Source organism: Hyperoodon ampullatus, assembly GCF_949752795.1.
Source record: "Hyperoodon ampullatus genome assembly, contig: scaffold_453, whole genome shotgun sequence".
Classification (NCBI taxonomy): domain Eukaryota; kingdom Metazoa; phylum Chordata; class Mammalia; order Artiodactyla; family Ziphiidae; genus Hyperoodon; species Hyperoodon ampullatus.
In genome coordinates, this window is record NW_027640906.1 from 11,364 (window position 1) to 155,542 (window position 144,179).

At 44.0% G+C, this 144,179-nt stretch overlaps 2 protein-coding genes, 1 long non-coding RNA gene and 1 pseudogene across 5 annotated transcripts; all 4 read left to right on the top strand.

Annotated features, from left to right (window-relative positions):
• The first annotated feature begins 28,464 nt into the window (after window positions 1-28,464).
• On the top strand, window positions 28,465-46,134 carry LOC307070006. Of its 2 annotated transcripts, none has more exons than XR_013811514.1 (4): window positions 28,465-28,909; window positions 44,627-44,758; window positions 45,295-45,372; window positions 45,902-46,134. It is a non-coding gene; the product is annotated as an uncharacterized lncRNA (long non-coding RNA). The 2 variants fall into 2 exon arrangements; XR_013811515.1 differs by having other exon boundaries at window positions 44,627-44,707.
• A 1,991-nt stretch (window positions 46,135-48,125) lies between these two features.
• Window positions 48,126-71,631, top strand: LOC307070011 (BCL-6 corepressor-like). The gene is given in 20 exon segments (XM_079728631.1): window positions 48,126-48,234; window positions 49,556-49,634; window positions 50,586-52,668; window positions 52,671-52,777; window positions 52,781-52,898; window positions 52,901-53,415; window positions 54,064-54,117; window positions 54,816-55,002; window positions 60,381-60,626; window positions 60,956-61,033; window positions 61,036-61,101; window positions 61,104-61,283; window positions 61,794-61,848; window positions 61,850-62,049; window positions 62,277-62,527; window positions 67,421-67,587; window positions 68,738-68,883; window positions 69,319-69,396; window positions 69,555-69,711; window positions 71,139-71,631. Coding segments are annotated over 20 exon segments (5,109 nt in total). The 5' UTR covers window positions 48,126-48,145; the 3' UTR covers window positions 71,392-71,631.
• Window positions 71,483-99,213, top strand: LOC307070007 (centrosomal protein of 78 kDa-like; annotated as a pseudogene). Its single transcript has 15 exons — window positions 71,483-71,506; window positions 71,831-71,903; window positions 72,961-73,070; window positions 75,300-75,474; window positions 77,473-77,586; window positions 79,576-79,639; window positions 81,068-81,098; window positions 82,554-82,689; window positions 83,878-83,927; window positions 85,341-85,469; window positions 94,728-94,805; window positions 96,278-96,444; window positions 97,504-97,675; window positions 97,998-98,045; window positions 98,584-99,213. The product of its transcript is annotated as a centrosomal protein of 78 kDa-like (transcript).
• Window positions 99,214-113,793: 14,580 nt separating this feature from the next.
• Window positions 113,794-115,910, top strand: LOC307070008 (spermatogenesis-associated protein 31A6-like; the record flags this gene model as incomplete). The annotated part of the gene is given in 2 exon segments (XM_079728630.1): window positions 113,794-114,688; window positions 114,691-115,910. Coding segments are annotated over 2 exon segments (2,115 nt in total).
• Window positions 115,911-144,179: the final 28,269 nt, after the last annotated feature.

The window sequence follows — 144,179 nt, forward strand, 5'->3', positions numbered from 1 at the left end:
TTATTTAATGGGCAAATAAGTAGGGTCACAAAAGAGTGTGAATGTATTTGACAGGATGAGGATGGGCAGAGTGGAACAGTCTGGAATAGGACACCAATAAAAAGGGATCTTGGTAAATAAGAAGGCCTATTAGAAATGGAGAGGAATTCTCAAGGAAATTAGTGCCTGACACCACGCCCTTCTCTCTGCATGTTTAGAAGCTAGTTTCTAATTTTATTTTCATAGGAGATGTCCCTGTGATGAATTGTCTTCTACCTCCACACTACTTATCCCATGGAAATATTGTGAAGTTTGTGTGAGAGAAAGTATTAGAATTTGTCTTGGAAGCAGCTATAAACATTTCCTGGAACAATCTAGGGTAGAAGGAAAAGGAAAGGAAGGTGGCAACAAAGGAGAAAGACAGCTAATGCTGCTGGAGTCTCTCGCTGGGATTTGTGGTATCTCTTTTTGAAAGTAAGTACAGAAAGTCAGAACTTGACTGATTGTTTCTTGATCACGGTTTGTTTTCATTTTTGTTTTCTTGCTCTCTCATCAGTTATTCCAGCCAGTGATATGTCATTTTCAGTTTCAGTAAGCATGCCTGTCTTGTTTCCATTTGCATTATTCATGTAAACGTTGATTGAACTGATGACCCCGAGTTATCACAGAAACATTAGATACACCAGTGGATACATTTCTTAATTTTAGAAAAATATTACCGAGTGAAGGTTAAAATAACTCCTCTTAAATTTGTCATTTTAAAAAAACTTCTCCTAACATACAATACCTCATTGCCTAATAATGCCAGATAAATGAAGAATTCCTATGTATTCATGAATGCAGACTAGTCTGTATATTTTTGGGCAGGTATGGCCGAGGGTAACGGCCTGGTTTGCTGGCCATGTCCTGTCTCCTAGAAAGTTGTAGTTTCTGTTGTCTTTAAGTTGGTCCATTGGATATCAGAGGTGAATTTATAAAACTATACTTCCCTTTCCACTTACTTTGTTTTGTTTTGTTTTGTTTTGTTTTACTCGAAGTATAGTTGATTGACAATGTTGTGTTTCAGGTGTACAGCCAAGTGATTCAGATTTATATATTTCTTTTTCAGATCCTTTTCCATTATAGGTTATTACAAGGCATTGAATATAGTTGCCTGTGCTATAGAGTAGGACCTCGTAGTTTATCTACTTTATATATAGTATACACTTACTTTGTGTGATCCAGGCTGGTCAGACCACATGATTATTTTCACTTTTGATATAATTTTTTCAGGTCCAACCTCAAATCTTTGATAAGAAGATATTTTAAAAGAAGTTTAGCATCTGCATACTCTAAATCCAACAGTAGTTATTAGAGATATGGTTTTGCACTAGGTATTCCTCTCTTTTTTCTTCTTGGCCAACCAATTGAAAATTAGCTTTTATTTTCTGGTTGGTTTGCTAGATGTTTATGACTATAATAAAAGTCTTAAATTTTGTCTCATATCTTAAAACACAATCTGAATTAGCAATGGATATTGTGCTATATATAGGGGCTGTGATATAAATATAGTTTCTAACTTCAAAAACATATAACCTAGAAGGGAACACAGACAGATGTGCAGCAATTATGGCAACTGCATTTGTTTACTAAGTGAAATAGTACTGAGATGGATAAAGTGCTAGCAAGCCTTGAACGGCCAAATCAGCTTCAAAAATAGATGTGCAGTTCTTTAAAAATATTTTTAACATTTTTCCAGCTACATGTAGAATATAACAGCATAAAAACGGTATGGGTTTTATTTTAAGTAATTAAGCATTTTGACATCCTCATAATGAAATTAAATCCAGAAGGAGGTTTCTCTCCATGATCTCTTGAAATGGTCCTTGATCATCCACAATATTTCCCATCATCACAAAGGTGATACCAAGGGCAGGGAACTCCAACATTATTAAAGTTTCATAAAGCAAAGTCAATTTTGAGAGTATAATGTCCCCAAACTGATAAAGGTCTTGACAGATAATTTCAAGGGAAGCATAAATTATTTTCTGTTTGTCAGAGGGCAAAAATATTTAGATTGAGTTAATGAATGGTAGAGTTTTTGAGTGGAGAGTGTCCTTAAAATACTATGTAGATCTGTACTGTCAGCAGATGCTAGCTACGTGGCATTATTTATATGTAAACAAATTTAAAAATAAGATTAAAAATTCAGTTCCTCAGTTGCATTTGCCATATTTCAAAGATGTTTATTAGCTCCATGTAGCTATTGAATACTGCTTTGCATAGTACAGATATAGAATATTTTCATTATCACCCAAAATTCTATTGAGCAATACTAAAATTATACCCAGATAGTCACAGAGAAGGCAACCAAGTCTCAAGGAAATAATCTAACTTCCCCAAGGTCACACAGCTATGTTTTTAAAGAAAAACAAAATGACACAAAGGAAATAGTAACAGAGGCATTAAAGAAACCCAGTAAGTTTCTGGAGCAGTCAAAGTAGGGTTTAAAAGTGCATACTTAGGGCTTCCCTGGTGGCGCAGTGGTTGAGAGTCCGCCTGCCGATGCAGGGGACACGGGTTCGTGCCCCAGTTCGGGAAGATCCCACATGCCGCGGAGTGGCTGGGCCCTTGAGCCATGGCCGCTGAGCTTGAGCGTCCGGAGCCTGTGCTCCGCAACGGGAGAGGCCACAACAGTGAGAGGCCCGCGTACCGCAAAAAAAAAAAAAAAAAAAAAAAAAAAAGTGCATACTTAGCTGTTAGCAGGGTTGAAGCTCTTGATGGTTGGTAAGATCTACCTGCCTGAATTTGGACATTAGCATTTTATGCAATGAATTAAAAGCAAAAAATCCTTCCAACGTGTGGCTGCCAGCTCCATATTTTTAGCCACTGCCATGCTTCCAGATTATGTTTATCACTTTCATATACAGGGCACCACTGTGAAATGTGATGGTTTATCTGACCCCAGAGAAATCAAGAAATCTTGTGGGGGCTATGGCTATATTTGAAAAGGTTGATTTTTAAATGCATCATGCAGACTGGCCCTGTTTTAAAAGGGATTCCTGCCATCAATAATCAAAATGTAAACTCTCTTCTCACCTTGCAAAAGTCAAAGATAGTCCCTGCATCTTTATTATTTCCTTGAAATCCAAATATTATTTTTCCATTCTCTAACTTGTTTTCCTCACAGTGTGATCAACTATTGCCAAGGAAAGAAAGGTTAGATTTATCAATCCAAGTTTGCTAAAGGCCCCCTAGGTAATTGAACGCTCAGGAGAAACAATCGTCATGTATTCTTTTTCTGTTGTTTCAATAGCTTTGTTTCAGTATGTTTTGTTCTGTAGCAGAGGTTCTGTGACGTGCTTATCTTCCTCAGAGGTCCAGAAAGCCTGCGAGTCTGTGGGTAAAGAAGGGTAAGGAGAGAGAGGGAAGGAGGCTAGAGAGCGGCTCAGGGCTGAGATAAGGACAGTGTTCTACAGCCTCCTGGGGTGAGGCTGGGGTGCACAGACACGCACGACTAATCTAGACAGAAACTGAGGAATCAAGGGGATGACGACTGTGAAGTCATGTGGTCACCTCTCCCTCTAGAAATAAACATTGCCCTCAGTAAGTCTCCTCCCGCCCCAGAAGAGCATTAGGAAGGTCTGGAGAGGGGGATTATTGGCAGAAATGGAAAAATCAGGTTGAAGGGATTAGCCTGGAGCAGAGAGACCAAGAAACCCAAGCCAGTAGGTGGAAGGCAGACTTTTCATGGAAGTCTCCAAGCCCAAGTCAAGTTCTGGGACCACCAAGTACAAGTCAAAGAGTGCTCATTTAGCCCCTTTGGGCCCCCATGGGAGTGGAGGAAGACTGGAAAGAGAGGGAGAATTGAAGGTACAGTATTTACTATGGGATTTAACTCCTGAAAGGCCTCCCAGCAGCTTCAGATCTGCTCAAGAATCCTTCATGTCCTGCTGGTTTGCAGTGAGTGGCTCACAGCTTCAAGGCCTCCTCTGCCAGATGGAGAACTATTTCAAACATCCTGCCTCTATTTTGGACTGTAGCAATGCAGACAGGAAACCTGACCCCATTTTCAGGTTGTAAAGAGAAATTCTAAGTACCTGAAGGACTGAGGAACATGGTGGCTTTTATTTAAGATGGGGAGCTAGAGAGCACATACCTGGACTTGGGCCTGCAGCAGCACCAAATTGCACCAAGAGTTCCCTTTATTTTCTCTCGCATCTCTGTTTCTCCTTTTCTCTCTGCTGGATTAGCCACGGGGACTCCAAGTTCTTCCTTGTGTGGTCCTGGTACCAAGATTCTCCTGGGAATTATAAAGCTATTCACCTTCTACACCAAGCACTTCTTATTTTTTCCCCAGCAGCGTTAAGTCATCCTTAAGAGGAGTCAGGTGCTAGCTCTTAAATATATTTTAGTCATCCCTTTGTACATCAAGTGCTCTTTCTTGGAGACTGCTCCTGACGTGGCGTTCACCGTGCTCTCAGCTGGCCTCCTGAAGTTCTGCCCTGCCTTCACCACCAGGTACAGTCCAGGAGCTGCCTACCTCAGGGTGATAGGTTATCTTCTAGTTGCTTTATTCCTGTCCCTTTTACATTTAGAGAATCTAATTTGAATACATAAACTTCTCTGTGACCACAGCTTTATTTACAACCTACAGGTTTTGCTAATACCATAATCATTTCCCAAAGGCCCCACCTACTAATACTATCACCTCCGGAAATTAAGATTTCAACGTATAAATTTGGAGGGGAACACAAAGACTACACCATAGCACTTATTATACATACATGGACCATTCATGGTCTGGCTTCTACCACCCTCTCCATCGTCTTCTTTTCTTACACTCCAGTGAGCATTTCTTTTTTTTTTTTTTTTTTTGCGGTACGCAGGCCTCTCCCTGTTGTGGCGTCTCCCGTTGCGGAGCGCAGGCTCCGGACGCGCAGTCTCAGCAGCCATGGCTCACGGGCCCAGCCGCTCCGTGGCATGTGGGATCTTCCCAGACCGGGGCACGAACCCATGTCCCCAGCATCGGCAGGCGGACTCTCAACCACTGCGCCACCAGGGAAGCCCCAGTGACATTTCTTATACTGATTATGAATGGAACTCCTTTCTGGACTGATCCTTAACCATTCGTTTTCTGGCAAACATGAATTTATCTTCTCTTTTCCTCAAAAATTCACCCTTCCTTCATGTTACATATCCATTTCAATTGCCTTCTACAGGAAGCCCTACTGATATCCCCCATATACTACTCTCCGCAGCATGAATTAAAGTCTTACCGTGTCTTCCTATATCACTCTGTAATAATTTTTACGGTAACTATGGATTTTCTTATTTGAGTGTCACAATACATTGACTTCTAGGTGGCACGATAATGATTTTAGTAACAGTAACACTGGTGTCTAGTTTAACCCACGGCCTACTTTCTGTGTTCAATAAATGTTTGTTGAATGAGTGAATGAATGAATGAATGAATGGTCAGTTTGAAATCTTAATCATGTTACTTTTCAAAAATCTGTTAAAAAGATACCCACAGTTTTCCAGAAGATTAGGGACTTAGGATCTTCAACCTGATTTAATAGAGGAAATTTTTACTCATACATCATGCTTAAATACCTCAAAGTAAAACCATTAACCCAGGAATTTAAGCTTACCCATTTGGACTTGCAAGCCAATAATTAATATCTCCTGCCCCGACTGTATTAGATGGTTTCAATGCTCCACTCATATCTCCCCAGCACCCATCATTCCAGTATATGCTGATAGACTCATGCTACCACCTGCAATTATCCACCTTAGGGCAGGCCAGAAATGTACAGGAATTAATGTATCTGGGTGTAGCTTTCAACCAAGGACAGAGGGGACTGGAAGATAAGTACTTCAAGTTTCTCACCAATTCTTGGGATAGCTCTGAGACATGTTCTATAGAGTTTCACAGAACTCCCCTGAAATACTGGCAGCAGTTTCCTGCAGGAGTAATTTATTCAGTAATGCACCTCTGTTGGCTTCCTTCCATGCCTCCATTCTCAATTCCCACTCCACTTCTGAGTTTTCTGGAAGCACCTCCCAGATGAACAGTTTGCATTCAAATTATTGCCTCAGGTTCTGCTTCTAGGGGAATTCAATTTATAGCCTCCTAACAATCCAGTGGTCCTTACAGAGCCATCACTGGTACAGGTACCAAGGCATGGCACATTATGTATCTCTCCTCCTAAATCCTAATGTTTTTAAACAGATAGGAAAGAGCATGACCTTGAAGAGAAAAATCGTTTATATGAGAATGGCCAATGGATAAAGGGAAGGAGAGACAGTGCCATTTGTTTTCCATTAATGATAGTGTGAAATTTATGGGCAGATGGTCTAACAGGTGTGACTATAATTTGAGGAGCCTGCTCCCTTGGTTACAGAAGACTGCTATTGTTATTATTATGGAAGCACAACCTCATGACTTTATTGCTTCACTTGATGTAGCCTTTTCCTTTACCCTTAAATCTTTCTACATCACTGAATTGCAGCCAATAGATTTATTTTCTCCCTATGGCTCCATCACAAAAAAAGACACACATGTGCACACACACACACACACACACACAGAGAGTTTTGTGTATGCCAGTGCTAGAAAAGACAAGCTCATGGTGCATGTATGCAATGGGTATTGTACATTACAGGTCTCTGTGAAATAGTCTTCTGCAGGTTCGTATGATTATTTTATGAATAATTAACTTTAGTAAAGTTAATTTCCTGAAGATCTTGATGAAGGCTGAAGAAAGGAAGTGAATTTCAAAGAAAAAGACTTAGAAACTTGCCCTTTTGGCCCTCTCTTTGTGTCTTTTTTTTTTATTAGTTTCTTCTTTATAACAAAGTGAATCAGTCATACATATACATCTGTTCCCACACCCCTTCCCTCTTGCGTCTCCCTCCCTCCCACCCTCCCTATCCCACCCCTCCAGGTGGTCACAAAGCGCCAAGCTGATCTCCCTGTGCTATGCAGCTGCTTCCCACTAGCTATCTACCTTACGTTTGGTAGTGTATATATGTCCATGCCTCTCTTTCACTTTGTCACAGCTTACCCTTCCCCCTCCCCATATCCTCAAGTCCATTCTCAGTAGGTCTGTGTCTTTATTCCTGTTTTACCCCTAGGTTCTTCATGACATTTTTTTTTCTTAAATTCCATATATATGTGTTAGCATACGGTATTTGTCTTTCTCTTTCTGATTTACTTCACTCTGTATGACAGACTCTAGGTCTATCCACCTCATTACAAATAGCTCAGTTTCGTTTCTTTTTATGGCTGAGTAATATTCCATTGTATATATGTGCCACATCTTCTTTATCCATTCATCCGATGATGGACACTTAGGTTGTTTCCATCTCCGGGCTATTGTGAATAGAGCTGCAATGAACATTTTGGTACATGTCTCTTTTTGAATAATGGTTTTCTCAGAGTATATGCCTAGTAGTGGGATTGCTGGGTCATATGGTAGTTCTATTTTTAGTTGTTTTTTTGTTTTTTTGTTTTTTTGCTGTACGCGGGCCTCTCACTGTTGTGGTCTCTCCCCTTGCGGAGCACAGGCTCCGGACGCGCAGGCTCAGCCGCCATGGCTCACGGGCCTAGCCGCTCCACGGCATGTGGGATCCTCCCGGACCGGGGCACGAACCCGTGTCCCCTGCATCGGCAGGCGGACTCTCAACCACTGCGCCACCAGGGAAGCCCATTTTTAGTTTTTTAAGGAACCTCCATACGGTTCTCCATAGCGGCTGTACTAATTCACATTCCCACCAGCAGTGCAAGAGTGTTCCCTGTTCTCCACACCCTCTCCAGCATTTATTGTTTTTAGATTTCTTTTTTTTTTTTTTTAGTTTCTGCTTTATAACAAAGTGAATCAGTCATACATATACATCCATTCCCACATCCCTTCCCTCATGCATCTCCCTCCCTCCCACCCTCCCCATCCCACCCCTCCAGGCGGTCACAAAGCACCGAGCTGATCTCCCTGTGCTATGCGGCTGCTTCCCACTATCTATCTACCTCACGTTTGGTAGTGTATACATGTCCATGCCTCTCTTTCGCTTTGTCACAGCTTACACTTCCCCCTCTCCTTATCCTCAAGTCCATTCTCAAGTAGGTCTGTGTGTTTATTCCCGTTTTACCCCTAGGTTCTTCATGACATTTTTTTTTAATTCCATATATATGTGTTAGCATACGGTATTTGTCTTTCTCTTTCTGACTTACTTCACTCTGTATGACAGACTCTAGGTCTATCCACCTCATTACAAATAGCTCAGTTTCGTTTCTTTTTATGGCTGAGTAATATTCCATTGTATATATGTGCCACATCTTCTTTATCCATTCATCCGATGATGGATATTTAGATTGTTTCCAGCTCCGGACTATTGTGAATAGAGCTGCAATGAACATTTTGGTACATGTCTCTTTTTGAATTATGGTTTTCTCAGGGTATATGCCTAGTAGTGGGATTGCTGGCTCATATGGTAGTTCTATTTTTAGTTTTTTAAGGAACCTCCATACCGTTCTCCATAGCGGCTGTACCAATTCACATTCCTACCAGCAGTGCAAGAGTGTTCCCTTTTCTCCACACCCTCTCCAGCATTTATTGTTTCTAGATTTCTTGATGATGGCCATTCTGACTGGTGTCAGATGATATCTCATTGTAGTTTTGAGTTGCATTTCTCTAATGATTAATGATGTTGAGCATTCTTTCATGTGTTTGTTGGCAGTCTGTATATCTTCTTTGGAGAAATGCCTATTTATGTCTTCTGCCCATTTTTGGATTGGGTTGTTTGTTTTTTTGCTATTGAGCTGCATGAGCTGCTTATAAATTTTGGAGATTAATCCTCTGTCAGTTGCTTCATTTGCAAATATTTTCTCCCATTCTGAGGGTTGTCTTTTGGTCTTGTTTATGGTTTCCTTTGCTGTGCAAAAGCTTTGCAGTTTCATTAGGTCCCATTTGTTTATCTTTGTTTTGATTTCCATTTCTGTAGGAGGTGGGTCCAAAAGGATCTTGCTGTGATTTATGTCATAGAGTGTTCTGCCTATGTTTTCCTCTAAGATTTTGATAGTTTCTGGCCTTACATTTAGGTCTTTAACCCATTTTGAGCTTATTTTCGTGTATGGTGTTAGGGAATGATCTAATCTCATACTTTTACATGTCCCTGTCCAGTTTTCCCAGCACCACTTATTGAAGAGGCTGTCCTTTCTCCACTGCACATTCCTGCCTCCTTTATCAAAGACAAGTTGACCATATGTGCGTGGGTTTATCTCTGGGCTTTCTATCCTGTTCCATTGATCTATCTTTCTGTTTTTGTGCCAGTACCACACTGTCTTGATTACTGTAGCTTTGTAGTATAGTCTGAAGTCAGGGAGCCTGATTCCTCCAGCTCCGTGTTTTGTTCTCAAGATTGCTTTGTCTATTCGGGGTCTTTTGTTTTTCCAAACAAATTTTGAAATTTTTGGTTCTAGTTCTGTGAAAAATGCCAGTGGTAGTTTGATAGGGATTGCATTGAATCTGTAGATTGCTTTGGGTAGTAGAGTCATTTTCACAATATTGATTCTTCCAATCCAGGAGCATGGTATATCTCTCCATCTGTTTGTATCTTCTTTAATTTCTTTCATCAGTGTCTTATAATTTTCTGCATACAGGTCTTTTGTCTCCTTAGGTAGGTTTATTCCTAGAAATATTATTCTTTTTGTTGCAGTGGTAAATGGGAGTGTTTTCTTGATTTCACTTTCAGATTTTTCATCATTAGTGTACAGGAATGCCAGAGATTTCTGTGCATTAATTTTGTATCCTGCTACTTTACCAAATTCATTGATTAGCTCTAGTAATTTTCTGGTAGCCTCTTTAGGATTCTCTATGTATAGTATCATGTCATCTGCAAACAGTGACAGCTTTACTTCTTCTTTTCCAATTTGGATTCCTTTTATTTCCTTTTCTTCTCTGATTGCTGTGGCTAAAACTTCCAAAACTAGGTTGAATAAGAGTGGTGAGAGTGGGCAGCCTTGTCTTGTTCCTGATCTTAGTGGAAATGGTTTCAGTTTTTCACCATTGAGGACGATGTTGGCTGTGGGTTTGTCATGTATGGCCTTTATTATGTTGAGGAAAGTTCCCTCTATGCCTACTTTCTGCAGGGTTTTTATCATAAATGGGTGTTGAATTTTGTCAAAAGCTTTCTCTGCATCTATTGAGATGATGATATCGTTTTTCTTCTTCAATTTGTTAATATGGTGTATCACATTGATTGATTTGCGTATATTGAAGAATCCTTGCATTCCTGGAATAAATCCCACTTGATCATGGTGTATGATCTTTTTAATGTGCTGTTGGATTCTGTTTGCTAGTATTTTGTTGAGGATTTTTGCATCTATGTTCATCAGTGATATTGGCCTGTAGTTTTCTTTCTTTGTGACATCCTTGCCTGGTTTTGGTATCAAGGTGATGGTGGCCTCGTAGAATGAGTTTGGGAGTGCTCCTCCCTCTGCTATATTTTGGAAGAGTTTGAGAAGCATAGGTGTTAGCTCTTCTCTAAATGTTTGATAGAATTCGCCTGTGAAGCCATCTGGTCCTGGGCTTTTGTTTGTTGGAAGATTTTTAATCACAGTTTCAATTTCAGTGCTTGTGATTGTTCTATTCATATTTTCTATTTCTTCCTGATTCAGTCTTGGCAGGTTGTGCATTTCTAAGAATTTGTCCATTTCTTCCAGGTTGTCCATTTTATTAGCATAGAGTTTCTTGTAGTAATCTCTCATGATCTTTTGTATTTCTGCAGTGTCAGTTGTTACCTCTCCTTTTTCATTTCTAATTCTATTGATTTGAGTCTTCTCCCTTTTTTTCTTGATGAGTCTGGCTAATGGTTTATCAATTTTGTTTATCTTCTCAAACAACCAGCTTTTAGTTTTATTGATCTTTGCTATCGTTTCCTTCATTTCTTTTTCATTTATTTCTGATCTGATCTTTATGATTTCTTTCCTTCTGCTAACTTTGGGGGTTTTTTATTCTTCTTTCTCTAATTGCTTTAGGTGCAAGGTCAGGTTGTTTACTCAAGATGTTTCCTGTTTCTTAAGGTGGGATTGTATTGCTATAAACTTCCCCCTTAGAACTGCTTTTGCTGCGTCCCATAGGTTTTGGGTAATCGTGTGTCCATTGTCATTTGTTTCTAGGTATTTTTTTATTTCCTCTTTGATTTCTGCAGTGATCACTTCGTTATTGAGTAGTGTATTGTTTAGCCTCCATGTGTTTGTATTTTTTACAGATCTTTTTGTGTAATTGATGTCTAGTCTCATAGCATTGTGGTCGGAAAAGATACTTGATACAATTTCAATTTTCTTAAATTTACCAAGGCTTGATTTGTGACCCAAGATATGATCTATCCTGGAGAATGTTCCATGAGCACTTGAGAAAAATGTGTATTTTGTTGTTTTTGGATGGAATGCCCTATAAATATCAATTAAGTCCATCTTGTTTAATGTATCATTTAAAGCTTGTGTTTCCTTATTTATTTTCATTTTGAATGATCTGTCCATTGGTGAAAGTGGGGTGTTAAAGTCCCGTACTATGAGTGTGTTACTGTCAATTTCCCCTTTTATGGCTGTTAGTATTTGCCTTATGTATTGAGGTGCTCCTATGTTGGGTGCATAAATATTTACAATTGTTATATCTTCTTCTTGGATCGATCCCTTTATCATTATGTAGTGTCCTTCTTTGTCTCTTCTAATAGTCTTTATTTTAAAGTCTATTTTGTCTGATATAAGAATTGCTACTCCAGCTTTCTTTTGATTTCCATTTGCATGGAATATCTTTTTCCATCCCCTTACTTTCAATCTGTATGTGTCTCTAGGTCTGAAGTGGGTCTCTTGTAGACAGCATATATATGGGTCTTGTTTTTGTATCCATTCAGCCACTCTGTGTCTTTTGGTGGGAGCATTTAGTCCATTTACATTTAAGGTAATTATTGATATATATGTTCCTATTCCCATTTCCTTAATTGTTTTGGGTTCGTTATTGTAGGTATTTTCCTTCTGTTGTGTTTCTTGCCTAGAGAAGTTCCTTTAGCATTTGTTGTAAAGCTGGTTTGGTGGTGCTGAACTCTCTCAGCTTTTGCTTGTCTGTAAAGGTTTTAATTTCTCCATCAAATCTGAATGAGATCCTTGCTGGGTAGAGTAATCTTGGTTGCAGGTTTCTCTCCTTCATCACTTTAATTATGTCCTGCCACTCCCTTCTGGCTTGTAGAGTTTCTGCTGAGAGATCAGCTGTTGTCCTGATGGGGATTCCCTTGTGTGTTATTTGTTGTTTTTCCCTTGCTGCTTTTAATATGATTTCTTTGTGTTTAATTTTTGACAGTTTGATTAATATGTGTCTTGGCATATTTCTCCTTGGATTTATTCTGTATGGGACTCTCTGTGCCTCCTGGACTTGATTAACTATTTCCTTTCCCATATTAGGGAAGTTTTCAACTATAATCTCTTCAAATATTTTCTCAGTCCCTTTCTTTTTCTCTTCTTCTTCTGGAACCCCTATAATTCGAATGTTGGTGTGTTTAATGTTGTCCCAGAGGTCTCTGAGACTGTCCTCTGTTCTTTTCATTCTCTTTTCTTTACTTTGCTCTGCAGCAGTTATTTCCACTATTTTATCTTCCACCTCACTTATCCGTTCTTCTGCCTCAGTTATTCTGCTATTGATCCCATCTAGAGTATTTTTCATGTCATTTATTGTGTTTTTAATCGATGCTTGATTCATCTTTAGTTCTTCTAGGTCCTTGTTAACTGTTTCTTGCATTTTGTCTATTCTATTTCCAAGATTTTGGATCTTGGAAATAGAATCTTGGGTCAGCTTTACTATCATTATTCTGAATTCTTTTTCAGGTAGACTGCCTATTACCTCTTCATTCGTTAGGTCTGGTAGGTTTTTATCTTGCTCCTTCACCTGCTGTGTGTTTTTCTGTTTTCTCATTTTGCTTATGTTACTGTGTTTGGGGTCTCCTTTTTGCAGGCTGCAGGTTCGTCGTTCCCGTTGTTTTTGGTGGCTGTCCCCAGTGGCTCAGGTTGTTTCAGTAGGTTGTGTAGGCTTCCTGGTGGGGGGGGACTAGTGCCTGTGTTCTGGTGGTTGAGGCTCGATCTTGTCTTTCTGGTGGACAGGTCCACGTCTGGTGGTGTGTTTTGGGGTGCCTGTGGCCTTATTATGTTTTTAGGCAGCCTCTCTGCTAATGGGTGGGGTTGTGTTCCTGTCTTGCTAGTTGCTTGGCATAGGGTGGCCAGCACTGTAGCCTGCTGGTCGTTGACTGAAGCTGGGTGCTGGTGTTGAGATGGAGATCTCTGGGAGATTTTCGCTGCTTGATATTATGTGGAGCTGGGAGGTCTCTTGTGGACCCGTGTCCTGAAGTTGGCTCTCCCACTTCAGAGGCACAGCACTGACTCCTGGCTGCAGCACCAAGAGCTTTTCATAATGTAGAGAACATATCATGGGAAGCACATAGACAGTTGTTAAGCTACTCCACTGTATGATAAAATTCTGGAATTATTACATTATAAACCGGTCCGGGGAGGAAGGCGCCATCCGGGAGCGCGTAAGAGCTGCGCGGCGCAGGCGGCGGGCAGGGCCGAGCAGTGGCGGCGGCGCTGTCCTAGGAGAGGTACTGGAGCCGGGGGACGCCGAGGCGGCGACAGCGGCGGCGGGGGCGCGGGGCCCTCTCTTTGTGTCTTAATGAACAAAGGATAACTGGGCCTCTTTTGAAGTCTTTGCTTGAGTTGAAGACACAAAATGCCACCTGTACTCTTATAATATGTTCAGTTTATCAGTACACAAACTTATAAACCGTGAATTTCCCTAAAGTTATTATACCATTTAGAAGATGTTTGCTTGGACGTTTACTTAAAACCAAACAATTGAGGTCTATATGTCCAAATAATTTCCTTCTCTCTTGCTGTCTCCATTTCAGTTTCCTGAGTTTCTGGGAAGGCCTGGTTTCCCCAAAGGAACGATTTCTGGTAGAAGTCTGAAGGTCTGACCCAAGAAAAAAAATCCAGTATAGCCAATGAATTGAGGACAAGAAGGTTTCCAGTCAGGAACATTTAATCTCGTACATTACAATCACCTTAAGTAAGGTGTGCTGATAGCTGGATATGATTTAACTTCTTGGAAAATGATGCATATATAACCTACCCCACAAGGAAGCTGTTCTCAATTCCCTTAGTGGTTGTGGTGTTTTTCCGAGAGTGCCTTGGGGGAAGATGAATACAATAACAGTATGATGCTTTTCCTTTCATTTTTAGCTCATTGTTGCCACGTACACTTGGTGATCTTGGTGCCTGTGGTTTAATCCCAGGAGGTTAGACATGTGGAACAGCACATTAACCCTTTTTAGTATTTTCTCCCAAGACAAATCATTTTTATAGGTTGTCTCCATGGTCTTCTAGTTGCTTATCAAATTAAGCATCAAGTCTTCTAAGTGAGCAATAGCCCCAGTCAGTGTGAGGAAATCAGCTTGGTTCTTATTGGGGCACAAATTCTTGGTCTTGGGACAAAGTAAGTTCACATAGGGAGTTAGAAGGAGGAGAATGGGGCATGCGAAAGGGGAGTTCTGTGTTCTCATTTACCTATGCATGTTGAAACTCCACTAACAGTTTTATTTTCATTAGCAATTTGTGATAAAAACTTAGGGTAAAGGGAATAATGAAGCTGTCCCATTATATGGCAGGACAAAAGATAGTAGTGACATCAAAATCAGGGACTATCCATCTCATTTGCAGTTATATACTCAGTGTTTAGCATAGCATTTGACCCCTCATCAATATTCAATAAGAAGATGCGTGTTGAATGACTTAGGGATGAATTAATGAATGAAAAAAGTTAATATGGTAGAAAATGTGTTTTATCCTTGTATTTTTGTGTGTTGACTTCTGTATTTCAAGACCCAGCACTGTAACTGACACACAGAATATAAGCAGTAAAATTTGCTGAAAGAATGAATGAGTCCCCACAATTCTAAGAAGAATTTGAAGACCAACACAGACCCCATATCTGCCAAGGTCTATGACAGAAGTATCCAGAGAAGAAAGCCTGATCTCAGCTAGTGGTAGAGCTGACAGAATTTATCTAGTTTTAATAATTTACAGCTCATCCCATTACATCTAGGCATAGTACCTACGTGAGCCATACAATTAAATGTTGACTGAAAAAAAATGCACAACCTAAAAGTTGAGAATTATGTTTTATTTGGAGGACATACTGAGGACTTAAATCAGGAGACAGCCTCTCAGATAGCTCTGAGGGACTGTTCTGAAGAGGTAAGGGAGGGCACAGGATATTTAGGGGTTCTTGCAAAAAAAACCCCAGGTAGTTGGAACATCAAAAGATTACTGTTAATTAAAGAAACTAGACATCTTAAGTTAATAAATTTAGTACTTTCCTATATATGGTGAGTTGCAAGAATCTGGTCTCATGGAAATCATTCCCTTGATATGCACTTTAATTATCTAGGGCCCGTATCCTGTTTTCTCCATCCTGAATCCCCTCAGGGTGCAGCATTGGGGGTGGCTTCAGTGGCTGATGGCTTGATGGCTATAACATCCTTTGTTACTGATACCGCAGGCTACATTCTTTGTCCACGTAAATGACTTGAATATGGATAGTAAATCTGTGGATTTGCAAAACGTAATTCTTGGAGCATTTTTAGAAGGACAAAGTTAAGGGCAATTTCAGAATCACTAGCAGCTAAAGTTGCTATTGATACTTTTCCACCAGTAGGTAGTAATCTGCTGTTGCTAGCTTCAGTATTCCCAAGGGATAAGAAAAGCCATTTAATTGAAGAAAGAAATGTAAACTTTAGCACAATGCAACTTCCACAAAACCAAACACACAAACACACACCCAACTCTCGCAGATATGAAGTAATAATCTAAAATAGAATCCTGGAACTAATTGCAAAAAAAGAGCAAATGTACTCATATTGGATTTTATTCTTTTATTAATGTTTGATATATATATATATGTATTTATTAATAAAATTCAGAGTTGCTATATGGAGAAATAGCTTTGTACAAATATTGTCTTTGTATGTGTTTATCAATAATGTATGAGATTGCCTCCTATGCTCCTTTTCCTTTATTCTCTTGCAGGCAGTAGATGTAGTTATCAGTTGTTTTTAAAATTTCTAGGCAGCTAAAGGACTAGTATCACTTAAATAAAGAAGGCAAATTGTCCCAAAGTAGGAACAGTTTCCCTTCATTATGGAACATAAAGTCCTCATATGAAGGGGGAAGAATTTCATAGCTAAAAGCTTTCAACTACAGAAGATTTATGAGTAACTATGTATGTTGTTTCAAAGTGGACTCTCTATAATTAATGTCTAGGGGTTATCTTTGGTATATAATGGATTTTGATTTTTTAAATATTATTAGATAATATACAGAAGAATATCTTTAATTGTATGTAAGTTATGAGAAATAATAAAAACTCCTGCAAACACACCACCAAAACTAAGAAGTAGAATCAAAACTGCTGAGTCTTCTCTCTGTTCTCTACCCTGATCCCACCTTCCTGCTTTCACCAAAGAAATCACTCTGATCTTGGCTTTATGTTCAACATCCACATAATTTTTATCTGATTTTGCTTATTATTGAGATTTATAAAATTGATATCATACTTTAGTCTTCTGTGCTTGCTTTTTTTACTCAACATTATGTTTCTAAGGATCATCCACTTTAACTAGTGTTCATTCATTTGTACTACTGTATAATATTTTATTGTATAAATACAAGAAAATGTGTTTATTATTCTATTAATGATATTTGGGTTGTTTGGGGCCTATTACGGACAGTACTTCCATGAACATTTATTTTAATGTTTCCTGGTACACATGTGCAAGATTTAACAAAAGTAAAAGAGTAGACATACTAAGAGTAGAATTGTTGAGTTGTAGGGAATTCAAATATTCAACTTTAAAAATTCATGTCAAAATGTTTTCCAAAGTTATGGAATCAATTTTCAGCCCTTTTGCTCTATAGCTTCATCAGTTAGAATGACCATTCTAGTCTTTTGTTCCTTGTATTAGTCTGCTCAGGTTGTCCTAGCAAAATACCTCAGATTCAGTGGCTTAAAAAACAAGAGATTTATCTTCTCACAGTTCTGGAGGCTGGAAGTCCAGGCTCAAGATGTTGGCAGTTTTGGGTCCTCCTGAGGCCTCTTTCCTTGACTTGCAGATGACCACTGCTTTCTTGCTATGTCCTCACATGGCCTTTTCTCTGTGTGTATACATCCCTCTTATCTCTTTCTCTTCTTACAAGGACACCAGTCATATCAGTTAGGGCCCCACCATTATGACCTCATTTAACCATAATTATGTTTTTAAAGTCCCTGTCTCCAAACAGCCACATTGGGAGATGGGGCATCAACATACGAATTTTAGGGAACACATTTCAGTCCATAACAATTTTAATTTGTATTTCCCTAATTACTGATAGGCTGAGAATCCTTTCATTTGTTTAATAGTGGCCTATGTTTCCTATTCTGTGAAGTCCAGAGAATATCTTTTGTCCATTTTTCTACTGTTTATCTTTTTCTTACTTATTTGTATTGTTTTTTAAATACAAGCAAATAATCTTTGGTCAGCTATATATGACACAAATAAGTTATTTCATACCTTCTAACTTTTTTAATCTTGTCTTTTGATAAATAGCGGCTCTCAATTTTAATGAAATCAAATTTATCTTTTAGCTTAGTGTCTTTTTGTTCTACTTAAAATGTCCTTCCCTAGTTTAATGCTACCCAGATATAGTATATTTTCTTCTGAAAGTTCTAGTGTATCTTTGTTTTATATTCAAGCCATTAATGCACTTACAATCGACTTGTCTGTATTATCCAATTTCTTTGTTTTCTTATGAATAATTAAGTTTTCCAGGACCATTTTGGAATGAATGGATTTTTTAGGTGTGTCTGAGCTGTCCTTGACCATTCACATAAATTTCAGAATTGGCAATCCTGTAAAACCTCTATTAAGTATTTTTATTGTAATTGTATTGACTATATAAATTAAGTTGGGGGAAACTTACACCATTATGATGAGTCTTTTCTATCCATAAACAAGATGTACCTCTCTATTTATTTAAGACTTCTTTACTATCTTTCAATAAGGTTTTATTTTCTCCATAAATGTCTTGCACATTTTTATTTAGATTTATTCCTAGGTAGTTTTTTTTTCCATTTTAAATAATTTTTAAGCTCTCTCTTTGTTCCTGGATTATAGAAATCCAATAGATTTTTGCATCTTGAGCTTATATCTAGCCATCTTGCTAATATTGTTTTTTAGTAAGAGAGGATTTTCTTAGCAAAGAGGAATAAATGTAAAATTAAATAAAAAGGTTATGGGTCAGCTCTGGTCAATAGAACTTTCCATGATAATGGAAATGTTCTTAGTGCTGTCAAAAACGACAGCCATTAGTCACATGTGTTTTTAAATTTTTAAAGGTAAGTTCAATAAAATTAAAATTTCAGTTCCTAAGTCAAACTTGCCCACATTTCAAGTATTTAATAGCCACTTGTGACTAATGGACACTATACTGGACATTGTATCTCTAGACTATTAGACTGTGAAGCCATGGCGTCCCGGGATTTTATCTTTGTCAATGGCATAGTGAGATCTTTCATGTGACAGTTATTCTGTTATTAAAAAGAGAAGTTACTTAACCTAGTCATCCCTAACTTTTTTTTTTTTTTTTTGCATTACGTGGGCTTCTCACTGCTGTGGCCTCTCCCGTTGCGGAGCACAGGCTCTGGAAATGCAGGCCCAGCAGCCATGGCTCACGGGCCTAGCCGCTCTGCGGCATGTGGGATCTTCCCAGACCGGGGCACGAACCCGCGTCCCCTGCATCGGCAGGCGGACTCTCAACCACTGCGCCACCAGGGAAGCCCATCCCTAACTTTTTGAAATAATCCAACATAGCTTTCACCATCCATGAATTTCTTGAATCATATTTATGTTTCTAAACTATTTCTTATGTCATGTGTTCACTTTGTAGCAAGTTCATTGTCCTAAAATGGCACATACTAAAGTATCAAGAGGTTCCCTTATTCCTGATAAGCTGTGATTGGATGAAGAAGACCTTGTTACCCTGCCTATCTGATTTTTATTATAATCAGATGTTAATCTGTATCAGTCTCCATATTCAAAATTCACCTTCAAAATTATATGTTATTCCCATGATGGTTGTCTTTATTTCATTTAGCTAGTATCGTGACCTTATAAATGCAGTTTTGGTCATTTTCTACTAAAACCTCATATTTATCTGTGTGGAAATACATCTCCTACTTGTTTGCCCTCTTATAAACTCTTCCTGTAATTTAATCCTCATGAGCTTTAGTTCCCCTAATTTTAATTACTTAATATTTTGTAAAACATTTAAGAGATCACTGGTATGCTCTTTTTTTCAATCATCTATACATTTAAACAGTGTGTTGCAATAAGAAATAGTACTGGTAATCAGAAGACCAGAGTCCTAGTTTTACCCATAAAAATGAACTACATGTGCATTTAAATAAGTTTTATATAAGGTTATATAAGGTTTATTCTGATTCTAAAATTGTTATGATTATTTAGAAAATTATGTTTGAAATATGACATTATTCAAAACCAATAGAGGTTTGAAATCTATTAAAAATCTACAAAGAATTCAACTATTTCACCTTTTTCCCTGATTTGATATTAAACTGTAATCCTTCATCTTTCACTTACAGCATGCTGTAGCTGCTGTTGACACAAAGACAAAATATAATGTCTAAATATTGTGTACTTGTTTTTTAAATGAATACTTTTGTTTAAAATTGTCTTTTACATAGATTCTTGATTCCCTTTTCACAACTTTTCCATTCCCCATGCTACTGCAATCAATCACTCATGATAGAAAATTATTCTCTTTTCTGTTTGCTAAAGCTCTTTTTAAAATACCAAGTTTCAAATGATCATCAATTCAAGAAACTTTGGGAAATGAACCTCATAATTTCCAGAATGAATATGTTGTTTCACTGGCTACCAGGACACCATCCTCTCCTAGATTTCTCCCCTCTCACTCACCATTCCTTGGCAGTCTCCCTTGGTGATGCCTCCCATCCCTCAACGTCTGTTAGAATGCCCTAAGGCTCATTCCTGGCCCCCTTCACTCTCCATCTACCTTAACTACTCATGAGTTTTAATCTAGTCCCATTACTTTAATGGGAAGATGACTTATGACTCCCCAATTCATACTTCTAGCCCTAAGCACTCACCTAACCTCCAGACTCCTAATTCCAATTTCCCACTAAATATCTCCAATCTATGCATAACAGACATCTCAAACTTAGCAAATAAAACTAAATATTTTGCTTTGATCCATCCATTGCACTCCAGTTTTCCCTGGCTCCATAACTCATCCAGTTGCTCAGGCCAAAAATGTTAGATTCATCCTTAAACTCTCACTTTCCCACAATTCCTATGTCCAGTCCATCAGAAATTCTTGCCAGTCTAACTTGAAAATACATCCTGAATCCACCTACCTCTCACCTTACTCTTGCCGTCTTTACTTACTCCAAGCCATCATTGCTTGCCTCATCTAATGCAATAGGCAGCCTCTTCCACAACCTCCTTGCTTCCTCCCCTCTTGCCCCAATCCTTATAGTCTATAACCAATACAATAGCCAGAATAATCACAAAAAAAACGTGAATCATATTACATTATTTCCCAAAACCTGTTCCCATCACTTTAGAATAAAAATTAAACTTTTTACCTGTCCCACATGCTTTATTCAGTATTTCTTCTGCCCTACTCTCCAAGCTCGTTTACTACTACTATTCTCTCACACACACATCCAGATTTTCTTTCTGCAGTGGCTTTCCCAACATCGGGGCCTTTGCACTTGCTATTCCCTAAAACCTGGAAGATTTAAAAAATCTGTAAGATTCCTCCAAGCAAGATCTTAGAAGGTATTTACATTTCATTTTGTAGAGACATTTGGTAGAAGACATTTTTGCAGAAGATAGATACGTTTTACTTTGGCGGCTATTCACACATCTGGCAATTGCCAAGTTGGTTAAATAACAAATGTGAATTGATGAAGCTAAAATAAAAGAACTGTAGTTGGTGAGACCTATGTGTTTTAAACCGTGAACTTTGAGGAATTGTAGACATGCACACTACACCATGGTTTCAGTGTTAATGTGTGAGAATTAGCTAAGGTATTTTCCAAATACTCATTACTCTCTAAAGAGCTTCTGAGCAGGAAATCAGAACAGGGCCTGTGGACCTGAATTTTATCTAGTACCACAGTTGATTCTGTTGCAGATGGTTTTCAGTCAGCCCTTTGAGAGACACCAAGCTGGGGTATTTGCCCAGATATGATTACCAATGGTCATGCAAGTCACCAATGAGATACAATCGAGAATCAACAAATGACTGAAAAGAGTGACACAAGAAGAAGAGGATCCAGTAAGGACCAGTAGAGACGCTATCCCAAGCACTCTTGGCTAGGAGTTTTACAAATCCATTCATATAAATGGATGATAGTTAACAGCCAAATGGCACTGCATACTTTTTTAAGTTGCTGAGTATTAAAGTGTATGGCTAAGCATCATAAGTTTTGTTAAATTATATTTTGGTTGCTATAAAATTAGGTGTACATTGTGTGTCATAGATGTAGGGATACAGATGTGTAAATATATGTCGTTGTTTCAGTTCTTCAGCTGATACTTCATAATGTCTTTGCAACTTCTAAATGAAGGACCTCTTCAAATATTGTTTAGAAAGAAAAGATGCCTGTTCATCCCTGTCCACCTCCCTTTCTTCATCCCCTTCCTTGTCCCTTCCCTTCTTTTTTTTTATATCTTTATTGGAGTATAACTGCTTTATAGTGTTGTGATCCCTTCCCTTCTTGAACAAATTAGTCCATTAAGTGAGGTAAAATAACCCTTTGTCAGCATGGGGGAGGTGGGCATTCAAGGAACCACATGACTTGGCATTGGGTCTCAGAGTCTGAGAAAGGGGAGAGGATGTCTGCATACGGGAGCCTGGAGTTGACTGCTGAAGTCTGATTCGTGTGAAAGGGCATCCACATGAGGAAGTGGCCTTGGCAACCACTCTGTACAGATTGTCATAACCCGTGCCAGGTGGAGAAAATGTGTGGATGGGAAAGTGGCAGCTACAAGAATTTACTTAAATACAGGAAGATTGATCAAATAATTAAGGATATTAAGAATATGGTAATCAGTGTTATTTTAATATCTGTGGAGGGAGTTAAAATATGAAAAGGGCAAAAACTAGAATGAAAGGGTGTTGAAAGGGAATGGAGGATGTTAATGTGAACACATGATTTTCAATATAGAGACATTATAGAAATAAACATAGACTATATGTATGCATATGTTTATGAATGTGTTTGTGAATATGTGTAAATGGTTATGAATATGTGTTTTCATATGTGTGTATGTATATATGTACATAAATCCCCTAGCTCTGCCTATTGAGAGTACCTGGGACCACTGCTTCCCAAGAGCAATGAATACACCTAGTGTCCAGATCTTGGTTTCTAAATACAGCTCTCCAACTGAAGGAACTAAAGGTCTTTGGAGAAATGGCTGATTCTAGAACCACTACAGGGAAAATATAAGATGACCCTAGAACATACTATTGTTTCAAGAAGTAAGGGATCAGCCATAAAAAGAAACGCAATTGAGTTATTTGTAGTGAAGTGGATGGACCTAGAGTCTGTCATACAGAGTGAATTAAGTCAGAAAGAGAAAGACAAATACCGTATGCTAACACATATATATGGAATCTAAAAAAAAAAATGTCATGAAGAACCTAGGGGTAAGACAGGAATAAAGACACAGACCTACTAGAGAATGGACTTGAGGATATGGGGAGGGGGAAGGATAAGCTGTGACAAAGTGAGAGAGCGGCATGGACATATATACGCTACCAAACGTAAAATAGATAGCTAGTGGGAAGCAGCCGCATAGCACAGGGAGATCAGCTCGGTGCTTTGTGACCACCTAGAGGGTTGGGGTAAGGAGGGTGGGAGGGAGGGAGACGCAAGAGGGAGGGGATATGGGGATGTATGTATATGTATAGCTGATTCACTTTGTTCTAAAGCAGAAACTAACACACCATTGTAAAGCAATTATACTCCAATAAAGATGTTAAAAAAAAAGAAGAAGAAGGGAGATATCAAAGAATAATTGGGAAACATCAAAGGATATAGAAGCCAAACTGAAGGGGTTTCCACTGGACAAATCTTGAACAATCTAAGCCTCAAAATAAATAATGGTAGAAACGTATTATAGTCAATTGAATAAAAGAGGAGTCTATGAGTTCATACTGATTTAAATCATTAAATTGAATAAATTATGTTTGATGAGGAACAGGATATTTACATAATTACAAAGTGCCTTACCACAAAAATTATTAATAATGAAGGAGAAAAAAATAACTTTACAATGGAGAAGACTGGGTGATATACACCTTAATCAAATGAGTAAAATAATATTCCAGTAAGGTTACAAGTTAAAAGTTTGCCGAAATTGTTTGATAGGAAGCAGTGAGAAGAACAGAGCTTCACCACTGTGTTATTCCTGCCAACTACACATATCCTGAATAATCATGAGACAAATACAAACAGCTAAATCCTACAAAATAGCTGATCCATATTCTTTAAAATTTTCTAGTTTATGAAATTCAAGGGAAGCCTGAGAAAATTTTCCAGATTAAAAAACTAAAGAGACAGGACAACTAAATGCAACATGCGACACTGGGCTGATCCTTTCATTATGAAGGACATGATTGGGATAATTGACAAAACTTGAAAGGGGTCTGAGGATTAGTAGCTCTGTAGTCATGTGTCAGTGTTAATTTCCTGATTTTCCTGATTATATTTGGATATATGTTTGTAGGAAATACTAGAGGATTTGGGGGAGACATTGCATTGTGTTGGCAACTACTCTCAAATGGTTTGGGAAATAAATTATTTTTATTGTCATTTCAACCTTTCTTTAATTTTTGAGATTGTTAAAAGAAGGCAAACAAAGGAGAAGACCCCTGAGTCAGGTAACCCTCCTTTTCCTGGCGACTCCCATAGTTAAAAGCTCAGTTTACAATGGTGGTCAGTTTTTCAGTCTATTTGTGCTAATTTCTGTTACTAACAACATAGCATCTTATTTTCTATTTGAGGTTTTTGGATTTTTCCTAATTATGCTTTTGCTTTTTATTCTATCAAATGTCTATGAATTTGATAAAGTCCTCGGTATTAACACAAAATCAGTAAGATTCATAAAAATAAAAATAAGTTCTTGGAGGAATTTATAAATTTCTACCTGCATTCAAATTGGAGTAAGTTGGCAAGAAATTTATAAGGGGAAAATACTATAAGGAGCACTCCCATTCAGAAACTCAAAATGGTTGCACGTGTTTATCCTGTAAGAGGTCTGTGATGAAACAGCAGGATGAAGGCTATATGTCCAAACTTAAATGCAATCTTTTAAATCACCTTTCATGTCAGGCCATGTAAGAACTGGGCAATTCAAGAAGTAAATTAGAACAATTCTTATTTTCAATAATTTCTTAGGTCAACACTTAGAATAATGAAAAACTTATCTTTAACTCCAAGAAATCTGGACAGCTATTAAAGCAAATGTGTTGTCCTACTGGCCTACACCTGGTTATAAACAGCAGTACGACTTCAGAAAACCCTGAACACTGAGTGGACTTTCTAAATATAGCTTTTTCTTTCTATAAAGGTGTTTTACAAGAATGCTATCTTTTGTGAAAATGTGGCCTTTATAAAGGGTACACTAAGGTCTGTGACTTTTAGACCTAGAAAAGATTTGAAATATTTTCTTAGCCTGGGAATCCACATTTTAGAGGCATAGAAAGAGAAACCCAATGAAATTAAATATTTTGCCCACCATCAAATGGCAAACAAGCAATAACGACAGCACTCAAGCCTCTGTCTTCTAAATCCATTGAATGCAGCATAAATAGATTGCAATAACTGCTGATTTTCATTGTCCTCAACACTACATTTCTTCTCTGCCTTATCCCTCTTCTTTTGAGGGATGACAACATTATCTGCAAACTTTATCTATAACTATTTTTTTTAAATTTTGCTGTTTTGTAACTCATTTTTGAAAAATTCTGTTTCTATGTTGAAAATGTGTAAGGACATTTACCTTCTTTCTTGAAACACCTTTGCCTGCATTTATCACATTTTATTTTGAACTATTGTGTAGCAATAAGTACAAAAGCGCGTCTAGTAGAAGAGATAATGTCAGAGGCAACAAGGTGTGTGTATGGGGGGGGTCGGGGTTAGAGTTGACATACCTTAAGGGAGATGAGGAGAGAGGGAAGAGAATAGAAATTTTATTTATTTGAAAAAATATGATGGCAAGTTAGAGAATTTTGGCTAAACTTAATACAATATAGCTTTCCTTAACTTAAATTCCGGGTTAACTTCCACTGTTTACATTGCCACAGACTAGGGAATAAACAAAGCAAAGACATTTTTGGTACCACCATTTTGTGTTAATTTCATAAAGATTTCTACAAGACTTTTTAAAAATAAACTGAAAAACGAAAGTCTTGTCTTTAGCTTATTTTCCCTGCATGCTTGCACTTTAATAAGTTGATAAATGACATTTAAACTCAATAGTTATGATTAATTCTGTCCCACAATTTTTAAAAGCACTGGGGATTGTGTGCGCGTGCATGCGCGCACCTTTACAACCAGTAAAATAAAGTTCTTGATCAAAAAATTATTATCACTTAGACTATTGAATAAAATCAGATACGATAGAGGGGCCAGCTATTGATAGGTTTAAAAGTCACCCTAGGTGATTAATTCATGCAGCAGTGTTGCACGTTTCTCTTTAGATGAAGCACTTAGAAGTATAACCGAGCTTGGCTCTAATTTCATATCTGAGACCTGTTTTATTTAGAGTTCTTTGGCAAGTGCTTGCTCTGTGTTTTTATAGTCTTTGGTTGTGCTATAAAAATGTCAAAATTATGAATTAACAGATATGCAAAAGTGAAATCCTAGAAGATAGGATAAACATGAAGTCCTCTAATTATCACTCAAATAAGTTTGGTTGACAGAACTGGGAATCAGAAAAGACATTAATAATGCATAATGCTGAAGTTAAAATCTTCTAGTTACAGTACAAAGGAAATCCTAATTTGTACCACAAGGTAATGAATTCAGTACTTTTCATTTGTTAAATATTTGCTTATTACCCTGCACCGTGCATATAACACTGTTGCCAAATTTGGAGGGCAAACAGGAAAAACAGACACTCTCTACCCTCAAGTTGTTTATACTGCAGTCAGTGAAATTTCTCTACTTTGAGATCTTTTAATTCCTCAGTTCATTGTAACATCTTCTTCAGATGAATTGTTTTTTATTTGTTAAAACCAATGTTTAGCACTTTAAATAGTTTCTTCAATGTTCCTGATGGTGAAATAGAGTCATCATGCTAATTTCCAATACTAATTATAGAGTTGATAGGAGAAATGCTCAAGATTGATAGTAAAGTGATTTCGATAATCTACAAAATGTCTTGAGGTTTCCCAGATAACAACTTGTCTCCCAGACAAAAATGCACTTATTATTGATATTCCAAGCTTATAAAAATTTTTATACTTTAATCATATAGCGATTTTACAACATCTTTTCATTCACATTTTAAGATATTTTGTTCAGTAGATTATCTCATTTTGAAACTATTGATTTATATATACATACTATGTAAATAGTAGTATATATTTCTCAATGACTAGATTAGTGCTTTCTTAACTACTTAAATTTGTTTAATTCATATTGTTGTTCTTCAGCATTTCTTTTACTCACTGGAGCCTATCCCACTGACTTCAAAAAGCCTGAAAACTCTGAAAATCCCATTTAAAGTAACTGTATGGAAAATCGTTAAAATAACATATAATAATGGTAGAGAAGAAGTGTATTTAACATTGTGCTGAGATTATTCCATTAGTAAAGAGATTAATCAATAATTCTAACATTCAGACATATAATAAAAATGAAAAACAATCATAATACTGAGCAATGACATTTTCAATAAAGGGAGATATTAAATATGGTATAGGAAACGAGAATCTGCAAAGCAGATAAGTTGGCAATGATTATACATATATTTAAAATACGTTGAAACAGTCATAGACAGTTTTTCTTTTTGGATGGAAAGAGGCATATTGAAGTGTTTAAGCACTACTTCAACTGGAATAGATATTTAGACACTATACAGAAAACACATGATTGCAGAAGAGCAGATATTAGCAGGTGTGTGAATGTGTATGTCTTGAATTAATGCATTTTCTTTTATTCAAAAAGGAGGAGAATGCCAAATTTACTTTAAAGGTGGCATTGTGATATGTTAAAGTTCCATTCTTAGACTTTTGCTGCTGTTACTGTTCCTTTAGTATTCACCAAAGAGTACCGTCCTGTCATTTATCCAAGTTAGAAATCTAGAAGCAATCCTAGGATTCTCATTATAGGGTCCCCTACCTTCATGCTCCCCCCTCAAGAAGTAACAAATTCTTGGCTCTCCTATATAGGAAAGCTCTCTCCAATGTACGCCTGCTCTGTAACTCTCCGGGTCTCGGCGCGCGGCTGGGAGAGCCGCCCCCGCCGCCCCCCATCCCCTCGGCTCAGGATCAACGGGCCGCCCGCGCCGCCGCCGCCGCCCAAGTCGGTCTCTCACTCGCCCAGGACGCGCGCCCGGGCGGGGTGTGCGCAGCCAACTCGGTCCAAGCGGGGGAGGGGAGGACATGGGGCGAGGAGGACGCCACCCAAGTGGTCTGGGGTTCGGACCCAGATAGGCGAAACGCGCCGGGAATCGATGACGGCTGGGGAAACTCGGGCAAACCTTTCTTGGGGAATCACCCCTCCGACACCCCACCGCCCAGGCGCTGCAACGGAGGGTGAGCGGAGGGTGAGCGGAGGCTGGGGGAGCTCAAACTTGCGAGAGCTGGAGGAGGCGTCGGGCAGGCGGCTGTCGCCCGAGCGCTGCGCCTGCGGGGGGAGGGGAGGCGGCTGCTGGGAGGGAGGGAGGGCGAGCTAGAGGGCGGAGGGAGGGAGGGGGAGGAGGAAGAGGAGGGAACCAGGGAGGGGGGACGCGTTGGGATCGCGGCGCGCGGCGTCAGACGGAGCCTGGGCTCCCAGCGGCGAGGTGAGGCGGAGCTACGCTCCTTGCTGAACGCGAACCGAGCTCGGCGGCAGCGGGGAAGACGCGCCGGAGCCCAGACCGCGACCGAGAGCGGGAGCGGGAGCGAGGCGGCAGCGGCGGCGGAGGGGGAGCCCGCAAGCTGCCGGGCGGGGAGCCCAAGCCGCGCTGTCGCCGCGCAAGGAAGACTTGGCCAACACACTCACACACACACGTTCACACACCCAGCCCGAGCTGGCGCTCGCGGCTAATCGTCAATATGGCGCTGGGGCTCCTGCCCGAGCGCGGGCGGCAGCAGCGGCGACGCGAGAGCTGCTGAGCCCGGCCGAGCCCGGCCCAGCCGCCGGAGCCCGGAGGATCGCGCGGGGCTGTCGCCATCTGCCCGGAAGCTTTGAGCCCGCCCCGCCCTGCCCCGCCCCCACCCGGCCCAGAGCCCACCCCTCGGCGGGGCCGACCCCGAAGGCAGCCGGCTGGCAGCAGACGGCGAGGGAGGCGAGCGGGCGCGGCGCCGCGAGCGGGTTGCGGGCAGCGGGGGACGGCAAACTTTGCTGTTCGCCGCGCTTCCCCGGCCCAGCCCCTTCTCCCATCGCCAACGTCGCCACCCCACTTTCCTCCAACCCCGCACACCTCTCCCCACCCACCCCGCCTCCCGTCGCTCCTCCTCGCCGCCTCGACTCTGCTCCGGGGAAAACTTCAAAGCGCCGGATCGCAGGCTCCCTGCTTACTCCCCGGCTGGGGACTTCAGGTCAGTGCCCGGAACACCTTTCCCCGCGGAGGCCGCGCGGGCTGGAGGGCGTGCGTGCGGCGGGCTGCAGTCGGCCCCCTCCCTCGGGGCCCAGACTAGCGGCGGGTGGCTCCTCTGACTCTCTCGCGTACCCCTCGAAGCTTGTGCCTCGCGCTTCACTTTGGCTGCTTTGCTCGCTTTTGTTTTTATTTCCTAGCTGTAAGTTATTAAAAATGCAGCCAACCTAAGCGGCCCGGCGTGGGCTTCGGGGAGGGAGGGGCGCGGCGGGGGCGGGCTGCCGCCTCCCTGGGGGCTGGGAGGAGAGCAGGGAGTTCGCGGAGTGGAAGTTTGCAGACAGTGTGTGCCTGTGTGCGCGGGAGCGCGGTCGTCGCTGAGTGCCGCGAGTCGGGCGTGGGGGGCGGAGGGGGTGAGCTGGGCTGGAAGTTGGGAAGCTCGGCTCGTCGTTAGCTCGCTAGCAGGAAGGGGAGGGCGGCGGGTTCCCGTCTGCTTTCTTTTTCGACTCGGGAAAGAACTGTAAAAACGCCCAGCCGCCGCTGCCTCGTCTCGCCTCTCCGGGAGCAGCTCGTTCTTGCTCGTGGAACGACGGCGTGTGCGTGCGCGAGGGTGTGTGTGGCGGGCGCCCCGGGCCGAGCCGAGCTCGACCTGCCCCCGCTGCCGCGCGACTCGGGAGGGGAGTCCCGGTTTTTTGTGTTTTTTTGGGCTTTTTTTGGCTTGCTCCAAAGCGTGAATCACGTGGATTAAAAAAAAAAAAATACTAGGAAATGGAGCAGAGCGAGGGGTTCCGACTCTGCCCGCCCGCCCGCCAGCCAGTCAGGTCAGACGCTTTGTTTTCTAAATGTTCTTTTAAAATTGTAATCTGCCACCCTGGTCCACCCCCACCTTCCCCGCGACGTCGTGGGGTTGGTTTTAAGTTGTGAGACCCCAGGGGTGGGGGTAGACCGTGCGGGGGCGGGGGCGGCGGCGGGCAGGGGGGCGAGACCTGGGTCCTCCTCTGGGTAGCGTGGAGTCTGGTGGAAAGCCCTGTAGGGCGTGTGCGAGTCTGCGGCCGGAGGAAGTTGGTCCCACTCGGAGGGCGTGCGGCGCAGAGGCTGAGGGCGAAGAGGAACTTGCGCACCCGGGCGCGATCCTCGGCCGAGGCGGGGAGGGCGAGGCGCCGCTGCGCCTTGGGGCCCGCGCTCGGAGCAGGCGGGCGGCTGCGCTGCAGAGCCTCCGCCAACTAGGGGTCTCGGGGCGGCGGCGACGTGCTCCTGCTGTTTACCAAGCAAGCCCCGGGGCGCCGTGTGCGGAGTAGGGCGGCTCGAGGCACGCGTGGTCCCGGCGGGCTTCGCGCCACCTGCACTCTGGAGTGGGCACGTCCCCGGGTCCCTGAGAAGGCTGAGCCTGGCCGCGTGTAGGCCGAAGCCGGGGCGAGGCTTAATTTGCAGTTAATGAATCTTTTCCAGAAAGTCCGCGATCTCCAGCTAGAGGCTGTGAGTGCCCGCGCGCGAGGGCGCGCGCCGCCGGCGTCTAAAGGGTTGGGGGGTTGCGGGGATGGAAGAGCGAAGGAGGGGGGAGGGTTATGTGTATTTAAAAACAAACCTTAAAAAAAGAAACCAGCGCGCTTCAAATAGGTATTCGTACAGCCTCTTGTGTCTAGAGTAGACAGCTCAGGGTTTTAGCTGTTTTGTTTGTTTGTTTTTTTCTTTTTTGAGAGAAGGCCAGAGGAGGGGTAGTGGTATTTGCTTCTAGGGGTAGTCTCTGGAGAAAAATCCTTAAAATGACTTAGGAATAAAAACGAGGAGGAAATGGCCCACCCCAGAAGGTGGTGGGTGGTGAACGCAGACAGACTTGGGTATTTGTAGCCATGTGACACTTGCTGTGGCACTGGAAACGGACACCGCGGGCCGAAATCAATCCTTAGGAGGTGTTGGATTCGGTTTGGCCAACAGAATTGCTTGTGTGGAAGGCATTTTAATTGTCGGCCTCCGAGACTCCTGTACGTGGACACTTGGAAAACACATTTGCTTCTCGACCCTTCCCACTCCACCCCCGACCCGTTATCTGGTCTGGGCTTTGCAGTGTCGGTTCCCTTGTTTATTTTGGGCATGATTTCACCGCGAGGAGGAAGCGGGGAGATGGCGGTGATTAATATGCCGTCCAGGTTTAATCCGAGGCTGGCCTTTAGTGTGCGGGTTTACGCCGCCACTCACCGGGATTGCCTGGGGTAGTGGCGGGGGGGGGGCGCGGGGTTCGGGCGCCAGGCGCTCCGCGGGCAGGTCGGGGTTGGGGCTCGGACGGCCCCAGCGCCGTCCTTTGAGGCAGTGTCACCAGTAGGTGACTGAGAGTTAATTAAGAAGTGTTCTCCGGATCAATGGGCCGCACAGCTCATTAGTGATTCTCTCCAGCCCTTTGCAGGGCCGGCCGGGCCTGTGCCTCCCACACAGGCCGGGACCCCGCGGCCCGGGCTGCGGAGAGCGCCTCTGGGAAGTGGGGAGGGATGGGCGGCGAGGGGCGACCGGGAGGTGAGTGTAACTTGGCCGGGCGGCGCGTTGCGTGCGGCGCCTCGAGGCCCGCGCAGCCCGCTCTTTCTTCCTGCTCTCGGTCGCCTCGACTGTGTCTTTAACTCGCTCCCGCTCGCGTCGCTGCCTGGCTGCTCCTCCCCGCCTCCCTCGCCTATCTCTTGTTCTCTAAGCATGACGCCTGTGCTCCCCGCCCAGTTTGGGATTAGACAAGATAAAAATCGGACTGCCCAGCGCGCAGAGCTGTGACTGTGCCCCGGCAGCCGGGCTGGCGGGAGCGCTGTGGGCCGGGGCCGGGGCGGACCCGCTGTGCGCTCGGGGCAGCCCGAGCCCGCAGAGTCCCACCCCGACCCTGCAGGCGCGGTCACGCTCCAGCGTTCTGTCTGTCTGGGGGCGGGCCGCGGAGGCGGCGGCAGACTCCCGTGAGCGAGCGAGCCTTCGGGCCCAGCGACCAGGGTGGAGGCAAGGCTGCGAGGGTTTCTCTTAACCCTTTAAAGACGATAGGGAGCGTGGGGGTGGGGAGTGTAGTAGAAATTCCTGGAGGCAAAGTAGCCCCCTGGGGAGAGGAGGCGGGAGTCTGGGCTTAGGGTTTTCCTTTCTCTTCTGTGTATGCAATCTCACATCCTGGTACATTGGGCTCGATTCTTCGACGAACCAAATGCAGCTGCTAGGTGATCTAATTTGACCCGATACTTCTCAATGGGGAAGGTGTGAACACACACAGTGGGCACCCTCACTTAAGGAAGTGAGTTGGGGAGATGCAGAGGTTAGACCTTACCGTTCCCAGCGGCCCAGTATGTGACGGTCTGCTCAGAGCTTTAGTCAGTGGGGCCTCTGACCGAGAGTGTTGCCTACCAAAGACCCAAGCCTGAAATGCCTGTCCAGTGCGTACAGGTATGCGTCGGAGAGAGCAAAGGGGTCCTTGAGTTGTCTATGGAAATAAAAACACTTTTAACCATGAACTTGTGGAGAGTTCAAATAAGATATGTGCAGGGAGGCAGCCTCCAAACAGGAGTCGGACAGCGATGTGTACAAGATCGATCATTTGTATACACATCCATGGGGTCAACATTGAATGGGTCTAAAAATTTAATACAACTCTGCAGGCATTGGTCTCGTTCTTTCCCTGAGGTAGACCCCTGAGGTAGGTGGGTTACCCTATAGAGAAATGAATCATTAGTCACACTCCTCTCTCCTTCCCCCTCCTCTTCCTTTTAGGGTTTGTAGTCTTAGGGGATCCTCTAGTTACCTTAAACTGCAAACCCATATTGGTCTGGGAACGAGCCCCATTATAGGCAAAGCAAGAATGTAAGTCGTGGGGAGGTGTACGTGTTAGACAGGAATGCACAGATTAAGATGTGCGCCTGAATGACATGTGCTGAGACAAATCAAGACCCTTGGGCTCTGGTGCCCACATGGAACAAGAGATAGAGAAGAGAGAAAGAACTGGCCGCGAGGAATGTAAACATGGGTATGCAAATACTGAGACCTAGAGCGAGATTCTAGGAGAAAATCCCAGACTTTGTTGAGCTGGAAACTGGAGCAGGATTTCTGTAAGTTCGTTCGAGAGACAAAAGCCCATTTAAAGGTGTGAAGAGGGTCACTTGGAAACACAAAAAGCATTCACATGCATACATCCATGCTTAGATACACAGGCTGAATGACAAAAACTCCTCAGTGCCTGATGAAGATTTTCCTGCCCAGTGAGACAGAGCAGGGCACGGAAGTGTGGGCCACACAACCACATCGCACACTCATTCACTGGGAAATACTGTGTCTTCGGCTAGAGGGAAAGTGAGGGCGACGGTGCCTAGCTAAGGGTGGATGGCCCTTGGTTACTAAGATTGCTTCTGGTTATAGTTTCTTCCCATCTAGGGTGGGGAAGAGAGTATGTCTTGAGCAGGTAGGAGGATTTCTGAAAGATTTTTGAGTTCTGGACCCTGAGAGGATGGATGGTGGAGGAAAAAGAGGAGTAGCTTTGCATTCTGGGTCGGAAGCAAGGGATGTTGCGCTCCTCTAAGCCCTGTTTGCTAAGGTGGCGCAGGGCCTAGTGAACTGAGAGAGACTGAACCGAAAGAAGTGCGAAGCTCGGCCTCTGGGCGGAATCAAGGGGAGGTATGCTTACTTTCCCTTTTTTTCCCCCCTTGAGGAGACCGTGCGGGGACGGCCAGCGTAGGGAGGGCGCCTCTGTGACCCCAGACGCGCGCGTAAACTCGGCTTGGGTTTGGTTTGCGCGTGGCGTCGGTTTGCCGCGGTCCCTCTTTGTCTGAGCCCAGCCGGGAATTCCAGCTTTTATTGGGAAGACCGCACTCGGGTGGAGCCCGCGCTGGGTTGGGCACGACAGCCGGGGCTGGGCAGGAGGCTCGCCGGCCTCCGAGCCGCCCGAACCCCAGGACGGTCCTCGGGAGTGCCCAGCGGCCCCGGCAATGCCACCTCGGTGGTTTCCTCGAGGGCGGCGGGCCCGGCAGACCCAGCCCGGCGGGGCGTGGGGCCTCACGGGTCCACTTGGGCCGCCGTACCGCCCCTCTCCCCGCTGGCCCCATCGCTCCCCCGCCAGCCCTTGGCCGAAAGGAGCTCTGAAGGCCCTTTGTTAAGCGCCAGGGTCACACCCGTGCCCTGGGGGCCGCGCAGGGGCGGGAGGACCTTCTCCTGGCTGGAGGCCTCCAGCCCTCGGCTCACAGGGGCCTCGGCCTGGAGGGGCCTCGCCCAGTCAGGGGAGGGGAGGCCCGTCCCGACTGGGCTGCCTCGCCCGAGTGAACGGCCGGCAGGATTCCGTCTGTTTGCAAGGCTGGCTGCGCTGCCGGGGCCTAGATGGTGGCGCTGGCTTGAGAAGCAGCCGGGGCAGGAGTGGAAGGTCTTCTCAGGCCACCCCCGTGGCAGCCAAGCCGCCTGTGCCCCGAGCACTTGGCCGGGGACGTCTCCCAACCTCCAGCCCGGCCCGTCGGCTTTCGCTGGTTGCCCCCCATGTGTTCCTCCGGAAGGGATAGCTGACTTTCTGTTGGATGGGAATTAACCAACGAGCTTCCCCCCCCCCGCAACGTTTCTGTAGCAGGCCCCCTTTACCAGCGCAGGCTCATTTCCGCCGGCCCCTAGTCGAGGGTGTTGGAATTGGGGGGGGGCGTCCCCGCACTTTGTTATTTCTTAGAACCGTGTCTCCCCGGCCAGCCATCGCCCCTCAGCACCCATGGGTTCCGGCGCCCCGTGATTAGACTAGCGGGGAAGTCCGCTAGGAGAAGATCCTGACAGCATTAAATAGAATTTGATCTAAAAGACAGTTTCCAGTATAATCTCGTTATGCATCACAGACTCCCGGTGTTACTTTGTGGAAGGCGGACAATGATCAATTTACATTGACCCGGGGCTGGGCGAGCTTTTAGATGGTAATTGCCGTATTGATTTGCATGCAGAAAGGAGACCTGCTAAAATTAAAGACCGGAAGCTAAATGAAACTAAATTTATTGTCTAGGTGCAAACCAGAGGAAGTACTGGGGGGAAGAGGGTGAGTGAGGTCAGGGTGCCAGGGGCAGAGCAGGTGAGAGGCCCAAGAGCTCCGGGAGGTCACAGATTTGGGAGCGATCTTTGCCCTGGTGATTTCAAAACGTGAGGAGGGGGCTTGTTTAGGGTATGGGGACCCAGCAGGGAAAAGTTATAAACAGGCACTATTGCATTGAAGGCACTGGGATCTTTTAATGCTAATAGTAACTGCGAGGGGGGAGGAGAGGTTTATAGGGTTATAGGGGTCTTCCTGCACCATTTCCGGCACCCCCCATTTCTGTTGTTCTACCCGAGCGCTCATAACCGTGCCAAGGGCACCCAAATTCTTGAATCTGAAGAGTTAAATTTTTTTTTAAAGACGGGCCGTAAACTTTCCCCGCCCCCCCTCCCCCCGCGTCTGGTCTCGAAGAGAGCGCGAGTAGGGGGCGGTTCTGCATGCCGCTGCGGGCAGGCCTGGACCCTTTGGAGGCTGCGGGAGTTCCTCCCCGGACGCAGCAGCAGCCCCAGACTCGGCCGGACGCCGATCGCTTTGGGAAGCGGCTCGTTCCAGGTGGCCCAAGTGGCGGGGGCGGGGGAGGGTCTGGCGGGGCCAGGGACTCACGGTGCCCGGGGGCGGGGGTCACCTCCCTGGAGGTTGGAAGGGCCTGCACGGAGGGTGTGGAGGAGGGAAGGCGGGGGCTGGAAATCGTGTCCCAATCGGCGGTGATCGCCAAGGCTGGAAAGTTTAAAAAAGAGAGAAAGCCACTGGCTGCAAGCCAGGGGCTGCCGGGCCGCCGGGGCGTGTTTGGCTGACTAGAGGGGTGAGGACCCGGCTCCGCCATCGCCTCGGTCCGTCCCGCTGCGGAGGCCCTGGCCTGCCCCAGGCGCTCCTGGAGCCATTTCACGCATCCGGAGCCTCGGCCACTGGAGGAGCCACTCGCCCGGGGCCGGGAAGCCGCAGGGGCGGCTGAGTGTCCGGCCCTCCTGCCCGTTCCCCTTCCCACCGAGCTGAGCTGGAGACGGCCCTGGGTCGTGGAGCCTGTGGCGTCTGTGGCATCGGGTGTGGATGGTTCCCGGAGCTTCTGAAAGCCCGGGGCAGAGCAGGAAATTGAAGATGGGGTGGGGAGGGGATGTTGAGCACTGACCCTGCGCTGCTGGGATGAGAAGTTGGGGAGAGGAGAGAGAACCCCAACCTCCGGCTTGTCTCGGGACTTGGCTTTTTGTGGGGACCCCCAGGAGTCCAGGAGGGTCCAGCATCTTGCAAGCCGCTTCCCCCTCAGTTGCCTCCCCAGCCCACTTTGGTCCCTGGGTTTTTCATTAAAGTCCTAGGAAAGGTAGATGTAGGCAGTCTTTCCAAAGGGCTTTTGCTCTGTCTAGATAATTTGATTGATTGCTTTATGTGGCAAAACTAGTGTGGCAAGCCTTCTTGTAGTTCCAGGTGTCAGCACTTTTTCCAGAGACCTAAGAGTAGCACCCACCTCCCACTGCCTGTTCTGGGCTCCTGGAGGAGGGGAAAGTGGAGGCTTGTTGGGACTCCCTGGCCTCACAGCAGGGTGTTCCAGTGTAGGGAGATGGGTAGGATGTTGGCAGAAATTTCGAAAGACTTCACACGGACCAAGAGATTTCTGGGTGTAGGAGAAACTAGGATGCGGGCTCCTTGTGGACCGAATTTCATAGGTGTTAAGTGCTATCCTTTTACTCTGTATTGGAGTACAAGGGCTAAGGAAGCCTTCCGAACTTCTTGGGGATTCTGGATGGCACAATTTGACCGATCATTGGCTCCTCTCCGCAACTCCAGGACTGAGTTTGACCGTGGCCCATTTTTACTAGCTGTGTGACCTTGGGGGCAGGTTATTTATGGCCTCTGAGCCTCAGTAAGTTTCTTATTTGTAAGACTGGGTATAATTTTCCACCTTTAGGATCAAAGAATACTTGGCACATAGTAGGTCTGGAGGATTAGTAATTGCTTTGAATGACTGGTCAGATTCCTATAGGTTGCTTCTCCGTTCCCTGCTGCCCCTGAGATGCCCGCCTCCCCCCCGCCCAAGACCTGCGTAGGCCAGTGTCTGGGGACCAACCTGCAGGTTAAGCTCCCCTCCAAGGGTATTCCTGAGGCTATTCCTCCAGGTCTGCCTCCGTGGGTTCCTCTTTCTTTCCCTTTGTTACAGTTCTTTGCATTCTGGGCTTTAAAGGAATCCATATGAAAAGGCTGGGATTTTTTTTTCTCCCCCTAAGTGGGATCATTTATATGGTTAGGAATTGATTCCAGAACCGGTATGTAGGTGCTCTTTGGCAAGTCCTCCCGTCATTCTTTCGGGGGGAGGGAACAGCAGCGGCTGGAGGGGAGAGAGCTGGTGGGAAGAGGTGAAAGGGTCTGGCCCGCTGCAGAGGCCAGAGGTGCTGTGGTTTGTCTGATAGGGATTAAGTCCGGATGTTATGAGGTCTCAGTGTGGTTTTCAATAAAAGTCTGTCAGGGATTGCTTCTTTTCTATGGATATGTATTTAAAAAAATTTACTAGCATGAGAAGAAAACCAGACCTGTATGGATCCAGGCCGGTAGTAAGCTACTGTGATCAGGTTTCCTACTAGACTCCCAGAGGGGAAGTGAGCGTTTGATTGAAGCTACACTTGGTTCTTGACTCTCTGGGGATGCCTGCTGTGAAACAGGAGCCCTCCCTTTCTCTCCTCCCCCCACCCCCCTTTTCCCTTCTTCCCCTAAAAGCCTTTGTGCTGAAAGAGCTTCAGTAGGCATGAGTCCCTGGTACCTCTCTAAAGAATGCCTTCCAGCCTTTGCTGACATTGTTTTGTGAACGGCGGGTTTTACCAGGCCAGCAGTTTTCCCCCCATCTTAGCTCACTATTTTAGAGGTTCGAGTATGCCCAGGATGCGCCCAACTGCAGTGCTTTCCAGTGTGTGTAGCCAGGGCCTTGCCTGTAATCTGAAGACACCTTAACCTTTGCCCTAGGTGCCCCCCCGGGGGTGGGGGTGGTGAAGGTGGGGAGAGCAAGGACAGGGGATCGTTGTTGAGGGTCTGTTTGTTTTCTCCAGCCACAGAGGCAGAGGGGTGGAGTGGGGCGAGGCCGAGAGTACGTTCCAGCCTTGGGTCTGATTTAAAACTTGGTTTAGTTGGAGAAACTCTTAGGCATTTAACAGTTCTGTACAAATGCAAACTTGACATAGCTCTAGGCCTACGTCAATTAGGAAAGAATAAATGAAGTACAGAGATGTCCAAACTATGTAATTCCTAGAGTTGTCTGCCCTCCCATAAACACATGACAAGTGCCGAGGCATTTCCAGTCAAAACACCCATGGAACCAGCAGCCTCCATCCTTTGTATTTATTATTTTATTAACAGCATTGTACAGAGCATTTAACAAGCACAGCCTGCCTGCTTTCCACCACGGCTCTCAGCAGACTGAGGGGTGGAAAACAGATGGGGGTGGCGAGGAGTGGTCTCTAGGAGAGACTTCTAAGCTGGAGAAGTCTCTTCAGATGGGCAAGGAAAAGGAACATTTGGGGTTCCTTTCTCCTGGCCCCGAAGAGAAGACAAAAGTGATGCTTTGGAGGAAGAAATCCCCTCTCCCTGCTCCGGAGGAAAGTCGTGCGGATGTGGTCTGTCTGGTCTCCACTTGGATTCCAGAAGGTGTGAAGCAGGGTCTGCTTTCCCAATACTCTGCCCATCAGTTTGCTTTTCAAAGAATAAGTATTTGTCTGTTATCATTATTCTATATCCTGGTGGAAAGGTTATAACGAAAACTAATGCCTTTCTTAAGTCATAAAATGAGCCTGTATGATTATTTAATTAAAATCTATTTAAGGACCGATTAGGCGTGTAATTTGCGCTAATAATGACGATGATGGAAATGTTCGACTTAACCAAAAATCATAAAAGGAGACATTTTGATCAGTGGGGCGACCAGGAGGGATTCAGGGAGTTGGACGGTTTTCCGAAACACGAGGCTTTGGGCTGCAGAAAGTGTCGAGCTGCCTAGCCTCTGGGACCACGGTAGAGAGGGCTGCAGGACCCCAGGCTTGGCCGGGGCAGGCCGACCCACGCTTTGCTGAGCAGAGAAAGCGACCCTGGGAGTCTGAACAACCTTTATTCCCAGCTGAGGAAATGGGGGAGGGGGCCTGAGAGGAGGACACTCTGGGAGAGCTGATGAACCGCACAGAACTCTGCGCGACATGGCTGTGTTCTGTTGCTTTAACACTCAGCAGCGACACACGCGTTGCTGCCTCGGCCAGCCTTGGCTGGAGCCTGGAGGGGTCGGGGGAGGGGGGGTCTCTTGTTCCGGAGAAACCTGCCAGCTGCTGGGCTTGGTGCGAAGGCAGACACAATGCTGCTGTCGTTGGTTTGATCTCTAACTGGATGGTTAGTCTGGCTTTAACTGTGTGGTAAGGGGGGAATGTGAAGGCTGTTTACAGCGAGTGCAAAGAATGTGACAGCTGTTGGTGCAGGAGCAGCGCTGTGCCTCCTCGGCGCTCACACAATGCGCGCACTGTGCAGGCCCACGGAGAGCTGCAGAGGTGGCCGCCCCTTGCTGGCCCGGGAGCCCTCGGATGCGCTGCGAGAGAGCCCTCCGGCGGCGGCACCCGCACCCCCGCACCCCGCGACACGCATCTTTCTGGCTCCTGGGATCGTGGTGGACGTGCGCGCTGGTTGGTGTGTTGTGGTTTAGGGAACTTGTTAGGCAGAGGTGGCAGGAGAAGGCCTGCGGGGTCATGAGTGTCAACTGTCTGGAGGGGTTTGGCCGGGATCTGTTGACCTGGGGCCTCAGTGGCTTGTGACCGGGTTGTTAAGATTTGGGAAAGTAACTTTCCACCCTAAAGCAAGCCTGTTGGAAAGAATGTATTAACTGAAGGCTTTCTGGAAATTGCAGAGGCTCTGAAGGCCGTTGTTCTTCCTCTGAAATGGCCCTGTTATTCAGACAAGTTCAAGAGACAGGCGGCCGCTGTGTTCTATGCCCTCGGCCCTGTTTCCTGGATTGGAAACACAAGTGTGTAGGTTCAGGACCCGAAGGGGGGTGAATGGGGGTGGGGAGGGGTGCAAGTCGGCTTTTGATCACCCGCCTCCCTTTGCCTTCCCGGTTTTTAAGAGCGCGCTTGCCTTTCAGCTGCAGGACCAGCGGTGCTGTCTTGAGGTCTGCCCACAGCGCCACCCCCTCTGTGACTTAATCAACTAGATGCCCACAGCCCGGCCTTCTCTGAGTTCCTGGTCCTCTGCCAGGCAGTGCGGGGAGGCGCCAGGGTGGGAGGGAGAACAGTTGGTGGGTGGCAGCAATACCCCGCTGGGCCGGTCCAAGCTGGCGGGCTCAGGATGGTCCTCAGGATGGTCCAGAAGCTGGGCCTGCCCCTGGGCTGTCCTGGGGCAAGCTGGGTGTAAGCACCACTCCCCCCCAACCTCAAGGTTGAAGGCTTCCGCAGCCCTGGCCCCCGGGCTTTGGAGGATCATTTAGAGCTGACTTAATTCTATATCCTGCCCTTCTGTGTGATTCCGGCCCCTGAGTGTACAGCTTGCAGGATATCTGCAAATTACGGGTCCACCTCCGCTCCCCCCCGCCCCCACATCTACTCTCTGAGTTATAATGTGGACTTGTACATCTAGTTGGGTTCCCTAGTGGGGAGCTGGGAGATGCTTCTGGAATGATACATGAACTTCGGTGCCGGTTCTATAAATTGGTCTCTTTTTAGGACGTGTGCCATTTTCTGTAGGAATGTTGCTTGCAAAACGAGTTTCGCCTTGGAGGAAAGGCGGAAAGATAAACAAGCCTGCAACGCCAAAGCGCTGGCAGTCTTGCCCTCCTTCCAGCTCTCTTAAAGCAGCCGGGCTGCATTTCCAGGATTAGACTCGTGCTTGTGAAGAGGGACTCTGGTTGGCTTTTTTTTTTCCCCGAATCAAATGCAAATTAGAGAAAAATAATTTTCTTTCAACGATATGCAACGTATTAGTCACTTGTTATCGTGCTCCGAGGCAGGCCTCATTTGCGCGTCTGCCAGCTCGCTCACATCTGCTCGGCGCTGTTTGGGGCATTTTAACCTTGGTGGTGTCGTGTCTGGTCCCACGGATCAAGGAGGAGTAATTAAGCTCTGAACAGCTAGAAAAATTCACGGGCCCCCACGTCTACCGCAGTTTTCCCACAGCTTTGTTTGTGGTGTTCCGGGTTCCAAGATGAACAGACGTGGGGTTCCTATTGTTCCTCGTAAAGAAAGTGGGAGCCCCTGTCCTCCTCTGACCCTCATCCCCAGCCTTCCCAGGACTCCCAGGCTGCACACAATCAGCAGGGAAGCCGGGTGCAGATCACAGGACCCTGTGTTTTATGCATCTTTTATTCGTAAAAAGTTCCTTTGTGCTTCCTGTGTGTACTAATGATAGCTGTCGTTAATAGCTTTCTGGTCTAGCTTGTTCCTTGTGGGGGTAGGAGTTTGCAGTGAGTTCACTTTATTTCTACAAAGCCCTGATGGAGGCTGCAGTGCAGTGACACCCCCTCTAGAGTCGTGGTCTATGGATCGTTTATTCTGGATTTGCCTCCAGGTTGTGTAGACTCCAAGTGGGAACCCAGCCTGTAGGGACCAGACCCGAGGGGGTGTGGAGGGTGGGTTGGCGGGGAGGAGAGGAGTAAGGTTGATGAATTGCATTCAACCTCGGTTTCCTGTCCTGGGCTGCTGCCTCCTGTTGAGGGACACCAGCTTCCAAATGGGGCCCCCTCTTGCATACACGCGTGGTTGTGTGTGGCACAACCGTGAAAGAAAGTGAAAGGAACAAAAAGCCGAGGCCTGGCGTCGGGGTGGGGGGCGGGTTGGCGGGGGGAAGGGGAAGTGTCTGAGGTTGGTCCAAGAGCTGACGGGGGGCCACGGCTCTGTTTTTGGGAAAGGGGGTGTGTGGCGGGCAGCCCCGGTTTGGCAGCGGCTCTCCCGGTCGATCCTTGCTGGTGCCCCCCTCCCCAAGCCCCCGAGCCCCCTTTTACAGCTGGCTACACCTGGCTTGCATCTTTGAATCGGGGAAGGTGGGGGAGGCTTCCACGGAGAGAACACTCCAGACTGGCCGAAGGGAGCGCAGGATGATGGGCCGGAGCGGTCTCCAGTCAGTGCCCACTCCCCTGGGGCGCGCCGCCGCGCATCCTGGGTTCTCCGTGCGCCCACCCAAAGTTGCTTTTTGTCAGAGATTCAGCGGCAGGCGCCTGGGAAGGGGGAGCCCAGAGGAGCGCGCGGGCGGGGTGAGCTGGGGTCGGGGGCTGGCCGAGAGAGCCGGGGGTCCTGGACGGTCGGGCGGGGGGGGTGCGTGTGGGGCGGGCGGCCCCGCGCGGGGACCTGGCGTAGGAGGGGCGCGGAGCCTGCGGCAGCGCGGGGGTGTGTGGTGGGAGAGCAAATCCCTTTGTTGCCGACCGATCCGTGCTCAGGGCTGAGGCGGGGGAGGGGGCGCCCCTCCCCCACTCGCCGCCGCCGCCGCCGCAGCCGCCGCCACCGCGCCGCTGCCGCTGCGGGCCAAGTTCACTCCCGACTGACCCGAGTGGCTCGCGGCGCTATCCTGGCGCCCTGGGAGGAGGCAGGGAAGGTTCTGGTTGCTCAAAAGGTCAGGGCCAGCCGCGTGAGTTTCCCGTCCCCCACCCCGTCACCCCCGCACTCCTGCTCCGCAGCTCTGTTACTAATGCAAAACTTGGGTCGTGAGTGGGGACGCCTCTGGAGGCGGCGACAGCCATGACTTGGAGTGTGCCAAGAGACAGCGCCTGGGCAGGCTGGATCACTCCTCCCACCCCCCACTCCCCCCCAGCACCCATGCCCGGCTGCAGGACCCGTCGGGCGACCTCCTTCAGCCACACCCCAGGAAGCCTGCGACCCTCGCCCCGACCTGGGGGCATCCTTGGGGTTCCCTTCTCCCCACTGCTACACATACTGGGGAAAACATCCCAGGAGGACTTGCCCCAACGCTGCACACCCTGGACCGCTTTTTCTCATCTCCCACCTCCTCGCGGCCCCCATTGCTAAGATAGGAACTTCATCCCTCCCTTCCTTGACGCCAGTAGAGAAGTGTCTGTGTGTGACTCAGTCTGCGCTTGGAGCAGTCCCAGGAAGGGCTCCCGCGCCATGAGCTTTGGGCTTCCATGAAAGCCACACACTCTGCAGAAGGTCACCCCTCCCTGGCCCCCTCTGTGTCCCTGCCTCAGCCTTCCCTCTGACGCAAGAAAACTGTATAGCCATTCTGGGGTTTGTTTGTTACGTAGACTGTTTAGTGGAGTCAGATGCTGTTTAATGGGTTAGATGTGGCCTGCACCAGCTATTGCCAGGCAGAACTCAAGTCCATAGTGCAGTTTAATCCTCTGGAAAACACGGTGCCGGATATTTACAGATGAGGGGGCCAGAGTTGAAGAGGTCCGGCCACCTGCCCAGAGACACGCCGTGGATGAGAGTGGGAGCTGGGAGGCTGTGGTGACTGCGCGCGCGCGCGTGTCCTCCACAGAGAACCAGCCATGCCGGTGCAGTGAGAGACACCCCTTCCGCGAAGAGGTCCTCAGCCTACGGAGGACCGTGGCACGTGGCATGCTGGCTGGGAGCCCTGCCGTCTGCCCGGCCTTCTGAGCCGGAAGCTCCCCAAAACCTGTCCAGGTCTTCTTGGTCACTAACTGGATAAGTGCCTGATGCGGCATGGGGTGCCTAGAGAGTGAGGCCCTAGGAAGGGGCACCGTTCGTATTGGAGTGGAGTTGGGATGGTTTGGTGGCACTGCTTCCCATTCCGTCGCTGTCACTTGACACGCGTGCTGTGCAGACTTGAACCAATCCATCAGCGCCTCAAGGGCGGAGGCAGTGGAAAGTGGCCCGGTGCCAGGAGGAGCTGGGGTGGAGAGAAAGGAGAGGTGGCGGGAGTGGCCTGGTGCTGCCTTCCTCCCTGCGCTCACGCCAGCCTCTCACGGCCACTGCTCCTTCCTTTGCAACCTGTGTGTTGCCTGCCAAGGGAAGTCGCCTTTAAAGAAACAAAACAAAACAAACGTTCTCTCCTGCTCCTCATTCCATAATGGTGTCTTCATGGCAGGAATCGGCAGAACGGTGGTGGGTGCAGCTGGGGACCCGTGTGCCCCCTCGTGTCTTTTCACAGAGGGCCAAGGTGCCCTCGCTCAGGGATGCCGAGGCTGGGGGGACAGCTCCTAATCTTGGTCCCTCTGACCTCTTTCTGCCAATCAGGCTCTTCTCCCCAGCGTCCAGGCCAAGCTCGGATGCTAATCATATCTCCTGGCTCCCGGACCAGATGACTGCCCAAGTCTGTGGAGGGAGACTCAAGCTCTCCTGTGCTTGCCCCTAGGGCCAGACCGAAAGCCGGAGACCACGCTTGCAAGTCTGCGTTTTGCAAGCCGGGTCTCTCCCAGAACTGGGTGTTCAGCGGGCAGCCACCACAATTCCTGGTCTGTTCTTCAGAAACCAGACGCTCTTCCGTCTCCCCGGCTGACCCCTTCTCTTGGCCACCTTCCCTCTTCATCCCTATCCCACATCCTTGCCCCCTTCTCTCCACTGCTGGAAAAAAGGGTTAAAACCCAGAGCCAAGGTGTAGCTTAGCAGCTCCCACTGGAAACAGGTTGGTGCTTGTAAAGTGCTTTTCATGACTGACTTCACACATCTTGGCACTTCCAGAAGCATCACCCACCTGTGGAAGAAAAGGGGGGGGTCGTTGAGAAATAAGGGCAGATGAGCCTCTTACATACAGCAGCAAAGCGCCTGCTCTGTCTGCCATCTAAATCACGTCATTTGCCCCCTGCAGCATGACCCACAGCCAAGGGCCAGGGAAGTCACTTTTGAAGAACTTTTCCTTGGAGGTTAAAAAAAAAAGAAGAAGAAGAAAGTAAGAAAGACCCCGAACTATTTCAATAGCCGCTTCTAGAAGAGGAATGGGGTGAGCGTGGCGGTGTCTCTGACCCTATCTCTGTGTCCCGTGCGCCCAAGATCCCCTTAGTTAGTTTAGTCCTACATCCCAGAGAGATGGGGGTGGGCCCGTTCTTCAGGGATGGTGGGTGTACGCAGTATGGCCTTTGCCCAGGATGAGGGTGTTCCTGCCCAGGATTTGGGCTGTCACTCTGGAGAAGGGCCTCACGCCAGGCAGGGCCCCCGGCTCCATGGCCCTTTCCGCTCAGGTCCATCTTTGGCCCGGAACCTGAAGAGTTAAAAGTCTTTAGCTCGTTGCAATGAAATTATGGCTGGCAGTGGCGCCCCTGTTTGTTCAACAGACCTCCACTTTTAAACAGTTCACAAAAAGTTCACGGGGCAGCTAAAGTTTATAAGTGTGTGTGTGGGTGTGTGTGTGTGTGTGTGTGTGTGTGTGTGTGTGTGTGTGTGGGTGTGGGTGTGGGTGTGGGTGTGGGGGTGTGTGGGGGGTGTAGTCAGCAGGATCCAGTACTGAGCCTTGCCCCTCCTCCTCTTGTTTCTTCACAGCCAGCCCCCCGCCCCGCCCCCACTCCCGTGACACCGAACCACGCTCGGGGCCTCAACCCTCCATCTGACCCTGTGCACGTAAGAACACTTCATCCTGACACTGGGTGTTATTTATCTGTGCGGCGTTAATATTGAAAACCCCACCAGTCAAGACCTGGAAGGGCGGGGAGAGGCTTTGAAAGCACCCCATGGTCCCAGGTGTCTCTAAACTGCATTCCCCTCTCATGCTAAGTCCAGGCCGCCCTTTCTAAAGAAAAGCCCTTTCAAGGGAAGGGGGCTGCTGGCCCTTTTTTTTTTTTTTTTTTTTTTTTTTTTTTTTTTTTTTTTTTTTTTTTTTTTTGTGGTACGCGGGCCTCTCACTGTTGTGGCCTCTCCCGTTGCGGAGCACAGGCTCCGGATGCGCAGGCTCAGCAGCCATGGCTCACGGGCCCAGCCGCTCCGCGGCATATGGGATCCTCCCAGACCGGGGCACGAACCCGTATCCCCTGCATCGGCAGGCGGACTCTCAACCACTGCGCCACCAGGGAGGCCCGCTGCTGGCCCTTTTTGAGGGGAGGGGAGAGGGTTCAGTAGGATGATTGTGGCAGGGGCCTTTCTGTTTCCTCAGTCAGGTGCTCAGAGGTCCTTGTCCCAAGGTGACAACTAAAGGAGACATGTAAGAGGCAGTTTGTGTAAGTTTTGAAGACTGGAGCACCAGAAGGAGATTGGGGCTTCGAGGGCACACACGCTTCGTCCCTCATCCTTTTCTTAAGGGTTTGATGGAGTGACCCTTTGGCTTCTGGTATAATGTCCAAATTTCATCATGACACCCAGCCAGGGGGTGGCATGGTGTGGTCCTCCCGCTGCAGCCACGGCCAGGACACTTGCACCGAGGAATGTTGCTCCTCCACCTTTTAGATGAGGCTTCCCTGGACATCTTCCTTTTGGTCTTCCTTTTGTAGAAGGGGCTGCAGGGGTTAGGGAGGGGACACTTTGTTGAACGTGCCTTCTGGTCGGCCCTGCACTAGTGGTGGCCTGCCCCCAACTTGATCTGTATGTTCGAAACATGGAAGAACAGCCCGTGAGCCCCCCACAGAACCTTCCTTGATGCCCAAGTCCATCTGAGTCCACCTTTTCGGGGCACTGTGGCCAGCCACTGGAAATGCCCCAGTCTGTCTAAAGAAAGGGACGCTTCCTAAAGAAATAGCTTCTCTAGAATCCCACCAGGCCGGACACAACTGGGAGATCCCTGCCTCTCCTCCAGCTTCATCGTTGAGCTCTAACTATGCGCCGTGTGTCTGCGGCGTGGGGCTCTTGATGAACAGACGGTGTTCTCTTCTGTATAGGGGCCGATGGGGGATGCTGGTGGACAAAAGCCTGTGTTAGGACAAAGAAATGCAGAGGGATAGCCTGGCTGGCTTTGGGATTCAGGTCTCCCAGGTGCTCCCCGACCCCACCCCTAGTCACTCTCGGAAAAAGAGTCCCCAGTCCTTGGTGGCTCCCACCCAACAGACCTGGCGGTCAGCTCCGTGTGCTAAAGTGTAAAAGCAAGCATTTGCGTATTTTTTCCTGCTAACAAAGGAAATGTGTCGACTTGGGGAACATTTGGGCTTTCGGAAGCTGTGTGGGTGGGTGTGTGAGGGAGGAGAAAGAAAAGTTGCCCCCATGAGCTGCACACCAGTGATTTCACACTCAGGTTTGGGTCCTGTGTAAAGAGGCCGTGGCTGGGGGGGGCCCTCCCCGGCCACCCCGCCCCGGACAAGGGAGTCTGTGAGCAGGGGAATTGCCTAGGGCCATCGGTCCCAGGCATTAAAGGCTCCCCTACTTATTTATTATTAACCCAGCATTTAACAGCAGGATATGGAGCTGAAGCGCAGTCAAAAGAAACGGCTCAACCTCCAAAGAGCAATTAAAATCCTGCAGGAGGATAAATCACGCGCCGTGATAATCCTGTGAATGAAATGCAGCTTGTCCTGACCCTTCACTCATGCAGCAAACTAGAATGTGGTGTGGGTGGGGCTGGTGGGCCGGGAAGTTAAGGAGGGGGCGGGGCTCTCCCCTGTGCCTCAGCAGCCTCCCCCCTCCTCCCGGTAGACGGAAAACGGGTGGCTTCTGCTTGCTCCCCGTGGGCCGGAATCTTGCAGCCCCAGGCCCAGCCCGGCAGCCTGGGCTGCTACGATTTCTGCACTCGCTCCTGATCGCTGGTCCCCAGCGAGCAGGCGTCATTGAATTACTCAGCCGCCTCCCTCTGCAGCTCCCAGGCCAAACCACCCAGGTCTGGGGCTTAATCCAATCTAGGGCTCGGGTGGGGTGGCTCACCAGCCCACTGACTCTTTTCACCCCTCCATCTGTAAGTCACACGCACCGCAGCCGTGGAAGTGAGTCGTAGTTTGGGCTGCCACACCGGACTGTTGTGCCTTTTATCCCACACCCCACCCCCGTCCCCAATCCTTTCAGCCACAAGAAGAGTCAATGTGGGGCTCCCTGGAATCCAGCACCGTCCACTTTCGATCCAAGTGTGTTCTCCAAAAGGCTGGGAAAGGGGAAGGGAGAAGGGCAGGTTAAGGGTGTCACGTGCTGGACCTTGAATGGTGTGGCCTGTGGCTCTTGAACCCTCTGCATCCCCAGCGCCTCCTGCCAGGGAAGTTCCACCTCCCTCCTTGAACCTCTGGCTCAGGTGTGTTCCTTTGCTTCTGGCCATCTGTAGAACGTGGAGCAGGGTCTGCCTTCCCAAGTGCATTCTGTATGAAGTGCCTAGAAGGAGGGTTTCTCTTGTTCCCTCTTTGGCTCCTTTTTTATTCAACCTCCTGGGCTTCTTTTTGTTTTAAACAGACTAGACGCTTGAAGAAAAGCTGCCATCCAAGAAGACGACATGCTTTCAGCACCACCCCCCCCGTATGGGAACGTTCACAGCTGGATGAACAGCGAGAGGGTCCGCATGTGTGGGATCAGCGACGACAGGTAAATGCGCGTGTCCGGCTGAGGCCTGGGGAGAGCGTGGGTCCTTCCCCAGGGCTCCTGAGCAGAGCCTCCCCCTTCATGTCCTCACAGCCGGAGTGGGCCCTAAGGGGGTAGGGGGGAGATCTCCTGCCTAGCTGGTGGCCCTTGATTTACAGTTTTAACAGGCAACCTGGCTCAGCGAAGCATTGCCGCCCTTTAAGAGGTTAGCCCCTAAAACGGCCTTTCAGTGCACTCTCGTCCTTAATTTATTATTTCATATTTACGAAGGAGAATTAATCCCAGTCTATATGCTGCTTTAACTCTAAATGTCAGGAGTGTGGGCCCAGGTGGATCGGCCTTCGATGTGCTTTTAAAACAAATAGTTTGCTCAGTAATAAATGGGACGATAGCCACCCTTCACACCATTGAAGCCCAGGGTTTCTCTGCGTCCTCCGCCACCTGTTAAGCGAGGCCACTGGCTCCTGGTTTCAGTCACCCGGCAGCTCTGTTATGCTTCCTCATCAGTAATTTTGGAGTGCGGGGTAGAGGCAGCTAAGCAGTAGATAATTGAAGCTGCTCTTCCGGGTAATGATGAAACTTCTCTCTGCCGCTTGTCAGTGATTTTATCCTGGGGATTTGGAAGTTGGCACCAAGCACTTTCATTATCGATGCTCTCTGATAACAAGTTCCAGGGGCAGCCGCAAGCAGCCTGGCACAGATGTGCGGCATCCCCTGGAGCAGCTGACATTTGTACGATATTAGTGTGTTATCCCCCATCATTTTGATAGAGGCAGTCAAATATGGCTTCATTATCACCATGGAAACCAGTTTCATAGGACATGGTACCTAACTTTGTTTGGGGAAAAGTTTTGAAAGACTGTCCTCACGGGTAACACAGAAGTGATTGATGTAGCCAGCTCGCAGACTCCAGCCTTGAGGTCCCCACTTTGGCTTTGGACATTGTATTACTTCATTCCTGTCCTCAGGTAGAGCTTATAAGGGTCTGCTAGGACAGCAGAGCCCGGACTGTCCTGCCCGGCCTCTCTGGAGAAAAAATTGTGAGGGTGACGTGGTTGTGCAGAATTTCTGCCTTACCCACCTCGAGGACGTAGCATCTGTGATTTCACATCCCTGTTGCCCTGCCTTTCCTTTGTTTTTCCCAGTCCCGTTGAATCACCATTCGGGGACAACTTTCAATATGGGCCATTGGGGAGGATTTTTTTTTTTTTTAAGGGCAGTTGGAAAAACGGAGTTATTAGAAACTGGTCTATTCTGGGGCAATCTATGAAAGATGGATTAAGTGAGGAATGCTTTCATGAAGTTGGTGTGTCCTTCTAAATAGGAAAATTCCTGTAAACGAAGGTGACACTTCAAAGGCCAGACTGGAACTAAGGGAAGAAAATCCCTTGAATCACAACGTGGTAAGAGATGAATGGCTTCTGTTGATGTGCTGAGTATCAGTGATCTGTAATCAATCGTGCATTCATTTGCATACCATTAAAGGGCCTTTTGGGGGCGGGGCGGGGTGTTTCAGGGCAGGGCTGAGTAGAAAGCCTAGGCCGCAGGAGGAAGCCTCACCCAATTTCTTCCTGGCTCGCTTTCTTGGCTGTGCTCGCCATTTACGTCCTCGTCCCCTGGTGACTGGTGGGATACGTGCCGCCTTTTCTTCGATAAGCTACGTGCCACATCAGTGCTCCCAGCTGGATAAATGTGTAGCCTCCAAGTAGACCCTTAGGGTTTACCTTCCCAGTAAAATATGAAACAGAGCTGTCTTCAGATACCAGGGAGAGGAAGTCAAAAGACACAACTGCAGTTTGACCCGTGGCCTCTGTATTGATTTAGAAATGAGACGGCTCAAGTCCTTCATTCCTTGCTGTCCCCTGAAGATTGGTTTTTGTTATGTTAAAGAACGCCTCCCCGCTCCAGCTCCATCCGGGAAAAACGCAGTGCACATCGCCCCGCCCCAACCTGACTGGGGCCTGGGGAGGGTGAGTCCGAGTTCTGTACCCCACGAGGGTGGTTCTGAGAGCAGTGGAGTTGGTATCACCTCAGTTGCAGCAAAGAATTTTTGCTGAGAAGGTGGATCTTCCAGAGTTAATAGATGACTGAATTAATGCAGGGGCCTCAAGTCTAAAGGGACCAACGTTTTCCGTGCTTTGAGGATACTAGTTGGACAAAGGTGAGGCGGCAGGCAGAGGAGGGTTCTGGATAAGCGAGGAGGGGGCCAAAGACCTTGTGAATCCTTTATTTTTTAACCGTTTCGGCTCAGATGTTGAGGCTGATGTCCTATTGAGCTAGTCGGCGGTTTCTCTTTGGGATGGGCTGCTTTGAAGGCATGTCCTCGGTAATACCCATATTCTTCTTCTGCGAAGGTGGACGCGACCACGGCCCATCGGATCGATGGGCTGGCAGCGCTGAGCCTGGACCGCACGCACCGGCCTGATCGGGAAGGGCTGCGTGTCCCCGGAAACATCGTCTATTCTAGCTCGTGTGGACTGGGCTCAGAGAAAGGGCGGGAGGCTGCCACAACCATAGGTGGTCTGGGGTTTTCTTCCAAAAGAAACCCAGAGATGCAGTTCAAACCGAATACACCCGAGACGGTGGAGGCCTCCGCTGTCTCCGGAAAACCCCCAAATGGCTTCAGTGCTATATACAAAACACCACCCGGAATACAAAAAAGTGCTGTCCCCACGGCAGAAACACTGGGCTTGGACAGACCTGCCAGCGACAAACAGAGCCCGCTCAACATCAATGGTGCTAGTTACCTGCGGCTGCCCTGGGTCAATCCCTACATGGAGGGGGCCATGCCAGCCATCTACCCTTTCGTCGACTCGCCAAAGAAGTATTCCCTGAACACGTACAAGGCCTTGCTACCTCAGCAGTCCTACGGCATGGCCCAGCCGCTGTATTCTCCGGTCTGTACCAATGGGGAGCGATTTCTCTACCTGCCGCCACCTCACCACATCAGTCCCCACATCCCATCATCCCTGGCCTCGCCCACGAGACTCTCAACGCCTTCGGCCTCACCAGCCATCCCGCCTCTGGTCCACTGCGCAGACAAAAGCCTGCCCTGGAAGATGGGCGTCCGTCCTGGGAACCCGGTCGATTCCCGCTCGTATCCCCACATCCAGAGCAGTAAGCAGCCTAGGGTGCCCTCGGCCAAGGCGGTCCCCAGCGGCCTGCCGGGGGACACGGCTCTCCTGTTGCCCGCCTCGCCTCGGCCTTCACCCCGCGTCCACCTGCCCTCCCAGCCCGCTGCGGACACCTACTCCGAGTTCCATAAGCACTGTGCCAGGATCTCCACCTCACCCTCGGTCACCCTGTCGAAGCCATACATGACGGTCAGCAGCGAGTTCCCCGTGGCCAGGCTCTGCAGCAGCAAGTATCCAAAGGCTCCCGAAGGAGCCGAAAGCACCCAGCCAGCTCCCAGGCACACCCGGAAAACAGCAGGTGAAGACAGAAAAGATGGCAGCTCACCTCCTCTCTTGGAGAAGCAGACGGTTACCAAAGACGTCACCGATAAGCCACTAGACTTGTCCTCTAAAGTGGTGGATGTAGATGCTTCCAAAGCTGACCACATGAAAAAGATGGCTCCCACCGTCCTGGTTCACAGCAGAGCTGGAAGCGGCCTAGTGCTCTCCGGAAGTGAGATTCTGAAAGAAACTCTATCTCCTCCAGGAAATGGCTGTGCTATCTATAGATCTGAGATCATTAGCACGGCTCCCTCGTCCTGGGTGGTGCCCGGGCCAAGTCCTAACGAAGAGAACAATGGCAAAGACCTGCCGCTGAAAAACAAGGCCTTGGACTGGGCCATCCCGCAGCAGCGCAGTTCTTCGCGTCCCCGCATGGGTGCCGCCGACGCCGTGGTCACTAAGGTTTCGGGGTCGGTGTCGAGCGCCGGCCGCCCAGCTTCTGCGTCGCCGGCCCCAAATGCCACCGCCGAGGGCAGCGAGACCAGCAGGAGCTCCGTGGATACCACGCCATCCGTCATCCAGCACGTGGGCCAGCCCCCGACCACACCTGCCAAGCACAGCGGCGGCACCGGCAGCAAGGGCGCCAAAGCCAGCAACCCAGAGCCGAGCTTCAAAGCGAATGAGAATGGCCTCCCGCCGAGTTCAGTATTTCTCTCACCAAACGAGGCGTTCAGGTCCCCACCAATCCCCTACCCCAGGAGTTACCAGCCTTACCCAGCACCCGAGGGCATTGCCATAAGTCCCCTCTCCTTACACGGCAAAGGCCCTGTCTACCGTCACCCGGTGTTGTTGGCCAATGGCAGTCTCTTTCCTGGGCACCTCGCCCCAAAGCCGGGACTGCCCTACGGGCTACCCACGGGCAGGCCGGAGTTTGTGACCTACCAGGACGCGTTGGGGTTGGGCATGGTGCATCCCATGTTGATACCTCACACGCCCATCGAGATCACTAAAGAGGAGAAACCGGAGAGGAGGTACCGGTCCCACGAGAGGATCCAAGCCTCCGGAACCGGTTTTCTGAGATGCTGGAAGCCGGCAGCACCAAGTTACATCCAGAAGTCCCCGCGGACAAGAACCTAAAGCCCAGCCCCAGCTGAAATCAAAGGAAGACCGTCGTCAAGAGTGACAAGCTTGTCTATGTAGACCTCCTCCGGGAAGAGCCAGATGCGAAAACCGACGCTAACGTGTCCAAACCCGGCTTCACAGCTGAGAGTGTCAGCAGAGTGCCGAGCCCACCAAGCCCCCGCCTGACCCGGCTCTACAGCCACACCGTAATTTCATTGCCCTGAGAGAGGAGTTGGGGCGCATCAGTGACTTCCACGAAGCCTATACTTTCAAACAGGCTCCGGGCCAGCCAGTCTCCGGCTTAAACAAGGAGAATGTTCCAGCGGTAACCAACAAGGAGAACCTGGCGACGCCGGTCTCGACTCCATTCCTGGAGCCGACCCTGGGGAGCGACGGCTCTGCGGTCGCTTTCGGGAAAACCCAAGAGGATCCCAAACCATTTTGCGTGGGCAGTGCCCCACCGAGTGTGGACGTCACCCCCACCTACACCAAAGACGGAGCTGACGAGGCAGGATCAACCGATGGCAAAGTTCTGAACCCGAAGCCATCTAAGCTGGCAAAGAGAATCGCAAACTCCGCTGGTTACGTGGGTGACCGGTTCAAGTGTGTCGCTACCGGACTGTACGCAGACTCCAGTCAGCTCGGCCGGGAGCAGCGGGCATTGCAGGTGAGCGCCCCCCACCCGAATTTCAGGAGCCTGACCAGTTGTCAGGTTTTTTTAATGTGTGAAGAGGAGGGGGCCGGGGGTATGATAGGGCAGGACACCGGGCTGATTTGGTTAATGAAGCTTAGGATAATTTAAATGTTTGAAATGTGTCCAGTAAGGGGACGTAAGTGGATACTTTAAGTTATTCTGTAGATTTTAAGCGAACTCCACTCGAATGCTGATAACGGAAGTTTTAATTATTGCGAAGGATGTCTAAAAGACTGCATGACATTTACCTATCAATCGCTTTGATTTCTCTGCCGTTACTGTACGTTAACAAATATACCTAAAAGCGCTGCTTAGAATGCCTTACGTGATACTTGGTGGAGGTGTGTAGCGGCCGCCTGTCTGTGAGATTCGTGCAATTTTTTTTCCCACCAAACAAACAAAAAAAACAAAGCAAACCTTGCTTAAAGGGATAGAGTATGTATTTAACTTGCTAGTGAATGATAGATGTTGTATAGGAATTTCCTTAAGATATTTTACTTTTAATTAAAAGACAAATAAAGCCAAATTGTTTTGCAATGTTAAGAAAAAAATTGGTTTATGCATATAAAAATGGATGAAGTTATCTAAATGATGCATTGAGTGCCCATTTTAATTACATAGATGGAAGGATTACAAGAGGACAGTATTTTATGTCTACCCGCTGCTTACTGTGAGGTCAGTTGTTCAAATTTTTATTACTAGAATCTTCCATAAACCTTTCGAGTTAAATTTCATTTCCAAATATACAAAGGGAAGTTTGTGGGCCATGGTCGTCTTTATTCATTGTGCATTTGTTTTCTTTTCTGTTGTGTTTTTGTTTCGCTTTCTTTTTTTTTTTTTTTTTTTTTTTGCGGTACGCGGGCCTCTCACTGTTGTGGCCTCTCCCGTTGCGGAGCACAGGCTCCAGATGCACAGGCTCAGCGGCCATGGCTCACGGGCCTAGCCGCTCCGCGGCATGTGGGATCTTCCCGGACCGGGGCACGAACCCGTGTCCTCTGCATCGACAGGCGGACTCTCAACCACTGTGCCACCAGGGAAGCCCTGTTTCGCTTTCTTTGCGTTGTGTTTTTGTTTTGTTTTATTTACCTTCGAAAGAGAATGTCTGTCTCTATGCCACGGTGTATGTATGGCTATACATACACACCACATATATCTCTACATACATATGGCTTTACGAAGAAAGAGTGTGTGACTAGTTACACATAGACACTCTTACATTTTTATCGTTCAATTTTAAAATATCTCAGTTGTATCATAAATTGTGGTTGGTTTTGGGCAAACTTTTCTTTGAAGATACTTTCCTTTAAGGTAAGGGCAGTGAAATAGCTTTGGTGGTAAGGTGTGTCTTTTTTCCATCTCTGTTCTCTTTCTAGCGTGCAGTGATGCGCTTCTCAGAGGTGGAGATGAAAGAGCGAGAAGGTGGCCACCCCACGACCAAAGACTCCGAGGTGCGCAAATTCAGCCCCGCTGACTGGGAAAGGCTGAAAGGAAGTCAGGACAAAAAGCCAAAGTCGGTCGCCCCGGAGGAGGCCATTGCCGACCAGAACGACAGTGAGACATGTAAGTGAACCCAGGCGGCTCGCGTGTGGTACCACGTCGGTGGGAACTGGGCGGTTCCGCTCCCAGTGCCGAGGGAGGTGAGAGGAAACAGTACGCTTCCGACGGCCCAGCGTCTGGGTGCTGGCTGTTCGGAGAACGGGCTGCTCTGGCCATCCTTCCCAGCTGTGGATTGCAAGGCTGGTTGTCCTTTTGAGCGTTGCGGCATCCAGGAGTGAAGCACCTATGAAATGTTGTTTCCTGGCACGCATCTCCTTTTTCCGGAGAAATGCTAGTCCTGTAGTTAGTAATAGTCTGATACAGTAGAGCAGAGGAATGGCAGTGCAAGACCTCCAGCGTAGCAGGTATGTGTTCTGTTTTGTAGCAGGTACGGATACGGGTTTTTGGTAGCAGTGGAATGACACTTGCAGCCAGAGCCAGACCCTCCAGAGTGACAGTCTCCTCTGGGAGGGAGTGGAGAGTACTCGGATTCTCCCTCCAAAGGCAGAGGTTTCGTTAAAATGAGATGAGGGCTGATGAAGGCACCAGAGAGATGAGCATAATTATTTTCTGTGGCAGGCTTGTTTGCAGTCATTAGGAGTTGACAGCACGCTCCAAGGGCGTGGGATAAACGAGGGCGTTCTTCCTACCAGACGGGGTGTATTATGTTTTGGAGGCCAAATTGGAGAGAAAGCTAGTGTTTGCCTCGAGTCACACTCTGCGGTCCCATCAGCTGCTCCCCCACTGGGGTTGACTTCGGGCTTTGCCCTCGAGACTTCCTGGGCTAATGAGATGTGTTGGCAGCAAGTGGAGGTCTTTCTCCCGCTTTCTTCAGTGTGCGTCCTTGTAGCCTGCAGCCTGCTCCGGACCCCAGAAACCTCACCGGTGATGGTGAGTGAGGGCACCTAGGTGAACGTCGAGGACAGGGTGGGCGTGAAATCCTCCTGAGACGGGACAGTTGGGGGTGGTGGGCACGTTTGGGAGGCCCAGGCCCTTGGACCCAGTCGTAGGGTCGGCGTTCGCCCGCACGCTTAGGTCGTGGGTGCCTGATGCAGTTCGGGAAAATTGTGGTCAGCAACAGCGTGTGCATCTCTCTGCTGCTTGGAGCACTGCCCTCCCCCAGCTCATCTTTGGGGTCAGACAAAGGCCTGTGGCCAGGGTTCTGGGTAAGCCACACCGGGACCGGTTTGTCCTACGTGGCTCCCGTAGAAGGGGATTTCTGGGGCTAGTCAGTGGCGGCCTTCCCCGAGGGATGGGGCTCTTGATGTGCCTGGAGTAGACGATTCCGAGCTCCTCCCCCTCGGGATTGGAGTGAAAAACGGAGGGTCCAGGCCACCCTGGAGTGAAGCAGCAAGAAGGCCTCCCTCCTTGCCTGTGCTCACAGCGGACACGCAGCCCTTAGCCTCCTGAGTGGCCTCATAACTCAGCTCCTGGGGAAGTTTCTCAGAGAGATGTGATGAAAGCGGGCAAGGCCCAGTTCACGGGGACGCACTTTTCTGAGGAGGGGATCTGCCTGTTGTGGGTGGACGGTGAGGGAGGCTGGAGGAAGGGAGCGGGCAGTTAACCGGCCTCGAGTCTTCTCGCCCTTTTCTCCAGCAACGTGGCGAAACCCAGGGTGGCCGCTGCCCTTCACGTCTCAGTGGCCTCACCCGCCCTTCTTCCCAGAGACGTTTGTGTGCGTCCTTCCCAGTCTTTCCTGCTGTGCGTGGAGACGAGAACTCGGTGTGGCTGATGGGGAGCAGGGCCTGAGCCCCAGATGATTCCGAAAGCCCCCTCCCCCCACCGCCTGCCTCCCATCTCAGACCGACCGACGGGTCTCTTCCTGGAGCACCCGGGACATGGCCCAGTGAGCCATGAATCGCCACCATGGGAGGGCAGGAGAAGGGTTGGGGAAGTTGAGGGGCTCCGTTTGAAAGGTTGGGGCAATGGAGGTGGGTTCCCCATCCACCCTCTGTCTTGTAGAGACGTGGGGTTTGTAAATAGCTGGTCAGGAAAGGTGACCTGAAGGGGCCACTGTTCTTACTGCGGCCTCCACATCCAAGGCACAGCAGGTGTTCATTCCATTCAGCTGGATATGAATGGGCCTTCTTGTTCTTGGGCCATGATGTCTTGAGCTGATATGGGCTCAGGTCCTTCTCATGGGTGTCGGTGTGGCCGAGAGCCGAGCTGTGAGCACATGGGAGCTGGGGCGGGGATTTGGGCCGGGCAGGGGTCACAGAGAGGGTCCAGGACGCCTTCAAGATGCCTTCCCCCTTCTGAGGCAGCCCCTACCCATGGAGGGACCAGGAGATTCCAAGGTGGTGGGTGCTGTTTGCGTGGCCCTGGTTGTCCTGGTGCGGGTGCATCTTGTTGCTAGGGGCTTGTTTAAAAAAAGGAATTAACTTGAAAACACAGTGGCCGAGATACTCATTTATTCTTTATGATCACATGGGTGGCTGAGTGAAATTTTTATTTTGGAAGTTGACCAAACGAGTTTGGAGGTTCCTCAGACTTGGAAGTTCATCACTAGGAACCCTCAGTGGCATTTGAAGATGGGGTGGGGCAAGGAGGCATTGGTCCCTTCCTTCTCAAACTTGGAGTAACCATCTCCCTTGCCAACCACTTGGCTGGGACAGGCCTAGGACTTGCTCAGTGGCAGTGCCTGGCCAGGAGCTGGAGGAAGCCTCAGTCGAGGGGCTTCATGAAACTTCTTTGCTCAGGGAACTTCTCTTCCAGCTGAGCACCTGCACGTTTGTAAACTACTTTGGAACAGAGATCCCCTGCACTCCTTGTGTAGCGGGTGTAACTTTTAACAAGGTTAGCCCTGACTGGAGGTGCTATAGTTAAGCTACAGAGAAGGGGATTTTAATCCTGGGGAGCCTTCCAGCAACTCAGAACCCTCTCACCTTGTTTAGGCCTCACTGGGCATGGCTCAACAGTGGTGAGGGTGCTTTGCTGCCACAGTGACTTGTAAATGTTGCTGTGGTGATGCTTCTGTGAGGTGATGCTATGGTACAACCATAATGAATTTGGGATATAGGTGCTGTGAGTCATAGGACCATGCTGCAGGGACCACGTTCACATCTTGCTTAGACTGAGTGACCAAGGGCACATGGCTTCCCACTTTTAGAAGGGCCAAAAGTAGCAATGATGGCAAAGCCTGATGGTTAGGATCCCCGTGTATCTATTTATCTCCCCATCTCTTCTGCCCTCAAGGGTAATCCTCCTGTGGGTCGTGGTTAGAACAGTCTTTGAGAAGCTCCAAGTGACACGGAGCCTCTACCCCATAGCTGGTGGCCATGGGCATCTTGGGCAGTCGGGGTGGGTGTCCTTCAGGGTTATTACTGGCCTGGGTAAGGTCACACTAGCGTAAGGTCTTGGGGGGCCTTAGCTGAGGGGAATTGAGATCTTTGCCCTAAAAGGCTCCGGGGTTGGGGGAAGGGTGGATGGACCTAGTTTGGAAAAAGAAACTTTCAAATTGGACATGGGGGTTCTTAAGGTAGCCCTTCCATTCCTCCATGGATCCCCTCCCACGGAGCTTTTAGGGAAGGCTGATTGGACCAGAGAAGTCCAATGGTGTAACCAGCAGGGCTCACCTCTTAAAATTTCCTACATTTCAGGCCTGAGATTCAGGCTGGTCTGAAAGTCTTGGCATCTTTTGGTTAAAGGGATTTTTCCAGCCTTTCTCTGTGCTGAGCCCGGCCCGTGATTATGAAGCCCACCCTGGAGGGAGGCTAGCAGTAACATTCCCACTTTACAAGTGAAGGGGGCCGAATTGTAAAGCGGCGCCATTCCTGCCCGAGTGTTTAAGAGGGTCACAGAGCAGCCAGAGTGAGAGTTGCAGCACGCCGTCTTCACCGGGCCTGCGGTAGCCTGGGCTGCATCACCTGTAAGCACAGGCCAGGAGTTTGGGGTTTCTCCTGCTGCCATGGCAGGAGACCCTCGCGGTTGGGGTGATTCCACCATTCCGGCAAGAGTAGATGGGGACCTGTCCCAGCTTGGGATACCCTTGGAGAAAAGCTAAGTGTGTTCCACCATTGAGAACACAGGTCAGGCTAGCCCAGGCCAGGGTGAGGTTCATCCCCACAACTGGCTGCCATTAAATGCTGGGAATGCCCCCAAGAGAGGCTGATCAGGGGACCAGCCGGCTGGGCAGAAGCGGGAGTGATACTTGAAGTGGTCTAGGGAGAGGAGGAGGAATGCGAGCAGCATGTGAGGGGTGTGTCCATGATTTCATCTAGAAAAACGGGCTGTGGGAGCTTAGCTCAGGTGTTAACGAAATACCAAACTCATACACCCACCCCCACCCCCGGCCGGTGATGGACACAGGGTCATCTTCGGGGAACTCTTTAACAGCACAGTGATCATTATGGAATTATTTGTGTGTTAGAAAGAATGTGACTAGCAAAGCAGTTGAACTGTTTCTTTGGCTAGAGCAAAAGTGAGGAGTGATGTTAGGCTGGGGTGATTGGAGGAAAAGCCCCAAGTGGATGCTAGATTGAGCAGAGGGGGCAGGAGAGACACAGGCGGAGCTGGGGTGTGAGCAGTTCAGCCCTGCCCGCCGCCCCCCAACCCCACCCCAATGAAGGGGGTTGGAGTCTTGTCTTTGAAATGTCCTTAGATGCTTGTTGCCTGGGAAGGAAGGCGTGGAGACGTGCCAGGTGGGTGACTGGTGTCACTGAGGGCCTTCTTCCTAGACAGGAAATAGGAGCAGCCTCTCGATGGCAGTGAAATGCTTTTCCCCCCACGGGTGTGGAAAGAGGACAGACAGACTTGTAGCAATCTGGTTGAGTTCTTTGAAATTGCCCTTGACCCTTGTGTGTGCACCAGGAAGCATTTCCTTTCCCTTTGCCAGGCTCCTCTTGCCTTGGTCTCCCCAGCTTCCCAGCCTCCCACCATTCTTTCCCTACCCTTGTTCTTCACCCTCGCCCCTGCTGACCCAAGTGAACATTGGTGCCATGTCTGTGTAGATGGCAGTTGGGGGCTATTTGGTCTCTTGATGACATCAGCCTTTTTTGTTGACTAGCAGCTGTTTCCATAGTCATTTGTAGCTCCGCCCTGATTGGTTGGATCTTACTGTGAGGTCACTCACCCCCCCTTTAAAAGTAAGCCACCTTGGAGAGTTAAGCAGTTAGGCAGTTATCTCACATGCCTGTAGAGGGATGGTGTAGATGCCTCACCTTGACCCTTGAAGGATGGATTGTGAGTGGGCTACACGCCTCATCTTCTGCTTTCTTTGCTGGTTGTGTTCAGCTGTCCTTCCTTTGGGACGTCTTTCTGAGGGTTTTGTGCTTCCAGCGTGTGAGGCCCCTGGTCTCCAAAGGGGGGTGGTCTGTTGGTAGCAGTTTGCCTTGGGCATGGGGGTCCTGCCTGCTCCTGGTGACCTTTGTTCCCTCCTTTCCGGGTTGTCTCCCCTCCCCTAGGGGAGTGCTATGATGGAAGCAAACCTGACCCCTTCGAAGCCCCAGAAGACAGTGATCTTCCTGAGGACATGGACACGGAGCCCCCCAGAGAGTCTCCCGCCGACCAGGCGGCCCCGGACGCGTCACGCAGCCCCACCCTCCGGCTGAACAGAAAGCGCAAGGTGTCTGGCGATAGGAACCACACTGAGACCACTGTGCTCCCGGAGGACTCTCTGCTGAAAGCCAAGCGGAGACGGGTCTCCAAAGGTGAGCTCGGTTTCGCTTCGGGACCGCAGGGCACCCTACGGAAGTCCTGGAGCGGAGCAGTGGAAAGTTCCAGTCCCACCCTGGAGCCCTGGGGGGAGCCACTCACACCTCCCCACCCCCCACCCCCCACCCCCGCAAAGCCAGGTGCCGGGGCTGGAGCCCAAAGGTGGCCAAAGGCAAATAGGCCCCCTCCCGAGACTTGGTGACAAGTTCCAGCCAACACAGTGACCACACCCCTCCCCTCCCCCACCCCTGTTAGTGATGTGTAAGAGAGTTCGTTCCCCGCCCCGGGGGGCTTCTTCATTAATTTGTAGTTATTTCTCCGTTAGCTGACTGGCCTGAGAGGGAAATGACAAACAGTTCCTCTAACCGCTTAGAAGAGCCACATTATAGTGAGCTGACCAACCTGAGGTGTGCATTGAATTAACAGGGCTCCATCCCAGAAAGCAGCGCCGCTTGCTGCACCTTAGAGAACGGCGGGAGCAGAGAGCAAACCTGGCCGGCAGGGCAGGAAGGAAGTGACCCAGGCGGTTCAGCCTGCGGTCACCCCCCAGGGCAATAGCATCTCCGAAGAGAAACCTGGCAGGAAAAGGGCAGAGGCCAAAAGCAACAGAAGCTGGTTGGAGGAGTCCCTTAAATGCAGTGACAATGAACAAGGTACGCACGGGGCGGGGGGCGCTCCTGGAGGGTGGATCACCCGCCCTCTGTGGGAAACGGCCCTGGAGGGGACCTGAGCGCCATCCAAGTTGACAAGAGTAGTGTGTGGCGAGCGGGGAGTTTTCTTCATGAGGTCCTTTCAGCCTGCACACTTCCTTATGGAATGGACAATGAGGCGGGAGCTCGACTTCCTGGGCTGTTCCTCATCACCCAGCCCGCGGCTGGGCAGGAAGGGAAGTCTTGGGTGACCCCGGGCGCTTGTCAGTGCCCTCATTCCAGCCTCAGGCTGTCCCCAGTCGCCCTGTCCCGAGCACCCAGGCCCCCCACGGGTGGGGACGGGAGCGCACGAAGGGCTGGCTTCTGCCCTGTCTTGCGGCCCTCTGAAGCGACTTGCCATTTGGCGTTTCGTGGGTTAGCCTATTTGCCGGTTGATGTGGGATAATTAAAATATTAGTGCTTTGAAAACATAATTGGTATATCTTTAAAAACTGAAGCTGCTCCAACGATCAGTGCTAACAATGGGCTTTTCTTTCCTCACCGGCTACAACTGTGTAACGCCCGCTTCTTCTCCCCCTGACAGATGTGCTGTGCATGGACGAAGAAATGGATCGGCAGCCTTCGCCCCTGCCGCAGAAATACACGGACAACAGCGAGAAACCATCCAGGAAGCGACCGTGCAAAACCAAGCATTTGATCCCTCAGGAGCCCAGGCGGGGCTTGCCGCTGCCAGGGGACTCCTACGTGGACAATGCGGATGGCAAGGTACGTCTTGCCCCTGGCTCTCCCCCGCCCCCCGGGCCTGTGCAGGCACATGCCGCCTGCCTACTTCTCTGCTTCTGGGGACAAAGCTTTCCTTTTCCTGAACCCCTCCCCCGAAAACGTCACTGCCCCTTCCTAGGGGACCTGTCTCCTGGGTGGTGGTGAAGTTTCCAGCGAGTAAAAATGCAGCCCCTTCCTCGCGCCCCCCCTCCCTCAGACAGAGAGGAGGAAAAGTGCTTTCCTCCACTCAGGAGCGGCCTGAGCCCAGTTCCGACTATGATCTTTCGCCGGCCAAGCAGGACCAGAAGCCCTTGGACCGTTTGAAGCAATTGTTACCATCTTCCCAGGCCTCGCAGCGGACATGCTCAAGCTCCCCTCCAGAGACCACCCAGTCCCGCCCGATGCCACCAGAAGCGCGGAGACTTATTGTCAATAAGAACGCGGGCGAGACCCTCCTACAGCAGGCCTCCCGGCTTGGCTACGAGGTGAGCATCCTTGTGGGTGCCCCGGATCAGGATCCGCCGGCTGCTGCTCCTTGGGTGGGGGACACACTGGCTGGGGATGGGGTTGGGTCTCAGAGCCCAGCCCCCTCCACGTGGCGGGCTGGGCTGGGTGTTCCAGCAGGGTGTTTGCGTTGGCCCTGCTCACACTGCGGGCTCTTTGGTGGCTTGTTCAGTCGTGGTGTGAAAAGAAAGGCAGGCCTCTCTGATGTTCCGTTCCCGTTCAGGCAGGTAGGCTGCTTCGGCCAGCCCGGCTCACTTATCTCTGATATAAAATCTGACCTTACCCAGGGCTTGGCGACCAGGGGAATTTTAATGAGCCCTTTTGGATTCTGACTAGCAAGAAGGAGAGTAGTTATTAGCTCTACTAACTTGTGCTGTTTGGGGCAGAGTGATGCCCCTGTGGGGTAGCGGGTGGGAAGTGTCTGTGCAGAGTAGGGGTGGGAGTGGGGCAGACCTGAGCAGTCTCTTTCTGAGAGGGCGCGGGAGCCGAGGGCTGATGGGCAGGGAGCAGCGGTTGAGCCTTGCCCAAAACTCCCTGTCCACACTGCTGTATCCCAAGCCAGCACGGCTGATGACAGTGATAGCCTCTATTGCTAGAGCAACATAGAAAGATAGCTGATGTCTGCCTAAGCCCGTGTGATCTGTAGTAACTCCTTTCACCCTTTTAACATCTTCACTTGGGAGTAACGAGTACTAGCCCACTCTCGGATGAGGAAACTGAGCCTCAGAGGGGTTAGCTGATACCCGTACAGGTAGCAATCCAGAAGTGCTCCACAGCCCACTATGCTCCTCAGCAAGACTGGCTCACACTGGAATTGCCCTTTTTACAGTTCAAAACCTCTGTGAGACAGATGACTCTCTCTGCCCTGTGCAGTTCCCCCACCATACTTGTCAGTAGCAATTGTGATGTAATAGCCCACAGGGCAAAGGCATTTTTCTGTGCTGGCATCAGCCCTCTGGGAGTTGAATGGTGACAGTAAAACGCGGTGCAGCAGGCTGAGCGTGGAGGTGTGGCTGAGCACTGGGGTGGCAGGACCCAGGCTGGCCCGGAGCCCTGGCGCCCACACCCTCAGCCAGCTCTGTGCCCCTGTCCCCCGTCTCCTGTCGTGTCCCCCCACCCCGGTCCATAGTGCCGTGAGCCCTTGGAAGTGTGCCTGCCTTGGCCCTAAGGCATGACTGTGGGTGGGAAGTTGGAAGCACTAGGGCTATGCTTAGTTTGGGGGTGTTTTTGTTGCTGTTGTTGTGGGTTGAATGTGCTGTTGTTTATATCTACACGTCTCTTGGAGACCTCTCCATTAGCTAGAGAGCACTTTCTGGGAGTTAGCGCAGTTACTTGCAGGTGAAGTCCAAGGAGCACCCAGTTGGTTTCCCAAGAGCTGAGAGCGGGCGCCTAGGAGGACAGAGCAGATGTTGCACATAGTGTTGAGCTAGACCCCCCGTGGTTGAGAAGATAGTCTCCTTGCTTCCAGCAAACGCTGGAGGTGGGGGGGAGACCCCTAACCCCAACTTTTGGGTTAGGGTTGAGAAAGTAGACTCCCGCTTCCAGCAAATGCTGGAGATGGGGGGACGGGGTGCTGCTGCACCCGCCGTGGAGGGCGGGGCTCCGAGCCCCACCTGTGAACTTGGCATCATTTCCAGCAGCCTCCCTTTGGGACCAGAGACGTCAAAAGACCCTCGTTGGTCCTCTAAGACAGTTTCCATTTTGGTTTGGTGGCACTGAGGCCTGGACCAAGGGGCACTTGATCCATACTTTTTTAGGCTACCTGGCCTTTGATTGCACAGGAAGCCTTGGGAATGTTTAGGGTCGGATTTGTTTTTTTCTTCAAATGTAAATTTCAATATGTAGATTCCACAGATCACCAGTGATGATGCTGAACATTGTGACAAGTAGATGAACGCTTTCAACTTTGAATCCAACTTTCTGGGATTTGTCTGGGCAGAATTTTAAATGTTGGGACGATGGCCCAGTTGGGAGATGCGGCAGCTTAAACCTTTTAAAATTGAAGGACAGTTTGCTTAACCAGATAAGGGTGTGGTTTGGGAGGGTTTTCCTGAAGTTTTGTCTTCAGCATTCTTGGTTATTTTCTTCTGCTTAGCCAAAGATACCATGTGCAGTATAAAGGCTGTCTGAGCTTTATGTCATGATAATCTGGTTCTGGAAGTTTAGAAACACACTCTGGCTTCAGATCCGCGTTAAATAGATCACTTGCGTGGTCAAAGACCTCAAACCTTTCCCTCCTGGGAAAAAGGCTTCTATTTCTTAGGCTAAAACGCCAGTGTGCAACCACATGCTTGTGCCTTTAGCGGTGATGGTTAAATTTTCTATGAATTGAATAAGTCATGTTTTTTAAAAAGTTAATGAGGCATTTAATTAACTAACAACGGCGGGCTTATGGCCTTTATGGTTACATTTTGCGGGTAATGGCATTCGGCTTATAGCCGCTGAACAGAGAGCTGTCCGACAAAAGCAGTTTGACTTTGCTCGGGAATGGCTGGGCTGCCCTTCAGACACTCCCGTTTATTTCTAGCGGAGAAAATAAACCAAGGAATGTGTTGCGTCGACAGACTCGCCCCGCCTCTTCACCTTTCAGTTAGAGAAAGTGTTGGTGGCGATGGTTGCCATCCATTTAGAGGCCTTCACCCTCCTAGCTAGGAGAGTGTAGTTAGCCCACTTGACCCCCAACAGAGAAGGCCTGTGGGATGCTCGTCACAGCTGGATTGCATCCCTCTAACTGGGGGGCCCTCTTGGGCCTTTTGAATCTTCCCAGCTGACCAGGTACCAAAGACCTGAGTTATAGGTCTAGTACTTCATGTAAATTGAACTTGGGGTTTAATATCTCTGGGCCTCAGTTTGCAAGTGTTGAATGAGGATAGTACTGCCTTCCTTTCCTGCTATCTCCTGGGTTCCTATGGGTGACAGAAGACGTCCTCATCTGGGGAAATGAGAAGCACTGTGTAAATAGTGGGATCAACGTGGTTGAGTTAGGACAGCTTGTGGCAAAAAGTCTGACCTGGCCATGGGGCTACTGCTGCCTTTGCTGCCATCTTCCAGGAGAAGAGAGTTGACTTACCCATCAGCTTGGACGGCCTTTCATTTCTAGGTACCCTTGAATCTGCCCTAGTAGTGATGAAGGTTTCCAGGTGAAGGCCATGATTGTCACAGCAAATAAACCCTGGGTTGAGTAAATTGATGTGTGCACAGCAGTTGGTGGCGTTCAGACCTGATCCCAGAGCCACGTGACAGGGCCTCTCCCTGGCTGGGGCACACAACTCATTAGCTTGCAGCCGTCCACTCAAGTCTGGCTAGTGAGGGCCTGCTAAAAGAGCAGCAGCTTCATGCGGTATCCTGGATACCAGGGCTCGGGGCAGGTGGCCTGGGAGCCCAGAGGATTGTGGGCTTTCTGGCAGGTTGGGATGTAAACGGAGAAACGCATTCGTGGGTGTGCCTTTTCTCTTCCTCCTCTTGTTTTGGAAGGGAGCTGCTGCAGTGACCTGAAGTAACAGGGCACCGATGGCCAGGTTTACCAGCATGCCCCATTGGGTTCACGTGGTAAGCAAATGGAACATTCTAGTTCGCTCCCAAGTGAGTGGTCACCTTTGATTGGCGTGTCCTCCAAAGGGCATAAAAGGTTTTACAGAACCCATCTCGCACTTATGGGCGGCTAGAATGACCCCCGTTTTAGGTTTAACAGATGAGTTACCTGAGAGATGTCACAAGGAGGCCTGTTCTGACCCCATCCCATCCCCCCTTACCCTGCAGACCATGTTTTAGGCCACATGCACGTTCTGCCTACTCCCAGCTCTCAGAACCTGACGGCTCTCTGCTGGGCACGACTTACCCAGTATAAACAGTATAACGTGTTTTCTGGTGGCAAATGCTTTCGATGTGTCTGAAAACTTTCTTAAGGTAATAAAACATTGAATAAATTCCTGCTCTGCTTACTGAGAGTGGTTCATATTAATATTTTAACAAGCCAAAGAAATAAGGTTAATAACAGTGATTCTAATGCACAGTGTTGACACAGAACATCTCCGGGGGCGGGGGTGAACGTTTTATTTGATTCTTGAAATGTGGAGGTTGCAGCCTGTGGTGTATCAGGTTCCTGTCATTAACTTGGGGCAGAATCAGTCTAAAATTTTCATATTTACTCGAGAGGGTGGAGTGAGGCAAAATAGAGGGTGGGGTTATTGGAGGCATTTTGTGTCATTCCTCGAGGATGGAGGGAGAGAGCTTCTCTTTAACTCCACTTAACGTACAGACAAGAGCATCTGAGGCCCAGGGTCTGATTTGGGGTCTTAACAAGGGGTGCGAGGATGTAGCTGACCTGGGTGTCCCTGCTTCTCTAAGCTGGGGAATGTTCTCTGGCTGATTTAAGCTCTCTTTAAGTGTTGGTCATCCATACTTTTATCTAAACTTGTGTTATCGTCCACTGCCACTGACTGAACAGACCCATCAAGTGAGAATGGTCTGTGCTTGGCAATGTGTCATCTAAGATGTTAGCAGCCGTGACACCTCTGTACTGGTCATGTCGGCCCCTGGGCTGAGGGCTTTCATCGCTATCCGAATCGCTATCCGAATGCGTCCTCTCAGCAGCCCTGTGGAAGCTTGGAGAAGTTCAAGGGTAACTTGCCCATGGCCAGGCCACTGGTGCAGCAGAGCCTTAGACAACACTGTCTGCATCTCCAAGCCCTTCTCACGCACTCTCGCCCCCCACCAGGATGCCTGCCGCCTGCCCGCGCCATGGTGGGCTTTTGGCCCCAAGGATGTATGCCTTTGAAAGTGGGCACCGCCAAGCTATGGGGAGGTCACGCTTACAAGGTTCACTGTATGGTGTCTGATGGTATCTCCTCTCCTCTCCTCTCCTCTCCCCATAGGAAGTGGTCTTGTACTGCCTGGAGAACAAGATTTGTGATGTGAACCACCGCGACAACGCGGGTTACTGTGCCCTGCACGAGGCTTGTGCAAGAGGTCGGCTCAACATCGTACGACACCTCCTTGAATATGGCGCCAATGTCAACTGCAGTGCCCAGGATGGAACCGGGTCAGTGGCGGTCTTGCTCTTGGCCTGGCCCTGCTGGGGCATAGGCAGTGGTTCTCAGGGTGTGCGGGGAACCCCAGAAGGAAAGATGGAGAGTGAGTGCCTTGTAAGCACACTGATGGCGGAGTCCTCTAGAATGGAATCGGACAGATCTTTCTGGCAAATTTACATAGAACTTTAAAACTCTGTGACGCTCTTATGGACAGAAGTCCCTGAAAATGTTGAGCCTGCATGAATAATCAGGGGTGTTCTCTTTTAAGACCCTGGACTCTTCACCAGCGTCTGTTGAATCTCAATCTTGAACATATATGTGAGTTGAAAGTTGCAGGAGTACAGACAGGTCCAGTGGCAACTGGCTTGATAGGACCTGCCGTGTCCACCCACATCCCCGGGCCTGGCCCCCACTCTGTCCTTGACCTCGGTTTATTGGCCAGAGGCCCAGGTCTGAGTCAGCCCAAGCATCTTCCCGGTTGTACCTGGGATGCCACCACGAGGCAGGGCACTGGGGCTTTCCTGACAGTCATAAAATTAGCAAAACCGTAAGGTATTTGGTGGTTCATGGTTTCCAAATAGCATCCTTTCTGGATGGGACTGCGGACAGTGTTCCTGACCCCAGCGGACACGGGCAGGAGGACTCTGTATCCTCCTGAGAACTCGCCCTGCCTGTCGACTGCTTCTGGGCGAGAGGGTTGATCACGCATCTCCAAGTTGGTTTCAGGAGAGGTTCCGCTTTGCCCCTAGTTTCTTTTACAAACTGCACTTTTTGGGTTTTGTTTGTAATGGTGTAACAATGGCTTGTCGTATCTGCTTCCGTGGTGCTGGGGTTCTTCCCCCCACCCCGCCGTACGTTACCTTCTTACAGTCTGTCACTATTTAAGTTCATTGGAAACGTTTTCATCGTGGCCTGAGTTCCTCCTTGGGCCATGCATTAAGAGAGATGTGCATTGAAGAATTAGGCCTGAGATGGTCCTTTCACCTGTCCCGTAAAGGGTTATGTGTTGAAATAACAGAGTAATTTGTCGCAGCGACCGTACACTCACCTCCTCGGTGAAATAGCGCGCCTCTGAGGCTTGGCCGCACACGCTCGATTTTGCCCCGTGTCCTTAGAAGCAAGCGTCGCGTGCACGGGTGTAATCCCCCGCACCTCTCCTAGGCCTCTCCACGATGCTGTCAAGAATGATCATCTCGAAATTGTCCGCTTGCTCCTCTCCTACGGTGCTGATCCTACCCTGGCTACATACTCAGGTAGAACCATCAAGAAAGTGAACCACAGCGAACTTCTGGAGAAGTTTTTAACAGGTACAGCAGAGGTCAAGACACGGTCTTGTTCAAGCATCTAGACGGTGACTTCACAGCCTTTCACCTGGGTTCCCCCTACCCCCACCCCCCGTTTACTCTAAGTGACCCTTTACTGGGAAAAGCGGCCCAACGTTAGTCTGTCAAAGAAGAGATACATACTTTGAGTTTTGCGAGGTGGGGGGCTGGAAAACTCTTAGCTAGCCGGGCTAGCTTTTGTTTGGCAGGCTGGGGCGGTGAGGCGGGCAGTCCCTCAGGAAGGCGGGTGGACGCGTGGGGAGGTTTCAGTCAGATACCTGGAGGCGTGTGCAGTGGGACTTATCAGGAGGTGACACCAGCCCCAGCGTGAGATGTTCCCGAACTCCAGCAGCATTTGCCTCTTACCAGCAGGCGTTATCTTGTTTCTCTCTCTCTCTCTCTCTCCCCCTCTCTCTCCAGACTGTTTAAATAACCTGCAGGTTCCTGACGACGGTAGCCCCGGTTGCTCTTCGGAGTTCTCTGGCAGCTGTGTGTGTGGTGAGCAGCCTTGTTCGTTTCAGTTGGGCTTGTGGGGGTGGGGGTGGTGCTGTGAGCAGGACTTGCTTGGGAAAGAATTTTTCCAGGGTCCTTTTTGGCGAACAGCTGGAATCTTGCTCCAGCTTACTGACCTCTCTCTTGTTTGCCCCCCCGTTTAGAACCAGATGATGAAAGTGGTTACGATGTTTTAGCAAATCCCCCAGGACCGGAGGACCAGGATGGCAGCAACGAGGCCTATGGTGACCTATTGGAATCTGAATTTTCCGAAGACCCCCTTTTGCCGTGTTATAACGTCCAGGTGTCCGTCGCTGAGGGGTGAGCGTGGCCAGCGTGTGGTCGAGAGCCAGCCCAGCTGCTCTGTGGGGTGGCAGGAGTTAGAAGTCCCCTTCAGCAGATGAGGGTGGATGGGTTGGGGGGTGAGTGAATTCCTCACCAAGTGTCCACCGACCTCACATAATGCAGTGGAACTTTTCCAGAAAAGTTTGGGGGGTGGGAGGGCTCCCCAGCCAACTGCCCTCATTGGAACACACCCCTAGAGCCCAAAGGACACGGGAGTCAGCGACTGCAATTGCACAGTTTCAGTCAGTAAACTCTTGGGGAAGGGATCCTCCCCAAACGGCTACCATAGGGGCCTTCCAAGGCGCGTGAGGTCCACGGGACGATACTGATGTGTACCCTCTTCTCGTATAAGATTAGAGAAAGCCGTATGTGGCACCTGGCATCTTATGTGTCTTCAGATTTGCTTAGATCGAGTCTTGTCCCCACGGTCGGGCCACTGTGCCCCATGACCAACCCTTCGGAGTGAACACATCAGGAGAGCTTGCTCTGCTGTGTGTTGACCCCAGTGCTTAAGGAGTAGCATCCTCCTTGGACTCTGAGGCTGGGAACGTGTCTGCCTTTGTGGTGACATTGTATTCGGGATAGAGATCATAAAGCGTGGCAGGGTACCAGGAAGGATTGTACCACCTCCCTTCTCGAAAAAGCCTCACTCCCGGCAGCATTGAGGGGCGGGTTGGAGGTGTGGGAAAGGAAAGGAAAGCCAGGTGACCTCGAGTGTTTCTCATCCTCTCTCCGTGAGGGCCGGAGGAGAGGAGAGGTCAAAGAGGTGTTTGCCATCTCCCTTGGGTTGGCATACAGACTGGTTTTCCCCAGTGACTAGAACGGGGTGCACTTACTTGGAGAGGGGTGACCTGAGTTGTGACCAGAGCCAAGGCAGCACTGGGGTGGCCTGCAACGAGGCTCGTTCAGGGGCGCTGCTCCTGCTTTTGTCTAAGTTGGCTGATCCGCCCTAGGTGGGCTCTTAACACATGCACATGAGTCCAGAGTTCCCCCGCTAGAAGTAGATCTTCCGGGCTTCCCTGGTGGCACAGTGGTTAAGGATCCGCCTGCCAGTTCAGGGGACACAGGTTCAAGCCCTGGTCCGGGAAGATCCCACATGCCACGGAGCAACTAAGCCCGTGCGCCACAGCTACTGAGCCTGCGCTCTAGAGCCCGCGAGCCACAACTAGAGAAAGCCTGTGCGCCGCAACAGGCCCAGCGCAGCCGAAAATAAATAAATAAATAAAATTTAAAAAAAAAAAAAGAAGAAGTAGATCTTCTAAGGACAGTGAGAAGTGGGGTGGGGGTGGGGTAATCAAAGTGGAAGTGGCAGGCCCTTTCACCGCCAGGAGACGGGTAGTTCATAGTTGGGAGCGCCTCTAATTTTGCCGGAAACTCAAACCACTGTCCTTTCTCTGGTGTAGGCCTCGTAACTGGCTGTTGCTCTCAGACCTGCTCAAGAAACTGCAAATGTCCTCCTGCATATTCCGCTGCAATTTCCCAAATGTGGAAATTGTCACCATCGCGGAGGCCGAGTTCTGCCGGCAAGTGTCAGCAAGTCTCTTATTCTCTTGCCCCAAAGACCTGGAGTCCTGTAATCCAGAAAGTAAGGAGCTCTTAGATCTGGTGGAGTTCACGAACGAGCTTCAGACTCTGCTGGGCTCATCCGTGGAGTGAATCCTCCCCAGAGACCTGGACTCAGACGACGACTGGTGAGCTCGCTGGGGCCCGCCGTGTACAGTGTGTCATGGTGTTAATCCTTGTGCATATGTGTCCTAATACGACTAATTCTGTAAAGAAAGGACACTATGAGACACGACTCCAGTCGGAAGGACTTCAAAACATGTTTTTTTCTTTTTAAAATTTTAAGTCAGTTTTTATGAAGTTGTTAATAAAGTTTCTTTACTTTTCAATGTACACATGCTTTGGAATATGTTTGTTTTTACTCGGAACAATTGTTTCTTTTCTTTTTTAAGGAGAAAAAAAAAAGGCAAAGGAGCTCCACACTTTGACTTAATTTCATACAAAGCTCCGACGACAGAGGCCATAACTGTTGAGAGTTGCTTTTGGGGCAAATTAAACCAGTAAAATTTTAAACTCTTCCTCCATATTAAAGGGATTGAATAAATTGGCCACTTTGGTGCACCTGTGTCCTGCGAATTGTCCAGTTGGAGATGGAGGTTTAGAAAGTGAGTTTCAGTCTTGTTTAAGTCTCTTCCCATCAGACTGGTCTCGTGATTTCCTACACACCATGTTACTTCCTGTCTACCTTTCCTTGGTGGTGTTCATGCCTGGATTGTCTCCTGTACCTGCTCAAACCTTGGTCCATTCTCATTTGTACCATGGAAGTTTGTCATGCTGGATACTGTCAGAACTAATTTTACTTAAGTTTGCGTTAAGGTGCAAAGCACACGTTTTGTATATTTTCTGTTTTTTGTGTTTGTCTATATTTTATGGTTTCGCTTCAAGAAATATTATGGGACGGGAAATAGCAAGATGTAAAGAGCAAAAAAGTCATCATTCTCTTTAAATTGTTAGAACATCTATCTGCAATCATAATTATGATGCACTGTGGTATGTGTTAAAATAGGAAATACATGTAACGTCCCGTAGGAGCAGCAAACTCAGTGGTGTTGGTGAGGGTGTGTCATGGAAGTAATCACAAAGCAGGTGACTGTTGGTTGGGGTCCTGAAACATTAGTGTGCCTTCCCTGTGTCCAGTAGTGGTCTGGAGGGGTCAGGAAGCCTGCCTTTGAATTTGAGGGAACAGAGGGTTTGAGGTCCTCTCTCTTCTATTGCTCTAGTACACTGCATAGCAGCAGTATACTGGGTTTATAGTTGACGTTTAAATCTCTGATTGATCATTAAGATTGGGATGTATCTTTGGAAATGAAAATAGGAAGAATCGTATGCTTTTTCTCTTTTTTCTTTTTTTCCCTATATCTGAAAAGGTATGTAGTACTTTGCTGAGTGGTTGGGAATAAAGTTTGCAGTATTCAGTGTATTCAGTTTTAGTATCTAAATAGAATTAAACTGTTGCTGTAAACTGGAATAGCACTTTGTTACTGACAAGTTTTAGAATGCATCTGTTCGTCAATTACCTGTTTGGGAAGATTGTAGTTAATGATTTTGAGAATGTGGCTATAAACTTCCAACTGACTCAAGAAAAGCAAATAAGTCAAGATTGACAAATGTATAGGCTCTTCATCTTATTGTGTGTGGGGTTTTTTTTTTTTTTCCTTTTAGTTATTTGTCAAGGTATAAAGAATTCTATCACACCTAAGACAAGTTAAGTAAACGTCATGGGGTGTATTCTGACATGGCAAGGAGCACATCACATGGCCTAGATCTTAAAGGTGATTTTATGTTTAAACTTTCATGAAAACATATGTGATTGAAACACATTAATATATTGATACAGAAGGCAGTTAATTTTTGTCTTTTTTCTGTGTGTGTGTGGTACTGTTGTGGCCTCTCCCGTTGCGGAGCACAGGCTCTGGACGCGCAGGCTCAGCGGCCATGGCTCACGGGCCTAGCCGCTGCGCGGCATGTGGGATCTTCCTGGACCGGGGCACGAACCCATGTCCCCTGCATTGGCAGGCGGACTCTCAACCACTGCGCCACCAGGGAAGCCCTAATTTTTGTCTTTTGATACATGTGAGCGCAGCTTTCATTTTGCTGAAAGAATATGACCAGTTTTCAGTTTGGGATTCTACCATTTAGTAATGATAGTCCACTTAATTTTAGAAATAAGAGATTTAATATATAATACCTAATAATACTTTTATGTATGTTTTTTTACTGAAAACTTTTATTGTAATACTGTGAAGAAACTATGCCATTCTAGTCTTCAAGACTTAAATGAATCAAGTGTTTATTAGCTGTTGTAGTTTTTAAACTAATAAAAGTCAGTACATCAGCAATTTGTAAATACAGTTTTTAAAATAATGCCTTAACAACTTTACAGTGGTTATAATGACTATTTAGGCCTAAAGTTAGTTAATAATTTGACATGAGGCTTTTTAATAGTTTGATGGTGCAGATCAGGGATAGGTAAACTCTGGCTGGTGGGCCAGATCCAGCCCGTCGCCTGGCTTTGTAAAGGAAGTTTTTCTGGAACATAGTCGCACCCGTTGTTTACATGGTAGTTATGGCTCCTTTCACCCTACACCAGTGGGGCAGAGTAGTTGCAACAGAAACTGTATAGCCCACAAATCTGGAAATGTTTAAATTTAGATTTTAAAAAGTGAAAACTTCTTTGAGCCTATACAGGGCAAGTCCATTGACCCCTGAGGTAGAAAACAGTCAGGAACTTGGGTGCGGAAGCCAAATGGCCTAGGTTCAAATTCCCTTTCTCCCATTTCATAGCTAGTGACCATGGGCAAATCACTTAACCTCTATGCCTCATTATGAGATTTAAATGCACTTATTTGTATAAATAGTGCCTGGCACATACTAAGCACTGTGTAAGTGATTGCTGTTGTTTCTGCTTGGAACTTTAATAAGTTATTGTTAATAGAAAAATGACACGAATGATTTTCCTTTTAGAGTAACAAAGGCACTTTGAGTCTTTTACTTTTTCAGGAATGTAATAAGACTTTTTTCATTTACAGTCAGTGTTCCCTGTTACCAAAATTTACTTTATGAATATAAAGAATTGAATGTCTTCAAGACAGTACTTTTGCTTAAATGTCAAACCCTTATTTTCCCAAGGCACATCAAACTGGCTCTGCAGAGTCCAGGCCTCTAAAGCTGGTGTGCACACCCTAGGTAGCAGATGAGAGACATTTTGTAAATATAGTTTTTAAAATAATGCTTGAGACTTCCCTGGCGGTCCAGCAGTTAACACTATGTGCTCCCAATGTAGGGGGCTTGGGTTCGATCCCTGCTCAAGGAACTAGATCCCACGTGCCTGCCATAACTAAGAGCCCACATGCCACAACTAAAAGATCCGGCATGCTGCAACTAAAGACCCGGCACAGCCAAACAAACAAACAAACAAATAAGTAAATAAATCTTTATAAAAAATAAGTAAAATAAAATAATGCCTTAGGAGTTAGGAAAAGAAAATATTAGAACATTTTTACCTTTGTATTATTTTAAAAAATCTGTGTAGTTTATCATGTACATAAATTATATGTATGGAACTTTGTGTATATAATTTGTTAATAAATAAGATGCATATTAAAAAGTTTGCTTATGGTTTGCCCAGTCAGGTGTTTGGAGGCCATTGGAGGACAGGATGATGAAATATAGGGCCTCAGCAAAGATAGAATTTAGAACCAATTCCCTGACTTAGAAGATAAGGAAAATAATTCATAGACTGTAATTGAGTTGTCCAACTTTACATAAGTGTTCAGAAACAGGAAATGCAGTGGCTAGAATCTAATCACTGACCGAGCAGAATCTGGGTCACTCACTGGACTCGTAAACCAGAAGTGACTATTGAATTTCTCAGGTTGATGCTCCTGGCATATATGCTTGATCTGTGTGTGTGTGTAAATCCCTGACATAATAAGCCATACTCAGGCACACCCTGTTTCCTTATTCAAGCATCTTAATTTCATCCCATTAAATCTTTGAAGTATCCGACTACCAGAAGGCATGAAGAAACCTGGGCTGAGAGTCTTCATTCCAGGAGACCTGATCTTGACTGCATGGCTGGTTTGAGGCGCATCACTGTGAACTGCAACACGCTCATTGGTGACCTGGGTGCAAGTGCTTTGGCAGAATCTCTTAGTGAGGATTTATGGCTTAGAGGGAAATTCTAAAATTGAAAATATTGAATTTTTAATATGAAATATGCTTAGCTTTTGGCATGATACTATTGTGATAGGATTTTTTTAAAGCCTCATTGTACTGATAGCTTTTATTTTGCTTTTAAACTTTCTCTAAGAGTTGCATATATCCTTTATAGAAAATACAGAGTAACAAGAGAACAATTACCTATAATTTTAATACCCAGATATAATCACTGTTCATTTTGGTGTATATACTTTCTTTTTTTTTCTAGAAATGCATATGTACACTTAGGGATTACAAAAGTAGAATTGTAGTATACTTGCTATTTCATATTCCTGCTTTTTTCACTTAATGATGTATCATGTAGTATTGCGTCGTATTGATGTCCCATAGTTTAATCAATTCTTTGCAATTCTATTTAGACAGTTTGCTTTTCCCTGTCAGAAACAATGTGAATACGTTGTATATACATCTCTGTGTCCATCGGGATTACTTCTGTAGAATAAGGTACTACAAGTGGAATGACTGTGACATATTTTTAAGACATTTGATACACATGGCCAAATTACCACCCAGAAAGGCTATGCCAATTTGTAGTCCACCCCAACAGTAGATGTGAAGCCTGCCTCTCACAAACACTGGCCTGTAGCACTTGTAAAAAAATGTAAAACTACAAAAATGAGTACCTCTCCATTTTCTATGCAAGTGGGATTACTCCAAATTTTATAACTTTTTTCAATTAATTTAGTATGAGCATTTTAGCAAGTCAGTAAATTTTCATCTCCTACATCATTTTTTGTGATTGTTCAGTATTCCATTATATGAATATGCCACAGTGCACATAGCTTATCCATTCTTGTATATAAGCTTTGTCCAGTTTTTCAGTTACAAATAGTACTCTGATATATATCCTTACCTATATCTCTGACTATTTCTTTGGGTTAAATTCTTAGAAAGAGAGTTGTTGGATCCAAAGGGTATAGACATTATTTAAAGGCTTTTCTTACAGAATCTTGGCTTCATCTGATAGGAGAATAACCACATTTTGTTTTATTTTGTATTCATTTGATTGACTGGTGCAGTTTACTGGCTGTTTGTATTAATTTGGCTATTTGGTTAATTATACCCTGTGTCCATTCTTCTGTAGTGAGAGTTTGTAAGGGTTGTATCACATCCTGTCAGATCCGTATGTCTGACTTGCTATTTCTGTGTGTCATGGGGGTGTTGAAAGACTCCAGTTATTTTAATGCGATGGTCCACACAACACTTAAACGAAAGACTCATGATAGTTTCCTTTCATGTAATAGTTTTTAATACTTGTGCTTTAGTGATGATCCCTTTGGTTTAAATGAATAGGTTGTTCAGCCCCAGAACTACTAGAATTCATGATCAGTTTTTCTGGTTTTTGTCTGACCTTTTACTGCGAGGGTTCTTGACCATCATACTTTCATGATAGGTTTTTAGTATGTATTCTCTATTCACACATTGTTGAAAGTTTTTATTATTTGTATCCTCTTAGACTTGTCTTTTTTTCCTCTAAAACTAACAGTTATTACATTTCTTCTATTTTGTTTTCCCCTTTGAACTAGTTTCCAGTGTGATTTGGAGCTGAAGATCATGATCCAAAGAATGCAGTGCATTTCTGAGCTCCACCAGGTTTTGCTTGTGAGGTTTACATGCCCCTGCCGCCCTTGCTAATTATGAACTGAGATTCATTTTGTGATGCTTTTTGCTCATAGGTTATATACAGTTATTCTTCAGTTCTGTAATTGTAAAATATGTTGTGTGATTTATTGGTACTAAAGCCAGGGTTATCATTGCACATCCAAGAAGAGGTTTTTAAATTGGATTATGCATTATGTGTGTGCGTATATGTTTCTGTTTTTTTCCATACCCCAAATTACAAACCTTCCATGACTTGTCTTGTGCAGGACTCTTCCACACGTGAGAAAATGAGAGTTGTCTATATGTTAAATCTGTAGAGTTAGCAAGTGACCTTTTGTGTTTCATCGAAAGCACTTGACCTGCAGCAGTGCGGCCTCACCAGTGAAGGAGCAAAGGCTTTACTAAAGGCCCTTGAAACCAACAGAACTCTGCTCGTTCTGGATATAAGAAAAAATCTGCTTGTTGGTATGTGGTCACTTTTTTTAAATTGATGAACACATAGCAAAACAAAAAGAATTTGTTCAGGTATTGACAGTTTTTTAAAACTTAATGTGTTTAACTTTCCTCATCATATCCAGTTGGCCCTTGAACAACGTGGGGTTAGGGGTGTCGACTCCTACGCAGTTGAAGATCTGGGTATAAGTTTATAGTCAGTGGTTCCACATCTGTGGATTCAACCAACCTTGGATCATGTAGGACGATAGTACATATGTACTGAAAAATATGCGTGTGTCAGTGGACCCGCGAGGTTCAAGCCCATGTTGTTCAAGCTTCAACTGTACTTTTCTAGTGTTGCACTTCCCTTATGTTTTTAGCAGCTAATGTACTAATTAAAGTGAATTATACTTGTAAATTTTTCTTATCTCTACTCTGAATAGAGGTGAACCTAGATACTAAGCCTGCTTCCACCAAGAGCATTATTTCGTTCCTGTGCAACCTCTGAATTCTTGCCAGGAGTACTTTATTCATTTGTCAGATTCACAAGTAATTTTGTAATCATCTTCTGTGTGCCAGATACGGGTTTAGGGACTAGGGATAAAGCAGTGAACCAGACAGACAAAAGTCTTGCCCTCATGGAGCTTACATTCTAGTGAAGGAGATCCGATAGAAATGAGTAAACAGAGAAGTAATATAATTTTAGAGAGTAGGAAGTGCAAAACTATCTTAATGTAAGGAGAGTGAGGGAGAGCAGGTAGGACTCCATTGGATAGGTTTGTTAGGGGACAGCTTCACTGGAGAAGGGGCATTTGAACGGAGACCTGAATGAAGAGAGGAGCAAGCCATGGAAGATGTGGAGTAAGCACATTCCAGGACAAGGAGGCAATGAGTATGTAGGCATGTAGGTGGGTAGAGTATTTAAGGAAAAGCAAGGAGGCCAATCTGGGCAGAGTACCGAGTGAAGAAGAGTGTGGTATGACATGAGGTCAAGGAGCTAGCCAGGGGTCTGCTCTTGTAAAGTCTTGAAGGCCAGAGTAAAGATGTGGATTATTCTAAATGAGTAGAGGGGTTTGAACTGGAACAAGGCATGATCCAAATCGTATCTGAATAAGGTGACCTGGTATAGAGAAGGGACTTGGGAGGATCAAGAAGAGGAACAGGGGGCTTCCCTGGTGGCGCAGTGGTTGAGAATCCGCCTGCCGATGCAGGGGACGCGGGTTCGTGCCCCGGTCCGGGAAGATCCCACATGCCGCGGAGCGACTGGGCCCGTGAGCCATGGCCGCTGAGCCTGCGCGTCCGGAGCCTGTGCTCCGCAACGGGAGAGGCCACAACAGTGAGAGGCCCGTGTACCGCAATAAAAAAAAAAAAAAAGAAGAGGAACAGGGAGACCAGTTAGGAGACTATCACAGTGCTCCAAATAAGAGATGTTTATGGCCTAGGTTAGGTTGGAAGTTTGCAGCAAGTGAAAAGTGGTTGAATTCAGGTTGTGTTTTGAGGGTGTAGCTATCAAGACCTGCAGATAGATGTGAGGTATGAAGGAAATAGTACCAAGGAGACAAGTCGTTGATGATTATGTGTGCAACTGGGTAGTATCACTTAGAAGAAGGGGGCTGATGGGAGGAGCAGCTTTTGAGGGAATATCAGGACTTGGTTTGTTATCTTGGATGCCCTGGTTTGATATCTTAGATGTTCTTTAGGTATCTAAGCGTCTGGACGGTGCTCAGACTGTACTTTGTATCCAAAGGTATCCAAAGCCACTTTAGATGCAAAAATGTTTAAAGTTGACCTTTGCTGCTGCCAAAATAGTAGCCACTGTGGGCAGTCTGCAAGATGGCATCTTAGGTTTCTGAGGAAGAAATTAGAATACACAAAGGGGGAAATAAGTGTATAATTATATAATATAGATTTCATATTTAAATGTATGGGAAAAGCAATAATTAGTTGGCTTTTGGTTTTAAATGGAAAGAGCCACTCATTGGAAAATAATTACTCTAATTTCAATTCATTTTACTTTAGATCATTCTGTGATGAAAACAGTTACCAAAAAAGTTCTCCAGGTGGAAGGAGTGCCAAGTCAGAGGTATATAACATGTTTCAGTTCTCTCGGAAGAATTTCTCTTTAATGGCTTGGTTTTCTTTCTTTCTTAAAAGAAAATTATCAAGGTACTTTCTGCCATCTTAAAACTAAGATTTTAGTCAAATCAAATGGCTTTTCTGTTTTTGAAAATGTTGTGTAATGCTTTAATTTAGGTTCCCAGATATGCAGACTGAAAACCTTTTAACTTTTTATTTTCTGTAACATATTATCGTTAGTCACAAATAGTCTTTTTTTTTTGGTGATAAGAATGAATAGCAGGAGCAGCATTTGTGAAACCAAATGTAATATGAAACTGACTCTTTCTTGTGAGTAAATTTGAATTTTGAAACAGCAAAACAATAAGGTTTAATAAAAAGCAAAATAAATTTTTTATGTTTATGATCTGCCAATTTCCCAGAAAGAGTTTTGTGGTGACTTTAGTTATATACCAGATACATTAAAATCACCAGTGGACAACACATCTTTTATTCAGGTGCCCTCTGAAAGTTTTAAAACTTTGTTGACTTCATATCACTGAACGGTCCACTTTAAAATGGTTAAAATTATAAATTTTCTGTTTTGTGTCGTTTACCACAATTTTTAAAAGATGTGTTGTTTGAAGATTTTTGGGTTTTATAAAGGTATTGTATTAGCATAAAAATGAAAAATTTAAAAGACCACCTCTAATCCCATTATCCTATCAAGCAATATTTACATTTTAATTTTCTCTTTCTGCTGTCTATAAACATAATTCCACATAGCTTCAATATAATTTGCCATTCTTTTCATACTAAATTTAAATTCTGTGATTCATAGTTATACTTTAACATTGCATTCACAAGGTTTCATTGAGTAGGTCAATTTTTTAAATTGGTGAAAAATTGGAAATAACCTCAAATAAACTATTGTAAACATCTTAATAAATACAGCTTTTTTTTTCTACTTAAAGTTGTATATTTTTGATTCTCTATTCATCAACTTGCTTGGACAATAGTGTATTAAATAAGTTGTTAAGAGTGTTTATGAAGTCAAAAAAAAAGCTTATGATCGTCTGCCAATTGTTATTTCAAGAGAGTGATATTTTAATAATCAAATAGTACATTCAAAGAAGTTAAGATTTGTGATATCACACTAATTAGATATTATTAAAAATTTATATCATATGTAAAGCATTCTTAAAATAGCTACATTGACTTTTGCTATGATATTAGAAATGGAAATATATATAAATAAAACATGTATATGTAAAACATATTAGGAATTCTGTAAAATTTGTACAGAATAATAGGGCATCACGGAATGAGAACAGTTAAACATTTTTTTTTAGTTAGCATGATTAAACAAAGTGGAAATGTAACTGAAGTATACAAGCTCATTGAGCTCTTTTAAGAGTAATTTTATTTCTTGGGCTTTTTTTTGTATTTGCCTCAGTTATTTGGAGACATAGAGGTAAGCGAAATCAGTATCTGGTTATATACCTAGATCCAGGTGAGTATAGGGGTGAAATAATGGTGTGAATTGTGTCACATTTATATTGTACTTATGTATGCCTAATAAAAGATGGGAACTTTTATTAGAAATTTTTTAATCTCCTAACAAGAAAAGTGTAATTTAAAAAAATTTTAATACAAATGTATTTGCATTAGTTTCTGAAAGTAAAGGAAGGGTATACACATACAAACCATATGCATACAAACATTTTTTTTGATGGCAATTAAGTTAAAAAACACAATAAAATAGCACAAAATGAACTGAGCTCCTATATATTTTTAAGAGGCATGTAAATCACAGAGGATCGTGTGGTGATTATCAATAAGCTACACTCTATGAAATATTTGTCCTGTATTACCGCATACACTCCATTTTACCCTGCATCCTAATGCTGCTAAAATATAGTAGAAAGCAGCAGCATAGCACAGGGAGATCAGCCTGGTGCTTTGCGATGACCTAGAGGGGTGGGATAGGGAGGGTGGGAGGGAGGCTCAAGAGGGTGGGATATGGGGACATGTGTATGCATATGGCTGATTCGCTTTGTTGTGTAACAGAAACTAACACAGAATTGTGAAGCAATTATACTCCAATCAAGATCTATTAAAATAAATAAATAAAATAACAAAATATAGTAGCTTTGAAGGATAAATATAACCATTTTAACCTATGATGTTTGTTTTCAGTAAATTCAAATTAAATATTTAAATGTGAATTTTAATATATGGCTTGTTCTAAGTAAAATATTAACACGTAGGTCTAGTGTTTGCAACCAAATGTTTCATATAAAGATACTTGCCTCTTTACTACTGAAATATAGGGTAAGTCTCCACATTTCACTCTTTCATCCAGTGGGTTTCATTTGTTTTTTTGTGTGTTTTCTATATGAAATCAAAGGAGCAGTGAAGGTTGACAGGCTTATAGGAGGGTGAAATTGACTCACCTACCCCCCAGCAACTTGCAGCCTTATAACTTGTATTGTTTTTACATAGAAAAATTCATCTTCAATTTAACTTTTGGTCTACTTCTGAAGATTCTGTTTGGCAGAAGTCATGGGTATATCTGTGTTTCTGTGTCCTTGAGATTCTGAAATGCCAAAGGTGTTCTAAGATTCAGGAAACTGGAGTGTTTCTGCATGATACATAAAATGTATCATACTTTGGGATTTTTTTTTAAACTTTATTTTTGCATTTCTGCACATCTCAATACTTTTGTTTTAGTTAAAAGAACTTGTTACTGTAGAGAACTTATATTTTTTAAAAATGCTGGCTTATGTACAATCTTTGTACAAAACCGATCCTCTTTTTAATGGGCTTGGCATCATTGTCAAGTGCCTTTTTGATTCCTTTCGACGTGTGCACGTGTGACAGTTGCTCTGTAGACCTTTGGTGCATCTTGATTCCTTCTTTTCATGCTTTGTCAAACGTAGTCTTGGCCTCAAAGAAGCCTGTAAGTAATGGAAGGAAACACTCTGCTGGTAAAGAATGTTGCCCTCCTGAACCGCTACCACCTGGAGTGTCTGGTTTCCGGCCATTGTGTCCTGCAGAAAGTGCAAAAAGCAACAGGTAACCTGTTTGAATTCCCTGTCTTTTTCAGTCATTTAGAGTTCTTTATTTTGGACCTTGTATTATGTGGGTGGTCTCTGGTGCTTTGTGTAGAGGAAAAAAGGTAACTCACACATGGCTTCTGCCTAATGAGCCCTCTAAGGAAGAAAAATTAAAAGTAATTGGGAGTTTCAAGTTGTTTCTCAAGTGTCACAACAGAGGTAACTCCATGGGAGTCTTGAGGAGACTAAAATGATCACCAATTGTGCATGTGAGAAAAGTTTGATTAAAGGCAGGTGTAGTTGAGCGAAGCCCTACAGCACAGAAGTAGGAATTTGGATACGTACGAATGGGAAAAAAGACATTTTAGGCATGGGAAATAGTTTAATGCAGAATGGATGAAAAATATGCATTAGACCTATTCTAAATCAACTGGCTTATTAACTCAGTAAATCAGATTTAGTGAGTCAAACTAGCACTAGCTGATTTCTCATCCAGGGGATAGCTGTTCATAGTAATTTTTGTCACAGAACAGTAAATAAAATGGTTGAATTATAGCTTTAGGCTTGCTAAGTGAAATAGATGGCTCTAGATGATCTTCAGGTGACTTACTTGGCAGTAATCACGAAATTGGGGATTAACAATTGCTTAAGAAAACAAAGAATTGATTTTAAATAGTACTTGAAGTAGTTACTGTGTAAAATATCTGTTCAGTTGCTCATGTTAAATGGATGTTTCTAATCCCCACTGGACAACCGACTACTTTTTTGCAAATGGTAATGTGAATTGCTGTTGCATAAACTATAGTGTTGAATCCCCAGTGTTTGCACTTGAGTTTCACAGCTCTGTGGTTTCCTATCTTCTTCCTGAGACACTTAATCGCAGGTCCATCCTCGTCACACAGGGGGGTAAATTAGAGAACGATTAATATCACCATTTAAAGAAGAGAGACTGAAATCTCAACCATCCTGAACATAGGAGCTGAAGGGGCCTCTCAGCAGTTCAGAGAGTTATTACCAAGCCAGTAGGCTGAATTCTGTTCTGTTTTCTCCATAGCAGAGCCCTCCAGGTCCTTGTTTTGAGCTTATTTATTTTTATACACAATTCTGTATGGATACTGTACATAATACTAAATAGTTGTATTAACTGGGTTTAACTGGTGATGTATTTACATGAAGATCTAACTTCGTTTTGTTGATATCTCTTCAGGGGCTTTCCATTCATCAAAGCTCCTGATGTATGTAATCAGTTGGTGGTGTGTAGCTATCATATTTACGATATATAGGGCTTGAATTGGGAAAGGTGGATGGTCATTCTTCTTGCTTTTTAAACTGACAGAGCCTTACAAGAAGCATTTCCCTCTCTGAAATAAATCCATGTAAAACATGTTTGGTCGCTCTCCCAATGCAACTGTGTAGTTGTGTGGATTTGGCACACAACGGGCAGCCTTGTGGCTATGTCTGTAAACAAGGAAGCCTGTTTTCCAGTCCGCAAATCAGCTGTTACCCAGTGAAACGAACTTGACTGCCATTTCTGACCCCTCACATGGAGCTGTCATACTCAAGAATGTTCACATGTTTTCAAGAAACGTTGTTTGCGGGCTATATGTACAAATTCCTGATCTGAAAGCCAATATAAAGCAACATCTCCCAAACCTCTGCTCTCTCACCAAGGCCACAGACATTCCCTCGCTTATGGCCTCGTGGCAAGCTAATACTGTCAGTATCAGATTCTCCTTCCCAGTGGTCTTGGGAGACTGCATAGTTGCTCTGTGAATGGCACCACTGCTGAGGTTGAGAGAAGAGCATCTTGGGTGTCAGTCCTGGCCTTGCATTCCCAGAGAGAGGGGTGTGCACCTTGTTCTCCTGTTAGGGTTTTCCTATGCTGCAGGGTTTGCTGCTTGTTGTCAAAATGATGTCCTAGTGACTTGTCTTCTGCGTGGTTATGTAATCCCAGCACAGTTCTTTATGATCTGTAGACTTTTATGGGGTTGTGGCCAGGTCAGTTTTTAAATGTTTGGAAATGCCCTATTGAACAACATTGCAGTGGCAGTGAAGCTTGCTGGGAGAATTGTTGCCCTAGTTTTGGCTTAAGGGTGGTGAGAAGATGAAATTTTTGATGGGTCAGTTTTAGTTGTGTATGTGTATGTGATTTATTTTTTAAAATTCTAATGTCTATTATTCACAGCTTAGATATGTTGACTTTCTGATTATTCATCAGTCCCTTTACTGATGTATTTTCCTCTGAAAAACTACATTTTCTTCCAGACTGTTTTTGTCTGATGGTGAAGAATAAATTTTTCATTTGCAGTATAAAGTTGATCTGAGAAAAAATGTTTACCTTGGATCTTCACTTGGCTTCTGTGAAAGAAACTTAATAAAATAATATGGGCAATTCCCATTACTAATCCTAACCACGTACAACAGAGGTCTGTACAGTAACATAGCAAAAATAAGTTACTGTACTTTTACTTAGTCATTGCCTGTTTTACACTAAAGAGCAGTGAGAGACATTTATAAATAATGATACCTCAGATCACTTTTGTTAAGTGTCCTCTAATATTTGGATATTTGGTATCTGGCTTGTGTTGTTTTTTATACAATCTTGTCTTCTTTTTTTGCACTTTAGTTTAACAACTCTGTGGTTTCCTATCTTCTTCTTGTGACACTCAGGTCCATCAGAATTTCCTGTGACTGTGAGAGTAGAGTCCTTCCTCCTCAGAAATCGAAGAGGTCAATGATTCCTCAGAACGTGTTCAGGAAGAGCCAGAGAAAATCCGTTTGAAACAAGAAGCATTGCAGGTACAGAGTTATCACTTTAAAGCTATAGAGAAGATTATTTTTCAAACGGAAGGCTGATTGCAACACAGCACAGCTTGTGTGAGGGTTCTGTTTTCTCCTCCCACCTGCATTGTATCCCCTTGAATGGTTCCTTAAGCTTAGACCAAGGTGAATGGTGGACATTTGAACTCTAAGAAACTAAAATCAAAACATGTCGTTAGTAATATATTTTCCTTTCCTTAGAACCTTAGTATATTAGATTTAGGGAGAAGCTTAGTGATCATAAGATAAGGAAATTGAGTTCTGATTGAATACAGTCAGCTGATTCAGTGCTCTTGTTCTACAGATGAGAAAATTGACAGTTCTAGTTGAACTCTCTTTTTATAAGAGGAAAATATGGCCTCATTTTAAATAAAAGTAAAGTTGAAAAACGTTTTGATGTTGATATTCTCCTTTCCTAAAATCAAAAATATCAAGAAGCTACATTCTATTACCAAATAAACCTGACCTCTAATGTCATTCCATACTTTTGTTTGTATGGACAGAAAAGAAAAATTGATTTTTATAAGAAATTTTTGCACCTCAAAATTAATATATTTATTTTATTTCAACTTTAATGCAGAGCTGAACATTTCTAGTAAATAAAGGAACTCCATTTGGGGGGGACCTTGTCTTTGTGCTACAAAGTCCATGTTTAATTTTTTAAAATTATTTAATATGACTTTCTCTTCATATGAAACATGACACTTGACAGGTTTCAGAACTGATTATCCCATTATTGTAGGACTACGGGAATTACTCTTTGATTTTCAAAAGAGAAAGTTAGATTTTTATTTTTTAATTAAAATTAATGATAATATAGAGAAAATTTAAGAAAAGAACTTAGAAAATTATGAAATGTTAGAGTAGGAGAAGTCTATAGTTCATGTAGAGTTACTCCCTTTCGTTTTATAAATGAGCACCTACAATTTGTAGAACGTAAGTGGTTTATTAGTAAATGGCAGAGTATGACAAGATCCTAGAGCATCTAACCCCCATTCTTTGTTATTTTAGATGTGGTGTATTCATTTCCTTCACGAATAGACCACGAGATTGTATTTGTAAAAGCAGTAATAGACACTGGGGAAGTCCAAGAAGTTTAAACACTGGGACCACAGAATAGCAGATTCAGAATGCACTGAGAACCCTTTTAGCTCTTCTCTGTTTTCACAGGACACTACAATGATGGTATCAAAGTGTTTAAGTATATATGCCCACAACAATCAAGAGATTTCAACATAGTTTTGAAAGACAGAAGACAGGTGGAAAAGTGTGAAACTGAAGCAGTAGAACAGAGGAAAAGCATCACCTAGAATATGCACAGGGACCACGTGCAACTGAGGAGGATTCTGACCCCACCTGAAAAAGTAGCCCCATGCTCAGGTGCGCATGTAGGAGAGAGGGTGGAGTTAGTTAAAAGTGTGACAAATAGGGGAGCTCATTGAAGGGATGTGTTTGGGGGAGTGGACTCCCAGCCCCGCCCTCACGCTCCTGAAATGAGATGCTTTCATTTTGAAAACAGTAAAACTGGCGAGAACTGGGGCAGCTCGTATGAGTTTTTACACCCTAGAAAACTGTGTTTGGGGGAGATCCTGTTACAGTTACTCCCCGCTTCTTCCTGCATAAGAAGCCAATCAATCGTTGAGTTCAGGGAGCTTTCTGCGCTCATTCTTAAATAGAAAATAACTGTCATTTGCCTGTTAGTTGAGTAAAGCTTACAACATGAGAGAGGGGGAAAGAGTGCAAACATATCCTAGTAGGACCAGGGACAATTTAGGGAACAGAATAATTTAAGAAAAAACCCTAATTAGTATCCTGAGAGAGGTTTAAAAAGAGCTAGCAACTATAAAATAAGACTAGGGTATTAATGAAAAGGAGAATGGTCAGAAAGCAAGAGAGTTCTCCTGGAAATGCAAATATAGTTGCTGAAATAAATTCAGTAGGAATTTAAAAAATTTCTCAGTATATAAAAAAGAAAGACACAATGGAAAATGTGATAGAAATATGTTAGAGAGGCTGCATCTGGGAGATCCCACATGTTACTATTAGAAAGTCCAGACCCAAAAAAAAATGGAGGGAAGCTGTCAAAGGGCAACAAAATTCCCCACAGCTGAAAGTAGACATCAGGCCTCAGATTGAAAAAAGTTATGCAAGATGAGCAAGAATAGACTCATACCTAGGCACCCTTCATTGTGAAACTTTAAAATACTGAAAAAATAAATTAGAATAAAATACTGAGAGGATACATCCATTCCAGAGAGAAAAATACTGGTCACCTAAAAAAAAAGGTTAAAACCTGACTTTATCATACTTGTCATGAGCACCATGGATCCTGGAAGGCATTAGAAAGATACCTCCAAAGTTTTTCAGGCACATAATTTTCACCCTAGGGGTTTGTATCCAGCCAAACTATGAGTCATAAGTGGAGGCTGAAGAAGATATTTTGTACCCAAAGAAATTTGAAAAATTGACCTCCTGTGCTACACCTTAAGCTATTTATAGACATAATCCAGCCAAATGAGGCAATAAACCAAGAAGGAAGGTAATAGGGGATTCAGTGCAGATTGCAGCTAGTCTAGAGTGGAGAGGCTTCTATTGATTGTGTGATTGAGAGCTTAGAAACACCTTGAGGCATATTGTACTTACTAGGTGTTAGGCACTGTTGGAAGGGAGGAGGGAGAGGAAGAGGAGAAGGAACTTGGACTCCAGAGGAGAAAAGGCTATACGGACATAAACCTGAAGCACACTAAACTATGGTTGATTTTTAAGCTACTATTGGTGAGGAAGGGAAGAATCCACTTCAACTTGACACTGTAGATGGCCCCCTTTTCAGTGACACACAGGGGTAATGACCACGTATCTAATTTGTTGTCCAAACCAGAACTTGTCCAAACTCCTTACACTTCAATAGTGTAAGGAGGCACTCTAATGCTGTAACATCAGGACAACAGGTATAAACTGGAACAGCCCAAGGCGGCTTGGGGTATGTGGTCACCCTGCACAAGGGCAGTGACACTGGCACAGTATGGAACGAGGTGTAGTCTATACACAGACACACAGTACATCTGCAGTGGGCAATATTAATTTCATTGTAATAATGGCAATACTGTCTTGGTTTGCAGCTTTTATTGTCAACGTGCATGTAATCACAAATATCTAATGTAAACTATACTTAGTATGTGTTAGTATTAACTTGGTATGTACTGAAATGTATTGTGTACTAGTATGTACTTAGTATATATTAGTCTCTAAGTGTTTTTGCATATATTAACTCATTTAATCCTCTGAATAGCGTTATGAGGTTGGTGCTAATATCATTCCCACTTTTGAGAACAGGAAGCTAATACAGGGAAGGAACTTGCCCAGGCTGTACCTAATTTAAGGTTGGATCAAGGCTTTGAGTTTAGGCTCTCTGCCTGTTCTCTTAAACCTTACTCCGTACTGACTCTCAAATAACAGAAGACTTAACTGCACATAGAACAGAATATAAATTTCAACTTTGACAACGTAACAGCTAGGTTTGGAAGGTAGACAGGAGGTAGAAAAAAGGGAAGATGGTATGAATGTCCTCATTTTACAAAGCGTGACGTTGAGAGAGTTTCTAGTTGATCAACAATGTAGGTTTTTAAGTATATCACTACAAGTCAAAGAGATCATGAGCGGTGGAATAACTCATGATGACATAACTTTACTGAGCAGTGTGGACATAGGAAAGAGTGTAGAGGAACTAAACCCTTACTTATTAGTAAGTTAGAAAGTGAACAGATAATGCCTCCAATTTAGTGAGAAAATAGTCATGGAAGAGTATTACTTGGAAATGGAGAAGAATTCAAAATAACAATAGTTGGACCTCCCTGATGGCGCAGTGGTTAAGAAACTGCCTCCCAAGGCAGGGGACACGGGTTCGAGCCCTTGTCCGGGAAGATCCCACATGCCACGGAGCAGCGAAGCCTGTGCACCAGAACTATGGAGCCTGTGCTCTAGAGCCCGTGAGCCACAACTACTGAGCCCATGTGCCACAACTACTGAAGCCTGCGCGCCTAGATCCTGTGCTTCATAACAAGAGAAGCCACCGCAATGAAGAGTAGCCCCCGCTTGACGCAACTAGCGAAAACCTGCACGCAGCAACGAAGACCCAATACAGCCACAAGTAAATAATAATAATAAAATAATAAAAAATAACAATATTTGACGTAAACCTCATAAAAAAGGAAATCCATACAGCCAGTAAACACAGAAAAGTGTACGACTTCATTAAGTAATAAGTGAAAAGTGAGTCAAAACCAAGGAAACTACATGTCAATCAGATTGACAAATACATAAATAAAAAGTCTGGTAGTATCAGGTATTGTAGACCTGAAGTACTATGGGAATCTTCTACCCTGTTTATACTGGAGTATAAATCGACACAACTACTTTGGAAAGCATTTAGCCCTCTCCATCAACTGAAGGTATATAAATAGCCTGTGAGCCAGCAGCCCTCACCCCTGCCCTATGTAAATGCACCAGAATAATGGGTACAGCAGGATTCCTGTCCATGATTTGCATTAGCACAAACTGAAAACAAACCAAATGTCCATTAAGAGTCAAAAATTAAATAAATGATGTGTATTTGTACAGTGGGAAAACTATCCAGCAATAAAATGGAATGAACTAGAGCTACAGGCAGCAATGTGGATGAATTTTTTAAACCAAGGTTGAGAGAAAGAAATAAGATAGAAAAGACTTCATATACTATGATCCTGTACATAAAGTTAGATGTTGACACAACTAAACTCTTTTGTTAGGGATGCATGCAGGTTAAAGGAAATGACTGTCAAGAAGTGAGGTTGGTGTTTAACCGGGAAGAGGGAAGGAGCTTGTGATGAGAAAAGGATATGGGGGGTTTTTGCGATGCTGACAGATTCGAGTAGTGCTTATGTAAGTATTCTCTTTTTATTTGTCACATTGACAGTTTTGTTCTGTGCACTTCTCAGTACACATATCGTATTTTACAATTAAAAACTGCGTAAAGAATCGGTCGCTTCTTGAGTGCTGGATGTGGGAGTGGGCTGAGACCGTTTCATTTTAAGCCCTTCACTACTGTTTGCATTCGCATGTTCATTCATTCAGCATTAATTGCACATATTCTATGTACCAAGCACTCTTTTAATTTTATATGTGTTTTAACTCATGTAATTCTCACAAGAGCTCTGTAATATGGGAGCTTATCTCCATTTTATAGATGAGGAAGTTGAGGCCTAGAGTTATAGAACTTGTCCAAGGTTATGTAGCTAATGGGTAGTGCCAGGCCCATTTGCCTCAGAGAATCTGAATATTTACAATATAATCTAAAAGAGAAATTTAATTACTAATTATAAGCAAAAAAATTGCACATTAAAGAAGATGACAAGTTTTCATCTATCCAGTTAGAGAAAAACACACAGTCTGTCTTTCACACACGTACATCTTATATGTACGTGTGTGGCAGGGATTTTCCTTATTAAGCAATTATTTATTGACCGTCTACGTTGTGCTAGGCACAGGTGCTGGGGATAAACACTTAATAAAATACACCCCCTATCTTCAAATAACTTGCACTCTAAGTGAGGAAGTAAGCCAACAGTTATAGTAGAGGTTATATACCAAGTGATACATCGCTGATGGCAGTGTAAAATCTCAGAAATCTTTTGGAAAGAAGTCTGGAGATAGGTACCTCAGAGCCTTAAAAATGTTCATTTGCTTTGATCTCAAACTCATTTTTATGGATTTATTGTAAGAATGTTATTCTCAATATGGAAAAAAGCCTTCATGCATAAAAACGGTTATTTTGTCTGATAATATTGAGAAGTTGGAAAGAATTTAAATGTGTAAAATGGTTAACCAGTAAACCCACTCAGTGGAATATTTTGTAGCCCACACAAAAAATCAAGGTTATGAATCCCCTGATTATATGAGAAATGATTGATTTCAATGTTAAATGGAGAAAAGTTGAACATAAAATTTGATATCCAATATGATGGGAGCTTTGTCCCAGAAAAATCACCCTAGCCAGTGTACAGAAGGGAGGAAGGAGAGCAGATGGCAGGAAGGAAAATTATTCCAAAGCCTTATCATTAGTCTTACTTAAGTAATAGAATATCAAACAATTTTACTTTCTAACGTTTTTGGTTCCATATTTCCATGTAAGGGACATGAATTGTGAATACTTTGTAGGAGGAGGGTACACTTTTTCACAAAAATTGAACACTGTGTTCTAATTCCCTCCATTAGAGGGAGAAACTGTTGCATGTAATTGCACTTTGATGTGCTATTTAGAACCAGTCAGGAATTTTAGTCTACTTTCCTCTGACCATGCTGAGGGTTTTTTGTTTTTTTGTTTATTTGTTTAGAATTTCTTTGAAATCAGTTTTAGAAGATTGATTAAACCATTATATTAAAAGTAGAGGGGGGGCTTCCCTGGTGGCGCAGTGGTTGAGAGTCCGCCTGCCGGTGCAGGGGACACGGGTTCGTGCCCCGGTCCGGGAGGATCCCACATGCAGCGGAGCGGCTGGGCCCGTGAGCCATGGCTGCTGAGCCTGCGCATCTGGAGCCTGTGCTCTGCAATGGGAAAGGCCACAACAGTGAGAGGCCCACGTACCACCAAAAAAAAAGAAAAAAAACAAGTAGAGGAATTTTGCAATTTTTTTCCCTTTTTCCCCATTGAAAACTTGACTGGCTTTAGTAATGAAACATTAAAGAATTTGAAGTTCTTAGACTCTCAGTTTTTTAAACATGTTCTGAATATAAAAATATATGTTCATTGAGCAAATGTTTGAAAACAATGAACAACTTCTTGAAGGAAATAAAAGCCACCTCTGCATGAACACACACCTAATCTGCTCTTTTGTCTTAAAAAAGTATCCGAAATATTTTGCCATGTCACTAACTACTCTTCTACATCAGAGAATTTGATTAAGCTTATGCATCATCTCCCAGGAAAAACGCACAGATACATTTTGAATGTAGCACTCCTGAAGCCCATTCATGAACTCTGGTTGAGACCTCTTGTCATTCTTAGTGGCTTCATAGCGCATTCCTTCAGACGATGAGCTGTTTTTATTTAAACCAGTCCCAATTCGGAGGCTCTTAGCTTTCTTCTAGGGTTTGGTTATCAACAATCTTATGACATCATGTTGGTAGATAAATCTTTGCCCACATCTTTGATTTCCTTAGGGTAAACTCCTGATGTAGGATCGTTGTTAGGTACCAAAAGCTACTGTCCAGAAAGTGATACCAGCTCCTCTCCCAATGATGGCAGGTAATAGAGTTCCTCATTCTTTAAGTGATTGTTCAAAGCAGTTAACATGTATAAATATACCTTACTGTTTTCATAAGTATAGGTATTATGATTGTTTATCACTGCATAAGAAACCACCCCAAAACAGTGGCCTAAAACAATGACAATCATTTATTTTGTTCACGAACCTGGAGGTTGAGTAGAATATTAATTCTTTTACTACACTCTTACTGACTGAAAACAATACCTATTTGACTAGCTCAGAGTTCTGTAGGTCAGAAGTCCAGGCACAGCGTGACTGGGCTTCCTGCTCAGATACACACGGGAACATGTGGGTTCCCTCCTGAGAGTGTTAAAGCACGTGAAGTTTAAGTGTAAGATATTGCGCCCCAAACGTTGGATGTTCACCATAGTTTGTGTGGGCCACAGAGGTGAAATCAAGATGTCAGTCTGGCTGTGTTAGCGTCCAGAGGCTCTGGGAAAGAATGCCTACAGGCTTCTTCCGGCTTGTTGGCATAATTCAGATTCTGCAGTTGCAGGACAGAGGTCCCCATTTCCTTGCTGGCTGTCAGTCGGGGCAGAGTTTCAGCTCCTAGAGGCCTCTCGCTTGCCTTCCCTGCCGCAGCATTGGACTTCTTCAGAGCCAGCAATGGAGAGTCTCCCTCTTGTCCCTTTTGTACTTCAATTCAGGAAGAGTTCAGGTCCTTTTCATGGGGTGCCTGAGTAGGCCACATCCACCTAAAATAATCTCCCTATCTTAAAAGATGAACTGATTTTGAACCTTAATTCCATGTGCAAAATCCCTTCACTACAGCACCTACATTTAGAGTTTGATTGGATAAGTGGAAGGTGAAGGTTTGTGTACTTCAGTAAGTGGTCATCTTGGGGGCTCTGTCAGAATTCTGCCTATTGCAAGCAGTGTCCCCACTTCAAGGACCGAAGTGTCTTAGTTCCTAAAACTCCTAAGATAGTTTATCAGTGTTCATTTTATTTCAGTGACCTTGGTGAAGGGAAGACTACCACCTCCGTGAGCAGGAATGGCAGCCAGCTTCCTGAGTCCACAGTGTGGCTCTGCTACTTAGTGGTGTGACCTTGGCTGTGCTGCTCTACTTACTCTACTTCTCTGCCTCTGTTTCCCTCATCTGTAAAATAACATGGAGTTAGTGATCGTTCTTTCCTCGTAGGGTTTTTTGTTTTATAAATTTATTTTTGGCTGCATTGGGTCTTCGTTGCTGCTGGCCAGCTTTCTCCAGTTGCGTCGAGCGGGGTGCTACTCTTCATTGCGGTGCGGTGGCTTCTCTTATTGCGGAGCACAGGCTCTAGGCGCGCAGGCTTCAGTAGTTGTGGCACGTGGGTTCTAGAGCGTAGGCTCAGTAGTCGTGACGCACAGGCTTAGTTGCTCTGCGGCATGTGGGTTCTTCCTGGACTAGGGCTCGAACCCGTGTCCCCTGCACTGGCAGGCGGATTCTTAACCACTGTGCCAGTAGGGAAGCCCCCTCTTAGGGTTTTGATGATTCGATTATTTAATACCCAGGGAACTCCAGGAACAGTGCTTGACTGTAAATTGCTTTAAAAGTGATTACTTTTTTAAAACATGCTTTTGAATCTGCAATTATGCAGTTCAGGTATGCTAAGTAGGTTCGTTAATAGGACTTCCTGCTATAAAGAGACCCACAAAGAAAAATAGAATTTTTCTTTCTTGGTTGTAACTTCTTATTTCTGACTTACTATGTTATATGCATATGCCTTTTATGGTGGGCTGCCACAGATTTATGTTGGAAAGAGTGGAATTTAAATAAATCTTTGCAAATTTGATAGATTTTGATCATTCATTTCACTGGCATGGTATGCTATGACCAGTAGCAGACTAAAATCTGAGTTCACTTCTAGCTCTGCCCCTAAATCCTGATGAGACCAATAGCTGGAAAGGCTTTTGGATATTATACTATGAATTACTTATAATATTGACTCTGTTTGTTTAGGAAACCCTGGAGGAGTGCCTAAAGCAGTTAAAGGAGGAAAGAGTAATAAGACTGAAGGCTGATAGACGAGTCAGTGAGGTAAACACGTTTCATCTGCTTTTGAGTGTTTTGGTTTTATTTTGATTTGATTTTAAGCCATATACACATATTTTGTAAGCTTTAAAACTGTAATATGATGCAAATTGGTTGTATCATATGGACTTTTGCATTTACTGGTATTTAGTGATCATATGATCTATATTCCAGAAAGCATGTTTTTAAAGATGTGAAAATCTGGTTTTGTGTATGTGTGTGTGTGTGTGTGTGTGTGTGCTTTTATATGACATTAGCTTATTTCCTGTTCATGATTCTTTGATTCAAGAAGGCACTTTCTGTGCATATATTGTATATACAGTAACATAAAAGACATGATGAAACTCTCCTGGCAATGAATTAGGAAAGTGAATCATTTAAATAAATTTAAGATATTGGAAAACTTCCAAGAATGCAATGAAAGATAAAAATATATACTATGAGAATTACATTAGGTAATGTGCATGAAAGCAGGGCATAATCTAAAAAGTTCTATCTAAATATTTATCACAGGGTGAGTGTAGGGAGGAATTTTTGAAAGTGCATCCATTGGATTGGCAGACACTCATTCAATAAACGTTGAGCACCTGCTCATGTAAGGCAAAAGGGGCATCATGAACATTAACGGCCTTTCTGAGAAATACGAGAGTTGAGCTTACAGGGGGTTTTAAGTGCGTAGATGATGAGCGGAAGGGGAAGAGTGCACGGGGGTGAATATTTTCAAGAAGCCAAAGAAAATACTGGTGATCGTACATTTAATAAATTGGGTTGGGTATGATTTAGGACTTTTAAACGTAAGCATTAGATATTTTACTCACTAAAGTTAATTCTTAACATTCAGCAGAGTTGTAATATGTTTTGTTCAAATCAGATTCTATAATTCACTTTCTAATTTAAGGGAAACTTAAAGCAGGTCATTTTCTAATGTGGAATGAGGCTCCATTATGAATTGAACCAGTTAGAAATGTGATCTTTTGTGAAAGATCATTAATAAAACGGTAACTTTGGTTTATTTATATACCACCTAAGTGTTATATAGGAAACTTTGTTGGGTGCCTGTGGGTTTTGGTTATTATGTGATATGGTCTCTGTCTTTACTGGCGGAGGGTTACATTAATTATAAATTAATTACATTTTGAGTGTTTTAGTTTTGTTCCTTGAAACTAGGCAAGACTACTTTTTGTTTGTTTGTTTTTTGTTTTTTGGGGTTTTTTTTTTTGCGGTATGTGAGCCTCTCACTGTTGTGGCCTCTCCCGTTGCGGAGCACAGGCTCCAGACGCGCAGGCTCAGCGGCCATGGCTCACGGGCCCAGCCGCTACGCAGCATGTGGGATCTTCCCGGACTGGGGCACGAACCCGTGTCCCCTGCATCGGCAGGCGGACTCGCAACCACTGTGCCACCAGGGAAGCCCAAGGCAAGACTACTTTTGATGACAATGAGAAAAAATCATGTCAGACGTTTTCAGTCTTCTTGTATAGCTGGAACATGAAAATGCCCAGTTAAGAAACTCAACTTTCTCTTTGTCTGAAGCCCTTCATGCCCACTCATTGACAAGCATGATCCTGGGTGATGAAGGTGTTTTGGGCAGCACTGAGAATTCTTTTCAGAAGTTCCATGCTTTCCTGGTTCTCCTTAAAGATGCTGGGTTAGTTCATTTCTCTTCATGGCATTCTTCTCTTTGCGACTATAATGGTAGTTTGCTGAGGAACTGGAGCAATTTTCATCACTTACGTGGCTATATTTAGCCAAATTTAGTGTAATTATAGGTAATATAGTTGACGTTTTAAAATGAGGAATTAAATTTTTTAAGAAATGCAAATAGGGAAGCCTGCTTTGGTAGAGTGGGGAGCCCATTATAAAAGAGTAACCTGTAGACAGAGTGATTAGTAGGTATAGTTGTTTTGTAAAGACTAAATTAAAGGCAGTTTTCATTGAAAATAGTCGGGAATGCATACGAATTTTCCTATCTTTCACTTATTTTGCTTGTTTGATAAGTTTGAATTAAAGTTATCTTTGCCTTAGACATAAAAATGATTATTAATCTGCAGGGGAGATATATAGGTCAGTGGTTCTCAACCGGGAGCAATTTTGCTGAAAGAGGGAAGTGGAGATTGATAGTTGATGGAGTGGTGTTTTGTCAGTGAATGAATTGGTGTTGGTGTTGGGAAGGAAGGAACAAACACATTCTTGGAAGCTGGAGGAAAGGTGGTAAAGAAGTGTGGGAATGGAGGTGTGACAGGCAGTGGACAGGGTGCATGGTACATATTGAAGCTGCTAGTGAGACAGTGGGATGTCTCCTAGAGGATGAATCTGGAAAGGGCTGAGGATTTGGGGGAGAGAGAGGCTTGTAGTCTGGAGTAGGATGTTGGCTTTTAAGATTTTAGAAGTAGGGCTTCCCGGGTGGCGGAGTGGTTGAGAGTCCGCCTGCCGATGCAGGGGCTACGGGTTCGTGCCCCAGTCTGGGAGGATCCTGCATGGCGCAGAGCAGCTGGGCCTGTGAGCCATGGCCGCTGAGCCTGCGCGTCCGGAGCCTGTGCTCCGCAACGGGAGAGGCCACAGGAGTGAGAGGCCCACGTACCACAAAAAAAAAAAAAAAAAAAAAAGATTTTAGAAGTATTTCATGATTGTAGGTCTGGGGAAATCTAAACTGCTCTTCTGTGATTATAATAACCTTTGTCTTTTCTCCTTTCCTCCTCTCGTCTAGGCTTGGGCAGTTGGCCACAATGGCTGGTATAGATCAGTCAGATTTTCATTTACTAGGTCGTCCCCAGATGAATTCTACTGTTAGTAGTCCACCTAAAGAAGAAAAGAAGGCACTTGAAGAAGGAAAATCAGAATCAAAACAGGGTGCCCCATAACAAATGCAAAATAGCCAAGTAAATGGACAGAACAGCACTTAATGATTCTAAGAGTGATTAGCAAAAAGGAAATGACCAAGTCAGGGAGAAAACAATAATGATCAGTCTCTAATGGTTCACATGCTCGGGAGCTAGAAGACTCTGGAGTCCTTTCCAAATCTGAGATTAGTAAATGTGTGTCCATTTCATGATACTGTACTTTTGTAAATAAGGAGACTGGAAGTTCTTTAGAAAATTTATGAGTTAAAGCAAACTATCCTTAATGAAGAAAGAAGACATTAGAGAAAATATTCCAGATTTTAAATTGTATAAATGTCTATTCTGTTCATATTTTATCTAGGTTTCTATTTGTATGCAGTCAGCTTACAATGAAGGAACACTAATGAAGGTACACATACTGATATAATTTTTAAAATAAGTAATCCAGACATAGCTAATAGGTAACATATTAGAGTGAATCACCTGGTTATGGGAATGGGAGGGGAAAACCTGTCAGCTTTTCCTCTAGCCTTACTTGGAGCCCCCATCAGCCAATCTCAGAGTGGTCTTGGGAACTGACAGCTTGAGAACACAGTCTGGTCACAAACTATATACGGTTTACATGTGCCTGTAGGATAGAAAAGAAGTTAATTATCTTACAGAATAGGGTTTTATTTTTAGTGAGGGAAAGGAAATGGGTAATAACTACCCCAATCACCAAAGTCTGAAAACGTAGCGGACATAGCCTTGGTTATAGCTAGGTTAAGCTGAGAATCACTTGGCAAGATATAATTACAAAAAAAACTGGCTCTGAAATCTTCTGATTAATCAATTGACTGTGTTAATAATAAGATTACAGAGTAACATTGAAGTTTTGAACTCTACTTTTTAATGGTTGGCTTTGTTCATCACTGAATTTTTGTCTTGTCTTTTGTCTTCCCCTCCACTTTCCGAAAATTACAGGTGATGCTAGGATTCCTTTGCCTCTCGACTCCTTCCGTGTCCCAGCGTCTACTCAGGAGGCCTTAGAAACTTCCAAAGACAACCTGGGGGTCCCAGTCACAGAGCAGCGGCAGGAGTCTTTTGAAGATTTCATTGCTAGAACATGTTCTCCTTCAGCAGACGTCATTTCTGGAACTGGAAGTCAAAGAAAAGACGAGGAATTATCTAGAAATAGCAGGTCTTCTTCAGAGAAAATGAGCAAAGCAGGTGAATAGACCAAAAACTACTCTGCTAAGAAACAACCTGGGAAGGACCTGCATTCCTGCTCTGACTCACCTGTAAAGCAGAAAAGCAAAGGAATTGGGCAAAATAATTCTTTGGTTAATAAACCAATTAAAAGTGAGTCTTCGAAAAAACACATTTCTGTTAAGAAAGAGAGTAGAATAGTGACTGTTTCATCAAAGACAACTAAAAGTAAACTCAGTCTACTAGAACAGTCTGAAAGTGATACTCTTGGATCTGATTGTGAATTTCAAGAAAGCATCCATACTCTATCACGCCTAACATAGGTCTAAATCTTTTAAAATTATGTTTTTGCCTTCAAATTTTAATAAATTACTTATGTTTTTATTATAGCATATGGTGTTTTCAGTTACTTGACTGGAAGCCATTAGAGAAAGATTTTTTTATCTACACTTTTTTATTGTAATGAAAGTTTGGGTGTACTTTTCCTTGTAACACTTTGCACCATTCATTCAGCTAGTGTTTACTGAGGGCTTCATATGTACAGGAGTTCTCTGGGTGCTGTTGCTTTCAGCAGTGAACAAAATAAAGCCTTTACTCTCCTGGAACTAGCACTCTGTGGTGGGAGAAAACATAAACAACAAAGCAGGCTAAGGGTTAAAAAGAGATGGGAATAATAAATGGAATAGTTTTACCATTTGGTTAAACATCAAACTATTATAAATCACACGGCCAGAAGCCATTGACATATTTTAATTCATAATAACCAGAGAGCCTCAAACATTTACCAAGGCACTTAACCGTGTTTATGGATTACAGCAACGCTCTGAGGTAGGGAACTCTTACCATCCCCATTTTATAGATGAACAGTCTGAGGAGACATGTGAGTTTCCCAGAATTACACAGCTATAAGTAAGTGGGAAGTTGCAATGTGACCCCAACCCATGCTCTTTTTTTTTTTTTTTTAATGTATGGACTTTATTATCTTTCATTTGTTTCTGATTTATGTGAATTTTTTCTTTAAAGATTTTTTCTGATGTCAACCATTTTTAAAGTGTTTATTGCATTTGTTACAGTATTGCTTCTGTTTTATATTTTGGTTTTTTGGCCTCAAGGCATGTGGGATCTTAGCTCCCCGACCAGGGATTGAACCCTCACCCCCTCCATTGGAAGGCAAAGTCTTAACCACTGGACCACCAGGGAAGTTCCCCTTATGTGACTATTTTTCTGGCAATTTTTTTTAATTTTATTTTTTATTGACATACACTTGAATTACAGTGTTGTGTTAATTACTGCTGTACAGGAAAGTGACTCAGTTACACATTTATGTACATTCTTTTTTATATTCTTTTCCATTACGGTTTATCACAGGATATAGAATATAGTTCCCTGTGCTCTACAGTAGGACCTTTTTGGGTTTTTTTTAAATACATGCACTCTTTTAAAATAAATGTATGTATGTATGTATGTATGTATGTATTTTTGGCTGTGTTTGGCCTTTGTTGCTGCACGCGGGCTTCCTCTAGTTGAGGTGCACATGCTTCTCATTGTGGTGGCTTCTCTTGTTGCAGAGCACGGGCTCTAGGTGCCTGGACTTCAGTAGTTGTGACATCCGGCTTAGTTGCTCTCTGGCATGTGGGATCTTCCCGGACCAGGGCTTGAACCCATGTCCTCTGCATTGGCAGGCGTATTCTTAACCACTGCGCCACCAGGGAAGTCCCATGTAGGACCTTTTTGTTTATCCATCCTGTATATACACCAGTTTGCATCTGCTAATCCCAAACTCCCAATCCAACCCTCTCCCACCCCCTCCTCCTTGGCAACCGCCAGTCTATTCTCTATGTCCTTGGTTATGTTTCTGTTCACACATAGGCTGTAACCAGGCTCTTAATTACTTTGTTATCCTGTTTCCTTGTTAAGAGAAGAAGGGTTTAAGGAAGGCACTGAGAGAGAAGCCAGTGACCATTAGAAGTGCAAGAACAGTGGGGCTGTCAGAAAGCACACCTGTCTCCTTCCCCCATCGTGAGCAGAATTTTTAAATGGCAGAGTATGTAAGAGTATGTGATGACACATCTCTGGATTAAATGATGTCTCCCTGGTAAAACATGTACAGATAAGTCTTTAGTTCAATCAGAGTGAAAGGTGAGATCAGAGAAAAGCTGGAGTGTCAGATTTCTTGTAGAAGGTCCTGCCTGATTGTTACTAAGAGGGCTACTACAGTACTAGTTAGTTCCTTAGTCATGGGTTGAGTGTTAGAGGAGTGAAACAACGAGCAAGATGTAGTGTTGGCCCTTTAGCAGTGGAGTGAGAGGGGAAGACGCACAGCAGATGTCTCATCCTGCACGTGACATGCTGTGACGGGCATATTCAGGGCGTTTAGTCAGTGTTTGTGGAAGAAGAGGGGGAGCCATGAGGCAAAGAAAAGTCGTCAAAAGAGGCAGTCCCTAAGCTAAGTCTTAAAGGACTCGTGAGAAACTGGTGAGTCAGCTGGTGAAAGGCAAGGATACTCAAGGCAGAGTGGACAGCGGAAGTCCAGAGCCGTGAGTGTGCGAGGGGTGTGTTACAGAGCCACAGGCACAGGCTCTGGAGGATCAGTGCAGTGTCCCCAGGCAGCGGCAAGTGCCCCTAAAGGAGGCAGCAAGGAGGAGGAGAGCAGGTCTTAACCATCCATGTGCGTGGAGCTGGTTTCCTCAGAAAATAGCTAAGAATGGAAAGGACAAGTTCAGGTGGCATTTTAGACCACTGACGTCAGAATGGATGAGGAATCTGAAGAAGCCTGGAGATAATTATGCCCCACTCTTCTGAGGAGCAGTGCTTTATATTTTCAAGTGGGATTTTCACGCTGCCACCTCCTCTCCTGTCCCTAATGAAAGGTTTATAGACCGGCAGAAGGGAGAACCTGGCTTAAGTAAAGTTAATCAGGTTCCTTTACTGTACAGCTTCTCGGGGCTGCTGTAGGCTAATGTTCATTCTGGATCGTCACAGCAGGCGTATGGTACACAGCCATCCTCAAAGCTATTTGACCCTAGAGTCCTTTTCTAATAGAATGTCTAACAAGTGGTTCCACCAAACAGCAATTTCGTAACTTCTAGACCAGGTAATAGCAAGAAGAAAGGGGTCTGAAATAAGGTATAGATGAAGGGAGGAAATAAGTTCTAATTGTATTTAGGAAATTAGCAGCAAGACTTGACCTTGGGAAGTAAGGAAGAAGTAGGAGGCGGAGGCTGAACCCCCATCTGTGTGACTAAGGTTGGGTGGTGGTATCATTGAGTTTGGAAATAGGGGATAAAGAACTGAAGTGGGGAAAAGACTTTAGTTCTGGACATGTAGAATTTTAAAGCACCTGTAGAATTCAGAAGACAAACTGGTAGATAACTGGACATGCACGTGAAGACATGGAAAGATAAAAATTTGAATGTCATCAGCACATATCAGCAGTCATTAAAATCATGAAAATGGATGAGATTTCAGAGAATTGTGAGTACTGACAACGTTTAAGTAATAAGCAGAGAAAGAATTCTGGGAAGGAGAGAGGTGATAGAGTTTCAAGCAGGAGGAAGTAGATGACAGTGTCATCCTTCAGAGAATGTGAGTGTCCATTGGATTTGGGCAGTTAGGTCCCCAGTGACCTTAGAGCAGTTCAGTGAAGTGGTGGACAAAAAGCCAGATGGCAATAAACTGAGGGTGTAGGGCTGCCTGTCAGGCCAGGCGGGGCTAGTGAGGACAGTGGGAATAGGCTACTCTCAAGGAGTTTGGATGAAAAGAGAAAATAATTAGCAAAAAAGAATTTTTTAGAATGAGAAGGACTTATATTTTATATGTTGAAATGAAGGAACCAATAAAGGAGATCCTGAAGATGTAGATAATAATTTAGAGAATTGGGGAAACATGGACATATGAATAAGAAAAAAAACCTTGCACAGTATATAAAAATCACTTGTATCCTTTGAGCTGGATGGATACTGGTAAGTTTGGGAGGAAATAAAGGTAAGAAGAGATAGAAGTTAAATAAGTTTATACTGATAGCCTCAGTTTTCTTTGACACAGATTTTTCAGAGACACATATATACACATACATAATTACCGTTTGAAAATTCTTTCATACTTACATGTTTTATTAATCACGTCTGAGAAAAGTCACTGATTTTCATTTTGTACAGCATTATCGTGTAAGGACAAGATACAGTGACAACTTCCATGCTTTTTGCATATCAGAGCTGACATTGAAAGTATCTGCATAATTGAACTTTCACTTCTTTTTTTTTTTTTTTTTTTTTTTTTTTTTTGTGGTACGCGGGCCTCTCACTGTTGTGGCCTCTCCCGTTACGGAGCACAGGCTCCGGATGCGCAGGCTCAGCAGCCATGGCTCACGGGCCCAGCCGCTCCGCGGCATATGGGATCCTCCCAGACTGGGGCACGAACCCGTATCCCCTGCATCGGCAGGCGGACTCTCAACCACTGCGCCACCAGGGAGGCCCTGAACTTTCACTTCTTATTTGTAATAAGTTTATCCTTAGGAGGATACTTTCATAGTGTTTGATCACAGATGAGTTTGGGCATTGCTATCACTCAATAATGTTAAGCATCTGTCAGGTTCTCTCCTATACTATATATTAATTTTTTGTCCGTTAAGCAAATATTTATTGGCGGCCTGTGAGAATAAGGTACACCTAGGTCCTCTTTCCTTGGTATATTCACAAAAGCCTCTGAAACTAAATTTCCAAGTCAGGCCATACTAAGGCCTGGCATAATAAGTTTTCATTGTTAACAGTTTCTTTGTGTTTGTGGGGGTTTTTTGTTTTTATTTTTTTGAAGCAAGGATAAGACACTGTCTTAACTCAGTAGTTGTCCATTCATTAATAAGTCAAAGAAGACATTGATGAAGCATGGTATTTTGAATATCCTTTCCACAGAATAGGTAATGGGCCATCCTGAAACTCTGGTGAGATGCTTATCATTTTCAGATTTTGGAGTGGCTGAGAAAACCCTATTACACCTTGAATTATCACTAGAAACATGAATTCAGCCAAATAAAAACAGTGCCTCTGCCTACTGAGGTTGTCAATTTCCATCTCAACAAAAGTGACCATTTCTCCTTTAGATTAAAATCAAGAAAATCCCCTCTGTCCAGGATGCAATAATGGGGTGCACGAAAGAGGAAAACTGAAGCTATTCCCTCTTTACACCTGAACAGTGAATTCATTCTGATATCAAATATTTGTTATGATTCTGTTATGACCAGGTGCTTTATTGTTTAGAGATCAAGTTACTGTTCATTCTTGATAAGTAAGAAAAATCCACGTTTTAGGACTCTGAATAGTAACTTTATATATATATTATGTATATATTAAAAATAAATATGTATATTATATGTAATATATATTCCACCTATTCAACAAAATTGTAACTTCCATCATCTCTTACGAATGATGAACTGTATTCACTCTTTGGAAAGGGCTTATAGGGAATTAAAGTCTCCATATACTTTTTATATAAGACCGTGGAAACCAAATTCTCAACTGGGAGCAAACTTAGGTTTTGCTATGAAGGTTTATGCTTGCCTGGCCTTAGAGTGGTAGGCCAGGAACTCAAGTTTTTTTCCTCTCAGAAGTTACTTTCATTGATGCCACCCTGAAAAAATTTGGAGGGAGTATTTTTGAAATAGCTTTATCTCAGTAACCCTTTAAAAATGCTTCAGGGTATGGGGAACATAACTGTCAAAATGTTCAAGCAACTCTTGTTGATGTAAGTGTAATTGATCAGGAGCAATACAGGAAGGAGCTGGGTACAAAAGACAAAAGGCGTGAGGCTATTTCATGTATTGTTTTTGGCTTATTGTCCAAAACAGAGAAAGTCTCATACACTCGCGCAGCCAAGGTCCCCTACTGTTCTCTCCTTTTAGTAGAAATAAAAGAGAGCTCGTTTCTCAATAGCAGCATTCTATCCTTAAGTGGGTACACAGTGATATTCTGATGGCCTCTGGAGCAGAGAATAATTCCGTGTCAGCTCTGACCTCCAGTCACCGGGTTCTCTGTAACTTAGTCTTTCATGGCCAAGGACTATAATCATTATTTCGATTTATATTTAGCATCTCAAAATTGAAAGGATTCCATGGACAACAAAACAGGAAGTGATTTCATGAAGTGTTTTAGTATGGATAAAACAATAAACTATAAAAATACAAATCATCAGTAAAGCTTTTTCTTTCCGGAGAACTATATTCAGAAATTAATGTAAGCCTCTAAGGTGCGCATGTGTGTTTTTTCACTCATGATCATGTTTGTATGTGTGTGCATTCCACTGCTACAGGAGACATGCAAAATGATATCAGATTTGTACTGGTTTCTCCCAAGACCTGTGTGCTCGCAGGGTTCGTTCAGGAAGGTGAGTGCCCTACCACCACATCACAGTCATATCTCATCACCTTCGGCAGGAATAGTTTACACTTTAACCTCACATGCAGGCTTATTAAATTAGTATTACTCATCAGAACTTGCTTACTAATAAAACAAGCTGAATTAGCCACTGCAGAATCATATTTGGAAATTCAATGAAAATTTTACATTTTTAATAAAGGCCCAGAAATATTATTTCAGAGCAGGTGGTACAGAAAACTGTGGTCAAATTTGACATTCATTAATCATTGAAGCGTGGAACGTGACAGGTGAAAATTGATATTGATTTCTTTCCTCTAATATTTGGAAGAATTCTGACAGGTAAATCAAATGAGATAACAAGACATATCAAGTCTCACTCATTTCTATGATCACATCCTCCCCACATATCACTCCTTCGCCTGCCATGTTTTGAATAATTCAATGCCCATAGTCTTTCCAGTTCAGTGTATTATAAGACACACTCAAGCTGGGTTTCAATCATATTAGACTGAAAGCTGAACATTTTAGGAAGGATTATTTAAAAGCAAATGCATCTTGAGCCCAACAGCCTTTGAAACCAAACAATCCTGGGAGTTCAGTTGGATTCAGAAAATTCAGTAATCCTATTTGATGTATGTTAACCGTATCAATATTAACAACCTTCTGCTGGATTTCAGCACTCATTTGAGAGCTGAGTTACTACTGGTCTTGTATTTTACCTAGTTGTGAAAGCACTGAGAGAGTTGTTCTTGGGTTGAACTTGACCTGCCTCTGGGAATGCTCTCTGTTCTATCCATCTTGAAAAGCTTTATTCAAGTGCATTTCTCTGCCTGCCTTCTCTTCACTTGCACCCCTTGGGAAAACGAAAGATGCTCAAATATAGATGTTAACACTGCAGGTGCTCTGCTTGGCAATGGTGCCTTTCAGCTTCCCAATAAAAAATTATATTGCTGAGCATCCATTTGACCGAAAAGTGACTCATTTTACTGACAGATATCTGGATTGAGATGCCAAAAGAAATAGGTCATTTCAAATTTCCTTTTTAAGTCATAGCTTTGTGTTGCAACACTACTTGTTCAAAACTTAGATCATGAAGGTTCCTTCCTATGACCTCCAAATAATTAAAATGTTCTTCAATAGGCTATATAAAAAGCAAGCAGAGGGGCTTCCCTGGTGGCACAGTGGTTGGGAGTCCGCCTGCCGATTCAGGGGACACGGGTTCGTGCCCCAGTCCGGGAGGATCCCACATGCCGCGGAGCGGCTGGGCCCGTGGGCCATGGCCGCTGGGCCTGCGTGTCCGGAGCCTGTGCTCCGCAACGGGAGAGGCCGCAGCAGTGAGAGGCCCACGTACCGCAACAACAAAAAAAAATAAATAAAATAAAATAAAGCAAGCAGAATATTCCTAATTATCATTCTTTGTCTTGAGTCATATAGTTCTTGTAATTTCAAGGAAGAGAAACTCAAATGTAAAGTGTTACAATAGCCAAGCATACCAGCACTATTATCTAACCATTCAGCAATTTTCTCTGCCAAGTCACTCTGAACCTTAGACTACTGAGGATGTCTTCTTAATTAATTTTTAAGGTTCTCCTCTTTTGAGTTAAAAAATGGTCACAATTTTATAAGTAAAATTAAAGAAAAATACCAAAGAGAACATCTGAGATGTTTCCATTAGGCATTATATATATATATACATAAATTTAATAGATATACATATATAAATGCACTGGGATAAATCTCCATCTTCTGTGTCAGTCGGACATAGGTCCATTTTCTTAGGAATAGGGAACTCCTTTCACAATGGAAGTGAGGAAATTGGCAAATGTACACCATATAAGTACTTTTGGATGGTAGTGACCAAGTTCTCAAAACACACACACACACACACACACACACTCACACACACACTGAAGAATATCAGAACACTTAACATTTCAAAGACACAGGAAGAGAAATGCAAGTTTCCCCTAGAAAGCCTTTTGTTTTTTTGAAGTCAGAATTCTGAAAAGATGTTTTTATCAAGCCAGCTTTTTCTAACTTAACTGCATATGCAATAAAAGAGTCCTATCTTAGTCATTTTTAGGGCAAGAGTTTCTTTAAGTCCCAAGAAAGTAAGCACTTGTAAATGTAAATTTTGTATGGACATAAACCTGGCTAGGATATCCGTTGGAGGCTGGAAATCTGTTGTTGTTCCTTTTTCTTTTGTATTGAAAGCTAAGTTCCCCATTCTGAGTTCAATTTGTGAAGATCACTTTTATTTTGACAAACTCTATTAAAGTAGCCAATTCAAGGAAGACAGGTTAGTCTTCCACCTAATTACCCAGTCCAACTTTTACTCAGTGTCTTTCACCTGAGCAAAGTCTCCCCAGTCTTTCAACTGAGGATAAACCACGCAGTGTCTAAACTGAGCAAGATCTTCCCAGTGTCTTTTAAGTGAGGCTAACCCACTTGAGCAAAAGTCTTCCCAGTGTTTTTCTACCGAGGTTAAGCTCTCAGTGTTTAAACTGAGTAAAAATCTCCCAGTGTCTTTCACTGAGGATAACCCAGGTACTTCTTCTTGAAACCAAGTTTCAAGGATAACCTACTACTCAAGAGAAGAGTTTAACACCACTGAATAAAACTTAGGATCATCAACCAAAACTGGAGATCCAAGAACCAGGAGATACTCACCCAAATTCGTCTGGACTCTCTGAGAAAGCGGACAGGCCCAAGAAGCCTCTGCTGGTGCCAGGACTCTGGATCCTCATAGAGTTCAGGCAAAGAAGAAAAGTCTGCTCTGGGCCCCTTCATTGGTTGCCAAGACTGCTGACTGAAAAATATGCACAACCCAAAAGGAGAATTATGTTTTATTTGGCAGATTTTCTGAGGACTTAAGCCCAGAACACAGCCTGTCAGATCACTCTGAGGAACTGCTCAGAAGACCTAAGGGAGGAGTCAACAAAAACCAGGTAGTCAGAACATCAAAAGATTACTATTAATTAAAGAAAACTAGACCTCTCAAGTTAAGGACTTCAGCACTTTTCTATGTATGAGAAGATGAAAGAATCTGGGCTCCGTGAAATCATTCCTTTGATATGCACCTTAACTCTAGAACCAGTACCCTGTTTTTCTCCATCCCGAATCCCCTCAAGGTGCACAGTTGAGGGTTCCTGCTTTGACGTCTGACTTGATGACTGCAACATCCTTTGTCTACTGATATGGCAGGGAACATTTTTCATCCACGGGTAAGAAATTGAGGAGAAAATTAACATAATTCAAGATATAAAACCATTACAATACTAAAATTCCCAAATGTCAAACAAACATAAGTACCCTTGACCTGTAAAATGGAAGATGCCAAAGAAGGGAAAAAAAGAAACAATAAAGAAAATGTAGAAAATAAAGCATAAAATAAGATGGCAGAAATCAATAACAGTAGAACAATAATTAAATAAACCAAGGTAAATGTTATCATAAGATTTTTAAATTTCAAAAAAAAACCCCATCAAACAAAACATATTGAAAATAAAGTAATAGAGAAAATTTAGAGAGCAAATATGAATGCAAAGAAGACCTGTTAGGTAGTTAGGCAGACATTAGCAGCAAGGAGGTGACAGTGGTGAGAAAGACAAGAAGAAGAAATTGAGTCACACCCAGCCATCTGGGGACTCTCCCTTGACTCCACCCAGAACGGGAGAAACTATGGTCGGGTGGTGGGCAGCTTATCCTGATAAAGAGAGGCACAGTAACACAAGGCGACTTCTCCAGGCTGTGCATGCCCAGACCAGACAGGCGTATGACCTGTAGTAAATCCAGACTCATTAGACCATAATTACAATAAATTACATGTGGTTTTGCCCCTCCCCCCACCCAGTAGGCATTTCTTGGGGATTCAAGGATGAGAGCATGCGCAGCAGAAAACTTGTTCCATAGCTCAGGACTGTCAATCAAATAATGATCCTTGTCACTCACCCCCACCTCTCTGCAAAATGCTCCTTAAAAGCGCCCGTAAGCCTTTATAGGAATGCTGCTTTCAATTTGCAGAAACAGTACACCCATCCCCCCCACCCCGAGAGTGTACCTTTGCTTCCATATACTTTGCTTTGGGCTTGCTTCACTTCGCTGAAATAGCCTGTTCTCAGAAACAGCCTGCTCTTTCTCTCTCCTTCTCTCTCTCCCTCTCTGAGAGTGTACCTATGCTTAACTAAACTTTGCTTTCTGCTTAAGCTTAACATGGGAGTTTGCGATCCTTTGCTTACTATCATGGAACCAAGATAGCCGGTCCAGGCCTTCCACTGACCTCCTCGGTTGAAGCTATTTTGTTACAAAGCATGTCCACATGGTGACAGACCTAAGTCTAAATTTTGATAAAAGGTTGAATTAAGGTGAGACTATCATATGGGAGGAAAAGACTGTAGGAAAAATAGTAGATGTAGGAGATATGTTTGTGAAAGTGCACATTCATGGCAATATAGCCAAATAAACTCACATGCCCACGTTCCCACTAAAACTGTATAAAATTATGACCAACAAGCAGAGAATACACATTATTTTAAAGCCCTCATGGGGCATTAAGACATATTTACCATGTGAATCCTTCAGTGAATCTTGTGTTACTGCTAAGGGATAGGAAGTGGTGTCATAAGGGAATTTTGTGTAAGACTCAAAGCTCCCTTTCTCTATGGTTCAGGCTGGACTTGAAGCTTCAGGGGCCTGGGAGGATGGGGCAGGAAAGGCAAGGCGCACTCAGAAAAGAGAATACATACATAACACACTAGGGATATCTGAAGGGGCTGCTCAAGACCTGGCTCAGCCCCAAGGGTTTGACCCCTAGTCCTACTCTTCACCCTACAGCCCTTTGGGGTCAGGACCTTGGCTCACCCTAACCCATTCCTAGCTTCCGGGTATAGAATGAGTGCACATGTCTGAATGTTAATGTTCTCTCAAATTTTACATGTTGAAATCCTACCTCTTAAAGATAGGAGGCGGGGCCATGCAAAAGTGCTTATGAGCTTTCATGAATGGGATTAGTGCCTTATAAAAGAGACTCCAGAGATATCTCTAGCCTCCTCCCATCATATGAGGATACAGAGAGAAGGCTCCAGCTGTGAACCAAGAAGAGAGCTCTCACTATGAGGTGGCCATACTGGTGACTTGATCTTGGGCTTCCCAGCCTCCAGAACTGTGATAATAAATGTCTGTTGTCTTTCATCTACCCAGTCTATGGTATATTGTTATAGCAGCCCTAATGGATTAAGACCACATACTTCAAAATTTATCTGGAGAGTGGGGACTGTCTTATCGTTGCAAACTAAGAAGTTGGGTTGAGACAACATAGGAAAGATTTTTTTTAAGTAGAAAATTATGGATTATTGGATTTGAAAGTACTAGATTGGTTAAGGAAAATGAGTACGTGTGTGTGTGCGTGTTTGCAGTGTGTCCCAAAAGTTTTTGTGCAGTTTAAAGATTTACTAACTCCAGAATTATAAACACTACAAACTTACAAAAATATCATTTGAAGGTTTAACTGTTACCAGATGCAAGTCTGTGTGCCTGATGCACAGTGAGGCTAAATACTGAAACATCAGAGTTTGGAGCAGAGAAAGGTTTACACAGTGCCATGCAAGAAGACACGTGGCTCATGCCCAGGAAAAACCCCAAACTCCCTGAAGGCTTTCAGCAAAGCCTTTTTAAAGGCAAGGTGAGGGAAGGGCATGGCTAATTGTTGCAAATATCTTGGTGTTGGATCCTTTGTTCTAGCAGCTGGCCAGATGGGTCAGATCCTGGTCAGGTCACGTGTTCCTGTAAACCTCCAACAAAACAATTATTATTCTCTGTTCTGCAACTTTTTCTCTCCATTAATGGGCTCTTAAAAGTCAGAGCCTTAGAAATAGGCTATCCTGTATATTTCAGGCTCTAGGCAACATTGTTTTACAAAAAGTGCAGAGCCAGCCTGGGTCACAGGGATGGACAGAGTTAGCTCAGGCAACAAAGCATAAAGATTAAAGTAAAAAAGATCTGATGTGGAGTCAGATTTGTTCTTCCCTATTACATAACTATTTATAATTCTTTCATACTTATGAATTTTGAAAAATAAATTATTTTAATTTTTGTGTGTAGTTCCCTCTGATAGAAAATGAGGCAAAACATACACTATTCAAAATTCACAAAACTAAAATTCAAGTTCTATCCCTGGGTTTACACAAGACACAAACATGATGTGGGAAAGTTGGAGCTGAGGACAAAGGAAATCCTGAGTAAAAATGTCTGTGAAACAGCCAGTCTTCCAGGGTCAGCTTAAGATGTTCAAGAGTTATCAAGTTGGTGGGCCTCAAGTAAAGGTCTCTAATGGATGAAGGAACCAGGTTCCAGATGGAATGAACGGAAAATTGGCTAAGGTCTCTCTGACAGGATGAGAGTAGTTGGAAGGAGGGATCTGGAAGCCCCAGGAGGGTGCAGGTGTCTGTGGGTCTGGATGGGAAGGAGGGGCAGTGATTCAGCCTCTTTCTCTTATTGCCCCTCCCCCACACTCAGGAGCCCTTTGTGACAAGGCCACAGCTCTGTGATGCAGGCCTGGGGTTCTGCCATCAAGTGAACTCCCAGTGCTCTGTTGCCTGAGGGCAGCAATGCAGTTCAGAAGATGGAGAATCTCTTTTCTTTGAAAAACATTGGTGCTATCTGGCTGAGATCCAGCCCAACTTCCTGGGTGATTGATATCATCCTTGGGATCCTGTGTGGACTGGGGCTCTTCCTAATGTTACTCCCCTGCTTCCAGAGTAATCCATTCTTAGCACCACCTAGGAAACATAGAAACATCAGGAAGGTAAGAAACCTTTGGCTTAATCCCAGCAGAGATTCTCTCTTTTTTTCTTATTCTTATTTCCACTTTTCTAAACCACCTAGAGAGACTCCTGAGATGGGAACTCTCAGAAAAGTATAGAACATCATCCTTCTAGGGAAAAGCCAGGCCAGAGAGGGGTTAGAGTGGGCATGAGGATTTCTAGCCTAAGATCGTAGACCAGGAGTTCAGGTATGGTAGAGGGCTCCAGGGCAAGTCCCCAGTGCAGTGACTAATGGTTAAGGACTGGATTACTAAGAGTTCAATCTCTGCAGGAAAGCTGACCCCTGAGCCCTGGTTCACCAGCCACCTTCCCACAGCGGGTGTCTCAAGTGAGACCTTCCTCTGTGTTGGGGCTGATCTAAGGGCAATGCTGAGCCCCTGAGAGCCTGAGAGAAGAGGCTGGAGTGGAGGTCTGGCCTTGGGAAGCAGAATCCTACCTGACAAAGCTCACGTGGGCATTTAGGTCTGAGAATGTGTGTGTTTCTTGATCAGAGGAACAGTGACAGAAGAAATCTATGGTGATTAAAACTTAAAAAATCCTTCTTGGGCTTCCCTGGTGGTGCAGTGCTTGAGAGTCCGCCTGCCAATGCAGGGGACGCAGGTTCGTGCCCCGGTCCGGGAGGATCCCACATGCCGCGGCGCGGCTGGGCCCAAGAGCCATGGCCGCTGGGCCTGTGCGTCTGGGGCCTGTGCTCCGCAACGGGAGAGGCCACAACAATAAGAGGACCGCGTACCGCAAAAAAAAAAAAAAAAAAAAAATCCTTCTTTGCACTCTTAAAAGAAGAAAAACTGAAAATATTTTTATCCACTTTAAAAATAAGTAAAAGGGGAAAAAACCCCACAGAGTTTTAGTTAAATGTAGAAAGTCATGTTGTTCATGAACACAGCTTGCCTAGATAGATGACAGTGAGAGTTGGGTGTTAGCCCCTCATTTTTTCTTCTCTCTCAGCATCAAGTAGAGCTGAAGGGGAGGAGCAGGAGTAGGAAGAAAAGTGGATCTTTGAAAGGTCAGCCTTTGCCGTTCAGCCCTGCACGCCCCCGAGAGTTAGCTTCCATCTCTCCTAATCCTGAGGGCCCAGCTTCACGGTCTCTGAGGATGTCAGTGGCAGAGCTTGTTCTTCAGGAAACAGAGCCTTGGGAAGGCTCGTTGGAAGGAGATCAGAGCCCAGATACTTCCCAGAAATTTGTGCTTAGAATGAAGCCATGAGGACCTAGAAATGGGGTGTGTGGACTGTGGTGGACCATTGGTGCCTGGGTTGGGAAGTGGGACCTCCAAGTCCAACTGTGGACAAGTTGTTTAACTTTGCTCAGATTCCTCTGTGTGATGACCACTGACCTTTCTCCCCTGCACGGCAGTTGTAAGGGCTACAGGGGTTAATTAACGTGGAGGCACTTTGCAAAGGACAAACCCTTTTCAAGTGAGACTTACCATCACTGTCAGGGACATGTGGCCTTGGACACTGATACTTGGGCTCCAGAGTCTAATCCTCCAAAGATTTCCCTTAAAGGGCCATTGCACTCAGCCTCCTGAAAGACTCTTAGGCCTCTGCCTTCACCACCATGACCCAGTCTCCTGATTTCCAGCTTGCAGAGATTGCCTGGAAGAACTGGAGGGGACTCACAACCTGGTTTCACTCCTGCAAAGGTAAAGAATCTTTCCCCTTCTCTCCTGGGTCGTCCTTCCTCCCAGAGCCTATAATGTGACCCCAGCCCTGGGAGGGGGAGCCATGGGAGGGCGTGGCTAAAGCCCTAGGGTGAGGGAGAGCAGGAGCATTATGAAGTCAGTGTGGGGGCAGAGGAGGGTTCTTGGGCTGCAGGTGCCCACCCCTGCCTGTCCTGTCCAGCCATCCTGGCCCCATCTGCTCTCCTACAGCTGCCTGGGGAGGCTTCCTGGCAAGGGCAACTTTCATCAGCTCTCATGTCAAGACCCTCCTGGTGAGATGTGCAAAGCAGTGCCTGCTGGAGCCTGTGGAAGATACTGCTTGAAGGGTTGGGAACCCTGCATGAACACCTCCTGTAGGGCTTCCTTCCTTGATCCAGACACTCGAGAGCTGCTGGAAGCACATATTAGAAGGTTTTGGGTAAAGCACAGGTGGACCCTCCCCCTCAAGGTCCTCAAGCCCATAAATCTCCTGAAGCTGAAAAAGCTCCAACCCTCCACCGTTCTGCAGTTTGCCTCTTCCCCTTCAGCCACCTGTGTGTCTGGGTCCCACTCAACAGTCAAGTGTGCTGAGTTCCTGGAGAAACCTCCTCAGGCTCATTCAGGAGAGAAGGTGATAACAGAAGAGTCAGTTCCTACCCTGAAGAGGCCTCTCCTTGTCCCCTCAACTGTGTGTAAGGAAATCCAGAGTGCCCTGGGAGCGATTCCATCTGCTGACTACCATGGGCCCTCAAAGGCTTCTCTGACTGGACAGGAGGGCAGGCCACCGTCTCAGTCCCTCACACTCAGCCTTGTGGGCAGAACCTGGAAGAGTGAGACTGGGGAATGTGTCAAGAGGGACAGCCTAGAGCCAGGTCCAAGTTCAGCAATGGTCAGGAATGAGCCAACAGAGGAGAGTGGTGGTCAGGCCTCAGGAGACCCCTGCCATAGGGTAACAGTGATGGAGGTGAACTTAGGATCCCAATCTTTGAGAGGTGAAGAGGCCAGGGAGGCTGTGGAGGCCAAGGAGTCTCTGCTCTTCAACCACAGTCTAGTGTTATCTTGGAAACCAAAGTGTTGACAAAATCCCAAACCACAAATGTACATATGAGGAGCTTAGAGGTGCCAGGGGCTAGTAAAAGTTTCCTACTACCTAGAATGTCTGTTTTCCAACATCCAGGTGAGCCATGCCTTAACATGGGGGTTGCTAGTGAGTTTAACTCCAAAGTAAAGGTACAGTCAGACAACCAGATTCAGGACTTTCCCAAACACATGTTCCTTGCTGCAGACAACTTGGCTTCTCAGGTGCCTCAGTGCCATCCCCAGAGAGTCCCCACCAGAGACAGGTTAGCTTCCCAGGAGCCAAGTGGCCTTATGGAAGCCCAAAGGAGCAACCTAGGGCAGCAGGAGCCCAAAACTTCAAAACTCCAAGACTCATGGAAGAGCCAGAGCAAGATGATTGCCCCTACTTACAAAAGAGAGGACTGTAGGAGGCATAAACCAGGAGAGCATGAAGAAAGGGTTAAAGAATTAGGGACCTCTCAAGCTGGAAGTATGAGCCGCCCTGCCCAGGTCAGGGGAATAACAGACTCTACTGGGAGCAGATGTCTCCAGCTCATGCAAGAGAAGAAACATAGCCCTCCAGAAAGCCTCTTCAGAAAAAGGATGAGGCTATTTTTAAAGTGGATTTTCCCCAATAAAAAAGTCAATGGTCGAGATGCTCTGCAAAAATTCAAGCCTATATCAGCCACTGCCCAGAGTCACGGATCAGTCAAAAGCAGATCAATCTTGAAGAGTGAGACTGCTGAGGGTCAGGCACTCATGACAGCTGTTGGACAGATCCCAGAAGAAAAAAGAGCAATTCACCATGGACTTCATGCCACAAAGTTAAATGAACACAAACTGGAATTCCAAGTCCCAGTATGTGGGTGTTTCTGCTGCCATAGGCTTACCTCCTACCCAGAACAATGGAGAATGATGGGTTATACAGCCTGCAGTCATAAAGCCACCTCCAAGGGCCAGAGCTGTTCTATCAGGGAAAGGAAAGTCAGACACCAACATAGTTTGAAAAGTGTAAGGTTCGACGATGAGCAGCTGGGCCTAAGGTGCCTCCCATCCTTGCCCCCCAAGAAGAGTTTGTTTCCAGTTAGTACCTGCCAGTATGGGCCAAGGATTCCAGGTGCCCCAGCCCACCATCAACACTGTCCAAGGCATTGTCATCTTTGGGGAGGTGTCTTGCCTGGTCGACAGTAAAATCCTTCTTTAGTCTTCCCTTTAGTAGGAAGATATGTCTCCAAGTAAAAATTCAGTCCATGTAGAGAAAATGATTTTCTCATTAGCACATCCAAGATATTTAATGTTCCCCAATACATATATATATATATATATATTTTTTTTTTTTTTTTTTCTAATAAAAGCATAGTGTAATGGCTGCTGTCTGTGCTGTGCACTTTGTCTTCTAGAAGGGAGGGGCATGGAGGGAGGTTGACAGTAGCATCACAAGCTTGCTCCTTGTCTCGTGTCCCTTCATTGCACCTTATAATACTGTCATTACACAAACCAAAATTACTCTAACAATGAGATGGGAAAAACCTATGAAACCCACACCCAAGGATCTGGTTCAACCAGTCTTTCTCCTTCTTCTATGCTACTTTGAACTTTATGCAACTGTAGTGGATAGGTTTACACGATAGGGCCGGACATTCCAATTCAGGCTCCAGGAAGTGTCAGAGCCAAGTGGATGGAAGTTTGGGGGGAATAGAGTATGGGCTCGTGAGTTCAGAAACAGGAGAAATCTTGCCCCTGGATCTCTTGGTAGGGAATATACAACATCTGCTCTTAAGAGTTCCTTCTCTCTCTGATGAAGGTTGGGATTGAGATATGCCCTATGAACCCCTTTTAGCTTAGCCATAATAAAATGTACAGCATCACCCTCCCCCACCTCTGTTTTTCCTACACTTTAGAGCAGCAGCAAGGATGGCATTTCCAGCTCTGTGTGTGTAGGTGGGGGGAGTATCAGGGAGGCTGCTGAGGGCTGTGTTGAGTCCAGTCCCATATAAATGAATGGCTGCGTTCATGGGTCACCTACCTTCCACTCTATGTTAACCCCAGAGAAGGAGTTTTGGATGAATGGAATAGGGGTGTGACTGTGGGTAGTAACTATCTGATGGTCAAACACTGTGAATTTAGGGTGGGATGTAGGTGTAGAAAAATCATTGGATCCAAGGAAGGAGGCAAAGTGGTACCAGATTCCCATAAATTGCAGTTCTGAAAGAGCAGCCCCCGACATACAACCACCATCTAAAGGCCTAAAGGGGAGGAAAAGTTAAGGGTCCAGTAGCTCACCATGGCCCCACGCCAGGGTCTCTACCCTATTCCAACTCTAAGATCGCAGACCTAGAGAAACCACCTTTAGGTCAAAACAGAAGGTCAAACTTATAGAAGTAAAGCAAATCAGGGAAGGTTAATCTCTTAATACTATATTTAATAAGCTTACACATCATCACCTCTTGACTTTTAGAAAGGATAACTTAACAATAGGTGTAAAAGCCAGGACTAGGGAACTTGGGATGTGACTCCTAGTCTGGTGACCTTCACATAAACACATGGCCCAAGGACTGCTCCAGGGGAGAGGTGGGGACTGGCTTGTGATTGTGCAGTAAGCCTTGCCTGTCTCCCAGTCCTTGATCACCCCAGAGCCTGGCAGGTGAAGAAGCAATCAGACAGGATTTGTGGTGGTGTGGTGACCTGTGCAAAGTGGATGGGGCAGGGTGCAATCCAGGAGTGTTCCACTGATCTGCTTCTGGCACAGCTTTTCTTGTCTCCTGACCCCCATCCATATGGAAAAGCAGGGAGATGAGGAAGAATTCCTCTAGAGCGATTTGGTGCTTTCTGCCATGTGCAGGGCGCATGGTGGACACAGCTCCAGGTGGTGTCTTTCTCATTGTGGAGATTTCTGTTCCAGCTGATGCCCCTGATCCAGATGACAACAGAAATGGACCCCATCCCCCATCCCTGTCAGGCCCCTCAACATGTGGAAATGCTGTGACCTGGGGTGGAGGGGGCAGAGTGAGCACAGGACTGCTCACGCCCCTGGTTTCTCCCTGGAGCCAGGCCCTACCTCTGGGCCCCGATTCCCAAGGCAGCCTCCAGAATGGGCAGAGCAGTGAGAGTGGAGCCAGGACTTGTGGGAGGGGTCGATACCCAGAGGAAAGAGTTGACAGGGCTGGGACCTGAGTCTGGCTGCTGCTGGGTCCTCTCAGGGGCACCCAGAAGTGAGTTCTGGGAATATGGGGAAGCTGGACTTGGACCCCCCTGGCTCCTGCTGGGAGAGTGCCACAGACAGGTGATGCTGATGGAGCAGCAAGAAAACAGAAAGAAGCAAGTCCCTTTGCCCTTCTCTTGCTGCTCCGTCTTCCATAAGGTACAGTAAGACAAGAAATTGAGACCAAAAGAAAAAAGAAATGGAGAGACCCAGAGACAATACACAAAGACTTCACGGACACACCTCTCAAGAGAGACTTCTCACACAAACACCTTTCTCAGAGATCACATACTGAGACCTCACACAGGGACCTCATGTTGCTTCACAGACCCTCAGACAGAAACCTAGCACAGATTTAACAGATTTCCCAGAGATACCTTCCAAAGGGACCTCATACAGAGACTTCACACAGAGATCTCACCCAGAGACAACACACAGAGACCTCACAGAGACCTCACATCTATTCTTCAGTATCCATTGACAAGTCTTTCTTAGTGAATATGAAACCACTTAGCAAACTGGCAGCATGATAAATATATTATCAGTTGTGCCCCTCTGAGATCCACCAGGCACTCACTGTCAGCATTACTCTCAATGGGGAAATGTTTGAGAAGTTTTGTTCTTTTGGAATGTCACTGCCTCTGAACAAAAGAATTATACATTCCAAATGTAGATTTTCAAATTTCATTCTTAGGTGTTCATTAGCTTGAAAATCACATATTACATTATTTTATTTTTATTTATTTTAGAAGAATGAAGAAAATAATGTTTATTTCTTAGAAATGCATGTAGTACTCTATTTTTTTATTTTAAAAGATTTTTATTGGAGTATAGTTGAGTTACAAATTTGTGTTAGTTTCAGGTGTACAGCAAAGGGAGCCAGTTATACATATACATATGTCCACTTTTTTTTAAAGATTCTTTTCCCATAGAGGCCATTACAGAGTATTGAGTAGAGTTCCCCGTGCTATACAGTAGGTTATTATTACCTATTTTGTATATAGTGGTGTGTATATGTCAATCCCAATCTCCCAATTTATCCTTCCCCCCTTATCTCCTGGTAACCATAAGTTTTCATTTGTACCCTTTTTTGAGGAGAATCACAAATTTTAAGCACAACTAAAACACTGTCAGTCTCCAGTGAGAGAAAAGATTTGTCCAGTTTAGTTATCATCCAGTCAAATGGTACCTGGCACATTTTTTACTTTATTGAGGACAGAACTTAAACTTGAGATGGCTTACTTGTTTCCTTTGGAAACATAAGAAAAACCTGCAACAAAGGTACTCTAGGAATGAAATAAACCAAGAAAGAAGCATCCGGACTCACATTCACTTCCCAGAGGGCTGTGTAACTAGCACATTATTTTGCACATAATAGCTTGCATCAGGTTTGTGGGGTTTGCTTTATTTTTTAACAGGCCAATAATCATGTGAGGATTTTTCACAAGTCAAATTTCTGGTTTTAAATTTTACATTCTGGCAAAATTATGCTTCTGAATATTATTTTATTTCTTAAAATGTGGTAATGCCCTAAAATGATATTACACAATCATAACGTTCAGCTAACATACTTAAAAAGATGGCTATTAAGGACTCATTCTTCAATAATTCTATGAAATGCACATTTTCTAAGACATGCAGTTAGGATCCATTTTATATTCATTATAGGGTTAACACATTGCTTTAAAAATTTTTGAAAGATTATAAAATATATGACTTAGCCTATGCTTGACAATATACATGTTACCTCATAAAATTACTGAGGGAAGGATATCTTAATATCTGAATTGAAGGTAGTGTACATTTAATCTACATTTGGCTTATAACAATGAATAATGAAAGGCTTTCATTTATTATATAGCTCACACTTTCCAAAGGGTACACTTCTAAAAGACTACTGATTTCTCACTGCTAATAAGCAACCTATTGTCCTTGCCTTGGTAAAATCTATTTTAATGACAGCTGGTTCTCTCCCAGATTATCCATTGGTATTACAGCGTCACGGTCTTTTAAGAGGAGCAGGGCTGACACGAGGACTCTTTGGGCTTATTTCTACAAGAAATTTAGTTTTTCTATTCTCCTAATTTAAAAATGTATAATTATTAATTTTTCACTTTACTCCCTTATGTCGTTGAATCAGAAAACAATGGACTATGGTCATGTATGTCATCTAATACTCTATCAGATCACTTTTTTTTAAATAGTGCAGCTTACTCAGGTAAGTTTACTGATCAGAACAAAATGGAATCAATTAGGAAAAAGTTCATACAGGAAAATATCCTTTTCAAAGTTGACTATTTTAACACAGTTAAATAAGCGATTATTTTTTAATCCTTTGACTTAAAATTGTTCAGGGTGGCCAAGAAAGTCTGGAAACATGAAAAATGTCCATAAAAGCACTTTATTACTATAATACATTGGATGTGTTGCTCCTCATTATTAATTCACAGTTCATTAAGCTGGGCAAAATTACAACGAACAATGTGCATTAAAGCAAAATTCCCATCAATCATTTTCCATCTGTCATACATTCTGTCAGATGATTTGTGTGTCTAATTTTCATGGAAAAACTTGTACCTTTACTCCAGAATAAGAAATCAAGGGGGATCAATCTATTAAAAAGATATTAATATTCCCAGACTCTGTGGCCTTCAGTATTTTCTTTTTAAGAAGATTCACCTAGTGCAAATCTTATAAATATTTTTACCATTTAATATGCCCAGACAAAATGGATACAAAAATTAGATAAAAGAGAAAACAACAAAAACAGATCCCCTTTGTTTTCAAAACATTTGATGTTTACATCAAAATATTTTGTTGAAAATGAAGTGATTTTTAATCTATAGCTAAAAGATACTATAATGATATTTAGAACATATTACAGATCTGGATTTTTACAAATAGATTTTTATTTAAAACAGGTCTCACACTGATATCAATAAACCAGGCACTCTAGAACAAAATGTGGAGAGATGGCAATTATGCGATGACTTCTTTGTTTGTTTTTTTGTTTTTTGGGTTTTTTTTGCTGTACGCGGGCCTCTCACTGTTGTGGCCTCTCCCGTTGCGGAGCACAGGCTCCGGACGCGCAGGCTCAGCGGCCATGGCTCACGGGCCCAGCCGCTCCGCGGCATGTGGGATCTTCCCAGACCGGGGCATGAACCCATGTCCCCTGCATCGGCAGGCGGACTCTCAACCACTGCGCCACCAGGGAAGCCCGCGATGACTTCTTAATACTCCAAGGGAAAAAGATTTTTTCCAAAGTAATCCATCTACAATATTAACCCTTAAGATCTACTCCCCTTGATAGGTTTCAATATTATTTTCTCTTTTATACACATTTACTTTATAATTAACTCCTACAAAGAGGACATTTCTGGAAATGTTCCCAGATATCTACAGCCACACTTTCTGTCATGATCACACCATGGAAGAAGTAGGGAACATCCAGATCCTGATGATCCAGGGATTTCACAATTACCCCTTTGAGGTCAGTCAGAATCATAATCATTCCCAGAACAGGGTCGGTCTTTACATTTGTGCCCCTAGACATGCAGATTGTAACACTACCCACCCAAAGGCAAGTTGTCTTCCTTACTCAGGTTTGCAGGGGCACCACTCACTGTGGTAGCTAGAAGAGTCCGTTGCCCCCAGCCCGGACCTGCATTCTGTACTCTCCACAGACACATCGTACTACAGATATACCAGTGGTGCTGATGAAACTTCCAGAAAGCTATAAAATAATGCATGCCAGGCACGGTAGATGAGGATTTAGAAAATGCTAACATCTTCTCTAGGAAATAAAGGTGACATACCTATGTGGCTTTAAGCATTTTTGTGCATTAGCTGGCCCCCTGGATCTGGGAAAAAGCATCTGATTTTAAAGTTTCTCAGCCTCATTCTCTGCAATGAAATCTGAAGCTCTTCCTTCCTTCTCTGAGTCCAGAAGCTGGAATTGATACAGTCTGCTCTCTGTGATTTGTCTCTACCATTTGTTTCCAGTGACCACTTCAACTCAGATCTCTCTCAGTTCAGGGATCACTCCTAAACTTCAGGAAGAAGGTCACTGCCCTTTTTATTCCCACCACAATTTTATGCTAGTAACCCTTTACAGTGTCAATAAATTTATTTTGTAGAATGTGCCCCCTGGACTCCACCTGCTAAATCTGTTTTTTGGGCAAATCATTTGTTACTTAGCTAAACAAATTTTATAAAATCATATTTCATAAAATTTTATTTTATAAAATGTTACTTTCTTATTTTATAAAATTGGTAAATCCAGGGATTTAGGCTTAATTATTATTTTTAAAAATGTTGGTACTCATTTTGCCAATTTTTCTCTTTTTACATATATCAGAAAATATGTTAAGAACTCAACTGTGAAGATACCACTATTTTTATTTTTTCTCACTTTTTGTACTTAACTTTTATAACAAACCTTTATTATTGCACAGGAAACAAGAAAGTTTGTTCCTTGGAAAACATCAGTCCTAAGAACGTACTAAGTTAAAGCTTAGCATGTTAGATCTGCGAGTAGCCTTGTCTTTTTTTTTTTTTTTTCGGTACGCAGGCCTCTCACTGTTGTGGCCTCTCCCGTTGCAGAGCACAGGCTCCGGACACGCAGGCTCAGCGGTCATGGCTCACGGCTCCAGCCACTCCGTGGCATGGGATCTTCCCAGACCGGGGCACGAACCCATGTCCCCTGCATCGGCAGGCGGACTCTCAACCACTGCGCCACCAGGGAAGCCCAACCTTGTCTTTTTTTTAATGATGCTTTTTTCTGAATTGGTAAAAAAAAAAAAAAAAGCCTTAAGGCTTAGGAACAGAAGCAAATTGAGAATTAAAATGCAAATTATTCAAATGAAGTTTGTCAGAACAGTTTGTGTGTGGAGAGGACAGCTTCTAGGCACTTCAGAGAAACCAGCAGGACAGAATTGAGAATAGCCAGCACCTTACAGGGCTTCTCACAGAAATGCTTTAATGCAAAGACGTGACTGGATTTCACAGGGAGACCAGGGAGAGGATGCAGAGATAATTAAATCACATTCAAGCACCTGTTTACCTGGGAGGTAAGTTCCTTCATATTGTGGTCAGATGCTGTTTAGGGGGACACTGGTGCAGGGGAGGTGTTGGGAGGATGAACTCTTTTCTGAGTGATTTTGCAAGTGTGAAAATTCATCCAACACAGATGCTAGAAAAATTTGCTCCTAGTAGCGAGCATCCAACATGATATTTTGGGACAAAAATGTGTATTTGGAAGAATTTTTCACAAAAGAGCAGTGATGGGAGGAAAAGATTCATATGGGCCTGGCTAGTAATATTCTTCCTTCACAATTTTCTTGTGGGTTCCTGAGGCCTGTTGTGACTGCTTGGAGACCTGGTCCCCAAGCAATGGCCCTCTTTGTCATACTCAGGGTAAGCCAGGAAGTTGCTTGTCTGAAGCAGAAAAGGTTCTCCCTTCCACTCATGTCCTCTTGCTGATCAGATGAACACATGGCATCAGCTACAGCTGAGAGGTGTTTGTTAACTACCTTTGTTTCATAGGACACAACTCATATATACTCTACAGTAATGTTTATCACTGTCTTTTATAATCTCAAGGTAAGAAGTAATCAGTGTTAAAATCATTCTACTGGAATAACAAAGCACATGATTTTTTTTTCCCTAATAGTGATTGTATTTGTTTGCTAGGGCTGCCATAACAAAAGACCACACTGGCTACTAGGTGGCTTAAACAACAAAAATATATTTTCTCATAGTTCTAGAGGCTAGAAGTCCAAGATCAAAGTATCAAGTTTAGTTTCTTTGAGGTCTCTCTCCTTTGATGGCTACCTGCTCGCTGTGTCCTCACATGGTTGCCCCTCAGTCTGTGCATGTCTGTGTTCTAATATTCCCCCCTTATAAAGATACAAGTCATATTGGATTAGAGTCCATCCATATGATCATTTTACCTTAATTTTCTCTTCCAAAGCAGTATTTCCAAGTAGAAGTTAAGCTTACTGTACAAGCAATCAGGTATTTAATAAGAGGCATTGCTATGGAGACAAAAAAACAATGGTTAATAATTGAGGCAAATTTCATATCAGTTTTTGAGTTCTGAGGGTAGACAGTTGAGAAGATCTCTAAATGTCAGGGTTAAAGCATCTTTTGTAGTTTGAATGTCCATCAGATGTTCAGGTAAACTTTCTGAGTGGTCCATATAGCAACAGGAACGAAGAAGACTGTCTAAACATGAGCTGCTGTGGAGATTTCTCTGAAGTTTATATTAAGATATCTACCTTCAGTATGCAGGACTTCAGAAAAAAAGGCAGTTTTAGTTTCAATTATTCCAAGTCAAAAGGGTGGGAGAAAATTTGGAAACACTAGTTTGGAGAGTTGTAGTCAGGTAGTGGAGGAAACTAGAAAAATTCAGGATACAGTCCAGTTTTCAGGTAATTAACAAAACTTCAAGGAAAATTAATAGCACTAGAATCTAATATCCACAATATGTATTTTGATTTCTATCGAAAGATAATTTTTCTCTCTAAAATCACCCTCATTTCTATCAAAGATAGCCAAATTAAGACAAATTTGTTTGCAAAATAAGTCTAGATTCAATAACTTGGTCTTGTTTATATAAGTATAGCAAGGATTGTGACTGACCATATAGGCTTATTTTTTATTTTTATTTTTTGCTTTTATTAAGAGAATTTATTGCCTCTCTCTCCTCCCAATAGCTCAAACATGAAGAAGCAACATCAGAGGAAGACAGACAGACAAATGGCTCTTTGAGTTTGTCCTGCTTGGCATTGGTGAAGGAAGAGGCAGCTTTCTCAAAGTTTTTATCTGCTTAATTGGATGTAGTAGAGAAAGGGAACAAGGAAAGTCAGAGGATAAGTGAACAGGCTCTGCACCTACCAAGGATGTGTTATCCTCCTAATCGTCCCAGTAGGAATATTCCATTCATGTTCTTTGATCTGATCCTTGCATTGGAAGACACTTCTTTTTTTAATCTCTTTTTTTTAAATTTAATTTTAATTTTATATTGAAGTATAGTTGATTTACAATGTTGAATTAGTTTCAGGTGTACAGCAAAATGATTCAGTTATACATATACACATATCCATTCTTTTTCAGATTCTTTTGCCATATAGGTTATTACAGAATATTGAGTAGAGTTCCCTTTGCTATACAGTAGGGTCTTGTTGATTACCTATTTTATATATAGTAGTGTGTATATGTGAATCCAAACTCCTAATTTATCCCTCCCCATACCTTTTCCCTTTAGTAACCATAAGTTTGTTTTTTAAGTCTGTGAGTCTGTTTCTCTTTTGTAATTAAGTTCATTTGTATCATTTTTTCAGATTCCACAGATAAGTGATATCATATGATATTTGTCTTTCTCTGAATTACTTCACTTAGTGTGATAATCTCTATGTCAATTCATGTTACTGCAAATGGCATTATTTCATTCATTTTTATGGCTGAGTAATATTCCATTGTATATATGTACCACATCTTCTTTATCCATTCATCTGTCAGTGGACATTTAAATTGCTTTCATATCCTGGTTATTGTGAATAGTGCTGCACTGAACACTGGGGTGCATGTATCTTTTGGAAGTATAATTTTCTCCAGATACATGCCTAAGAGTAGGATTGCTGGATCATATGGTAGTTCTATTTTTAGTTTTTTAAGGAATCCCATAATATTCTCCATAGTGGTTGAACCAAGTTACATTCCCACCAACAGTGTAGGAGGACTCCTTTTCTCCACACCCTCTCCAACATTTTTGTAGTCTACAGTTTGTAGACGTTTTGATGATGGTCACTCTGACTGGTGTGAGGTGATACCTCATTGTAGTTTTGATTTGCATTTCTCTAATAATTAGCGATGTTGAGCAGATTTTCATGTGCTTTTTGCCCATCAGTATGTCTTCTTTGGAGAAATGTCTGTTTAGATCTTCTGTCCATTTTTTGATTGGGTTGTTTGCTTTTTTGATATTGAGCTGCATGAGCTATTTGTATACTTTGGAGATTATTCCATTGTCAGTCTCATCATTTGCAAATATTTTCTCCCATTCTGTAGGTTGTCTTTTTGTTTTGTTTATGGTTTCCTTTGCTGTGCAAAAGCTTTTAAGTTTTATTAGGTCCCATTTGTTTATTTTAGTTTTTGTTTTCTTTCCTCTAGGAGGTGGATCCAAAAAGATATTGCTGCTGTGAAAGAGTGCTCTGCCTGGATTTTCCTCTAAGAGTTTTATAATATCCAGTCTTACATTTAGGTCTTTAATGAATTTTGAGTTTATTTTTGTCTGTGGTGTTAGAAAATTGTTCTAATTTCATTTTTTTACATGTAGCTGTCCAGTTTTCCCAGTACCACTTATTGAAGAGACTGTCTTTTCTCCATTGTATAGTCCTGCCTCCTTTGTCATAGATTAATTGACCATAGTTGTGTGGGTTTATTTCTGGGCTTTCTATTCTGTTCCATTGATCTATATTTCTGTTTTTGTGCAAGTACCATACTGATTACTGTAGCTTTGTAATATAGTCTGAAGACAGTGAGCCTGATTCCTCCAACTCCATTTTTGCTTTCATAGTATGCTTTGGCTATTTGGGGGTTTGTGTTTCTATACAAAGTTTAAAATTTTCTGTTCTAGTTCTGTGAAAAATGCCATTGGTGGGGGCTTCCCTGGCGGTCCGGTGGTTGGGACTTCACCTTCCAATGAGGAGGATGCAGGTTCGATCCCTGGTCAGGGAGTTGGGATCCCACATGCAATGCAACCAAAACAAAAAACAAAAGAAACAAAAACAAAAACATAAAACAGAAGCAATATTGTAACAAATTCAATAAAGACTTTAAAATGGTCCACATGAAAAAAATCTTTAAAAAAAAATTCCACTGGTAATTTAATAGGGATTGCATTGAATCTGTAGATTGCCTTAAGTAGTATAGTCATTTTGACAGTATTGATTCTTCCAATCCAAGCACATGGTATATCTCTCCATCTGTTTGTGTCACTTTCGATTTCTTTCATCAGCATCTTAGAGTTTTCAGAGTACAGGTCTTTTGTCTCCTTAGGTAGATTTATTCATAGGTATTTTTTCTTTTTGATGTGATGGTAAATAGGATTCCTTCCATAATTTCTCTTTCTGATCTTTTGTTTTTAGTGTATAGGAATGAAAGAGATTTCTGTGTATTAATTTTGTATTCTGTGACTTTACTGAATTCATTGATGTGGTATATCACACTGATTGATATGAGCCTGTGAGCCATGGCCGCTGAGCCTGCGCGTCCGGAGCCTGTGCTCCGCAACGGGAGAGGCCACAACAGTGAGAGGCCCGCGTACCACGAAAAAAAAATCATAAAATGGGGCTTTCCTGGTGGCACAGTGTTTAAGAATCTGCCTGCCAGTGCAGGGGACATGGGTTCAAGCCCTGGTCCAGGAAGATCCCACATGCCGCAGAACAACTAAGCCCATGCGCCACAACTACTGAGCCTGCGTTCTAGAGCCATTGAGCCACAACTACTGAAGCCCATGCACCTAGAGCCCATGCTCTACAACAAGAGAAGCCACTGCAATGAGAAGCCCACGCACCACAACAAAGAGTAGCTGCCATTCGCTGCAACTAGAGAAAGCCCACACACAGCAACAAAGACCCAATGCAGCCAAAAATAAATAAAATAAATAAATTTATTTTTAAAATCATAAAATATTATAACCATCTTCTTCAGTTTACTTAGTCCCATGTAATTAATTGTTTTGTTTGATCTTTTGTTAGAAGTTTTATGAAACCATCAATTTCTCCATTAGGGTTTTGTAAATTCTTACTCAGTTCAGTGTAATGATTTGAAATTCATCAGAAACTTGTGTTCTAGAATACTTGTTAGATCCTTTTCCATGAATTTCTCTGAACATGAAACACATTTTCAGGAAGCTTTTGTAAAAGCATCTGAGTAAAACCATTGTCTAAGTAATAAAAGACAAATATCCATTACTAAAAATTTGATTCATTCTAATGGAATTGACAAGAAAATTTATCTCTGTGACACAAAACATTTAAGATAATAACTGGAATTATGACTGATAACATTATACTAGGACATATCCAATTTTAGGAATTTCATATACTTTCGAGAACATTTATATTAATAACATTCACCCTTAGGATATAACCTAGAGTTTAGGATCATTTATTTAGCAATGCTTCCCATGTAAGTAACATACCAAATAAGCCTAATGAGTTTCATAGTTCTCTTTTCTAATAAGATAAAACAAATCTTTTAAGGTGTTCCAAGGGGCCTCTGGAAAACCTGAACGTTATTTCCAGGTCAATAAGACTTCATTTAGAATTTGACTTGAGGGAAAATCTACTTTTTCAAAAATAAAAATGTTTTAAAACACTTTGTCAAATATGATCATATGTCACTGTGAATTAATATTTAGTTATCAATTTAATCAAAGTGACAAAGATTCACATGTAAATACAGATAGTTTAATAGTGTAAAAAGACTTAGCTCTTTTAATATTGAAAGCACTCAGTTTTTCTTCAAAATTATCAAAGACTCATAAAGACAAAATGTACAATATTTGTTTTGCTAGACACATTACATTAAATGTAAAAAAAAGTCTTTGTGTACAATTTCTCATTAAGAGCAGACCAATAATTAAGAAAATTTTGCAAAAAGAGAGAAAAAACAAATTTTAATTTTCTACCAGCTTACTTTGGATATTAAAACTCAATCACTTTATTAAATTCATTCCAATCTTAGACCTGACTACACATAAAATTCCTTTCTAAAGATTCCTTTTTAACAAACCTCTTACAACTTTCTCTGTCCATTTTGATTTGTCCCTTGTTCTCTTTCCCATTTAGAAGTTACCAGCTTTAGGACAAAAATCACTTAACAAAGTTTTTACATTAACAAAAACATCTCCATACCTTACACTTTTTCTTACCCCAAAATATATTCTAATTTCCTTATAATTCCTAGTAGCTTTAACCACATATATTATTTACAATTCTTAATCCTTTGAAGCTTTAATTTTTTTGTAAAGATAAAGTTAAAAATTATTAACTGTGTAAGTATTTTGTGGCTTGGCAAACTTATAAATACATTTCATAATTTCTAGAAACATATTCTACTTCATAGTACAAGTTTTAATGAAGCACAAGACATGTTTACTAATAGAACCAAACATATTTAGTGTGTAATAAGAGGTCAAAAGTAGGTAAACTTAGACTCGTTCAGCAATTAATATTTCAGTATTTTGTCTTAGTTGGAAATGATCTAGACATTCAATTCATTTAATTTAACTTAGCAAAACTCTAAGGGTACAATTTATCAAAGACATTTAGAAAACTATTTAAGTTGACATAGCAAAAACAATTATTGCTAAAAAAAGTTTACCTAAAAGAATTCTTATCTTATGTCTATTTAATTAATTTGTTCTTAACAAGCACTCAGATTACTCATGACAAGTTCATAAGATGTTAAAGTAGTGTTAGCCATCATCTTAAATTATTATCATTATTACTTTTTTCTGAGAAATTTTGTAAAAGAGATAACATGAGCTTATTTGACTTTTAGTAAAACTACATAGTATAAAGCTATTATACTTAACGCTGATAACTCTTAAGATATGTCTGTATTAATTAAACCATTAAACCTGAACTAGATTTTACTTACCAAAAATTATCCTAGATCATGTGAATTTGAAAAATATTTGTATTCGTTTTTGTTATATTTTTGAGAATTTTTATATTGCTTGTTGGAATAAATTAAGTTTACTCACTCAGATAGCTACAGTATTTTATTATTTATGGAGAAGACTTTTAAGCCTTCTTGCCCTTTAAGTGTACTTGCCCTTGATAAACAATTTTAAGGAGACTGTGATTTAGAGTTTGAGCAAGAGAGAGTTTTTTTTTGGTGGTTTTTGTTTAAAAAAAAGCCTCTTTCCTTTTTTTTCTTTAAATTTTAGTTTTAGGTTCTAACAATTGAGATAATCTGGGCTCAGTCTCAGGCAATGTGGCTGTGTTTACATTTCAAAGACATGGTAAGATTTATAACTTTAAGGGACAGAGAAAAAAATGTAAATTTTCTTCTGTGAGTTTTGGAGTGTATTTTTCTATTATCATAAGTCTCAAGGTAATTATTATTTTAAAAACTTTTTCTTCTTAAGTACAGGACAATTTTGCTCCAATTATCCTCAACTTTTATAATATCTATAAGAATTTGAGAGGAATAGGTTTCGGGGTTGGTGAAGATAAATGGACCTTGACTTGTTCCTAAGTTGCATTTCTGGTTTTGTAGAGATTTGGAAGACAAAGATAATTGTTTCTATTAGCTCTTGAATATTGGCTTCCAACTGATCTTTTCCTAATTATTTGTAGGAGGGCCTAAGGAATTGCTGAGGAGATGGGGCAATTTTTAAAATTTTTCTTAAAAAGGGGAATTCATGTTGGATCTTTAATTTCTGTTATTTCATCTTAATAACGATTCCCTAAGGCTAGCTGTTATACATTATTTTTCCTTTCAATTTGATCCTTCCATAAATACCAATATGACAGCTGTTTATGATGAGAGCTCTCAAAAAGGGAATCTTTTAAATACAGCAAATTTAAAGGATCCATCATCTGGCCATTGAGGAGTAAGACCTTTCATTAATTTCAAATAGTGACTCAAATCAGTAAGCCTTTTTATGGAACGACCCAGAGGTAACTTTTCAGGCTTAGAATAAATCCTTACCATGGATGAAATAAGCATACTTTCAGATGGAGAGGGCACGGATGATATAGCTCCTATAATGTGAAAATTCATTTCCAAGGATAATCTAAGAAAGCAAAGGCCTTCATTGCACAGGCAGTAAGGGTGGTATAATGCAAACTGTGTCCCTGGTCTCTCCTGGGAATTTGAGGCACCTCGATCCCAAACCTACTAATCTGTGACATCAGGCATATGCTGCTGGAATGGGACTTTTCCAACACTAACAAGGCAATGAAGGTTGAAACAACAAAGGCCCCTTATGGACTGGGTCCCCTTAGGACAAACTCCTCTGACAGCTGGCACAACAAGACTAGAGTGTGCTGTTTATGACTTTGTGTTTCAGAACCCCAGTCAATTCAACTGGTTACCAGATGCACCCCAGTAAATACACCATCCAGATGGTGGAGACCAGAGAGAATATTCTCACTGGACAGAAAGCCAAACTCTCAGGACACAGAAAAATACAGAAGGAAAAATCTCATCCAGTTTTTATATAGAGGACTGACAGCAAAGTTTGTCTTAATAGGCACTGGACTGGAGAGAACTGTTAACTCACCAGTCTGTGAGGCTGTCTCAAACAGCAGGCTTATAGGGCCTATGCCTGTATTCTGCCCTATGGCTCTTTCTTCTTATGAAACATGACTCAGGAGACAGAGACAAAGAAAAACAGTGACTGTCTCTGGGAGGAAAGGATTAAGAAAAACTGAGACGAGATTACTCATTTCCAAAAACCAGATTTTCTATGTCACAAGGATCTTGCTCCATAAGTATTTTCTTCTGCTAATCTAAATTTAGACATAGAGAAAAGGAGACTCTTAAGCACTTTCCCTCCCACCAGACCTTACAGGCCTGGGAAGTTGAGGAGATAAGAAATTTTACCTTCTGCTGGCCTTTGTCATGTGTCCTAGGATCTCTCAGCTGCAGCAGTCTTGTGGTGGGAAGCAGGGTTTAGCCAGCCTCCTGGTTGTCTTGTCAGCTGTTGAGGAGGAAGAAATGTCCCTGCCAACCTTCTTGAGTTAAAGAAGTCACAAGGTTTATACAGCCTTCTTGACCCTGCGTTCCCTATCTCTGGTGCTAATGATGTCTTTCTACCTCCTGGTACAGGGAGGGCACCATTCACATGAGATATTAATTTCCTGCTTTCATGGAGACAGATAGGAAGGTCAGTGTGTCTCTCTTGCATCAGTCATTTCTTCAGTAACTTTAATTCAAAGTAATATTCCACTGAGGCATATTTTGGAGCATCCTGCCCTGGGCACCAACAAAGTCAAATGGTTTAGAGAGAAAGCAAGTCCCTTTGTCAGCAGTGACCTGTGCTCATGGTGATTGTTATTCCATCTCCACAATACCATTGGGCTGGGTGCTCAAGAAACAGAGCTGTGAAAACATGGCTCCTGTCTCGTATAATTTATAGTACCAATGTTTCAAAGAAAAAATTTTATTTAGTGCCTCCTTTGTGTTAGACAATAATGCTGGTATATTTTCAAGATATACAAATAATAGAAAGAGACATGTATGGCACTTGAATTGTAGTGAGACATTAAAAATTTCCCCCCCAAAAAATCTTTTTCTTTATACTTATAAGAAAAAAACATGTAGATTCATTTTGGATAAGATAAAGAAAATTTATGAAGTGATAAATCTAACCTGAGAAAGTAGAAAAGAACACAGTACACAGGCTCTGAGCATTCTACTCACAGAAAATATTGTCCTGTTCTTTTGCAATATGGACTTGTTCCCCTGTCCCTATGTCTGTCTCTTCCCCTCTCTGTTTCTGCCCCTCTTCTCTCTCCCTCACACATACACACATTCACTCCCCTACAAAAAAACCCATTGACTAAATGCTAATTGGCAGGCACTGTGCTCAAACTGAGGCTACAGTTGTGAGTTAAAAACAGAGATAATTTTTCCATCCTCATCAAACGTATATTCCAAGATGGAGAAAGTGAATATTAACCAAAGAGTCACACAACCATAATATTGCAACCACAACTAACAACCATAACCACTGAGTTAAGCTAAGCAAGCCACTATTGTCAGCTTTCTCTCAACCCTCAGTAGAGTGTGTTCCACTTAAAGGCCTTGAGTAAGTCACTATTCTGTTGAGAAAATCCAGGAAATTTCTCAGTCTTCCACATCTGAAATTATGCAGTTTGGAATGTCAGGAACAAGAGTGAGGGGAAAGGTCATTCAGAACTGCAACTAACCAGTTTCTCTCTTTCTGACTGCTGCAATAACCTCCTGGTCTATCCTGTGTTTACTCCCATTCCTCTGGCCTGTTCACAGAGCTGCCAAAGTGGTCCCTTAAAATTTAAGCCTGATTGTGCCACTCTACACTCAAAATCATCCAGTGAATTCAATTTAATTACAATAAATCCAAAGTTCTCACCAAGGCCTCAAAGTCCGTTTTGATCTGTTCTCCCCTTCTCCCATGTCTCTCTTGGCCTCATTCCTACCACTCTCCCTCTTGTTTTCTGTAATCCAGCCATATTGCTTCTTCTCCAGCTTTTACGAAAACACTACTTAGTAGACAAACAATTTAATTTAAATTGGGCAAAAAATTTAATAAGACACTTAACCAAAGAAGATACATGAATGGTAAATAAGCAACATTTTAAAATGTTCAGCATTATTAGTCATCAAAGAAAAATTAAAACCACAATGCAAATAACTTCACATCTACTAGAATGACTAAAATTAAAAAGATTGATAGCATCAAATGTTAGTAAGGATGGAGAACAACCAGAAGTCTCATACAGTCCTGAAGAAAAGGTGAAATGATGTACTACTTTGGAAAACAGTTCGGCATTAATACAACCCCCTAATTTCACCCCCTAGGAATTTAAATTAGAAAAATATGTCCACACAAAATTTGTACATGAACGTTCATAGAAACAACTTTATTCATGATTGTGAAACTGAGTAGGATCCTGTGGGGCCTTCCCAGTGACAGACTCCCAGTGTTCCCTGCTTCTTGTTTGTAGAACAAAGCTTTAGTCTCCTAGGCCTCCCTTGATTTCCAGAGAGCAGTTAATGATTAGAGAACTGACAAAATTCAGAAACAAAGGAAAAGCAGTCAAGCAAGAAAAGTAACAATAGATTGAAAAACAGTGTTGTCTATATCCCTTTCTCCTCAAGGGATATAGATAACAGTCTGACACATATCCTTGATGTGGTGCTCCAAGGACAATGGTGCTTCAAGGACAAAGGACAACCCTCTCTGAAAAAGTGTCAGCGTTACACCCCTTATCAGACCCTTAATTGCCCTCCCCACCATGTTGTGATGGTTATGAAATTCCTCAGCCCAGCTGGGCGATGAGACCTGTCCCAAATGAGAAAAGGCATCTTCCCTGTCCCACTGCCACCCTATAGAAGGAAAGTATATGTGCCTCGACCAATTAGTAAACGAAATTTTCACCTTGGAGCATTCCTTTGTTTTCTGGCTATAAAAACTGATCAATAGCACATGTTTGGGGTCCACTCCCCCAGACTACTAGGAAGTCAGCCTGCTGTTCTGGCAGAGACACTTTCCTCCAATAAATTCTATCTTCTTTACATTCTGCCTTGTGTCTGGAAATTCTTTTCCAACCCACGTATGGACCACGACACTTGAGCGTTTTTTGTAGACACTAAGGCTCTCCACCTGATGGAGGATTTGACTACATGCTGATCACAAGCATGTAGGTCCCAGACTGGTTGGAACAAGAAGGCTGATGATTAAGCTTCCCAAAATATCACCCTGTCACCTCTCCACCAACTAATCAAAAGAATGTCCATGAACTGATCATTCACCCTGAGACCCTCACTCCTAATGTTGTCTTTAGAAACACTTGCCCAAAAGTCTTCAGGGAGTTTGGGTCTTTTGAGCATTAGCTGCTTGTTATCCTTGCTTCGCATCCTGCAAATAAACACTGTACTTTCCTTCACCACAACTGGTATCAGTAGATTGGCTTTGCTCTGCATTGGGTGAGTGAATCTGTGTTTGGTTTGGCAATAATTTGGGCAACCATGAAGGGGCCACCATCCCTAGTGGGCATCTCAACCATAGCACACTGGCCCCTGACCAGTGGCAGCTCATGGATACTACTCAGCAGCTGCTTGAGCACCTTTGTCTCAGAGATGGCCCTGAACACTTGCCACTGACCAGGCATCATTGGCCCATGGCACTTTTGATTTCTGTGGTAAAGGGAAAAAGACACATGCTTTGCTGGTTGAGATTTCTCTAGTAAGTAGTGGAACTTGTGTGTGATAATACCAGGGTATTCATTCTCTTAGCCATTTGGGTCTGTCAGTGGCTAACCATTTCTTGGGATTTTCCCTTTTGGGCTGAGGAGTTTGAAACCCTGAGAGACTACATTTGTTTGTTTGTTTGAGATTTTAAGATTACCAGCCATAAACAACTGAGAATGGGTAATCAGAGCTCTGTTTCATCTTATATTCCCTACGGTGTATTTTGCAGAATCGGGAAATTCTTAGCTCTTAGTTTCATGGGCTCATACCCATGAAAAGGAGAAGGTGATATTTTTCTAAAATCATGTGGTCACAGTATTCTTTAGGCTCTGGAGAATAATGACCCAGATGGGGCACTTTTTGACATTCTAAAACTTGTTTTTGCGAATGAAAAAGCTGGCTTGTTAAAAGTATCTCTTGGTTTGAAGATGGCGGAAGAGTAAGACGCGGAGATCACCTTACTCCCCACAGATACATCAGAAATTCATCTACACGTGGAACAACTCCAACAGAACACCTACTGAACGCTGACAGAAGACCTCAGACCCCACAAAAGGCAAGAAACTCCCCACATACCTGGGTAGGTCAAAAGAAAAAAAGAATAAACAGAGACAATAGGATATGGACGGGACCTGCACCAGTGGGAGGGAGCCGTGAAGGAGGGAAGGTTTCTACACACTACAAGCCCCTTCGTGGGCGGAGACTGCAGGTGGCGGAGGGGGAAAGCTTCGGAGTAGCGGAGGAGAGCACAGCAACAGGGGTGCGGAGGGCAAAGCAGAGAGATTTTGGCACAGAGGATCGGTGCCCTCAGGCACACACCAGCCCGAGAGGCTTGTCTGCTCGCCGCCGGGGCGGGCGGGGCTGGGAGCTGAGGCTCGGGTATCGGCTTTCAGTCGGAGCGCAGGGAGAGGTCTGGGGCTGGCGGCAGGAAGAGAGCCTGAAGGGGTTAGTGCTAGCCCGGAGGGAGTCCGAGGAAAGGGTCTGGAGCTACCGGAGAGGCAAGAGACTTTTTTCCCTTTTGTTGCCTGGTGCGCGAGGAGAGGGCATTCCCCTCCCTCCCCTCTGCCTGAGTGAGCCAGAGCCCCCGAATCAGCGGCTCCTTTAAACACGTCCTGCCTGAGCGAAGAACGGACGCCCTCCGGCGACCTATGTGGAGAGGCGGGGCCAGGTCCAAGGCTGAGACCCGGGAGTTGTGAGAGCAGAGACAGGGAAATCTCTCTGGGCAGCCTCGGAGGGAGTGGATTAAAGCTCCACGGTCCATTTGATGTGCCCTGCGTCTGTGGAGTGTATGAATGGACAGCGAATCATCCCAAATTGAGGAAGTGGACTTTGAGGACAAGATTTAAGACTTTCCCCCCTTTTTACAACGAATTATCCCAAATTAAGGAGGTGGACTTAGCAAGATTTCAGACTTCTCGCCCTTTTCCTCTTTTTACAACGAATTATCCCAAATCGAGGAGGTGGACTTGAAGAGCAAGATTTTTGATTTTTCCCCCTGCTCTCTTTTTGTGAATGTGTATGTGTAATCTTCTGTGTAAGATTCTCTCTGTATAGCTTTGCTTCCACCATATGTCCCAGGGTTCTTTCGGTCCGTGTTTTTTTTTTCAATAATTACTTTTTAATTTTAATAACGCTACTATATTTCATACTTTATTCTATTTTACTTTACCTGCTCTTTCTTTTTTTCCTACCTTCCCTTCCTCCCTCCCTCCCTCCGCTCCTCCTTTCCTTCTTTCTTTTTCTTTCCTCCCTCCCTCCCTCCCACCCTTCTTCTTTCCACTTTCTTTTTCTTTCCTTCCTCCCTCCCTCCCTCCTGTCTTTCTTTCTTTCTTTCCTTCCTCCCTCCCTCCCTCCCTTCTTCCATTCACTCTTCCTTTTGCTTTCATTCCTCCCTCCCTCCTTTCTTTCCTTCTGTCTTTCCATCCTTCCTCCCTCCCCCCCTCCTTTCTTTCTTTCGTCCTTCCTTCCTTCCTTTCTTCCCTTCTTCCTTTCTTTCCCTCTCTCTTTCTTTCTTCTACTAATTCTTTCTTTCTACTTTTTCTCACTGTTATTCTGAGCCGGGTGGATGAAAGGCTCTTGGTGCTGCAGCCAGGAGTCAGTGCTGTGCCTCTGAAGTGGGAGAGCCAACCTCAGGACACGGGTCCACAAGAGACGTCCCAGCTCCACATAATATCAAGCAGCGAAAATCTCCCAGGGATCTCCATCTCAACACCAGCACCCAGCTTCAGTCAACGACCAGCAAGCTAGAGTGCTGGTCACCCTATGCCAAGCAACTAGCAAGGCAGGAACACAACCCCACCCATTAGCAGAGAGGCTACCTAAAAACATAATAAGGCTACAGGCACCCCAAAACACACCACCAGACGTGGACCTGTCCACCAGAAAGACAAGATCGAGCCTCAACTACCAGAACACAGGCATTAGTCCCCCCCACCAGGAAGCCTACACAACCTACTGAAACAACCTTAGCCACGGGGGACAGATACCAAAAACAACGGGAACTACGAATCTGCAGCCTGCAAAAAGGAGACCCCAAACACAGTAACATAAGCAAAATGAGAAAGCAGAAAAACACACAGCAGGTGAAGGAGCAAGATAAAAACCTACCAGACCTAACAAATGAGGAGGTAATAGGCAGTCTACCTGAAAAAGAATTCAGAATAATGATAGTAAAGATGATCCAAAATCTTGGAAATAGGATAGACAAAATGCAAGAAACAGTTAACAAGGACCTAGAAGAACTAAAGATGAATCAAGCATCGATTAAAAACACAATAAATGAAATGAAAAATACTCTAGATGGGATCAATAGCAGAATAACTGAGGCAGAAGAACGGATAAGTGAGGTGGAAGATAAAATAGTGGAAATAACAGATGCAGAGCAAAATAAAGAAAAAAGAATGAAAAGAATAGAGGACAGTCTCAGAGACCTCTGGGACAACATTAAACGCACCAACATTCGAATTATAGGGGTTCCAGAAGAAGAAGAGAAAAACAAAGGGACTGAGAAAATATTTGAAGAGATTATAGTTGAAAACTTCCCTAATATGGGAAAGGAAATAGTTAATCAAGTCCAGGAGGCACAGAGAGTCCCATACAGAATAAATCCAAGGAGAAATACGCCAAGACACATATTAATCAAACTGTCAAAAATTAAACACAAAGAAATCATATTAAAAGCAGCAAGGGAAAAACAACAAATAACACACAAGGGAATCCCCATCAGGACAACAGCTGATCTCTCAGCAGAAACTCTACAAGCCAGAAGGGAGTGGCAGGACATAATTAAAGTGATGAAGGAGAGAAACCTGCAACCAAGATTACTCTACCCAGCAAGGATCTCATTCAGATTTGATGGAGAAATTAAAACCTTTACAGACAAGCAAAAGCTGAGAGAGTTCAGCACCACCAAACCAGCTTTACAACAAATGCTAAAGGAACTTCTCTAGGCAAGAAACACAACAGAAGGAATATACCTATAATAACGAACCCAAAGCAATTAAGGAAATGGGAATAGAAACATACATATCAATAATTACCTTAAATGTAAATGGACTAAATGCTCCCACCAAAAGACACAGATTGGCTGAATGGATACAAAAACAAGACCCATATATATGCTGTCTACAAGAGACCCACTTCAGACCTAGAGACACATACAGATTGAAAGTAAGGGGATGGAAAAAGATATTCCATGCAAATGGAAATCAAAAGAAAGCTGGAGTAGCAATTCTTATATCAGACAAAATAGACTTTAACATAAAGACTATTAGAAGAGACCAAGAAGGACACTACATAACGATAAATGGATCGATCCAAGAAGAAGATATAACAATTGTAAATATTTATGCACCCAACATAGGAGCACCTCAATACATAAGGCAAATACTAACAGCCATAAAAGGGGAAATCGACAGTAACACAATCATAGTAGGGGACTTTAACACCCCACTTTCACCAATGGACAGATCATCCAAAATGAAAATAAATAAGGAAACACAAGCTTTAAATGATACATTAAACAAGATGGACTTAGTTGATATTTATAGGACATTCCATCCAAAAACAACAGAATACACATTTTTCTCAAGTGCTCATGGAACATTCTCCAGGATAGATCATATCTTGGGTCACAAATCAAGCCTTGGTAAATTTAAGAAAATTGAAATTGTATCAACTATCTTTTCCGACCACAATGCTATGAGACTAGACATCAATTACAGGAAAAGATCTGTAAAAAATACAAACACATGGAGGCTAAACAATACACTACTCAATAACGAAGTGATCACTGAAGAAATCAAAGAGGAAATTACAAAATACCTAGAAACAAATGACAATGGAGACACGACGACCCAAAACCTATGGGACGCAGCAAAAGCAGTTCTAAGGGGGAAGTTGATAGCAATACAATCCCACCTTAAGAAACAGGAAACATTTCGAGTAAACAACCTGACCCTGCACCTAAAGCAATTAGAGAAAGAAGAACAAAAAACCCCCAAAGTTAGCAGAAGGAAAGAAATCATAAAGATCAGATCAGAAATAAATGAAAAAGAAATGAAGGAAACAATAGCAAAGATCAACCAAACTAAAAGCTGGTTCTTTGAGAAGATAAACAAAATTGACAAACCATTAGCCAGACTCATCAAGAAAAGAAGGGAGAAGACTCAAATCAACAGAATTAGAAATGAAAAAGGAGAAGTAACAACTGACACTGCAGAAATACAAAAGATCATGAGAGATTACTACAAGCAACTCTATGCCAATAAAATGGACAACCTGGAAGAAATGGACAAATTCTTAGAAATGCACAACCTACCAAGACTGACTCAGGAAGAAATAGAAAATATGAATAGACCAATCACAAGCACTGAAATTGAAACTGTGATTAAAAATCTTCCATCAAACAAAAGCCCAGGACCAGATGGCTTCACAGGCGAATTCTATCAAACATTTAGAGAAGAGCTAACACCCATCCTTCTCAAACTCTTCCAAACAATATCAGAGGACGGAACACTCCCAAACTCATTCTATGAGGCCACCATCACCTTGATACCAAAACCAGGCAAGGATGCCACAAAGAAAGAAAACTACAGGCCAATATCACTGATGAACATAGATGCAAAAATCCTCAACAAAATACTAGCAAACAGAATCCAACAGCACATTAAAAGGATCATACACCATGATCAAGTGGGGTTTATTCCAGGAATGCAAGGATTCTTCAATATACGCAAATCAATCAATGTGATACACCATATTAACAAGTTGAAGGAGAAAAACCATATGATCATCTCAATAGATGCAGAGAAAGCTTTCGACAAAATTCAACACCCATTTATGATAAAAACCCTGCAGAAAGTAGGCATAGAGGGAACTTTCCTCAACATAATAAAGGCCATATATGACAAACCCACAGCCAACATTGTCCTCAATGGTGAAAAACTGAAACCATTTCCACTAAGATCAGGAACAAGACAAGGCTGCCCACTCTCACCACTCTTATTCAACATAGTTTTGGAAGTTTTAGCCACAGCAATCAGAGAAGAAAAGGAAATAAAAGGAATCCAAATCGGAAAAGAAGAAGTAAAGCTGTCACTGTTTGCAGATGACATGATACTATACATAGAGAATCCTAAAGATGCTACCAGAAAACTACTAGATCTAATCAATGAATTTGGTAAAGTAGCAGGATACAAAATTAATGCACAGAAATCTCTGGCATTCCTGTACACTAATGATGAAAAATCTGAAAATGAAATCAAGAAAACACTCCCATTTACCATTGCAACAAAAAGAATAAAATATCTAGGAATAAACCTACCTAAGGAGACAAAAGACCTTTATGCAGAAAATTATAAGACACTGATGAAAGAAATTAAAGAGGATACAAATAGATGGAGAGATATACCATGCTCCTGGATTGGAAGAATCAATATTGTGAAAATGACTCTACTACCCAAAGCAATATACAGATTCAATGCAATCCCTATCAAACTACCACTGGCATTTTTCACAGAACTAGAACAAAAAATTTCAAAATTTGTTTGGAAAAACAAAAGACCCCGAATAGCCAAAGCAATCTTAAGAACGAAAAATGGAGCTGGAGGAATCAGGCTCCCTGACTTCAGACTATACTACAAAGCTACAGTAATTAAGACAGTGTGGTACTGGCATAAAAACAGAAAGATAGATCAGTGGATCAGGATAGAAAGCCCAGAGATAAACCCACGCACATATGGCCAACTTATCTTTGATAAAGGAGGCAGGAATGTACAGTGGAGAAAGGACAGCCTTTTCAATAAGTGGTGCTGGGAAAACTGGACAGGGACATGTAAAAGTATGAGATTAGATCATTCCCTAACACCATACACAAAAATAAGCTCAAAATGGATTAAAGACCTAAATGTAAGGCCAGAAACTATCAAACTCTTAGAGGAAAACATAGGTAGAACACTCTATGACATAAATCACAGCAAGATCCTTTTGGACCCACCTCCTAGAGAAATGGAACTAAAAACAAAGATAAACACATGGGACCTAATGAAACTTCAAAGCTTTTGCACAGCAAAGGAAACCATAAACAAGACCAAAAGACAACCCTCAGAATGGGAGAAAATATTTGCAAATGAAGCAACTGACAAAGGATTAATCTCCAAAATTTATAAACAGCTCATGCAGCTCAATAGCAAAAAAACAAACAACCCAATCCAAAAATGGGCAGAAGACTTAAATAGGCATTTCTCCAAAGAAGATATACAGACTGCCAACAAACACATGAAAGAATGCTCAACATCATTAATCATTAGAGAAATGCAAATCAAAACTACAATGAGATATCACCTCACACCAGTCAGAATGGCCATCATCAAGAAATCTACAAACAATAAATGCTGGAGAGGGTGTGGAGAAAAGGGAACACTCTTGCACTGCTGGTGGGAATGTGAATTGGTACAGCCACTATGGAGAACAGTATGGAGGTTCCTTAAAAAACTAAAAATAGAACTACCATATGACCCAGCAATCCCACTACTAGGCATATACCCTGAGAAGACCATAATTCAAAAAGAGACATGTACCAAAATGTTCATTGCAGCTCTATTCACAATAGCCCGGAGCTGGAAACAACCTAAGTGTCCATCATCGGATGAATGGATAAAGAAGATGTGGCACATATATACAATGGAATATTACTCAGCCATAAAAAGGAACGAAACTGAGCTATTTGTAATGAGGTGGATAGACCTAGAGTCTGTCATACAGAGTGAAGTAAGTCAGAAAGAGAAAGACAAATACCGTATGCTAACACATATATATGGAATTAAAAAAAAAATGTCATAAAGAACCTAGGGGTAAAACGGGAATAAAGACACAGACCTACTTGAGAACGGACTTGAGGATATGGGGAGGGTGAAGGGTAAGCTGTGACAAAGTGAGAGAGAGGCATGGACATATATACACTACCAAACGTAAGGTGGATAGATAGTGGGAAGCAGCCGCAGAGCACAGGGAGATCAGCTCGGTGCTTTGTGACCGCCTGGAGGGGTGGGATAGGGAGGGTGGGAGGGAGGGAGACGCAATAGGGAAGGGATGTGGGAACAGATGTGTATGTATGACTGATTCACTTTGTTATAAAGCAGAAACTAATAAAAAAAAAAAAAAAAAGAAAAAAGTATCTCTTCACTATTCTGACCAGAAGGAAACAAATCTTACTAGGAGGAACTTACATTTTTCTCCCTGTGCCTTTGAAATGTAAATGTTCTACCCTGGGCTCTAATGTACTCTCACTCACTCTTGTCTATACCATCGCCAATTCCTGAGACTGAGAGGGGAAAAAAAGGGAGAAGAGTCCTTTTTAAACTCAGGCAGGAAAACTGTGAGATCTCTGTTTGTCTGGAATGTATGTATGTCCATGTGTACATTATAAATATATCTCTTTTCCTTTGGATGGTATTATCAAAGTTAGTTTGTAAATGAGCTCTATTTAATTGACTTAAAGGAAATTAAGCACTTACAGAAATTCTCAGAAATATAAAAGAAACTAACTTGAATGAATTTCAGATTCATGTGATCTGAAAAATATTCAATAGTAAATTTGGGATAATGGCTGACTTGGTCTAATGTCTCATAAAGTTTTCTTGTGTAATCTAAACATAATTTTTGAGAACAAGTGAATAAAATAGAGGTAAATGAGACAAGAGTTTTTAGGTGAACTCTGGGAATAATTATGTTTTAGGAATGTCTACTTAAAAATAGCTTTTCTGGACGTTTTAGTAACTTGAAATTTTGAAGTTTAACTAAATTAAGCTAAATGATGAGAATTCATTGAATATCGAGGTCTTTTCCAAATAAAATAATATACTGAAATATTAATTACTAAACATTGTCTTCCTTTTACAGAGAAAGTAAAGATATTTAAGACTCTTAATAAATATGTTTGGTGTCACACTGAGACATTTTCCATAAGAAAGCACATATTTTTAGAAATTATAAATAGCATTTATTTATAAATTTGCCAATCTACAGAATGCTAATGTAAAGAACAGCTCATAATTGCTTACTTCTTAATTTTCACTAGGAATTTAGGTTTTTAAGACTTGAGAATTCTAATTAAATATGTAATTAAAGCCACTAGAAATAATGAGAACATTTTAGTATACAGGGTAATAGGATGTGTGTTTTCATTAAAAGAAGGTATGAAGAATAGGAATTTATTTTGTTAAAGAAAAAGGAAGTAATTTTGTCTTAAAGCTGGTTATTTCTAAATAGGAAAGAAAATAAAGGGCAAGTTAATATGAATATAGAAAGTTGTAGATTTCTGGGGAAAAAGTAATCTTTAGAAAGAAATTCTATGTGTTGTCAGGACTCACTAAGATTAGAATGAATTTAATTGAGTAAATGAATTTTAAGATTAAAAGTAAAGTGGTACAAAAACTTAAACTTTTTTTCTCTCTCTGTTAAGAGAAAAAAGTTTTCTTGGAATATTGATTTGCTTTTGATTACAGATGGTAAATTTTCTTTACCTTTTAAATAATCTGTTATAACTTTCTGTACTTGCTTTTAAAGTCTTTCATTGTAACTTTGGTTAAATGGATAAGCATTGTTTCACAGTGATCTGTAATCCTATTTGACCAAGTGTCTTGAAACTTTTTAACATTTTGGATAAACTTCTCAAGGAGAGAATCCTAATTAAAGATATTTTGACCTCTAGATAGCTTTGGGATGTTTCAGAGGACCCCTAAGTCATCTCAAAGAGAGATATTAAACTAATTAGGATTATTTGG